Source organism: Lithobates pipiens, unplaced genomic scaffold (assembly GCF_037356315.1).
Source record: "Lithobates pipiens isolate NorthernLeopardFrog02 unplaced genomic scaffold, aLitPip1_a1.2 Scaffold_19, whole genome shotgun sequence".
Taxonomy (NCBI): Eukaryota; Metazoa; Chordata; class Amphibia; order Anura; family Ranidae; genus Lithobates; species Lithobates pipiens.
The window spans coordinates 213,814,644-213,958,822 of NW_027507764.1; the positions used below are offsets into that span (position 1 = coordinate 213,814,644).

The window sequence follows — 144,179 nt, forward strand, 5'->3', positions numbered from 1 at the left end:
ACCGCGTCCACGACCAGCACTGTTGTCTCTAGACACAGAGCCTGCTTGCCCTCTTTTATCGGCTCGCGCCTGTCTGCCTCTCCTTGCTGGCCTTCCAGACATGGTAAAACAGTGGTTGGGTAGTTTATATTGTGCTGGAGGCACACAACACCCACTAACTCCTGCCGATGCCTTTTTTATAGAACAGCAGAGTTAAAGGGGTATATACATATGTATACTGTGCTGCGCTGGAGGCACACACAACTTCCAATAACTCCCGCAGATGACAATCGGGCCCAAATAGAGAACAGCTATGTAGGTGGATAATAGCGGTATGTACTGGGTACAGAGCACGCACACAGCACGCACTATCTCCTGAGTGACACTACTGACTGCAAGCTCTATTGTTAAAGATGGACCACTAGCTATATAGGTGAGGGGGATATCACGGTGTATACTGCGGTCAGGGCACGCAGACAATAACCAGAAAACAGCAGAGTTAAAGGGGTATATACAGATGTATACTGTGCTGTGCTGGAAGCACAGCACAACTTCCAATAACTCCTGCAGATGGCAAGTGGGCTCAAATAGAGAACAGCTATGTAGGTGTATATAGTGGTATGTACTGGGTACAGAGCACGCAGACAGCACGCACTAACACTACTGACTGCAAGCTCTATTATTAAAGCTAGATCACTAGCTATATAGGTGAGGTGAATATAGTGGTGTATACTGCGGTCAGGGCACAGACAGTAACCACTACACAAGAGCAAAATAGTAAATCAGCCAAAAACGATTGGTGTGTAACTGTGTTGAAGGTACACAGAACACCCACTGCTTCAGATGCTAACAAACACTACACGAGGCCGCCTGAAAGGCGGCTTTATATAGTGTGGGGCGTGCACTACACAGGCTGAGCTATGATTGGCCACAGGCAGGATGCCTGTGTCCAACCATTGCTCTCCTCGCTGCTGGCGCTGCGATTGGCCAAGCATGCGGGGTCACAGTGCATGCTTGGCCAATCGTGAGACAGCAATGCATTGCGCCATCGCAGTGCATTGTGGACCACACGAATTTTGCCGCGAACGGCCCAAACGTTCGGAATTCGGCGAACGCACGAACGACCGATGTTCGAGTCGAACATGCGTTCGACTCGAACACGAAGCTCATCCCTAGTGACAACACCAAAATTTACAACTGTGACGTAAACATACAAGTAAAGTACAAGAGAAAGTCCATGTAACTGACTTCATGGTGAGTATTAAAAGTGACACAATCCTGTAAACACTCCCTTGCTAGTGACAGTGATCAGATCTTCAAAACACAAATATGGGTCTTCACTCTACACTAAGGCAGCGTACACACGCGGGGACTGTTCGCCCAACTTTGTCCGTCAAACAGTTTCGGCAAACAGTCCGCTCAAAATTAGCATGGACGGACATGGCCACACACGACGGACGAACAGTTTGCTGAAACCGTGCGCGATGACGTGAACGGCACGTACGACGGGACGAAAAATACAACGTCCTATACACTGCATTATAACTTTCGGCGTGAAAATCCTTTCTGAGCATGCGCGCAACTTTGTTTGACGAACAAGCCTACACACGCGGGGACTGTCCGCTGAAACAAGGTTTCAGCGGACAGTTTTTCGGAATTTCCGAAAAACCTTGTTCAGCGGACTGTTCGCTGAAAATGTCCGCTGAAAGCCCACACACGAGCAGACTGTCCGCTGAAACTTGGTTTCAGCGGACAGTTTCAGCGAACAGTCCCCGCGTGTGTACGCGGCCTAAGTGTGCAAGCAGGATTACCAGAAAACCATGACCCTCATATAAAGAGGAGTCATAGAAAGCTTTTAAGCAGCAAACCCATACAGGAAAATAAACCGTCTCAAAACTCCTTAGAAATGATGGGATGGAGAACTAAAGAACCTCCTCAGCTTAAACAACGTGTTATTTCATGTGAGAATATAGAGCACAAGAGACTCTTCTAATAGCGTAAAACCATTGGAATAAACTCTTTATTAAAATAAAATTGCACTCACAGAATATCAGCAATGCTACTTACAATATAATCTTCAAAATGCTAGTATCAAAGAAAAAAAAGGCAAAAAATATTTGCTGCCATCGGGTCCTCCTTCCACATTTCAGAAATATTAGAATAATCAAACACCTGATTCCATTAGAGGATATGCCACAATAAATCCATGTTTCTCCATCATCCAGATTGGACTACTTTAAAGTAGTTCTAAAGGTAAAAGCTTTTTGCCTTAATGCATTATATGCATTAAAGTGAATGTAAACTCAAAGTGAATGTAAACCCATAATTTTTTTTAAAATAACAAACATGTCATACACTCCTGTTCTGTTCAATAGTTTTGCACAGAGCAGTCCTGATCCCCCTCTTCTCGGATCCCACGCCAGTGCTCTTGATTTCTTCCCCTGCCAAGTGCCCACCATAGCAAACTGCTTGACACATAAAGCGCCGCTTGACCCCACCCCTCGCTCACTCCTGGGTTGCTGTGATTGATAACAGCGGAAGGCAATTTCTCCTGCTCTCTCTAAACCTTTGAGGAGGGAGAGTGCAGAGAAATCTGTTGCTCTTGTGAACAGCACTGGATTGGGATAGGGCTCAGGTAAGAATAAGAGGCGGAAAGATGTGATCAGAAGTTGTTTTTTTTTACCTTAATGCAGAAAATGCTTCTTCAGAGTTTCCAGATTGCTCCCTTGCTAGCCATTGCAGTCCATTTAGGTTTTGTTGTTGCTGTTCCTGCATGTTTTTTGTTGGTTGAATAATGTATAGCATATTTACAGGTCACCTCCTCTGAATCCATACACTTAGAACTTAACTGTTAGTAAAGTCATTTGACAGTTTGCCTTGTTCTTCCTGTGATTCATGTGGTTAGTTCTAGATATTCTGTACAGAGTGGGCGCACTGTCTATAGTATCCTCTCTACCCTCAGCTTTTCTGTGCCTTTTGTGTCTGTAACTTCTGATATTGTTAGTGAGTACTAGGATAGCCAGGTAATTGGGTGCAGGACGAGAGAGTTGGCCTATGGAGGCAGAAAATATAAAGCCATTATTGCTCAGACTGCAGTTTATCATCTGTAAACCATTAGGAGCGGTACATTCTGAACTGGATATCAGCATGAAATTTGGAGTGAAACACATATAAGGCTTAGAACTTCAGTGTTCTAAGCTTAATTTGTTGTATTATATAAGAGGCAAAGATACATTTTCACTAAGATAAGACCATAAGAAATCAGTGCCCTTTTCCTCTTTACCTTGCAGCCACCAGACAGCCCCCAAAAAATGACTAATACTGCTGGTCATGGACATGGAGCAGTATGTAACACTCACATGCTATTTCTTTAGTGCAGCACTTGGTACTTCTGTAGCTAATTGCCAGGTCTCTGGGGATGGAGGTAGTACAAGTCAAAACCTGTACATGAATTATGGGTAGGAGGGAGGTGAGGCATCACAAAAAGGGTAGTTTCAGCCTGCTTAAAGTCTGTCCTAGAAAAGGAACCTGGTATTTTGTTGGCAGAGTCAGCCTCACTTTAACCACTTCAGCTCCGGACCAATAAATACCTTAAGGACCAGAGGTCTTTTTGCAATTTCGCACTGCGCTGCTTTAACTGGTAATTGCGCGGTCATGCAATATTGCACCCAAACGAAATTTGCGTCCTTTTCTTCCCACAAATAGAGCTTTCTTTTGATGGTATTTGATTGCCTCTGCGATTTTTTTTTTTTGCGATATAAATGGAAAAAGAGCGAAAATTTTGAAAAAAAAAGATATTTTCTTCTTTTTGTTATAAGAAAAATCGAATAAACTAAATTTTAGTCATACATTGAGGGCAAAATTTATTCAGCCACATGTCTTTAGTAAAAAAAATGTCAATAAGCGTATATTTTTTGGTTTGCGCAAAAGTTATAGCGTCTACAAACTAGAGTACATTTTCTGGAATTTACACAGCTTTTAATTTATGACTGCCGATCTCATTTCTTGAGGTGCTAAAATGGCAGGGCAGTACAAATCCCCCCCAAATGACCCCATTTTGGAAAGTAGACACCCCAAGGAAATTGCTGATGGGTATGTTGAGCCCATTGAATATTTATTTTTTTTGTCCTAAGGGATTGAATAATGACAAAAAAAAAAAAAAATTTTTTTTTTTACAAAAAGTTGTCACTAAATGATATATTGCTCACACATGCCATGGTTATATGTGGAATTGCACCCCAAAATATATTCCGCTACTTCTCCCGAGTATGGGGATACCACATGTGTGGGACTTTTTGGGAGTCTAGTCGCGCACGGCACCCCGAAAACCAATCACCACCTTCAAGATTTCTAAGGGTGCAAATTTTTGATTTAACTCCTCACTACCTATCACAGTTTCGAAGTCCATAAAATGCCAAAATAGCACAAAACCCCCCCAAATGACCCCATTTTGGAAAGTAGACACCCCAAGCTATTTACTGAGAGGCATGTTGAGTCCATGGAATATTTTATATTTTGCCAAAAGTTGCGGGAATATTACAAACTTTTTTTTTTTGCACAAAGTTGTCACTAAATGATATATTGCTCACACATGCTATGGGCAGAAGTCAAATTACACCCCAAAATAAATTCTGCTGCTTCTCCCGAGTACGGGGATACCACATGTGGGGGACTTTTTGGGAGCCTAGCCACGTACGGGACCCCGAAAACCAAGCACTGCCTTCCGGATTTGAATATAAAATGCTACCAAAAAACCTGTTAGCGATGGCAGGGATCAGGCCTGACTCTGCGATCGCTGCAGTTATGTGTTTAGTGTTTTGTAAGTGACAGTGATCGATCGATACTGCACTTGGGTGGGCTGGGCAGAGGGGCAAAACGCAGGTGCCAGCAGGTATTTGGGCTGATCCCGCTAACAATGCGTTTTTTTGGAACCCTAAACTGCTGGGGACGCTAGTATAGATCTGATCAGATCAGATATTGATCTGTTCAGATTCTATACCACTACGGGAGGTGTATGCTTTGCGTGTGGGTGTTAGCGGTACTGGCACTAACCTAGCGCTGCCTGGGGCGACGCAGACCCTGACCCTAAAACCTAATTGATATCACCCGCCGGGTGATCAGGGGGTTAAACCTTTATTGGGTAATAAATGGTGGGTGCCCTGATGCTATAAAAAACAAACTAACCAGAGTCACCCGTAACACTTATACGGTGATCAGTGGTGAAAGGGTTAACTAGGAGCAATCAGGGGGTTCACATTTTTATTAGGTAGTATATGGGGGTCCCTGGCGCTATATAAAAACCTGACGGGGAACCTAAATAACTAACTGGCTAACCAGCGTCACCAGTGACACTTATACTGTGATCGCTGGTGAAAGGGGGTGAAAGGGTTAACTAGCAGCAATCAGGGGGTTAAAACCATTATTGGGTAGTATATCGGGGTACCTAGCGCTATAAAAACCTGGCGGTGAACCTAAAAAAATAACTAGCTACCTAGCGACACTAGCGACACTGATGCAGCGTTCAGAAAAATTATCGCTTAGTGACACTGGCAAAAGGGGGTGAAAGGGTTAACTAGCGGAAATCAGGGGGTTAAAACCATTATTGGGTAGTATGTCGGGGTACCTAGCGCTATAAAAACCTGGCGGTGAACCTAAAAAAATAACTAGCTACCTAGCGACTGTAGCGACACTAATGCAGCGATCAGAAAAACGATCGCTTAGTGACACTGGCAAAAGGGGGTGAAAGGGTTAACTAGCGGCAATCAGGGGGTTAAACCCATTATTGGGTAGTATATTGGGGTACCTAGCGATATAAAAACCTGGCGGTGAACCTAAAAAAATAACTAGCTACCTAGCGACACATGCAGCGATCAGAAAAATGATCGCTTAGTGACACTGGCAAAAGGGGGTGAAAGGGTTAACTCTAGGGGCAATCAGGGGGTTAAATCTTTATTGGGGGGTGATAGGGGGCTACCCTGGACCTAACACTAACTGTCCTGACAGTTTTTACTGTCACAACTGACACTGAATGCATTGATCAGTAAAGAAATGATCAATGCAATCAGTGACACTGTGACTGGGGGGGGGAGGGATCGGGGGGCGATCGGGGGGGGGATCGGGGGGGGTTTGTGTGCCTGTGTGTACCTACATGTCAGTGTAGTGTTGGTGCACACTTACTTTTACTCTTCTCCTCGTAGTCCGGTCAAAAAGACCGCCCCGAGGAGAATGACATCACTTCCTCCTTCCTGTGTAAACAATACACAGGGGAGGAAGCTTCTCATTGGCCAGGAGCGATCCAGAGGGGGTGGCCGAAAACCAACGGCCATCCCCTCATCACGGAGCGCTCCTGGACCGAATCGGACCGCCGTAACCAGCGGGAGGGGGTCCGATCGGACCCCCCACCCGCTGGAAGGCAATCACGTAGATGTACGTGATTGTGCCTGCCTGTGCCATTGTGCTGACGTACATTGGCAATACGGCGGTCCTGAAGTGGTTAAAGAGAATCTGTCATTAAATTACACTGCTTTCTGGTTGAAAGATCAGGAAACTTGATGTGCCAGTAAAAATGTGTGGACAGGGGAGGAAAATAAGCCGACATTGATGTCAGTGGGAGGAAAAGTATAAGGGGTTTCAAATTGCACTAGGGACGCTGGGTGGAGATGGGGGGGTTCAAAGGCTTTGGTTAGGACAGGGTGTCCCTTTGAAAGATGGGGGCTCTGGAGAGGGTTAGAGGATCCTTAAGCAGACCTAGTGGCCTGTGAATGGGGATTGAGGGATCTAAGGAGGACAGAGCAATTATGCGGTAAGGGGTCTCTGGTTGGGGCTAGGAACAGTGGGGGGTCAGTGCAATGGATATTCCATCTCCTTTTTCTCACTCTCTTCAAACCTGCTTTAAGAGCATGCCTACCACTGGGTCACAAGATGAGGTGGGGGTACTAAAGTTTTGTCCGCAGGGGATGCCTTTACTGATGGCAGGTCTGCTATGTCTGTGGCCACTCTGTGGCCCTGGTATTAGGGTGGGGACAGTGTATTTTTTCCCACAGTGCCCCCTGCCCAATTGATAACATTGTGACCAAGGTACTGTAGCTGTCTCCTTTTCTCCCAAAAATGGGCTGAGATACATACCTGGAAACTACAGGCCAGTCAGCCTAATATCAGTAGATTGAAAACTGTTGGAGAGGATAAGAGAACATATCCAAGAATTTACTGATAAGATTTGTATCAATAGTAGTAAACAGCATGGATTTATGAAAGATCGTTCTTGCCAGACCAACCTATTAACATTATATGAGGAAGTGAGCTGTAATCTGTATATAGGAAGACTTGTGGATTGTGGATGTGGTGTATCCAGACTTTGGCAAAGCATTTGTCATGGTACCCCACAAAAATGCCTAATCCACAAATTGAGGTCTATTAGCATTGAAGATAGTAGATGTACCTGGATAGAAAACTTATACTAAATAGTGTATCTTAAAGAAAAAACAGGTAAGGTAAAGGTAAAAGGTAAATAACCTTTAAACAGCAAGCTACTTTAAAGGCTGTGTGGTATAAAGTAAGGTAACACAATTGTATTAAAATATATAATATTGTTACATAATTGCATTAAAAGTGCTCATTTGGTCTAAAAGTACCACCCAAAGTAATTACAAATAATACAGTGCAAACATATAACACCATATGGGTGTCAAATAGGTTATAAAGGTTGATGATGATATCCGGAGTTGATGCTGGTGGTTAACCTGACATGTTTCGCAGCAGACCACTGCTTCATCAGGGAAACCACAGATGCATCTGACAGAGTTTAAAAACATTTACAATTTCATGATAACAGAAAGGGTATCACCATTAATGTGGTCATGGGCTTACAAGAGTAGAGTTACATGCTGAGCTTGCATGGAGTGCTGTACCTCAGGGGGCAGCTCATGCACAGCATACCCGCCAATTACAGGTAAGGGGTGGGGCATCACAGGCATCGGACCGTCCAGAAGGGAGACAAAGGCCATGTTCAACCAGTCCACAACTGCTGCAAAAATGAGATGTCTCAAAAAAACATGCGTTACTCCTATTGTAGCATAATCATACAAGGCACCCCATGTGTACACATGCTCACATTTGTGTATCTACCTAATCTAACCACACACCCCAACTGAGTGGGTGGAATGGGGAAAGATGGGAGGAGGGGTATGGCAGGTGATATAAAGGTTCCCATGTTATAAACAACCACTGGAAATGGTACTATTTGTACTAAAATAAAGACTATGCAAAATAAGTGTGAAAAATGTGACAATGAATTAAAGTATTTGTTCACCAATACCAGAAGTCTGGTAGGTGAAATAGGTGAGTTGGAAGCTCAAAAACAATAAACTATACCAGCAATAATATACTACACTATACCCATCACTGGTGTCAGCAGACACATTATTAACCCTCAGCACTGGTGTCAGCAAACACATTATTAAACCCAGCACTGGTGTTAAACACATTATTAAACCCAGCACTGGTGTTAAACGCATTATTAAACCCAGCACTAGTGTCAGCAAATGCATTATTAACCCCCAGCACTGGTGTCAGCAAACACATTATTAACCCCCAGCACTGATGTCAGCAAAGGCATTATTAACACCCAGCACTGATGTCAACAAACGCATTATTAAACCCTAGCTCTGGTGTCAGCAAACACATTATTAACCCCCAGCACTGATGTCAGCAAAACACATTATTAACCCCCAGCATTGGTGTCAGCAAATGCATTATTAACCCCCAGCACTGATGTCAGCAAATGCATTATTAACCCTCGCACTGATGTCATCAAAACGCATTATTAACCCCCAGCACTGGTGTCAGCAAACGCATTATTAAACCCAGCATTACCCCCCACACTCCATAAATACCCCCCACACTCCATAAATAACAATCCACACTGCATACATACCCCCCACACTCCATAAATACCCCCACACACAAATTTATACCCCAATCACCCCACTAAGGACTTGCCTTAGTGTGATGGCTCACTCACCTCTCCTCAAGTCAGCTCCTGGCTTCAATACAGGGCACCCAGAGAAGGACACAATCTCCCACCCTGAGGTGGCAGCAGGACCCTGGATCCGGGGCTCTGATCGATCACCAGTGCCTAAGTGGGCAGGGCAATGGGCGGATCCTTCCTACGCTCCTTCCTCCACTATGTTCTTTCTCTGGTCTGCAGCAGCGTGCAGCAGAGGAGAACACAGGAGGCGGAGATGGAGACAAAGCTCTTCGGCGCCTCCCCCTCTGCTGTGCAAAGCCTTCCAGGATCACCCCTGCCATTTATAACCAGTCTGCAGGCCGCAAATGGCCCCTGGGCTGGTACTTTGAGACCACTGCTCTAGTGCATGAGAAGAACTATGATTTAATTGGTATTGCCAAATCTTGGCTTCATTCTTCACATCCTAGCTATATAAAAAACAAAGTGTAAAACACGGCCTATCCACACTGCTCAGCGTCAAGTTACTTGTACGTTATTAAACAGATGGAAAATGTTCAAGCACTATTCTGCAAATCCCCTTAATCGCTATCAATAATTAAATGGATAAAAAGGCCGCGGTTATAAAATCAAGTGAAAATAAAGAACAGTAACAAAAGTTCAGTTGGATCGCTGCATCTGTCCTATGTTATAACAGCGCTTATGTTAGTCCACAAAATTCCAGACCAACATAAATATGTTCATAAACGGGGGCGTGGCCTGGCCGCTGGTGAGGATGGCCGCTTGATTCAGCTGCTCCGCTCCTCTGCAGCCACATCCAGCATCAAGACAGCTCTCATCCCGCCGCATTGCCTCCGGATCGGGGGACACAGCTAGTGGACGTCCCACAGAGTATGTCCCGCAAGAAATCTAAGCTGAAGGGACCCCGTAGGCTCTTAGACTTCTACATGAAGCTTCCTCGGCAGGGGAGCCAAGATGGCGCTGGCCGCGCTGACCGCGCGTGCAGCAGCCCTGAGACACCGCCGAATACACAGGCAAGTGTCCCTCCTGACTGCCCTGAACATTTGGAGGATATGGACCACCTGGACAACCACACTTTGTCCCCGGGAGACAGAGGTAAGAGGCTAGCTGACTTCCCTGCACCTTCTCCTGACAAACAGCCTCCCTCTAAAAGGCAACATGGCGCTGAGACTTGTAGTCCCTCTGCAGCACAATCTCAGGCACAGTCACTTGCTGCTTTTCCCTCTACAGACAGCCCTGCCTCAGAACACAGCATAAAAGCCATGCTTATGTCCCTCCAGGCTGAATTACATAGAGAGTTAAAGATTTCTGTTAACCAAATACAGGACACAGTTAACTCTTTAGAGCAGCGCACAGAGCATATTGAGCAGCACCTCTCTGAAGCTACTAATGCACATAACATGATGGTTGACATACAAGATGAGCAGGCTGCAGCAATATCCCAACTGCGTTTAAAAGTCGCAGACCTCGAAGATCGCTCACGCAGGAATAATATAAAAATAAGGGGGGTATCAGAGTCCCTGGCAACAAAGGATATTATTCCGTATCTACACCAATTATTCCGCAAACTTGTCCCATCTCTGACGACTCAGGACATGCTAATTGATCGAGCACACAGATTACATAAGCCGCAACACCTTTCCCCTTCAATTCCCAGGGACATACTAGCACGAGTGCACTTCTTTCATGTAAAAGAGGAAATCATGCGTGCTGCAAGAGCCTTACGAGCCCTCCCAGAGCCATTCAATAAGGTATTGCTATTCAATGATATTTCTGCCACCACGGCTCAAGCTCGTAGGGCGTTCGCCCCAGTGACTTCCATCTTGATTGAACGTAAAATCATATACAAATGGGGACACCCCACAAAGCTCTTGGTGTCGTATCGCAACCAACAAGTTACCATTATGTCTCAGAAAGAGGGCCTCAAGCAACTTCACAACTGGGGTCTAATTACCCAAGCACCCCCCCCTACCACTCCAGGAACAAGACCCTCATTCAGGATGGTCACCCCGTGGGACTCCCATACTCTCACTTAAATAGATCACACCCGGCTCTATGCGGTATTATGCACTATTAGATACTGTAGTTGAATACTGCTGCCTTTTCTGTTTCTGTCTGTGTTTAATTGCACCTGTATAATGTCGCTGTGGAGGAGTGGAAGCTGATATGATATCCCTTCCACGCTCCACTTCTTTTTGATGTGCTAAGCACGTCCGCTGATTAGAGTTTAACTGTTGTAGGGTTCATCGCCCTATAGTTTACTACAAAATTTTTTTTTTTGCGTTACTGTTTTATTTAAGTTACAACTGTATTGATTGCTACAGGGGTGTGAGTGGCTCAGCCATTTATCTGAGGAAATTTGTCTGATCCGATAACCCAATCTACTGTTTACGTAGCAAGTGAGATATTCCGATTTCCTCACTGCGTTTTTGCTCTGCTGCGACACCCCTGGAGTCTCCTTCTAGTGCGGGGTGTATCTCTCTTGGTACCACAGCATAGACTAATAGCAGCCCCTGATCACCGTCAGTCATGTCGATTAAGATTGTGTCGTTAAATGCCAAAGGCCTTAACAGTCCCTTTAAACGATCGCTATTGTGGCGAGAAGCCTTAACCCAAAAAGCAGACATATTATGTGTTCAGGAAACGCATTTCTCTGAACTAAATCACCCACACTGTTCCCACAGACTATTTCCCCATTGCTTCCATGCTTGCGCCGATAAGAAAACAAGAGGTGTGATGATCGCAGTGCGTTCATCCGTAACCTTCTCCCTCACACATATTGAACAAGATCCTGCGGGTAGATACTTAATACTCTCAGCTGTATTCAATAATCAACCGCTAGTTTTGGTTAACATTTATGCCCCGAACACCGGCCAAAGAGAATTTTATAAGTCCATACTAAGCAAAGTCCAACCCTTTCCCAAGGAGCACATAGTGCTCTGTGGGGACTTTAACGATGTCCTAGATACTCATATGGACACCTCCAATACGAAACTTAGACATTCCACTGCCTTATCTGCTGTAGTCCTGCAGGAGGACCTTCATGACCCATGGAGGTGTCTTCATGGTACCGAGAGGGATTACTCCTTTTATTCTCATGCACAAAAGTCATATTCTCGGATTGATCTCTTCCTAGTCTCCAAAATTGCACTTCAGAGAATTAGTGAAGCTACAGTGGGCCTCATAACATGGTCAGATCACTCACCAGTATCAATTAATATTGCCATTGCCCCACCCACGGTCAGACATTCTCTATGGTGTCTGAATCCTGCACTTATTAGTGTTCTGGAGACTAGAGAATTGATTTGATCCGAGATTTCATCATTCTTTGATTCCAACTCTGGATCTGTGTCCAATCCCACAATGCTTTGGAACGCCCATAAGGCGGTTATCCGTGGAATATGTCTAAAATTGGGTACCCAGGAGAAGAAAAAACGAACAGCGACCATTGACTCCCTCCTACAACAAATCCGCAATCTCGAAGTTATAAATAAAAGAACACCCTCCCTCTCGGTTGCGAAAGAAATTACCGCCCTAAGAAATGACCTTAGCTCATTTCTCCACAAAAACTTTGATTATTATCTTAGACGCCTCCGACTCACCTGGTACTCCCAAAGTAACAAAGCTGGGAAGCACCTTGCCCAACAATACAAAAAAAGGGTAGCACAGAATAGGATCCCCTTCCTGCTAAACCAAAAAGGACAGAAACTTAGTAATCCCAAGGATATAGCCGATGCATTTAGTCACTTCTATTCGAAATTATATAATCTTGCCAATTCTACCTCAGAGCCAAAGCCCACGTCAGAGCAAATATTAGAATTCTTGGCCCCCCTTCAGCTCCCCTCACTTTCCCTTTCACAATTGGAATCATTGGCCCAACCCTTCACTCATCAAGAGCTTGCTAAGGCGATAAAAGACCTTCCCCTACATAAAGCTCCCGGACCTGGCGGTTATACAAACGACTATTATAAAACCTACTTAGACCAGTTAATACCTCATTTATGTTCCTCTTTTAATAGGTTCTTAACAACCGGGGAAATTCCATCGGAATCTCTAGAAGCAGTCATCACTACTATACACAAAACGGGGAAACCATCCCATGACCCAGCTAATTATCGCCCCATATCGTTACTAAATACTGACACTAAAATATACGCAAAATTATTAGCCACCAGGCTAGCCATTTTCATCTCATCCTTGATTCACCCGGATCAGGTGGGATTTATCCCTTCCAGACAAGCCCCGGATGGTACTCGCAGGCTGATTGACATGCTCTGCTGGGCTGAACGCCGTCAGGTGCCTTCTCTGTTGATCTCTTTAGACGCAGAGAAGGCATTTGATAGGGTCACATTCCCCCTCTCACTTGCTAGCAGCTATTTGGATGGGTCTACACTCTACACACTTTCATCTCCCAACTGTCAAGGCCCTCATAAATAATTGGAAGGCAATTGTGCAATCATCAGGTGGCGTACATGCCCAAGCCCTTTATCACTTTCCGCTTGCCTCCATCTCGCTTCTAGAGCAGGATCTTCCACTTCTTGATTGGACCCGGAAGTCATAAAAACCCTGGGGGACCTGTTTCAAAAGGGGCAACTTAGGTCCTTTCAACAGCTCTCACAGCTATTCAATATCCCCAGCAAGGACTTATACGTCTACTTAAGGATACGTCATGTTCTAACCTCTATCCCGACCTCAGCCAACTCTATAACTAAAGACATAATGCAAATATTTTCCACAACTAACCTCAAGATACGAGGCATATCACACTTTTACGGACTCCTAATGAAACCCCATACGGATCAAACCATCCCAGTGATTTCCTCCTGGGAACATACTTTGCAAATACAAAACCCACCATCGCTTTGGTACCGAGCAATCAGATTGCCTGCAGTGGTATCTAGGAACGTCTCCCACTGGGAAACGGTAATGAAAATCCTTTACAGATGGTATTTTACTCCGACAAAACTGGCAAAGATTTTTCCATCCCAATCGAGTAAATGTTGGAGAAAGTGCGACCAGGAGGGGCACATTTTCCATATTTGGTGGGAATGTCCGCCCATTAAGTATTTCTGGACGGACGTTTCCTCCTGCATACAGGAGGTTACTGATCTATCTCTAACTTTGACACCGCAGACGGCTCTATTTGGTCTTGACATTGCCCCATGGCCCTCAAAATTCCACCCCATCATCACGTACATACTCATAGCAGCGAGATTGGCCATTTCCCGTTGTTGGAAACAAACTTGCCCACCAACCATTTCTGACGCCATTAAGATCTTAAATGAACACCTATTGATGGAATTCCTTTTCGCAAAGGCGCATATGTCCTTAGGGAAATTTTACAACAATTGGCAATATTGGTTATCTGACCCTAGAGCTGTACTATGCACTTAATTCTATTATATCCAATTGTGCCCCGCCACTAATATTCTCCTTTTGGGGACAACTGAGACACATTTGTGCTACTCATAGATTAAGAAGAGCCCTCTGCGGTTGATTCGGCCTTATCTAATCTTATTTTATCGTATCGTATTGCAGTTTGATCTGTGAGGTGCAAATTTTTTAAAGGTACTTCCAGGCCATAGTTCACGGCCTACTTCACCCTGTACGATTACTTTCTTCCTTTGTGTCCCTGATCCTTGTGTGGATGCTCTGGAGAGGTATGGATATAGATAGTCCCTTCCTCCCAGTAGTCATCTTCCACCATGGATACTATGCACTGCTGTTCGATACTTTTGTCCTTCCCTTTTTCAATTTTCTGTTTTGAGACTCTTGTTTTGGATAGTACTATGCTATTGTTGCATACATTTTGTACTGCTAAGCCATTGTGAAACTTGATGTACATTATGCTTTGTCTTCAATAAAATCCTTTAAAAAAATAAAAAATAAAAAATATGTTCATAAACATGTAATTTGATGTGATGACAATTAGTGAGTTCCACTCTTTAAATAGCAGTTGAACCTAAATGGTTGTCAAAGCGTACAGCAAACACCAAGATCTTCACTACGTGAGGCACTCTCCCCCAAGGGGTTACACTCACCAGAGCTCAGAATATTTCAGGCCTTAAAGTAAATCCTTATAATACTTTAAAGAAAAGGCATTAGCATTGCAGGCGGATTTGGACAGTGTGAATTTCTCCATTTAGATGAGCCTTTCTTTCTTTAATTTGTAGGATCACTTGCTATTTCCTGAGTGGAACTCACTAACTGTCATCACATCAAATTATATGTTTATGAGCATATTTATGTTGGTCTGGAATTTTGTGGACTAACATAAGCATGTTATAACACAGGACAGATGCAGCAATCCAACTGAACATTCTTATGTTACTGTTTTGTATATTCCTGGCTATGCTCGCTTTCCGAAAGACAGTATAAAATAGAGGGATGGTGGTGTCTTTCTCTGTGGCTCTGTGAAAAGTGATCTCAAAGCTTGTGTGAAAGAGGTGTTAATGAGGATGTGGTGACTTAGCTCCTTGCACAGATAGAAAGGGCTGCAAGGGCTGGGACAGTGATAATAATGGGGATTTTAGCTACCTGGAGATTGGCTGAAGTAATGGCACTGATGGAAAAGTTAAAGGGAAAAAATGTATAAACCTTTTTCAAGACCTTTTTCAAGACCTTTTTTATGGTCCAGTTTATTGAAGCCCCAACTAGGAATGATGCTCTTCTGGACCTGGTCATCTAAAACCATGCAGAGCTTATTACCAATGTTCATATAAAACATCTGGGTAGCAGTAACCATAACAGGATTTAATTTAACATTATCTGTAAGCAACAGGCCCATACTTGAAATATTAATACACTTAATTTTAAGAGAGCAAATTTTTCAAGGATGGGGCTGCTCTCCAAGACTTAGACTGGGAGGGAATATCGGCATTGATGAACACAGAACAGAAATGGGAATTCTTCAAAAAGACTATGCAAACTCAAAGTATATTCCCGTGGGCAATATGTTTAAAAGGCTAAAAATAAAACCTATGTGGCTCACAGCCAAAGTTCACAAAGCTAAAAAGAGCTTTAAAAAAATATAAAAATGAAGGAACACTATCATCATTTAAATGTTACAAAGTATATAACAGAATAAGTAAAATTTAAATCAAGGATGCAAAAATTCCAAACGATTGACAGATTGGAAAAGATAGTAGAACAAACCCCAAATCCCATTCTTCAAATATATTAATAGTAAAAAGGTCAGGCCTGAGTATGTAGGACCTTTACAAAATAATCTGGAGTGGGGGACTGGGGACAAAGAGAAGGCACATTTATTAAATGCTTTCTTCAGCTCTGTGTATACAAAGGAGCATGGGGAAGCTCATTGCCATAATGGGAGTGGTATTGATACAGCTCTATATGATCCCCAATGGCTCAACAGTGATATGGCCCAGCAATATTTAGACAGAAAAAAGTGGATAAAGCACCTGGACCAGATGACATCCACCCATGGATCCTAAAAGGATTGAGCTCTGTCATTTCTATTGCACTTGAGCTATACAACTAACAAATAGTACCTAGCACAATATTGCTGGGTACAATAAAAGTAATGATAAAAGAGGTGCAGAGCTTAATTAAAGTCCAAACGAATCAAATAAAAGTTCATAATGAGTCAAAGTGATGATCCTGGAGTATATACTGGTACGTTGGGTAGAAGAGCCGTAACCAACACCCAATAATACTGACTCCTACCCTAAACCAAAAAAATATGCACAGTGGGTAACCCAATGACAATGCTAGCGATCCTCAGCTGCAAATGAATCCACTCCTCCAGGAGTATGCTGATTGCAATGCACAGATATGGATATCAGTTTCCAAACTCCACCATTGACCACCAGGAAAGCCAATAAATGGTCCTTACCACAGCAATGGTACTCTTTCATCGACGGTCTCTGAAGAAAGATCCAAACACAGATCACGATGTGTATCTAAATCCTCTAAATCCTCTACTCCACTAAAGAGTGATCTGTGTTTGGACCTCTTTTCAGAGACTGTCTATGAAAGAGTACAATTGCTGTGGTCAGGACCCTTTATTGGCTTTCCTGGCGGTTCGATGGTGGAAACTGATATCCATATCTGTGCATTGTAATCAGCATACTCCTGGAGGAGTGGATTCATTTGCAGCTGAGGATCTCTGGCATTGTCATTGGGTTACCCACTGTGCATGCTTATTTGCTTTAGGGTAAGAGCCAGTATTATTGGGTGTCGTGATGGCTCTGCTATCCAGCATACCACTATATACTTCAGGATCATCACTTTGACTCATTATGAACTTTTATTTGATTTATTTTTGCACCTCTTTTATTATTTCAAAGCCATTGTTTCTTTTGGTTGAACTAAATGGACTTGTGTCTTTTTTCAACCTGACTAACTATGTAACTATTGGCCAACCCTTTTATAGTCAGTGGGCTGGGTTATTCAGTCCTTCAAACTATTGTGACTCAGCTGATTGGGGCAAAGGCTATGCACTGAATTTTAGGTTGTTCCTTATTTCTGTCAGCAAAAGGTTTGCGAATCCCTGGGATTTACCATGAATCCATTATAGTGGAAAATCCCAACCTTATCCCTGCCCACAATCTATTTAATTTTATTTAGTGCAACTATAGTGAGGTAAGGTGAATTGCACACACAAAACAAAATGTATTTCCCAGCACACTTACCAACTAGTCAAAAAAATTACACTGTCTAAAAATTAGTGTTAAAAACAGAGGTTTTAGTTGAGCAACATTTGAAAATATATGTGGAAGCTGCAATGACTCACCAAGGCTCCTTTGTAGAGTATGTCACTAACCCTAGTCTATGAAAGCCTCCATTCACTTGCATTTCCCATAGTAATGTTTTTTTTTCCTAAAGTGGTTGTAAGCAAGAGCATCAAAACTCAAAATAAACAATCTCATCTGCTAATGTGCTTGTACCATACAAAATGGTGTGCAATGGTGGTAAGTGGATCCACTTTTTTTTTAATAATTCATCCCTACAGTGAACACAGTACATGGTCACTGACTCAGGACTGTGCTCACTGCATATCATTTGCAGGTAAATTGCATGTAAATGGTAGGTTGAGAAATCATTTATGTGCACATTAGTGCACATTGGGGTTGATCTAGTAAAACTGGAGTGTGCAAAATCTTGGCAGCTCTGCATAGAAACCAATTCGTTTCCAGTTGTTTTTGTCAAAGTTTAATTGAATAAGTTGAAGTTAGAAGCTGATTGGCTACCATGCACATCTGCACCAGATTTTGCACTCTCCAGTTTTACCAAATCAACCTCATTGTTCACTGTGCAGTCTAAAGGGGCAGGCAAATTTGGTGATTCTACATGCTGCAGCTGAGCTGTATTTGGTTGCTTGCACTATATAAATTCAAACACAACATGCTATATCAAAGTGCATTTGGCACAAGTGGAAGTCCATAGGGGTTGATTTAATAAAGACGTTAAGTAATCTTTAATACTTACCTTACTACTTGCTCTGGTAGGCTTACTGTAAACTATGGGAGCAGTCCCCTAAACCCTTTTTATCTAAGGCAATCTTGCCAGGGGTCACGCCCTGACATGATCACATACAATGTAGGACCAATAGTTGTACTAGGGCTCACCCACAATCCTAGGAATCAGAGAGTAGATGTGATCATCAGAATTATTACAACATATACCTCTACCACTACACTTTTTTTGGAGTTCAGCTTTAAGAAACCCGTGCTAAGAAAATACAGAGGATGCAATTTTGTAATTTTTGCTGCTAAAAATGTAACTCATTGAACAATACTACTGTTCATATGAAATAGTTAACTGTAACTAGTAATATTTTTTGCATTAGTGCAAGCCAGCTGCTGAGGGCCTGAGTTGGCCGCTTCTGCCCCCTCCACAGCTGAGTGCTCCAGCGAGCGAGGGGAGGGCAGAGCAGAGAACTGCTAACTGAGAGGACATATGCAGCATCGGACCGATGCTGCATCCAGTTAAGTAAGTATGAATCTGAAAAAAAAACATACTTCTCTTCTAAATACAATTGTAATTCAGAAAACACTAATATGCAAATGCTGCATTTAAAGTAAAAGTATAGGCATATATTTACAGTTAAAAAGTCATGAAATGTACCTAAATATATAACTTTATAGTACAGCTCTGAAAGTGCTCAGTACAATGGCCCAGCCCCAGCACCCCCCCCCCCCCCCCAGAATAGAAGTGTGGTGCATAATTTGCCCAAAGTATTAAGACCCATGGGTCAGCTGATTGAAGGTAAGTACTGTATTACACAGGGCAGCCCTGGAAAGTGGAGGGGAGAGGGGGAAGACTTTGAGTAACAGGCGTATGAGAGTTGTTCTTTTACTACCCAGTCACAGTCTTGACCAAATGGTATTACTTTTCTGCAATGGAGAAAAGTGAATGGTCAAGACATTGTATATTGTCTGACAGTGGTGCATTATTAAAAAAAAAAATAGCTCAACAGAGCTGCAATTCCTTTTAGCAAGTAAGGGAATTAACAAATCTGCACTTCTAATATATATTTAACTGTTTTCCCACAATTACACTACACTTTTAACGTGATTAGAGGTGCCACCTTTAAACTTTCTAACAGCTCATATTCCCCTCCACTAAGGCCAAATGCTTGAGGGGGCATAACTCTAGCACTTCTCATTAGTGATGTAGTTTGCCCACCCCCTTTTGCCTTATACATATTCGAATTGACTAATAGGCAGCTCATCATACTGATAGCCAATAGAAAAGGGGAGAGTTTCAGGAAAGCTCTAACACAACCAGTTAAGCATTTGGCCATAATAGAGCTATGCAGGTATGTGTACTTTTGGGTGCCTGCACTCTATACCTGCTAACCTGCTTTTAAGCATCACATTATGTATTTCTATAGGAAACTATTGGAAAAACAAGTGCATTTCTCTTTAATGCATTATATATTACTAAAAACAAATGTGGTTTACAATTGTCTATGTTCATAACTTTAAAATGCTATTCTAGCCTTGATTTGAAAATGGTTGGTAGATATATATATATATTATAATAGTAAATGCTTGATGTTGGTTTGTATGAGTTTTATGTATACTAATGCATTCTCTACCATATTTTAATAGCCCTCAATTTAATCCCAATCTGTCTGATTATCTCCTACTCGATTAGCTTTTAGACAATCCTTGAAAACCTTCTTCTTCAGAGAAGCCTATCCTAGCTACATCTAAAAACTGTATTTTCATTTTCTCCATTTGATCATCCCCCACAACTTTTACTTTTGTTCCATAGGACCCTCCTTTCTATATTGTAAACTCTAACGAGCAGGGCCATCTGATCCCTCCTGTATTGAATTGTATTGTAACTGTACTGTCTGTCCCCATGTTGTAAAGCGCTGCGCAAACTGTGCTGTATAAATCCTGAATAATAATAATTTAAGGGGGTCTCTCTGCATTTTTTTTATAAAAAGCCCACTGAACAAGTTACACTTTGTCTTTCAGCTTCTAAGAATTCTTCTGTCCTAGTCTTTTGTACACGTAAGCTTTTTGGGTGCTCATGCTTTGAGTTTTTTGTAAAGACTCATTGAGATTAGCTAGTTTAAACACAACTCTCTAGTTGTATTCTGGTGCTGTGTTATTCTAAGTGAAGGTCAAACACTATCATTACAAATTTCAGCAGTAAACTTTACTTTTCCAATCACCATTGGACATCTACATAATGGTCATCAGTAAAGCACTTGAATGACACTGTTAAACAAAGGGTAGTTAAAAAACACTTATAGCCTAATTGTTTTTTCAAAGTTGCCTGAAGGTCTAGAGTTCTTTCATGAATGAAATTGTTAGTTTTACAGACAAGTACAGAGCTACACAGAACAATAGTTTTTTTTTTTTTTACACAGCTTTCCCACTAATGGCTGAAATAGTAATTTATTACAGCCTTTTCTTAAGAGAATTCTGGAAATGATTTTTTAAGGAAACCTGTCACAAATCTAAGGCAGCAGCTGTTACCTTTGTTAGGACAAATTGGCTATAGCTCTGTTTATTTTTTAGCATCGCATTGCTGTTATCTTTTTTTGTTTTGGCATAGTTATTATAAAAACAATGCCAATTCCAAACTCTTGGGCAGAGAAGATCATCTACATCAATGCAGTTTTGTAGGATGTGGGGGCCATGCCTTGTGTCACTTTGACCATAGTTGCAATTTGCATATTGCTCTAACCAAATCCTTGGAAATCCCTGGGCATGTAGAGGAGGCACTCTGAAAATCCATTGATCTGTACAAGTATTTAGTACCTGATCACCCACCTTTATCAATGTGTACTTTCACTGCTGACCTGCTCCTGACCTCCTCTCAAATTATTGATGCCAGAGGGTCAGCATGGTTGTCAGGCTGCTAACATTTAGAAAGAAAGGTCCATGTTGCACATTTAACAGAATTTCCTTAGATACAGCTATCAGAGACTGCCTTGGAGGGAAGACCTAGTGACAGCTCAGTAGGGTTATGACTTTGCAGCAGCATTATTAAATCCTGCACACAATCCATTCAAAAAGTAAAACAATCCAAACAAAAAGTAAAATTAGACATAAGCTTTATTGCTAAATATTGTGTCTTCTTTTAGCTGTTCTTTAACATAAACCTGTTACATTATGGTTTTTGTAAACTGTTATTGCTGACTTGTTTTTAAAGGTGCAGGCTCCAGGGCTTGTATTATGAATTTTGACTTTTCTGTCTCATGAGTTACTAGCTTGGAACAACTATACAGTTAGTAAAGTCTTAAACATCTAAACTCTCATCCTTTGTACTTGATCATGGTTTATGGCTCGATAAGTTGTTAAAGGATAAGTCCACCCTGACACTAAAATCTCTACATCTACAAACATCCATGATCTAACACTAACCTATCTAGCCCTGTAAAGAAGAAATCAGTATACATACCTTTTTTTGAAGCTGCAACGGTCCAGTCTCCAGCGGCGGAAGCTTCTGCAAAGGACACAGCTGACAATGGCTGTAAAATGAATAGGAAGTGACCTCGCCCATAGACTTACTATGGGGCTTCCATTGTCGGCTGTGTCCTCTGCAACCACCTCCACAGAGAAGCCACAGCTGACAGCTCAGCATAGGACCAGACTAGAGCAGTTTCAGAAAATATATGTATAATGATTTCTTCTTTACAGGGTTAGATAGGTTAGTGTTAGATTGTGGAGGTCTATAGATGTAGAGCTTTTAGTGTTAAGCTGGACTTATCCTTTAAGCCAGCATTAAGGTAACAACCACAGAGCTCACACCTTTAAAAATCAGCAGTAACAGTTACCGTATTTGTACCCTCAGAATTTCTCTTCAAGCAATGTATGTACTGTATGTCATGTATAAAAAAAATGCTATTGAAGAGTCATAGCGTATAGCTAAAACAAATGTAAAAGAAGCATAATGGGGATTATTTTTTATAGTACTCAGGTTCATACTAGCTTACATTTACTTCAAATACCCAATATCATTCACGGTAACAATTCTATTCTTATATTCCCTTTAACCAGACGGAATTAAATGTAGGCATGGAAATGTTTTGAGTACATCATTCCCCATTCCTTTGTTCAGTTGCATCCATGATGTCTCTAGTTCTTGTTTGAAATGTGAATGAAATCAAATGCATGCAGCTCAAAAAGTGTTCCAGGGCTGTGACAAAGTAATTGGCTTTCAACATAAGCAGTCCCTCCTTAGAAAACAATATAGAAATAGCACAGTGTACTTATTTATAGCATTTCCTTTCCAGTTTATCCCATCCCATAAAGACCCCAGAAAAATAAAAACACACAGGGACCAACGTATTTTTCTCAGTAAACTCCCTTTATTTTGCTCACTTATGTTGTTTCATTTTGTTCTTTTTCAAAGGGCAAGAATACAAAAGATCAAGATAAAACAATATCTTACCCCAAACATCTTGCATGTACATAAACATGTCTCAATATAGGAGTCTTCCTTAGATTTTATTTTTATCATCCTTTTTAACAACAGTGTCAGGGTTTACCAAAACAACCACCTGTGCTTATGGTGAACTTTTGAAAAAAAATGTTTTTTTAAAAAGGATGGAAAAAAAAGACTATCCAAACAGATCTTTAAAAAAATCTAAAATCTACAAGGAGCTTTTGAGTATTTCCCACTAAATTGTACAACTAGCATACCGTCCACATGTAAATCATACTGAATGGAATGCTGTCAAAATAAATAATATCTACTATAAACAAATGCAAATATCTCTTTCAACAAACCGTAAATAAAAAAAAAATACCAGTCCTTTTACACAATAAATATTAAGAAACCATTGACATAGTTGAAAATATTCTCATATAAATTAACAACTTTAATTACATAAAGCAGAATGGACAAAAGGTTAAAGCAATTAAAAAAGTGAAAGTGGAATGCAAAGAAAACATTTTTTCAGAATGAATTGGTCGCTAGACTTTACATGTAAGAAATAACTAGGGAATTACCATGTTTTTCTCTTTATTTTACAAAATAAATATTTTTTTCAATAAAGTATGTTTAAAAGAATAAATATTTTTTTGTAAGTTGACCTTTAATTGACACTGGCAGTCAATGTGGTCAACCTTTTCTAATTTTGAAGTTCTGAAAAATTGTGTAAGATTTTGGAAATAAAATATTTTAAATAACGTTATATTTATAATTATAATTGTTTCAAAAGTAGGTACTGTATGTATGATATGTTATGAATTTTAGCTACGTTAAAGCATTTTATGTTTACTGCTATGAAACTGATTTAAACTAAATTTTTAGAGGTGACATGAGTTATACACATTCTGGTGGAGGAAGGTGATCTGTAGTTGTGTTTCAGGCTTTTAAAAGTAATCTATTTGTTTCTAAAAGTTTTTTTCTCCCTATGATAACATGTCTTCGTTGTTTGTAGTCTACTTTTTAGACTTTTTCGTTTTTTTGTATTTTACCATTTACACACATTGCGTTTTCATTTTAAAGTCAAATATAGGTTAGCGGCTACAAGTAGCTTCTGGAGAAAACACATATCAAAAGTATGGAGGAAACTGACATATACATAATTTTACCAAATTCTAATGATGAAAAGCTTTATAAGATATGCGAAAAAGCTAGAGTTCAGAAAAATGTGGTAGCATTTATCAGTAATTATTTTTTTTTTCCAGCACAGCCACCTAAAAGGACGGTTGTCTTCTATGTAGCATGGCCTATGAAAATGGTTAAATATGGTAGCAATTTATATTGCTATTTGTGAACATGCAGATTTCATTAGAGTAAATTGTCTTCTGTGCTGTTGGGCTATGGTAGGCCTTGATTGCTATGCCACTTTTCTCTCATCTTATGCAGATTTTCTATTTCCTGGGATAGCCACATACATTATTAAATCTGCCTTATGTTATCAAGCCCATTTATTTTCTTTATTCATCATCACTTTTCTTAGCTTAGATTTGTCTTTCTTTATAACTTGCTATTAAGGTAATGTATTTTCTGCTCACTGCAAGCTTTACAGTTGCTCTGGAAGTTGATTTTTTTCTTTAAAGTGATTTTTTTACTTTTAGTAGCATAAAACTGTATTTGCTCCAAATCCAAACTTTGTCCAGGAAACAAAGCTATTTACATAAATTATTGCTTTTTGGTTTGGCTGGAGTAATCATAGGTTAACTTCAGTTAATCAGGTCATTTCTTTTTTTTAGCAGATCAACATCATACATGTGATTTTTCCTTTACTTTAAGAAAACACCTATCACCCAAAAATAAATAAGTCAGGCTCTCCAAGTCATTCCAAGAACATGGCACAATAAGCAATTTGACTGTGTGATAAAACTAAAGACATTTTACATTTTTAGAAAAAGACTCCAGGTGATGACCCCCCTCTATGTACCAAAATTAATCACTGAAATTCACATGCATTCCTTTGTAAACAGACAGACATTATTTGTAATGTTGTTTACAGTGCTATGAAAGTTTATTTCCATACTAAATATCATGGCGCTCATAAAAGTGGCAAAATATGTTGGCATGAATAGGTTGCCATATTAGACTTCACCTGTGACATCACTGTAGCTATAATCTGACAAAAATATTCTGTCAGTGGTGAAGAGGGTGCTGTGTGAATTGATACATCTATGTTCTTACACTATTGGGTCTTAAGTGGAAGTCATAATAAAGTTCAACTATATTGTGATCACCATACTATATAAATGTAACAGTTGTGGCAGTTTTTTAGTATTAGTGTGTTAATTGTACTAATTACAACAGGCTCATGCTTGGGCTTTGAATCCTGCAAACACTGACTCATAAGTAAAACTATAAGAAACTAAACTTATTGTATATGTATGTCTGTTGATGTTGGAATATAGTAGGAGGCCTTTCTATTCTTACTGGCTGTCTAATGCCAAATGTATATTTGCTTTTTTAGATCGTCAATACATTGTCAGAATGTATAAGACTTGTATCTTTTTTAATTGTACAACCTTAATTTTTAATGCCATTTTTCAACTGGTAATCCCAAAGGAAGTTTATATTTTAGAAATTATTGTCACTAGAAATGTTGAATAGAGAGTCATTTTGAAATTTCCTGCAGTTTCAAGCAAAACGTATTTAATTTTTTTAAAGCAATGAAATGTTTGACAATTTTTTGAAATACTAGTCAAAATAAAGGAATTTATTTATGTGTTATATTTTTTTTTTAACTTGTTTTTCTACTGATGCTTCTCTATATGTAACTCTGTAACTTTGCATGACATTTTTACAAAATTGCCGCTTGAAAAGATTTATATACAACAGTGTATTTGTTACACTATGTTCTACTTTGCATTTCTTTTTACCTTTTTATTTTTTATCTTTTTTTTTTCTTTTTCTGTTTTTTTTTTGCAAACTGCAAACATGTCAGAAATGTATCAGTATAAAATGCAAATATATGAATAAATCATTTGCCTTACAATGCAAGCTAAATACTGTGGAATAAATTAGAAATAGTTATAAGCATGTATTTTAATATAACTGCACAAAAAAAGGATATTTTGCACCTTATTACACATATACATATTTCAACAGAAGTACTTAAGGTATCGTTGCTGAAATAATTTATAATTAAATGCAACAAAATGATATGTTTTCAATCTCTTCTATCTGGTATAAAAGTTGTTGTTTACTTTGTATTTACTCCAAATGTGTTCCCTGTAAATAAAAACAAAAAAGTTTATAGCTACCAAAAACCAATAGCCAAGGCAAGATTTTACCATGGGTATATATTATGGTGGCAGCTTTGTGGAAACTAATGTAGTGGGAGACATTTTTAAATCTGCAACATTTGTAATTGTTCAAAGAAGTGGTTTTGTTATTTTCTAGTGCAGTTCAAGTGAAAAATTAAAGGTAACATCTAAAAAGCCAAATTGCAATACCATATACACAATTACATGTGCACAGATGTCATTAATGTGCTCCAGTTACTCATGGTAAACCATGCTTGCCAGAATGTTCCTAGTTGTATGCCACACAGTATGAAGCTTGCATTATCGTCAAAACAATGTCATTTTGTGCATATTCACAATTCTGAAATTCAAGAACATATGTCAGCATACTAAAACGGTTATCCAATTAGTGGAATGGTTAACCAAAGAAGAAATATGCAATAGAGATAAGTTGCTGAAGTGCCTTTTTTAAAGGAAACAAAGGCTGCCTGGAAGCAGCATAATTACCCAAAATGGATGTAGATAAAGTATACAATTTTGGCTTTGATACATTTTCATTTACACTCAATCCTTTAAATTCTTCCTTCCCATTTGCTCAGTAATTACCAACCACAGGCAGACTTAAATCTTTACACACATGTCTTTGGTGTAAGTGTCTCATTTAAGGTAGAAAAATATTGAAAATAGTCATAAAAATAGCTATTTTGAAGTGTGCTGTAGCAGTTCTCATATATCTCATGTTAAGTGCAGCTCTTAAAACCTCTCTCGAAAAAATACTTGTTAAATAAGGATATTAGACAGGTCAAATACTGTTGTAGTGCAAATAAAAAAAGAAACTTTTTTTACAAAATATAGAAATGTTTGGTTCCAGTACCTGAACCAACATGTTCCTTTCAAGTATCTCTCATGAAAGAACAAAAATATTAAACATGTTACTTCCACTGAAAAGTCTTTTTTTTTTTCTTGGTTTTGGGTAAACAGTTTTCAAACCCCATAAGTTGCATAGTTCTAAGATCTTAAGCACCTTGATGAAAATTAACTTTGTATGCTTTTTCTTTTTTTTTTTTTTTCCTTTTTAGTATGCAGTAATAGTGCAAAGAAGGAAGTTGAGTCACCTGCACAGTATAGTTGTTAAAGTAAAATAAAGGGTTGAACTAACATGGTGCTATAGATCTATTTCTGAATATCTATTTATACAACCTGCATAAATGCTTATACATTTACACAAACAGGAATGTGTTGTATATATAGATAAACAGGTGTATTGTTGTGCCTCTTTATATAGTATCCAAGCTCATAGCTATAAGAGCTAGAAATGTCCTTTTCATATACTAACTGCAGCAGGTGCAGAACATGCTCTTCCTTCTCAAGTTCATCTCCCGTTGATCATTTTCACTTGCAAGCCATTTGCAATCTTTTTATGAATACCAAATGTTCAGCTTACGAGCAACCACACTCTTCCACAATCATGCTCTGGATATCCTTCTTAATTATATTTTGTCCATCATCATAATAGAGCATGGACATAGCTCTCAACTTGGATGGAACACAGCAGGATTTAATGTTGTTGAATGGGCTGTGACCTTTAACTCGATACTGGTTGATTACTGTGGAATGAAATGAAAGTGAGGCACCAGAAGTCCCTGCAATGTGGTTAGGGCAGTCTCCCTCGCAATAGTTGGCGTGGTAGCCAGGAGGGGCTATGATCCAGTCGCTCCATCCTATATCTTTGAAACTGACATAAAATTGCTTTTTGCAGCAATTGCTTACTTTACCATCACATTCAAGGCCACGTTTCTTTCTTCTGTGGGGGTGTTCATCTGTCTGCTGAGCAACAATCATTAGGAATGGCCTATGTGACTGTTCTTTTTCTTCCTCACCTCCATTTGTACCTGCTTCTCTCTCCTCGTCATCTTTTCTCTTCCTTTTCCCAAGGAGGACAGGAGTTGCCCCTGTCTCTTGGCACTGTTCACAAGCCACTCGAATGTCTATAGATGACTTGCCATGATTCAGTAAACGTTGAATGCTTCCAGATATAGGGAATGTGTGCCAGCCACTTTTCTTTGTGTCCACCACTTTCTCAGCAATCAGAACTTCATTTTTATTTGTCTCAGGTCCTCTATGCTCCTTCTGAAGCCTCTGCTGCTGATACAGTCGTATTGTTAATCTAGCCCGGCTTCGGTTGGTTTTAGACAGTTTTACAAAGAGCCAAAGTTCTGCTTCTCGGATTATCAATAAATCACTGCCTTCTTTTGAAATTTCAAAGTGAAGCACTTTCTTTGAGGGACCTGCGTATAATAATGACAAAAAAATAATTAATACAAGGTTTAAGCTTCAATATTTATATACACTATCATTAAATATCATAAAAATCAATTTAAACAAAACAATAGAAAAATAGTTCATTTCTACCCAAGTCCCACAATATTTTCACCATATTTAATTTGGCGTTACTATAAATATGGAACTTCTAAAGTGGCAGCAAGAGCACATACCACTGACTCATCAGGACAGAGAGGGCACCTAAAGACATGCAAGTAACTGCAATTGTATTATGAAAATGTGGAGGAGTTTATATATCAGCCAATTAATAATGTGTTTTAATCTTTTCCCTTTAGATAACATCTATATGATCATATGTTTTTATAGTTAATGACGTTTTATTTACAAGGTTCTTGACTCCTGGTCCATCATTTAAACAATTAATTATAGTTCAATAACCACTTATAATTCTTTCTGATTATGACCTTATGATAACTTCCCTTCTGATTGTAGCACTTTAACAGGTCTACATACCACAGTAACTCACGGGTCAATAAGAATTCTTGTTAAACACTGCATATTAATTGTGTCATGTGCTATGATCACATTACATGTAATTCCATGAAACTTGCCACTGTCTCCATTAAGGCGATTTCAGCTCAATTTTTATCCTCCGGGCATCACATCATAAAAAATATGGTAATTGAATCATTGTGCCAGGAAGGCACAACCAATATTTACAAACTTAAGAGATATTATAACCTTTACCCACATTGCTAAAGAAGTGTTTGTCATGTTCAAAATGCCCTTTCTTCACTTTCTGTGCCTCCAGCCTCCTATTACTGGGACAGTAAAGGAGAATTCACACCACATGCAGTGCAGTTCTTTTTTTCTGCATCAAAACCACGTGGAAAGTGTGTTACATGGGTTCCAATTGCATGGTTCATACCAGTGCAGTCAGTTCCAGTGCATTTAAATTCCAGAAAAAAAGAGTACAGCATGCTGCTTTTTTTCTGCACAGAACTGTACTGGACCACATCAAAACAACATAAAAAATGCACCTGACCCCAGAATAGTGACAGGAGAAGAAAAAAAAATATTTTAACTCCTCCCAAGATCCTCTTCTGGTCACATGCACATCTGGACAGGATGGAGCATAAAAGACTGTATCTGGACACTGATAGGCTCCATCAACAGTGGATGTACCCAATAACATCTTCTCTTGCAGGCATGTAGTCTCAGCAGTACAGTGGTCATAACCATGAGTAAGCCTGCCAGTGCAGACAAGAAAATAAAGATTTTGCAATTGAAATGACCCAAAAAAAAGGAGGAAAAAGGCATCTGGAATGCATTCGTTAATGCATCAAAAACTCATTGAAAAAAGTACATAAAGCAACTCATCCGGAATGAATATGGAGGATATTTTTGTGGTGTGAGGTGTTAGAAAATCTTTACAATAAAACAACAACTGAAATCTAACAGGGGCTCTTGCTGTTCCCCCATTCAAAAAAACTAAAATATGTGTCTAGTGTTTGGATTTATATGTTGTTTATGACAGTGGTCATCAACCCTGTGCTCAGGGCCCACTAACAGGCCAGGTTTGCAAGATAACTGAAATACATCACAGGTGATATCATTTGCTGCTCAGTAATTGCAGTATTCTAGTCTGCATCTCCCCAAGGTAATACATAAAACCTGGCCTGTTAATGGGCCCCGAGGACAGGGTTGATTACCACTGGTTTAGGAAACATGATTTAGTATGCATAGTAATCAAATGTTGAGAGCAACACTTATTTAATATGCCGGATTTATAGCATGTGAAAGGCATTTTACCTGATAAACAAAAAAATAATGTTGCCTTTAACAACTGATCAGATCTCTGAAAAAAGGCCATTTAAAATCAGAAATATTTTATCCAAATATTTCCCTCCCATTGGCCAAAGTTTTAAATAAGCTAGTTTTAAATTTAAACTAGTAATTATCACAGTCAAATGACATGTCTTAGACCCCATTCTATAGCTACTGTATATGCTTTGTTCCTTTGCACAAGATGGCTTGTACATTTAAATAAAATAAGGATCCATAGCATAATTCACACCATGACTGTAGTAACTTGGTTCCAGGGAATCTATTGTGTGTAATGGAAAGATGCAATTCTCTGAGCTAGTAATAACCTGGAAATATGGTGCTATCTATCTATCTATCTATCTATCTATCTATCTATCTATCTATCTATCTATCTATCTATCTATCTATCTCTACCTATCATTCTGTACTTAAGTCCATAAGCCTATGATATCATGTTATTGGCTGCACAGCACCAGTCTGCCATTTTGACTTGCTCCCTATATTGGTTTATGAGTTTCTGTGGATTACATAAGCTAGATTTATAAGAAATTTAGAGGAAGCTTTGTCGCTGTCATTTATGTTTCTAATTTAACATGCTGTGTACGTGTTAATTATAGAACACTGCTGGTAGATATGCTGAGGAATGGATATAATCAGGGAACAGCAATTTTTGGGATGTTTTCTCTTATGCATATACTTGTTGGCATAATTGTGCTGATCGTGAACATCATGATGTGGGGGCGTTCCCTCGATAAAGACTCCATGTTCTTGGCAGAGGGTGAAATGAGTAATAGGTTCTGCTGGGTTATTTGATCATAAGCAAATTAAGTGTTTCTTATTATAACAAGTAATACTTTATTAAGAGAAGGTGAATTTTTAAGAAATATGTATTTTTACTGTTTAAATATAGTAGATGGTAAAATGATCAGTGCAGTAAGTGATATAAGCAGTTTAGGTGATGACTAGTTAGCAGAATGTTTTATAGCCTTTGAATTTGTTCCTAAAGCACAGCCAACCTCATGTTTTTGTCTGCCAAAACATGTTATATACTGATAACAAAAGCACATAAAATGTGATGTGGTTTTTACTTGTAGAGGAGTTTTAGAGTTGATGTACTGCTACACTTTCTACTCTGGATCTTAACGTATGCAGGGCAAAGCAACAAGTTAACGTTAATGCCAATGTCACCAGATGAAAATACTTACTTTTGCTCTACTAAAGCTCTGTTTGGTTGCTGGGAGGGAAGAGAGTTAGCCCTGTGCAAGCTCTAGGTCAGGACTTGGAGCCTGTTTAGGGTTGGGAACACATTCCCTTACTCTATGTGACAGTGCTGGGTGCCTTAATAACCAGTGCTTACATATAGAGGAAGGAGTGATATTCGCCATGTTTCCATACACCTAGAAAGTACTGGGAATATTTATTTACTCCCAGAATCCAAATGGTGCAGCTGGAAGCTAATTGAATGTGAGCATGTGCTTATTTTGGGGCCATCTTTGAAGTTATTATGTTGCTTTGTCTTGAATTGGAAAGCACATGTTTGACTTTAATAGAGTATTTTTTAGCGGCAAGGGTAAGGCCTCATTCACATGGGTGCTGATACCCGTAGCACATGAGTAAGCACCCTTTTGTTGCAGCTTCAGCTGCCAGGTGTTGCATGCATGCAGCTCATTCATGTCCATTGGGATTCAACAGCTTCATGGATGCAGTGGCTCATCCCAGTTTTACAGCTGTGTTGGTATAGGTGAATGGATTCAAATGTAGATAGGTGTGCACTTGGTTCTGTCAAAGTAGGATGAGCCACGATGTCCATGCAGCTACTACAACTAATTGACACAAATAGGCCACTTGCATGCAGCACCTGGCAGCTGAAGCTGCATAAACAAGACACTCATTCATGGGCTATGGATGTTAGCACCCATCTGAATGAGGAATAAACCTCTGCCCATGTTTTTTGTGTTTTATTACCTATGATTTTCCTTCGTATATAATTAGTTCAGAATTAAGCTGACAGCATCAGCTTACTTTGTGGATCCTTTACTGTTAGATATCTATAAATGTCCTGTAAGACAATGTATTCCAGCATTAATGGTACAGGGCCTTGTGTACCAATATGGTTTCACTAAGAACCAAAGTTACTTTATCTTAGACCAATCAGAGTCAAACATGACCTAAAAGTTTGAATCTGATTGATGATGGGCGTAGATGGGCGCCAAACAGGAAGGGATGAGGTCATAAAACACAAAAGGTTCCAGGATTAGTATCTGCCTATTAGGTAGCAAAAAGTAAATACTGGCTGCTTGGCAGGATAATGTCCAATATCCAGTATAGATAGATGATCAGAGCTTTAAATAAAGCTCTTAATTATCCAGTAACGCCAGGACATCCAAATTTCATATCTATATATCGTCCCATAAAAGTATATGTATGGGCCCCAAACCCCAGGTCTCCCTGCTCTGCAGTGCTTGTCCTGGCGTTACTGACTAATTAGGAGCTTAATTTAAAGCCCTGATCAGCTATCTCTACTGGATATTGGACATTGTCCTGCCAAGACGCCACACTGCTCGTGTAAATTGTTGTATTTTGTTTTTTTCTCTTTTCTGTATGTATTTTTTGTACAAAGTGCGGTATGTTTTAATCATCATTCATCTCTATGATCAAATACTTTTATGTTTATTTAATAAATTTGACTCTTTTGCATTATCTAAGTGTATGTTGCCTTAAAAGTCCCATTAAAGGGGATTTCTCTTTTTTCTAATCATACATCAGGGATGTGGCAACTACACTGTCTGGATTTGACATGGTGAAACCCTCTCTTATGCGAGGATGGTTACTAAGAACTGAAGTTCTTAGTAAAAACACATTGATACTTGAAGTATATGTCGAGACAAAATCTTTACTTATATCACCATTGGTGTCTTTATTACTTTGTGGGGCTCCTTTGGAGAGAATGTTCCTAACTTTTTGTCCTACTGACAACATTTAACCTGGGAGACACAGACAAAAAAAAAAAATATATATATATATATATATATATATATATATATATATATATATATATATATATATTTTTTTTTTTTTTTTAGAATAGAGAGAGATAGAACCCTTGACATATTTCTAGTTCTGTCTGTCCCTGTTTCACATCACATTGCTTCATCAGCAGATCAGAAAGTGAGGGGAAATCTCTCTAAACATGCCTTGGATGGAAGTAAACACCTGACAAGGGTTCTAACTCTTCTCTAATCTATCCAGAACAAAAAGAACATTTAGCTTGACATATACTTTAAAAGGTCTTTGTGGCCTTACTGTGCATATTAAAGGAGTTAAATAGCAGCATTGCTACAAAAGGTATGCCGGTATGCATAGTTGCCGAGACTCCTTCTGCTGCATTCAAAGCTCTGCTGTGGGAAGGTATTACCTTTTACCACAGACATAGAGCAGTAGTGCATGGCAGGCTACACGTGAGTGAGCTGACTTAATTCTCAGGTAGATTAGTGGCCGTTTGCCCAGGACAAGTGAGTAAACATTGACTGAACCTTGAATATTTATATATCAATATTATCAGCAAGCTCAATTATTTAGGCCTTGTGCATAAAAGCACCCAATACCTTTCTCCCTACTGTGCAGTGTGCAAAATTTGAAATGTTCACTGCAGATCACTACAGATGGTCATTTGACAAAACATAACTTTAGCTGCTTCTAATTGATTGCAGTCAGTAATCTACTGCATATGTAGCTATAACTGTATCTAAGCACCAAAAAGTGAAAATGCTATTTAGTTCATTTTTAATATTCACAGTAAACTACCCATTCATCCATGTATCCATGCTTTATTTTGTTGAGAAATCACTTTGAAAAGCACCCCCCTAGCATTGCTGCCCATGGTCGTCATGAATAATGGCAGATGATTTGTGTAGCATTTACTTATTGAAATTGCCCTTAGCCATCTGCCCTTAGCTCAAGTATGCAGGCTCCCCGACCCAAGATGACAGGAAAAATGCCCATAAATACTCCTGGGATGTATGACATCCTTTGTATATACTAAAGCTAGTAGCATAAGAAATTGTTAATGTTGATTGGGAAAGTTTAGTTTCACTTAAGCCCCATATACAAGATCAGAAATTCTGCCAGCAAAAGTCGGATGTGAGCTTTTGGTCAGAAATTCCGACAGTGTGTATGCTCCATCTGACTTTTGCTGGCAGAATTCCAGCCAGAAAAAGATTGAGAACAGGTTCTCTATTTTTCGGTCGGAAAAAGTTTTGATGGGAAATTATGATCGTCTGTACAAATTCCAACGCGCAAAATTCCTACGCTTGCTCGGAAACAATTCGACGTATGCTCGAAAGCATTGAACTTCATTTTCTCGGCTCATCGTAGTGTTGTACGTCGCCGCATTCTTGACAGTCAAAAGTTCCGAGAACTTTTGTGTGACCATGTGTATACAAGGCAAGCTTGAGCGGACTTCCGTCGGAAAAACCATCCAAGTTTTTTCTGATGGAATTTATGATCATGTGTATGGGGCATTAGTCCTAATTTTTGTGAGTTGCATTCCTAAAGAAGGTATAATGACTGTCTTCATGTTTACTAAGGTTAAAGAAGAACTTTACTATCCTTCACCACATTTCCCCCTCCCACCCTCCATTTTCACTTGGTAATTCACAAAAAAAATACTTACATGGCCAGCAATCCAACAGTGTTCTATAGTAACCCGACGCAACTCTTCTGCACACCAGTTCCTGGGCTGCCATCTTTATTTGTAACATCATTAGAAGGCCAGCTGCCTCTTCTGGGTTCTTGCAGCTGCCCCTAATGATGCACATACACCTTGTTTCATCATCAGGGGGCAGGCTGCAAGTACTAGGAACGGTGAAGTGTCATGGCCCATGTCCAGTAGCATACCCCACTGTCTCCTGAGATGCTTAAAGTGTGTATTCTATAAGGCTGTGGGTGATTGACAAGTCATTCTCACTTACTAGGCGAGAACCTAGTAAATGCTGGAAAATTCTCCTGAAAAAGATGATTAAAAAAAAAAGGGATTTTGAGATAGAGGGCCTCTAGGAATGGGATGTCTGAAAGTGGCAGGGAAGGGGGAAGGTTCACTTTAAGGGCTAGAGTACATGTGCTTCATAATCTTCATAATCAGAAACAAATCCAAGGCAGAAACACTGCATGGATTTAAGATCAGTTGAGTTCAGTTTGGGATGCCATTCAGAAGCATTCAGATTGTAACAGAGAAAAAATAAAAGAAATGCAATGTATGTTAAATGCAATAATGAGAAAAAAGTGTACTCTGCCAAAAAACAATGAATTCAAAATCCAAACACTGTATTTGATATCTGTCAAAAATGCTAAAAAAAAAACAGCAAACACACAAATGTCTGAGAACACTAGCCCTAAAGTAGACCAATAGTAAAATAACACCCTGTACCCTCTTGCCTATCCCACTGCACTAAATTCAAATAACCCTAAAATACTCACCTTCCTAGCATTCCAAACCAAGTTTTTACTTTACTTTTATTCCTTTATACAAGTCAACGTAAAATCAAAATAATGTAGATGCATTCCAATGCATCTTAAACACCCTTATACAGTAGCCCTTATTAACTAGTTTTTTTAGCTCCATCATAAAATAGACAATCCTCTTAATACAATTCAAATACACAGAGCAAAAGCTGGGATCCATCATTGCTGACCTTCTTCTGAAGCTATTAGTTGCATGGCTATTAAGTTGAACCACTGGCTTCAGTATTGTCAAAGTCATTGACCTTGAACAAGTGTGGAGTTCAAGAAAGCAGGACAAATGTCAAAAGTCCTTATCTGCATACTTGTTCCAGATCAGTATTGATCTCCTGGTTCCTCCTGCTGACCTCCACATCATTATAGGACACAGTAGTAACAAGGAAGCCCACAGGAGGAAGCATTGACAGCTGTAGGGGACCCAGGAGACCTAATTTTACAGGTATCCCTTGCTTGGAGCAGTTTTTTTTATAGTGACAGGGTCTCTTTAAGTAGAATTTTACAACAACTAAATATTTTAAGTAAATACATATAAAAAAACTATGCATTTTGAGACTGTGGTGTGTTGTTGTGCCTATAGTATGTGCTGAAGGCTGGAATCAAGCTTGAGTTGGTTTACTTTTGCTTTGTGTATCATTATAGACTAATAAACAGGGAATTCAGACTTCCAGACAGCACACCTGGATTTTAAAAGCAGGCTACCATATACAATCTAGTGTAAAAGAAGTACAAGTTTCAAGTCTAGTTTTACTGACGCAGGGGATGTTTAAATCCATCGTGGTGGACATGTTTTATAGCTTGTGCAGAACATAGGGTTCATTTACATATTATATACATGATTTACATATATTTCTAATTGCTGTTAAAACACATTATTTTTCTTTAGTGTTCCCTTTTTTTTTTTGTCATCTCTGTACACGTCTTAGCCTTACAACTGCACGTGACATCAATGAGTGAGTCAGTGGATTGATCTGTCAGGCATGAATAATTATGTGTGTTAGTTTGGTCTGACAGTATCTGTATACGATGTGCGGGGAACAGCTAGCCATAAATGGAAGACAACTACCTGCAGCAAGAGTAGATGTCAGATACATCACGATAGGGAGAGTAGCTAAGCAGCTGATAGGGTCCAGGAGACTTTAAAGAACACATGAAATAAAATGAAATAAAAAGTCACCAAAACTAGAAGTATCAATGATTATAGTTATACAACGATCCGAAGAGCACTAAAAACTGCTGCTTTACAATATGTAAGAATATTATGGCTTTGCCAATTACTGATGCATTTTCGAAGTCTGGAGGCAAAATGAGTCATAGTTACCTATTAGGCCTTATATTTCTTTACATTGACCTAATATAAAGTAGAATTTGTTTGCTGTGCATATAGAGTAGATTTTGATTAGTTATTGGTTATTGTGCAGTTTTCCCAATTAGAATAGTTCCAAATGGTGCCTTATTAAATTGGTATCTGTAAGTATAAGTAGTGGGTTTGATGAGAGAAGAACATTTCTTTGTCCAGTAAGTCAAATACTCACAAAGCCAGTTAAGATCTCTTGAAGCAACATGAGCTGGATAGAAACAAGCCTTGCCAATATGATGTATGTAAAATAATAGATAAATCAAATAAAGCTTTGCTAACAGTAGCTATATAAGGGAACCTTGTTGGAATACTGGCAGATTATGAGTGACTCTTTGAGAGTAATATTACTTACACAATATTTATATAACTTACAGTGTATCCCCTAACTTCTGTGAAAAGACCTCCTGGCATGGCACACCATCGCCTGACTGATAAATACCAACAGTTAAATTATCCAGAAATAAACTAACACTGCAGCTTGATTTCCTGCTTAAATAGATTTTCTTTCTTGGCAGCATTTAACAAGGATACACAGTTTAAAAATATTAAGTATAAAATGATTTCTAACATTAAAAGGAGCTTCGTGCTGTGGCTATTCTGCTCAACAACATCAAACAATTATGTGGGATAATCCGGCTTATTCAATAACGCAATTCAAGGAACAATAAAGATGCATGAAGTGTAGAAATCCATAGCAACCAATCCGGTCACATCGCTTATGAGATGACTTTTGATGCTGTGTGTTACTGACCCTCTGGCCTTTTGGAATATGAGTGTTTCCTTAAAGTGTAAAAACTTTTTTTTGGGTTTTGAATAGAGTGCGGAATGGTAAAAGCCCTGACATTTTTTTTTTTGCTCTCTGTGTACCATTGGGGAAATGTCACTTAACTTCCTGTTCCAGAGACAAAACAGGAAGTTAGAATGAGTCTCCCAAAAAGAGGTGGACATGTGTCCCCAATGGAAGGTATTCCTTTGCGGCTTTGTGTCTGGGAATAATTTTGGATTTGCCCTCTCATTCTTCCATTGTGCTGATGGTCAGCAGGAAAAAGAGAGGGGTGAATCTCCACAATGGGGACTTTTTTTTTGCTGTCTGTGTTCCATTGGGGAAATTTCACTTAACTTCCTGTCCCAGAGACAAAACAGGAAGTTAGAATGAGTCTCCCAAAAAGAGGTGGACATGTGTCCCCAATGGAAGGTATTCCTTTGCGTCTTTGTGTCTGGGAACAATTTTGGATTTCCCCTCTCATTCTTCCATTGTGCTGATGGTCAGCAGGAAAAAGAGAGGGGTGAATCTCCACAATGGGGACTTTTTTTTTTTTGCTCTCTGTGTTCCATTGGGGAAATTTCACTAAACTTCCTGTTCCAGAGACAAAACAGGAAGTTAGAATGAGTCTCCCAAAAAAAGGTGGACATGTGTCCCCAATGGAAGGTATTCCTTTGCGTCTTTGTGTCTGGGAACAATTTTGGATTTCCCCTCTCATTCTTCCATTGTGTTGATGGTCAGCAAGAAAAAAAGAGGGGTGAATCTCCACAATGGGGACTTAGGCAACAATAAAAACCTGACAGAGGGTCTAGCCCTTCCTCCACCTTATCCAAAACTGAAAAACCTAGAGATACAGTTTAATGCGGGGGATGTTAAAGGATAGCAAATTGAGATAATCGAGGGATTTCTAACTTTTTAAAAATACAAATGGAACAATGGCAATATATTCTAAAACTCAAACACAAGTACAATATAACCCTTTCAATACATTTTAAATGCCTATGCAAAAAAACAAAAAAACGACTAATTCTTTGGGCAAGGAGACACAACAGTATATTTCTACGAGGAAGATTTTAAGGTGGATTATGTGAAGACACTTGGTAATTGAAGTGCCATAAACAGAAAAAAAGGGGTTTTATTCTTTGGTCACAAGGTTTTTTTCCAGATTAGTTAACTGATTTTCAAAATGAATAAAAGTTTGCAGGATGTTCCCATTACAAGGGAATGGTCCCTTTTGACTTTTCCCTGTCACTTGCCTAAGTCAAATAGTTGTAAAAGGTCTGATAAATGTTACTCTTTGGGAGCCAACTCTTAATGAAATATTGCCCTTGTTTGCCCTTTGTCAATATGATGTAAATGATTGCATAAAGGCTCAGATCCGCCAAGATGAATGAGAATAAGGGCCTTTTTATACACAAGGAAAAAAAAAATTGTCCCATGTCTGCTGTTAACTGCAATCACAGTCAATGAGAGAATCACAGGCAGAAAACTACCTTAACAGCTTTTGTCTGTGTATAAAACAGTGCCCTAAATCATGACTAAGCTCGTAGACATATTAAATCAGGGTTGAACATTTTTCTAATGGTAAGCAGAGAAACACTGCATTGTTTGTAATTTCTTGTGGGCAGTAATATATATTTTTATTTGACTCTGTGGTGCCTATTCTACCTCTTATACTTAGAAAAGCAGAGATGCTGCATTTATATAGCCTGCACGCAGCCTGTGCCAACGGATAGGACAGCAAAATAACCAATGAGAAATTACCGCTGGGACTATGCATTTATGTATTAATGTAAAAGAAATCAACAGGCAAATTTCAGAATGCGGTAACTAGTGCCCTCTAGTGGCCATTTAAATGAAGCTACCGTTATACAGAGCATCACATTTTTTTTGCAGTGTTCATTGGTCCACATTTTACTATGTATACATATTTAAGAATATAAAGTTAAGAACCAAGTAAATATAGAAGCCAGATTATATCTTTGAGAAATCACTTAGAACTGTTTAGGAAATTAGCTAGGGTGGTGGAATTTATTACTAAATTAAATGATATAGAATCACTTACTTCTTTAACATAACAGGACATCTGTTAAATGGCTAATACTACATGCAAATCAATAGCTGAATAAGTGTGTTGTCAGTCAGCCAGAATAATAAATACATACTGGCATTATGTCAGATGGAAGAAGTTAACTGATTAACGTGTGCTATTACAGCAAAGGAGAAGCGCTGGCAGATTTACCCTGATCCAAGTGACGTATATACGCCTTTACTGTTTAAGAAACCTCCTAGCTACATGCTTTTTTTATACATTGTTGATGACTTTTTTAAAGACATGCGTTGTTAGTTTTATGACGCAAAGGGGGAGATTTCCTAAAGCCAGAGTGCGCAAAATCTGGTACAGCTCTCCATAGAAACAGCCTCTAGGTTTTACTGTCAGAGCTTAATTGAACAAGCTGATTGGCTACCATGAACAGCTGCACCAAATTCTGAGTGCTCCAGTTTTAGTAAATACCCCCCCCCCCCCATGTGTTTGATGCCAATGCCAGGACCAGTTACAGCTTCGGACTGTGGAAGGTGCGACTTGCGCCGCAGACCTTTTTTTTACCGCCAAATATATATCTGATCTCACCTGTCAGTACAGTAAGATCAAAAATATTTTGCTAGTTCATTGACAATCAATGAAGCACTAAATATATGTCAAAGGGGCTCATGGTACTACTCCCTCAGCTTTTGAAATCTGAGCTTTTATCTTAGTGAACCCACCTGTCCTGAAGTGACTTTCTGGGCTCTTCATCTTCTTCTTCTGTTATCACGTACCTGAAACATCTAAGGCTCACGTAGCAACCAACCATTGCTAAGAATGCTTTTTTGGCTGTTCTAAGTTCCCCAGATTAGGTCATTTCATTTTCAGGGTGGTTGTTGGGTTGCATATGAGCCCAATGAAAACAGAGGAACTTCTTAAAAGACTGACATCATAAACCAGCTGCACTCTAGCCGGATTTGAACTGATGTGACAACTTCAGTCAGTCTGTTAACCTACAACTCTCTCTTGCTGCATTTAAACAGTTGCCCTCCTTGGGCTTCTAAATAGTGGCTTACCATGTATTTACATTAACTTCAGTTGCAACTTAATAACACATTCATCTATCGCTCCATTTAAAAAAATATATAACAGTAATGTAGACGTAATTTAAAATTTTCTGCAAAAAAAAACTGGTGTAATCATGCACATTGGCATCACCGTTGTAACACCAGGAGAATAATACCTATGAAGGCATACCCCACTTTTAAGTACACGATGGGGTTTATTTACTAAAGCTGGAAAGTGCAAAATCAGGTTCACTTCTGCATAGAACTGCACTTTCCAGCTTTAGTAAATAAACCCCAATGTGTACTTAAAAGTGGGGTATGCCTGTATAATCTTGTGTAGGGAGTGTTCGCCTTCTGCCAATACAAGTCATATTAAGAAAGCATATGGGTATTCTAAAATAAAATATATAATAATAAATACAAAGTGAACATACATCTACATTGACCTTTCCCCTTCCCAGATCGATAAAGAACTGTTGCCGTTCATTAGACCTCATAAATGACAGTTAGGGGGAGATTTACTAAAGCTGGAGCATGCAAAATCCGGTGTAGCTGTAAATAGAAACCAATCAGCTTCCAGGTTTTATAGTCTAAGCTTAATTAAACAACCTTGAAGTTAGAAGCTGATTGGCTACCATGCACAGCTGCACCATATTTCGCACTCTCCGGTTTTAGTAAATCAACCCCCTGCTTAGCTTTCACTGGCTTCTAGCTCTCCGAATTGATAACACAGCCTCACTGACAGGGGGATCTAATGCAATGCTTTACTGTGTACTCAGAAGCAGCAAAAAGCTGGCAGGAATGTCTGCTCTGAAAGCATGCACACACACACCACACACACACACACACACACACACACACACACACTCTCTGCAAGGCTTTCCTGCAGACAGAACATCTGAGTCAACAGGTTTTTTAAGACTGGAAACTCTGAGTGCTGTCTTAATTGTTTATATTGCTGCAGCGCACTTTAAACAATATTGCTTATAGTTCCCGCACATACTTTGCCTTCCATACGCTGCGCTAAACAATGGCATTCTTTTCTAAACGGTGGACGGACAAGATAGGGAAAAAAAATGCTTTTACCAAACACCATTTAGTGAAAAGGAGGTGGCTAGCCCTGAGGTTTGACAGCCTTACAGCTTCTGCCTGTGCTAGTGTGTTTTCAGCAAACAATCTTCAGCTTTTGGGGAACGTGTTGAACTTTTTTTTTTTTTTTGTGTCCATCCTTATGAATGGAAGAGAGGTCTCATGTCAAAACATACTCAATCTAGACTGCATTTCAGCATTGGAATTTTTGGAGACCTTAATAGCCTGTCTTGGGAGAAGTACAAAAAAAAAAGAAGTTCTTTCACAGTGGATATCACACCTTTTTTTCCTCTGCTGCAATAAGAGACGAGCCCTTCTTGCACAAGAGATGGGTCCCTTTAAGAGTGCAGTGGGATATCCTGCCATGGAATGAGAGTACAGATAGCCGCTCAACTTGTCTAATTTCACAGCTGGGAGCACTGCAAGTGCACAGATTTTCTAACTGCTGTGCTACCTGGGATGGCAGCTGCACATTGTTTTGGCACCAGATGGGTTCAGTTCTTTCCCTGCCTAGGACTGGCTGCTTGTTGCTTCTGTTCACACTACTTTTCATGCCTTTGATTATCATTAACCCCTATAGCTGATGCTGAAGCCCATTTCTAGAAATAAGGTTGTTACTGTTTCACGTCAAGCTGATTGCTTTGCTAGGAGAAAAAAAAAAAAAAACATGCCCTGGGGGGCTTTTCGTAATATTTAGTACTCAGAGCTGGAGGTTCTCATTGAGTTTTTGGAGAATGCCTGTACCCTCCCCCCCTCTTACACACTTGTACTCTTTTAAAAAAAAATGTTCAGAGATATTTTATATGAATTTAAAACATGCAAACAAGGTTAAATCACCTGAAAGAAAAAAAAAAAAGATTATCACTGATTTTTTTTTTTTTTTTACCTGCTTTGAAGTCGCTACCTATATTTCCATGACAGCTGAAAAGTGGGACAAACTTTATAACAGCGCCACTCACCTGCTTCGGCAAACGTGATTATTTCGGAAGTTTGCTCCAATATTTCGTTGACTTCTGCTCTCCGTGCAATTCTATCATCTATTTGCACTTGCCCATCATCTCCTATTTTCCCCACGTGAACTTTCTTGATGGCATTTAAAAGAGCTGCTTTGGGCACTGGCTGGGTGATGTTGGGTCTGTCCCTTAAATGCAGCATATTGAGAATGTGCTTCTTAACTGCCTCCACCATGTCATTTTGAGTACTGGGCGCATCCTTGTGGAATCTAGACAGGGAGCATGACGGACAGTCAGTGATTGAAGTGTGCCCCTCAGATCCTGGCGTCGGCGTACTTCTCACTATAATCCAGCAAAGTACCAGCAAAAATCCGTTCAGCAAATGCACAGACATCCTGACACCAGTTTATAGAGACTTGCTTTTTTTTTTCTTTTTTTTTCCTCTTCTAAAAATTAAAAAATAAAAATAAAAATAAAAAGTGTATCCTTGGAGTAAATATATACTTTTCTTTTCTCTGTGGAAAAAATATATATATTCTTGTTAAGCAACAAAAAATAAAAATCAGAAAAGGAGAAGAGGAAAAAAGTTTGTCAGTGTAGTTTTGGTTTGCAGTTTCTCTCTCTCTAGCCTCAGTAAGTGCTGTGAATAGTTGAGGCTGTCAGTGAGGAAAGCTCTGACTTCTGTCTCACAGTGAGAGAGAGAGAAGAGTGAAAAAGAGACAGACAGAGAGGACGGCTTGGCCTCAAGTGAGTGAGTGAATGAGAGGGTGGGAGTTCTTTAGTCTAGTATGAGTAAGGACTGCAAGAAGGGGAGGAACATTGTGACAGGCTCCCTCCTTGTGCTCTCTCATGCTCTCATGTATTCACCGCCTCCTCTCTTTTATCTTTCTATCTTTTTTCCTTCTCTTATTCCTCCCTGTGAATCTTTCTTTTCTATTTTTTTTTTCCATTTTTTTTTTATTTTTTATAATGCATCTGGAGTTTTCTACATTATAGTATACATGTAATCTACTTTGCTCCATTTCCATAAGTGCATAGATCTTCAACACCCTGCACTATTAAGTGTTAAGATATAAGGCAGACACCTTCTACTAATTGATATACTATTAAAACAATACCTATACTATTGCTGCTGCTATTGATCTGCTATTATGAAACATGCTAGTGACACAGCTACCTTGTATCACAGACGTGCGACTCACTCTGCTGAGCAACTTCAGTGAGTAAAGTAACACTTTTACTGTATCAGTGATTCAACACCAATAAGTGACTTGTTTTACTACTGACTGCTCTATCTGTCTGCTTTTCATCCTTTTATGACGTGCTAGACGCTACTGCAAAGGTCCAGACATACGTTGTAGTCTGCTCTTCTTAGAAATTCAGCCTTATTTGTTTCTGTAGGGCATGAGTGTGTTTTAAAACTGAAAGCCCTGTTTTAATGGTACAAGAGTTCTCCCAGTGTACTTTATATAGTATGCTGCGGTTCAGCTGTCTATTCTAACTTCAGCTCATTGCTGCTAAAGTCCAGCACGCTGTAAGGTAAAGAAGTACTGAGCAGAATTGTATGATCAGGCATATGTAACACTCTTTTCGCGTTAAGAGCAGAGATTGTCAACCAATACTATTAGGCTGATCTAAAAAAAAGGGAGTTTAGAATGTTCATTATCATATCATTATCAATATCAATATCATATCATTATCCATTATCAGATCATTTGAGATGGGGTTTTCTTTCGCCTTCCTCTGGATCAACTGTGGGTATAGGATTGGGTATATGGGATTGTATGATATTTTTTTTTTTATGGTTAAACTAGATGGACTTGTGTTTTTTTTTTCAACATGACCAACTATGTTACTATATCATTATCAATTATCATATCATTATCAATTATCATATCATTATCCTATCATATCATTAGCCATTATCAATTATCATATTATTATCAATAATCATATCATATCGTTATCCATTATCATTTCATATCATTATCAATTATCATACAATATCATATCATATCATATCATATCATATCCTATCATATCATATCCTATCATATGAGATGTTTTTTTTTTTGCCTTCCTCTGGGTCAACTGTGGGTATAGGATTGGGTATATGGGATTGTATGATATTTGTTTTTTTTATGGTTGAACTAGATGGACTTGTGTCTTTTTTCAATCTGACCAACTATATAACTATATCGTTATCAATTATCATATCATATCATTATCTGTTATCATATCATATGAGATGGGGTTTTGTCTGCCTTCCTCTGGATCAACTGTGGGTATAGGATTGGGTATATAGGATTGTATGATTTTTTTTTATTTTATTTACTTATTTATTTATTTTTTTATTTTTTTATGGTTGAACTAGATGGACTTGTGTCTTTTTTCAACCTGACCAACTATATAACTATATCATTATCAATTATCATATCATTACCAATTATCATATCATATCATTAGCCATTAGCCATTATCAATTATCATATTATTATCAATTATCATATCATATCATTATCCATTATCATATCATATTATTAGCCATTATCATATCATATCATATCATAATCAATTATCATATCATATCATATCATATGAGATGTTTTTTTTTTGCCTTCCTCCGGATCAACTGTGACTATAGGATTGGGTATATGGGATTGTATGATATTTTTTATTTTATTTTTATTTTTTTTATGGTTGAACTAGATGTATTTGTGTCTTTTTTCAACATGACCAACTATGTAACTATATCATTATCAATTATAATATCATAACATTATCCATTATCATATCATATCATAATCAATTATCATATGATATCATTATCCATTATCAAATCATATCATTATTAATTATCATTTTATATCATATCATTATCCATTATCATATCATAATCATATTACATCATATTATTATCCATTATCATATCATATCATTATTAATTATAATTTTATATCATAGCATTATCCATTATCATATCATATCATTATTAATTATCATATTATATCATATCATATCATTATCCATTATCATATCATATCATTATTATCATATTATATCATATCATATTATATCATTATACATTATCATATCATTTCATATCATATCATAATTAAACCTGTCAGTGGTACTTGGAGGAGTACACAGAAGTGGCTAACTTACTAAAGGAGTTGAGAATGTTCACTTCAAAAAAAGGGCAAAGGGTCACTTTAATGATCCAATCATGTGCAAAGCAAACCTCTGTTTATTATTATTTATTATCTGCACATGATTGGATAATAAAGTACATTTTCACTTTTTTTTTTAAGTGAACATTCTCAACTCATTTAGCAAATCAGCCACTTTGTGTATTCATTAAAGCAAAGCTGATATGTTATAAAAAAGGTATTATAGTATTATTATTTTTTTTGTTGTTGTTATTGTTACACAGCATTTTTATAGCACACAGTTTGCACAATGCTTTACAAAATGAAGAGTGACAGCACAGCTACAATACTATTCAAAACAATAAAGTTCAGAAACAGTTCTAAGCTGACTGCAGACAGGTAAATTACTAGGTATGATATTTTAAAGTAGAACTCCAAGCAGAGTTTTTTTTTTTTGTGTGTGAAAAGAAAGTCCCTGGGTTAAATGACATTTAATCCACATATAGATTGCTGCTGTGTACTGTAAAAAAAAATTTTTTCTACCCCTCCTCTCCCCTTGTCCATTCACAGAAAGCCTTGGGATTTATTTATATGAAGAGTTGCGGCAAACATACTTGAGAGTAAAAGGAGGATCAGATACAAATGCTATTTGTTTATAGAAAAACTACACTTACCTGAAAAAACAGAAGAAGGTAGGTAAAGAGACATACCACATAAAGCAGAACTCCAGGTGGAGATTTTTTGGGGAATTTTGGTATGAAAAAATGTGAATGGTTCATAGAATACAAGGTTGTTGACTTACTAAAGACAAAGTGGCGTTTTGCTTTTGCACTCTGCGCTTAGTGAATGTTACGAAGCTTCACTTTTCAAAGAATACCCAATCACATGCAATGCAAAAAAAATAAAAAATTGCACATGATTGGAAGATTGAATTTAGCAGAGCTTCATCTCATTCATTAAGCTATGGGGAAAATGTCCTTGCAGAGTGTAAATTCCCTTGTAAAGTGAACAGCCTATATGCCTTTAGTAAATCAACCCCTTTGCATTCTGTGAACCGTTCACATTTTTACAAACCAGAATTCACAAAATATCTCTACCTGAAGTTCTCCTTTAAATATAGCGTGTCTCTTTATTTACCTCCCTTTGCTATAAACCAATAGTACCTTTATATCTGCTCTTTCTTTTACTCTCATTATGATTATTATTATACATGATTCATGTAGTGCCAACAGTTTGCGCAGCACTTTACAACTCTCATGTAGGTTTGCAGCATCTCTTTATATAAATACTTCTTTATATTAGTTACATAGGTGGGAAATAATATAGGTGGGAAATGTGTACATTGTAGATTAGTACTAACCTTTTATACATACCAAATGATATCTGATGTGTTTTTACAGTGTATTTGATAGCTTTACTCTTTCAGATAGAGAACACTAAGCACCCTTATTACAATAAAAAGACATGTATTGTAAAGTTACTGTCTTATGCGAATGCCATTTTTTTTTCTTGGCTCTCAATGCAAATGGGCCATATGAAGTATTATACAGTGTAACTGAAGGCTTATAGTACCGCATATTAATATCATGTCTCTTTGTAAACAACCCAACCGAGAGCTATAATTATGGCTTATTTCAGTGCAGAGTCTGAAACCAAAGTAAAAGTTCAGCTACATACATCTTTAACACAGCAAGCAGTCCTAATTCTCCTAGGAAACTGACTTTAAGAAAATGTTTATATGTTAACCTATTTATTTTTCACATGCACATTACAATTTCTCAAAATCAGGCTGTATCTGTGTATGCGTCAAAAGAAAATATAAATGAAAGGTTAATTAATTATTAAGGAAGTCACACTACTGACACACTATGCACACATACACATGGGGACTGAATTACTAAGGATGAATGTTTTCACTTAGCCCAGTGGATTGTTTTGTGCTTCAAATATTTAACCACATACAAGAGAAGTTCCTAGTTTTTCTAATTTCGAAGCACGTAATTCGACGTTTGACATGACCACACGTTTGCAGGGTTAAGTGAAACAAAGAAAAACAACTCCTTTAATAAATTAGCCCAAGACAGACAAGGGTCTGAATTATTAGGGCCACAAGTTGGCTCACAAGGCCACAACTCTATGGTGAGACAACAATGGAGCCTCAGCCTGATTTACTAAAATCAAATCCAATGCGCAAGTATTTGAAACTGCAATGCAAGTGTGTAATCCTGACTAAGTTTAGCACCAATACATTTACCAACCTTAAACACATCTCCATAGGTCAACAAAAAATATTATAAGAAAAAAAGGCCTATTTCTCATAAAAAAACAAGCGCTAAATGGAAACAGGAGGAAATTATTCTAAATAGACCTTATTAAGCAATCAATGGTACTAGCTACTGCATATAATCACACTCTAACAGAGATGATACAAAGAGATGATATAAAAATATCAAAATCTATAAAAACAGATTTCAGCAGCGCTAAATTCTAAATTATTATTGCATCAAAGCACTTCTCCATTGGTGTAACTCTCTATTTTACACACCCCTTTTCTTTAAGCGGCAGGTAAACAAGGCTTTTAGAAATAACTTCATTAATTTGACTATATTTTAGAATCTATTTAATACAGGCCATTTTTTTTCTAAAATTTATAAGCCATTCAGGCTTGGAAATGTCTTACTTTGATGAGTTTTACCAATATTGATATCTCATATTTCATTCTAGTTGACTTAATTTGTTAGTGTTATCTTTCTACACACAAAACTAGCTAATTACATTTTTATAATAATCATTTAACATTTTTATATTCCAATTTCTGGTAAAAAAAATTAAGTATGCCACCTGGAAACATTACATGAAGTAGAAGCAGTATGATTGACATATAATCCAATCAATATGTTTTCTATAATAAAACTTTAACCATACACATGTATTATAGAAAAAATATTGATTGGATTATATGTCAATCATACTGCTTCCCACCCGGCCAATGCATATATACGGCCGGGGGGGAGCCAATGATTATTTGCACACATATGTACGTGATCACCTGCACACATATGTACATGATTATTTGCGTACATATGTCCGTGATCACACAAACCAATTATTATACACTTAACTGATTTTTTTTTACCAAAAACATGTAGCAGAATACATTTTGGCTTAAATTTATGACAAAATTTGATTTTATTGGATTTCTTTTCAAATAGAAAAAAGAAAATATTGTTTTTTTTCCAAATTTCCACTTTTTTGCACTTATATCGCAAAAAATAAAAAACTGAGTGGTGAATAAATAACACCAAAATAAAGCTCTATTTGTGCAAACAAAATGATACCAATTTCATTTGGGTACAGTGTAGCATGACCGCGCAATTGTCATTGAAAGCGATAGAGCGATGAAAGCTGAAAATTGGGCTGGGAAGGAAGGGGGTGAAAGTGCCCAGTATTGTAGTGGTTAATATAACCAGCAGGAGCATTATAACACAATGGATGCTGGTACATGTACCCAGCTTTACTTTCTTTTTATATGTAAACACACATGAAACATAGAAGAGTGAGTCTGCCACGTGTATCTATCTATCTATCTATCTATCTATCTATCTATCTATCTATCTATCTATCTATCTATCTATCTATCTATCTATCTCTCTATGTTTGTCCCAATTTGGTATGAATCCACCTAAGGAGTATGTGCTACGGAGTGTTTCTCACTGGCCATTGCTAACAGACATTTCTTTGAGCGTTGACTTGCATATATGGTGGAGAAAAGGATTGAAAATCCTTGATCCAAAGAAATTTTTTAAGTGGACAACAAATTTATGAAACGGCTTGGATATATATATATATATATATATATATATATATATATATATATATACAGTATGTTATTTTTAAGATTTTTAAGGTCATACTCTTATTTGTTTTGAACAATACATTTGGACACTGTATATTAAAAATATTATTTTATTTCATTTTACATTTCTTTCTTTCTTTCATTAGTGTTGAAATGTTGTTGTTTGATACATTACAGATGGGTTGCATAATGTGATGTGCACATTATGTATAGTTTTATTCCTGTTTCACAATTTCTTTCTTTGTTCATTTCTTTTTAATTAAAAGTTCTTCACATTTTCCATTGATTGTGGTAAGCTACATGGCTTCGAATGACCCCTGATTACAGCCATGTCCACACACGGGAAAAGGAGATTTTGCCAGTCAGGGAGGGTAAGCACTGCTCACCAAAGCTGTCAGTGAACTTAAAGGCATAGTTCGCCTTTACCAAAAACTGCCTATGCAGACAAGACATGTCTGTAGATAAAAACAAGCTGTGCAGCTTTGACCAAAAGTAAATAATGCTTTTGTTATAGGTGTATAAAACAATTCAACCATCATGGGAAGCCATAGGTTGTTTCCAACATCCCGAATAGTTTCTAAAATTTTCTAAACTATTCATGTTATAGGTGTAGGCCATTTACATACCTCATAAAGCCTGACCTAAAAACACCCAGTATGTTGAAAAGACATTGCTAAGCGAAGCCCCGCTATTACTGTTCACCTTCACCATCATAGGAGTGAGATTTTTCTCTGATTCAAACCCCTTCACATGTGCATTACCTCCCCTGAGGCAGTAGATTCAAGCTCTTGATTATGAGAGCTCACTAATACACACGGTATAGATAAACAGTAATAGCTGGGCCTCACTTAACAATGTCCTAGCAACATCCTGGGAGTTTTCAGGTCAGGCCTAATGAGGTACTTAAATGGCTTACACTTACAGCAAGGATCATTGTTCAACTTTAGTGAAAGCTGCATGGGTTACTTTTACCTGCAGACATCCGTATCTGCATACAGGCATACCCCACTTTTAAGTACACAATGGGGTTTATTTACTAAAGCTGGAAAGTGCAAAATCAGGCTCACTTCTACATAGAAACCAATGAGCTTTCAAGGCACTCTTCATTTCCGGAACCATAAAAAAGGAGGGTGCAAACACCTAGTGCTAGCTCTGAGGAAAGGAGCTTGCCTCCTGAAACGCATCAGCTTACCAACCGTAGAGATGCGTCACCCACGATATTGGAGTTGTATATGACATACATTTTATCCTTTTATGTTTGTGAGTATGCTTTTGGCTTTTTAATAAAAAAAATGTTTGTCTAAGGTAATGCACTAGGGGTTTGTGGCCTAATTTTTTCCGGTTTCTAGTATTTTGGAGTTTCCCCGCTCAAGGCGAGCAGCATCGATAAAAATACCATCTTCAACAGAGTGAGCGTTGAGGTTTAACAGTCTTTTGGACCCTTTATTTAAAATGTACTGATGCAGAGAGCAGCACCAATGTGATGAGGGAGGACCTTGCAACAGTCACATGACTAGCCTGAAGATTTAAGTAATTGTAAGTAATAAAATACAAAAAGCATGTAGTTCTGCCAGGGAGACCCACGGAGGGGGGCTGATTTAGGGGAGGGGACTCTACAAAGCACAGAGTTGGGCTTTAAGCCATAATGATACAGTTTATTTAAAATGTACTAAAGTGTGAAAAGTAGTAAAGTAAATAAAACCTGGATTCACTTCAAACATCCATTCCTGGTCATGGCAATTTAAAGGATTTAAAGTGATTGGTTCACTTCAGTTCATCTCCCTTCACACTTATATGGGTCCCTTTAGTATCGTTGAAGGTCTCCTTATGAGGCCCTCCATTTACTTACCACCAGTGTTGTTCTCTGAATCACAATATAAATGGGAGACATAATCTATCATTTCTATAAGATAAAACAGTATGTACTGATGCTGTAAAATAAACAGTTGCCTGTGCATGTCTTACATTTTGAAACTCAAGTAAATATGTTTGTGTAAAGTGTTTTGTGCCCTCTATTGTCATTATAGGGCAGTCTCAAAGAGTTTCCAGCACTATTACGTTTAATGAAAACAGTAAGCTCTCTATTGCAAGTTTATTTTACAACACAAGTGACTGGCTCCCACGATGTATGCAATACATAGAGTATGTTATGCTAGGTCATCTATCAAAAATAACAGCTTTATTCCACTAGCACAAAATGCCATATTCATCTAGGACATGTTTTTTCTATTTTTAATTACACCCCATATATATTTTTTAGTGAATATAAACTGCTTCTTAAAAACAAATCTGCTGTTAACTTAAAGCCAAAAATTACATTTTCCTATTCAAGAAACTTTTATATCCAGTGCAGTAAAATATAATGAGTGCTTAAATTCTGGGGAAGATGAAGTAAACTCAGCAGCTGCTTACAAAGCACCTCCACTGGCTTCATACATGATATAAAGTGTATACAAGAGTTTTCACTAGTTTAATATGAAAAGTGATTCATGACTTCTAATTAAAGTATTAATCATGTTTAGCAGAAGGATCAAGAGCATCTATAAGTCAACACTACAGCGCTGCTGTCCTATAAAATCACAGCATAATCATTTCACTTTGCAAACCAATAAAAAATATTCCATGTAATGTAGTATGTTGCTTCATTCCAGTGACTAACATACATGTGACCTGTGATGTCACATAGGTCAGTGATGGATAGACAGATGTCTTCAGTGTCTGTTATTTACTTGTACATTACGTCTCTGTTATGCAGTTCATTTTTAGTAAGTGGAGCTTCTTAATAACCAAGTGCTGGAAATGTCATTTTTAAAACTTTCCTTGGCTGAAAAGACTTCATCTATAATGGAACCAAACACGCATTGATCTGAATACAGACATTTGATTCTCTTTGTCAACATCAACATGTGATCTGCACCACAGCTTTAAATGGCAACCATTGATTGTGCAACAGTGACGGTTTTCTTAATCATTTTCAAAAATGCAAAAATAAACGAGGGTAAAAGAATACTTTAGACATTAATATATTCTTAAAACGTAATGCCCGGTTCCAGGAAACTCTAAATTTATCTCTTGTAGCGAACCCACATGCATTGTAAGGGATAGTTGCTCATTTAAAATAGTTGTTCACCTCAAACATGAACTCTGAACAAAGCATATCCCTCTATAGTATCTCAATTAAAGGTACTGAGGCCCCGTTCACACCTGAGTGATTTTCTACTTGAAGCTTGTAGCTCTAAAACACTCAACAAGCCAAATCCTATTAATTTCAATGGCCCCTGTTCACATCTGAGTGTTCTGTTGCCTGAAGCAAAACGCCTGTCACGATTATGAATTATGTAGCAATCAAATGTGTGTGAGTGTGGGAATTATCAGCCAAACGTTTGCTGCGCTGGTGCCTAACACCCTTCCGTATTTGTAAATCCCACCCCAACATCTCTCCACAATGTTGGAGATATTGTGTTCAAGTTGGCAACTTATACCACATTTTTAGGTCCTGCAGCAAACTTTCTGGGCTCTGGCCAAAAGTATTTGACTTGATCCCCAAAGTCACATGTTTTGGTGTAATCCTATCACCAAGCCTGGCAATCTTAAATATCGGCATAGCAGATATTCCCAGTAATCTCAGAACAGTAGTAACCCATATTTCTTGATCATACATCACGGGACACAGGAGCTTCATTACATAGTGGGTTATATAGTCACCTCTGGTGATTGGACACTGGTTAACCCCAATTAAGGAGAATTCCTCCCCTATATAACCCCTCCCATATGGGAGGCACCTAAGTTTTTTCGCCAGTGTCTATGGTGGTTGGTCATGTAAAACTTTAGCTCTGTGCAGGTCCCTGCGGGGGCCTAAGGGCTACAACAAACCGGATCCATACCTTGGGCCAATATTTGACTCCCAAGATGGTATGGTACCCGGGCCTCATCAGCAGAAGAAACGAGGTTTGGCCTGTAAGTCCTCTCCTATTGGAAGACTGGGCTCTGGGAAAACCAGACTTGGTGTACTGTTTACACAGAGCGCACGAAAGTTTCTGGCAGAGTCTTTTACATGGTCCAGGTAGGAGGCTCTTCCGAGAAAGAGCCCCAGATAAACCTGAAGGTTGGCTAACACTGCCCGCCGTGATGGATGAAGGCTGGAATTTGTCTGTTTCAGCAATTCCTGCGGCGAGGACAAGTAAGGGAAGTTAATCCTATATATATTATTATATGATGGATTTCTTCATTTTGAGTAGTTGTATGTCTTACACCACTAGAGGGAGTAAGAGCAGCCTGATGCATACTTACATGTCTCCTCGTAAGAGGGTCTCAGGGGGAGGTAACAAAGGCACTGGTAAATCACCGCCTAGGTCCAGGGGTTCTAAAAGTGCCTGTAAGTTACCATCCCCCCCTGCAAGACTGGAGCCAGCCTCTCAGGACGAGTCAGTGCCCCTGTCAGGTTTTGCAGCCTCTCCTAATGTGTCAGCCCCGGTTTATGTCACTGAGGACTCTCTTAGGGCTACATTGGAGGGTTTTGAAGGGAGAATAATGAATTTTATTTCTGATTCCCTGAAAGATAGCAGGAAAAGGGGTAGATCCCCTCCCTCTGCTGAAATTCCTCTCTCAGATGATTCTTCTGACAATGAGGAGAGATCCCTGTCTTGGGACAGGGATCATGAGCAGTCAGATGAATCAGAGGAAGAGGAGAGAGTCCCCTCCTCCCAGTCACTCAGAAAACAGGTGCAGTATTATACTGAATTGGTACGTACCACATTTAGAATGCCTACTGCTGAAGTCGCAAGAGTCTCATCTGGTGGTTACAAACCAAGAATTTGCTGAAGATTATCACGACAGATGCCAGCTTGACAGGCTGGGGAGCAGTGTTGGAGGAGACGTGCTCGCAGGGGAAATGGTCTGCGATCGAGAAGCTATTGCCCATAAACGTCTTAGAGATCCGGGCAGTTTATATGGCTCTCATAAAGTGGTCTTACAGACTACGAGGTCTCCCTGTTCGGGTTCAGTCCGACAATGCCACAGCAGTGGCCTATATCAATCACCAGGGCGGTACCAAGAGTCTGGTTGCGCAAAAAGAGGTGAATCGCATACTTGTCTGGGCAGAAAAGCATGTTCCGTGTCTTTCTGCAGTCTTCATTCAAGGAGTGGAAAATTTGCAGGTGGATTTTCTGAGCCGCCAGCAGTTGTGCCCAGGAGAATGGGCTCTGCCCCCCGACGTGTTTCAGAACATATGTCACAGGTGGGGTACTCCAGACGTAGATCTGTTTGCATCCAAGTTCAACAGGAAACTGGACAAATTTGTGTCAAGGACAAGAGATGCACTTGCTCAGGGGTCAGATGATCTGACAGTTCCCTAGGATCAGTACAATCTGATCTATGCCTTCCCCCCGAGCCCGCTTCTGTCTCGGTTCCTGGGAAGAGTCAAGAGGGAGACAAAATCGGTCCTTTTAGTGGCCCGGCTTGGCCCAGGCGACCGTGGTACGCAAAGATCATGAAGTTGGCAGTAGGCAGGCCATGGATTCTCCCTCTCCGGCCAGATCTGCTCTCACAGGGTCCAATTTACCATCCTGCTTTAGGCAGTCTGAATTTGACGGTTTGGCTGCTGAGACCCACATTCTGAGAGACCCTGGCCTTTCAGGGCCAGTCCTTTCTACTCTGGTCAATGCCAGAAAGCCGGCCTCCAGGCTTATTTATTACAAAATCTGGAGGGCATATGTTTCCTGGTGTGAACTCAGGAAATGGCATCCTAGAAGGTATGTCATTAGCAGGACTTTCTCCAGTCAGGCCTAGAAATGAAATTGGCCATAAGCACTATTAAGGTGCAGATTTCGGCCCTGTCAGTGTTTTTTCAGAAGCCACTTGCATCGCATTCCCTGGTGCGGGCTTTCATCCAGGGGGCCATGCGGATAAGACCGCCAGTCAAACCTCCGCTATGCCCATGGGATCTGAATTTGGTTCTCTTGGCTTTGCAGGGCCAACCATTTGAACCTTTGCATCTGGCTTCATTAGTTCTCCTGACTAAAAAAATTGTTTCTCTTGGTAGCTATATCCCTGGCTAGAAGAGTATCAGAGCTAGCAGCTCTTTCCAGCAAAGAGCCGTATCTAATTATTCATAAGGACCGGGTGGTCATGCGTCCCAATAGGTCCTTTCTACCGAAGGTGGTTTCGGGATTCCATTTGAATCAAGACGTAATCCTACCATCCTTTTTTCCAGACCCACAGTCCACAGAAGAAGAATCTTTGCACACTTTGGATGTGGTTAGGGCAATCAGTATATATCTTCAAGCAACTGCTCGATAAGGAAAACTGATTGCTTGTTTATTTTGCCGGAAGGCCCTAGGAAGAGCCAGGCGGCGTCAAAATCCACTCTCTCAAGGTGGATTAGACAGATTATTTCTCAGGCCTATAGTGTTAAAGGGAAAATCCCTCCCTTTCCAGTGAAAGCGCACTCTACTAGGGCTGCAAGTGCTTCTTGGGCAGTGCATCACCAGGCCTCCCTGGCAGCACCCCACGCCTGGATGGATTAGAAGATATTTAAAATTTTGGATTCATCACAAACTATATACACTCATTACAACCAGATGATACTACTATGATATTGGAACCACTCATTCACTCTGTTACTGTACTCTTTGTTCCTTATCACTATGTACTGTGTATTATGTTTTTTTTTTGTTAAAACATAAAAAAAAAAAACATTAAACATATAAACGCCTGTCAAGGAAAAAAGTACATGAGCTTCTTTTTGGCAGATCACAAGTGTTTTTGGCCCCATGGACTTCAATAGAAACTTGAGTGTTTTATGAGCGTTTTGTCACTTTTTTCCTGCTTAAACAGCAGCTTTCCACCCCTAATTTCCTTTCCTTCTCCCCCCTGGTGCTTTCTATTGGCTAAACAAAAATACATGAAGCTGTAAAATGTTGTAATAAGCTTTTAAAACACTTTAAAAATGATTGTAAAAAGTAGAAATAAAGCTTAAAAAGGCCAGAAAAATGCCAGTAAATTACTATGCTCAGGTGTGAATGTAGCCTAAGGGGTTGATTTACTAAAGGCAAATAGACTGTGCACTCTGCAAGTGCAGTTGCTCCAGAGCTTAGTAAATGATGTAAAGCTTCACTTTGCAAAAAATACCCAAGCAAGGAAAATAAAAAAAAAACAGCATTTTTGCCTGCACATGATTGGATGATGGAAGTGAGCAGAGTTTTTGCTCATTTACTAAGCTCTGGAGCAACTGCTCTTGCAGAGTGCAACTGCACTTTGCAAAGTGCACAGTAAATTTTTCATTAGTAAATCAACCCCTAAGTGTCACTTCTGTCTGCTGCTTCGTTCCTCTGCTATCAGAATTAGTCACTTTTTAAGTTTTCCTGACACCAAGAGAAAAACATGACAGGGGAGCGAGCTCCAGCTGATTGACAGCCTCAGCTCTGTTCCTCTGTGCTGTGTGAAGGCGGGTGTGTCCTTCCCTCCAATCAGCTCTCACAGCTCCTCGCTGAGCTCTGCAGAGCATAATTTCAACTCTCTGCTCCCTTCTTTTTCATCTCTCTGTATCACCTGAGGCCAGTCAGTGGGTATATGTAAGAGTATACAACCACTTTAAAAGTAGAGGAAAAATAAAAGATTTACTAACCCAAACCTTCGCTCTTCAGCTCTAATAGACCAGTCCCAGCAGTTTCAAACTACTAAATTAATAGAACTGCCTTCTTGGGGGGCATCAATTTTACCTAAGCTATTGGGATCCCTGCAGCAGAAAGACCCAGCTGTCCCAGAGCCTATTTTATTAATTAGCTTTCACATCCACCATCTAGGCAAACCTCCCCAGGGATTGGCTGGAGCTGCATGACTTTTCGATGCTTATTTGACTCTCCCACCCACTATATTCTGGTTATCTACAGAAAACAGGAGGGAAGCAATTAAACTTTCAGCCTGCAGAGCCCAGGGCAGCCTTGCACAACCAAAAGCTGCTTGTTTGATTACAGGAAAGCTACAGAATTAAAATTGTCTTACTAAGCCTAGCAGCCAATATAGGAAGGTGCTACATCTAAATACAAAAGGCATGTGTATTCTTACTTGAATATTGCTGTGCTTTGTTTAATTCTTCCAGATCTGTGCAGTAACTAACTGTTATAAGTTACCTGTTGTTGTTGTGCAGGTGCTTCCTGTCATAAAGACTGGTCACTAGTGCTCTCTCTCCTTGTGCAGGGTGACTGGTCTTATATAAATACCTCCTGTAGTTTACTGCAGACAGCCTGTGTAGTGGATGGAGCCTGATGGGTTCCTCCCATAGCTCTTCTCTTTGCACAGTACAGCACAGTGTTGATGTCACTGCTACTTTTACAAAGGTAATATCTAAATTTGCAAAGGCATTTGGTGAACAAAAAGTTAATTTATATCCCTCGTGGGTTAATAAGTATATTTGGATGAAAGGTTCTGTACCCGGTGTTCAGCTTTAGGCTAGCTATACACTGTTTGAATCTCAGTTTGTGAGATTCAATACAAATTTATTCCACAGTTTCTAAAGTTTAGGGTAATATCAATGATATGAAGATATGATGCTTACCATATCTAAATTAGATTATATGTTTTGGTCTTTACATGTAGACCCACGACTCATATTTAAGCATTTGGTGGATGCTGGATGTTTAATTCACCTAACATTTTCTTTGTTTCTCAAGGACTAGTGATTAAATCTCTGCACTTACATTTCTGGGTCTGTTCATAGTAGAAGGCTTTACAAGGAAACCCCATTCTACCGTTTAGATTTTCGATTTGTTTTATAATGTCAAGGACTAAACCAGAGGATTTAATGAAGTTCATCCCTGCTAGCAGGAAGCATATGACTCTTGGACAGGCTAGAAAAATGATGAGAACTATGGCAGGGACATCTCACATTTGGAGTTACATAGTTAGTCTGATTGAAAAAAAAAAACTTTAAAGATTATACAATCCTATATACACAATATTATACTTACAGTTGATCCAGAGGAAGGCAAAAAAAACTGAGCAAAGCATGATCCAATTTTCTCCAGCAGGGAAAAAAAATTATTTTTGATCTCCTAAGGCCGCGTACACAGGGGCGGACTGTTCGCCCAACTTAGTTTGTCAAACAATCCGACAAACAGTCCGCTCAAAATTTGCATGAGCGGACTTGACCACACACGATGAACGAACAGTCCGCTGAAAGCGTGCGCGATGATGTGAACGGCACGTACGGCGGGACTAGAAAAACGACGTCCTATACACTGCAATGCAACCTTCGGCGTGTGAATCCTTTCTGAGCATGCGCGGAACTTAGTTTGACGAACAAGCCTACACACGAGCGGACTGTCCGCTCAAACCAAGTTTCAGCGGACTGTCTTACGGGAATTCCGAAAAACTTTGTTCGTCAGACTGTCCGCTGAAACTGTCCGCTGAAGCCCACACACGAGCGGACTGTCCGCTGAAACACTGTTCAGCGGACAAAGTTGGGCGAACAGTCCGCCCGTGTGTACGCGGCCTAAGAGACAGTCAGATATTCCCTGGATCAATTTTACCTTTAAATGTTAGTATCCGGGTATATTATGTACTTTTAGGAAAGAATCCAGGCCTTTTTTTAATGCAATATATTGAGCTGGACAGAACCATCGTTTGGGGAAGTCTATTTCACAATTTCACAGCTCTTACTGTGGAGAAACCTTTCCGTATTTGAAGATTAAATCTCTTTTTCTCCACACATAAAGAGTGCCCCCCTGTCCTCTGTAATGACCTTAAAGTGAATAACTCAACACCAAGTTCACTATGTGGACCACTTATGTATTTATACGTGGGGTGCCCATGGGTTGTATAAAGCCAGCAGCACCAAGAAAAGGTAATTTACATTTATAGAATACAGTGCAAACATTGAAATTGAAGCACTATACCACTGCTGAAAGTCTAGATAAACATCATCAGGGGTTGAATGACAACATTGTGAATAGACCGGGCCTTTAAAGTGAATTTTCAACACATTTACTAAGTTTTTTTTTAACAAATTCTGTTTATTAATTTTATGCAAAACATACAAAACAGTGGACGTGCCTATGACACATCCAGAGGCCAACGGCCAATACTAACTAACAGCAACAACTAACTAGTCCAATCAAACCCCTCACCCCCCTACCCCCCCCCCCCCCCCCAACCCAGAGTCACAGCCCGACCGGTACCCTTGTACCATCTCTTATAGATGCATTGCCTGAAACTTACGATAAGTGAATACATTAACAGAATACCCGACAGGACATTCCCACTTACATATCTAAAGTATCAACAGTTCACATTAGCAAATACCTCCTTACAATTCAGGTTTCCTGTTTCTCCTAGCCCGTCCACCCCCTTGCTATACATTATCAACCCACAGTGGTGTCGGCATTAAGCCAGGAGTGCCAGACCTTATCGAATTTCTTCATACACCCTCTGGCCTCATAGGTACGCTTGTAATAAGGCAACATCGTGTTTACTAAGTGTTTCCAAAAGGAAACCATCGGGGCCCTTGTTTTCTTCCAGTGTAAAAGAATGGACTTTCTACCATAGAACAAGAGGATACTCAGCATTGTGCGCATGGCCCGTGAAGGCACCACCTCATCAACCAGGCCAAACAGTCATACTCTAATAGTCTTAGGAATAGGTACCTGAATCAGTTCAAAGATGCACAGAGTTATGTCTTCCCAAAAACCCTGTACAAGTGTACAGTCCCAAAAAATATGGTTAGCATCCGCCGGGGAGTGAGAGCACCGCCAGCATTCCGAGGAGACATTAGGAAAAATCTTACCCAATCGGGCCGGAGTATAATAGCTTCTGTGCAGAAATTTGAACTGGATCAGTCTGTCCCTCGCGGACACCAGATGCTGAAACGGCTGGACCCACAGATCATCCCAGTCCTCCACTTGGGCATCCGGAACCTCAGTTGCCCACCGCTCTCTACATTTTGCTGCAGCCTGAGGCGTGATCTGAAACATTTCCCTATAGGTCACTGAAAGAGGTTTGACCAAGTCCTCCCCCAACAACAACCTCTCCAAAGCTGACGGCATAGACCCCACCCTCATCTCCCGAAACTGTGTTTGAAAGGCATGTCTAATCTGTAGAAATCTGAACAAGTAACTATTTGGCAGGCCGTGCCTACTCTGCAATTGGGGAAAGGTCTGTAGCTCCCCATCCCTGGTGATATCCCCCACGGTCTTTATACCTGCCACCACCCATAACATGGGATCCGGGAGGTTATAAAAATGTGGCAAGGTCGGATTCATCCACAAGGGAGTCACATTTACTAAGTTAAGTGGAAATTCCCTTGCAAATGGAACAGCCTTTTTGCCTTTAGTAAACTAGCCACTATAGCTCCTCTTTCTCTCTGAGCACTTGATTTAAATATGTGCATATCTGATTGTACCGAAGACCACCAACTTCCTCCGGGTGCAGTCTTGAGCTTCCTGGCTTACATTTTTTATATTTTCATGGTTAATAAAAATGATTTTGGAGGGGCGTGGCATGGCGCGCAGCTTGGATGGCAGCACACTAGAGGAGCTCAGGCGATCACACAGCCTTACAGCCTGATATCCAACCTCTAGGATACCAATGCCGTGTAAAAAGCTCTACAGTACCCCACACTCACATTCCTGTTGTGGGCAGGCGACTACCACTGCATGGAACATATTGGATCTGTTTAAACAAAAGTCAGCGGTCCGTTACAGTGTAGCCTGCCCCAAGATGGTGCTGACACACCACGAGGAGGACTTCAGTGGGGATTCTGGATCAGCTACAGAGGACACAGGTAGGGGAACATCCCGCTCTGACAAACCACTGGCCTATGCTGGCATGTCCTGCTTCATGGCCACCATACATTGCTACAATGTAGAGTAGTGAGTGTACAGTTTGCATAACAGTGTAAATTTGCTGTCCCCTCAAAATAACTCAACACACAGCCATTAATGTCTAAACCACTGGCAACCCTAAGTGAAAATGTCCAAGATTGCCCAATTAGCCATTTTCTCTCCCCGGTGTCAAGTGACTCATTAGTGTTACAAGGTCTCAGGTGTGAATAGGTAGCAGGTATGTTAAATTTGATGTTATCGCTCTCACTCTTTAATAATGATTACTGGAAGTTCAACATGGCACCACATGGCAAAGAACTTTGAGGATCTGAAAAAAAGAATTGTTACTCTACATAAAGATGGCCTAGGCTATAGGAAGATTGACAAGACCCTGAAACTGAGCTGCAACACGGTGGCCAACACCATACATACTTATCCGCAAAGGGCTGCTATGCTCTTCTGTCTATATTGTATAAGAGCATTTGCCCACCAGTTGGTTGGGTTGATCAATTCAAATCAAAAGCACTCTATATTGTTGCCCTTAAGGCTGTGTGTTTTCTTGGAGATGTGGTTTAACTCATTCAATTTACATATTACCTTTATACAGTGTATTAGTGATATCTGTTTACTCACCGAGTGGCCACCTCCCTCTCTCCCACACAAAGTGATCTTGAACACACAGAACACACGTTAACCTTTTCAGATAGTGTTCTGTCTTAAGGTAGTTCCTTACTTCTCCATTTTTCTCACTCTGACTCATATCTTTTCTATCTGTTAGTGCATTTGATTGACCACTTTGCTTATTCAACAGTGCAACAATATCCGGTATATACAAGTCTGTGGCCCTACGGTGATCTCACATAACATAAGGGGGCCGAAAAGTTCACCACGCTACTTAGAGAACTCAAAAAAAGGTAGGTCAGATTTTGTGTTCCTACAAGAAACTCATTTTAAAACCCACCACGTTCCTAGACTCACTGATTCCCTCTTCACTAGGGCATTTCATGCAACACATGACCACGCCAAATCCAAAGGGGTATCAATTCTAGTAAGTAAAGAAGCTCCTTTTGAACTGATGGAACAACTGACAGACCCTGAAGGCAGATTTGTATTTATGAAAGGAACATATAGTGGCACACCTTCCAGCGAAGGTGTAATTCCCCAGCACGGCACATCTGACATTTTGTATATAGTACAGCGGCTACATGGCTTCAGGTCAGGATGCCTTATACTGGGAGGGGACTTTAACATCCCATTGAACCCTCTGGTGCACACATCTACCAGTAAGACATGCATTAAATACAAGGTCCTCAAGAAAATTAAATCTCTCCTACAGTCTCTCCAGTTAATAGACTCGTGGCGCTTTCTCAAACCCGGAGGTCGCAACTTTACATTCTACTCGATTCCACATGAGAGATACGCTCGCCTAGACTATCTTTTTATATTGAAAAAAGATCTTCCAGTACTAACAGAAGCCCACATAGGCATTCAATTGACATCTGACCATTCACCAATCTCCTTGACACTTGATCTGACAAATACTGCTCCTAAACCTCAGACCTGGAGGCTTAACTCCTCTTTAATATCTGACCCCTCTCTTTTTCCCTAACTCACAGCATCACTTAAGAACTTCTTTGAATGCAACAGCACACCAGACATAGATCCCTTGGTAATATAGAAAGCACATAAATGCACACTTAGAGGTGAACTGATAAGGATGGGTGCTCAGCGCAAAAGAGAGCAGGGCAAAGAAATAAAACTTCTTACCGACAGCATCCACAGACTAGAAACATTACATAAACAGTCATTATCTGTCCAATCAGCCAAAGAGTTTGCTAGATATTAGGAAGACACTGCAACAGACCCTAGACACTAGAACTGAACATTTCCTGTTCTTTAGGAAGAAAATGTATTATGAATCAGGTAAAAAAACAGGCAAATTGTTAGCAAGGCCCCTGAGGGGACACACCCCTATCAATAACATCATGGGCTTTAAGTGAGCCAGTGGCTCCCTAGATGTTACCACGGCGTTGATCACACAACATTTCGAGCACAGACAACCAGGCATGGTTGGAGATAGGTCTCAGATTATTCTGGACCATCTGCCTTGGATGATTTGGACTCTACCCTGTTGGAAAACTAGATTGAAACGTTAGAAATTAGACATGCTATTAAACATCTGAAATTAGGTAAAAGTCCTGGCCCAGATGGTTTCACCTCCATATATTACAAAACCTTTATAGACATCTTAACAGACTTACTTAACCAACTCAAAGCGGTAACTCCAGACCTGCTTTCAGCCTTCATAACGGTCCTTTCGAAACCTGGTAATATATCCTATATCTCTGCTAAACCTGGATGTTAAACTAATTGCAAAGATACCTGTCAACAGACTGAGATCCTTCCTACAGAAGCTTATCGGCCCTGAACAAGTGGGCTTAATGCTGGGCAGAGACTAAGACCCTGCTTTTAGTTCACTGAGCCAGAGAACTAGACATCAGGGGCCTTCTCCTGTCCACTGATGCAGAGAAAGCCTTTGACTGTGTATCATGGGACTTAATGCTGGCCACTTGTAGATATGGGGGATTGGGTTCTTGGATGATGGCGTGGATCTCAGCTCTATACCAAAACCTGACAGCAAGATTGAAAATAAAAAGTACGCTCTCTGAGAGGGTCCTTATCACAAACGGTACGAGACAAGAAGAGACATTGTCCCCCCTGCTTTTTGTCCTCTCTTTGGAACCCTTTTTCAGAACAATTAATGTAGACACCTCCATAAGCACCTTCAGGGTGCTGGATAGGGAGTTCAAGGTAGCCACCTATGCTGACAACTTACTATTTTTCCTAACCAATCCTCACATTACGCTTCCCAAGCTAACCAAAGAGTTCTCTCACTACGGCTATATTTCAAATTGAAAGACAAACGACTCCAAAACCAAAGCCATGAATGTGTCTCTACTTGATAACATTCTTAAATGAACTAAACAAAACTCCTCTTTCAAATGGGATCCCAAGACACTAAAATATTTAGGAGTTAAGCTGACACCACAGCTTTCACTGATTTACGAACAAAACTTTCCACCATTGCTTAAAATCATAGAGAAAGGCCTCAACAACTGGCACGCGGGTACCTTTTCATGGTTTGGCCATGTGGCCATTGCAAGATGACCATCTTACCTAGTCTACTCTATCTCATGCGCACATTACTGGTAAAACTACCCCAAGGCCTGTTTAATTCATTACGCGCTATCCTATTAAGGTTCTTACGGGCGCCCACAAGAAATCTAGAATCAGTTTTGATCTTTTAACCAGACTAAAATATCACAGTGGGATGGGCCTACCCAACTTCAGCTACTACCTTTCCTCACGCTTCACAAGGATCATAGATTGGCATTGCCATAAAGACACTAAAGACTGGGTAACCTTGGAGATGGCTCTAAATCCCATTCCCTTACAATTTGCATCATGGATTCCATGGCACACTTACCCTGGTAGCTTAAAACAACATTGACAGGGATCACTCTAGAGATTGTTTATAGGTTAGCTAGAACAACGCTAACCCCCCTAAAAGACAACCCAGACTTTATACCTGGCGTAGGCAACTCAATGTTTCTACCAACACATCGAAACAAACCACTTCTAGCTGGAGACTTCTTCCATCAGGCCAAGATCAAAGACCCAACTGACTTAAAATGAGAAAATTACCTCCCTCTAATACCCTTCTGGTCATATCTACAGTTGCGTAGCTATCTAAATCTCAGGTGGGTGAATTCTCTAGACCCTGAACGGAGTTTGAATCAGTTTGTCGCATGGGCGATCAATTTTTTAGGTCAACCTCATTTGCTTACGCATGGTTACAGGAGGCCAAAAAGCCGATGGATGACAGACTCAGGAGGAGGTGATCCAAAGCTCTACAGATGGTCACACAATTCTGGAACAAAGTTGGGATCATCCTGATCATTGAGACTAAATTCATTCTGAATGCGGAATGTAGTTTACTGCATATATCAATCTTATCTTTGAAGAAATACAAACACTCTCTTTCAAAACACTTATTAAATGCTGCCAAATCCCTAATTCTAATTCACTGGAACCCCCCCCAGGGTTCCCTTAATAACAGAATGGCTTCATAAAGTATTTGAAATTTATGAAATGGAAGACACACTGGCACAATCCAGTAACCAGGTAGAGAGGTAAATATTCTCAGGCATATTCGGACATCATTACTCAACAATATACTCAACCTAGCATTAGTTGAATGATTTCTCAACATAACCGGGTCATTATACCCTTGGTTTTTGTACCTTCATCAATGAAACTGAATAATGGGGTTGATCACTTTTTTCCTTTCCCTCTGCCTATCTCTACTAATCTTTATTATTACTGAATGCAAGTCAGGCGAATACATATAATTTTCTTACATATGGTATTCGATGTTGTGGCCCTACATAACTGGCCTGATTGTCAATATTGTTTTGCAGTTTAATTGTTGAAAAGGACTCAGAAGGTTCCTATAATTCTCCACATTATATGGACTCATATCAATAGCAATTGATAAGACAGTTACAATTACTTTACCTTCATGTAACTTGTTCCCATACATATGTATGCTTCCTTGATTTGTACTGATCTTTTGTCATCAATAAAAATCTTCAATGGAAAAAATATATATATTTTGGAAAAAGAAATGGAATGGAAAACAAATGGAAAAATACTAGTATCTGCATGTTACTGGGGTAGGTGGAGTGATTAGCAAATTACAGAACTAAATGAGAACTCTGTCAATCAGGACTAAAAATGAGGAAAAATATGCATTTTGAATGGTCACCAGAGCAGGAATAGAGAGGAAATCTTCCAATGGGGACACCTGTTCTGGTAATGTCTAAGACCCGGTTCACACATGTACAGAGAGCTGCATTTTTATACAGAAGAAAATGCCCCTCAGCAGTGGCAGCAGATGGGTTCTTCTTTGGGAGGACCGCAAAAAATCAACATCACCCCTGGCGGACTCATATTGTGGGGCAGTGGTGTCCTCTCCTGGAGTGCATGCAGCACCTCCGGTGTCCGCTCCTCCAGGTTCCTCCACTGTATGTCTTCCGCCAAAGTGCTAGGCATCCAATAGGATCACCTGACGATTTGGCCAATTGGGAAACAGTTCTCACAGACCTGCCTCCTGATTGGCAGGGAGGAACTTTAGTGTGATAATAACGAAAATTTATTTGCTATGGTCACATAACTGGGTGGGCTCGGAGCGCAATGCTCTGTGCTCCAAGCTCACCCATTTTGAAGCCTATTAGAGCCTGGCCCCAGGTGCTTCAAAAAAAAACACCCACCCTGCATTGAAATCCATGGTCCCTCGCCACTGATATGTAGTTCAGGGGCGGACGCATGGATAGGGGAGCCAGCGCCCATGCTCCCTCTACGGACGGGCCGCCACTGCCCCTCAGCTTAACCAACAATGGTTTTCTGTGTGTTCTGTTCACACTTCCTTAAGCTGTCACACAGCTTTCCATCACACCCTGCGTTTTTGTCTGTGGTGCATATAAATTAATGAAATGTCTCTGACATTTCCATTATGTTAGAAAAAAAAAAAAGTGAGAAAACTGTGCCTTGTACTGTAAAAGTGCAAGGCACCATTCCCAAAAGCCTGCCCAGCACAGCACAGATTAGCCCTCACTTCTTATTGCGTCTATAGCACAGAAAATGAAGGAAAATCTCTTGAATGAGATTGAGTTTTGGCTATAGTTATACTTTTTTGTGACTAGGGTAATAGATACTTTGGATACTATTGAAACTGTGAGCACAGACCAATAAAATGTATCTATACGAATTTGATTCCCCAATTAAAGTAAATGTTGTTATTTATTTATTTTTTTCTGAAAATAATTGCACAGAGCATTTCGAACCTCCTCTTCTGGGTATGCCCACTGGCGATCTTGACTCCTCCTCTCCTGTACCTGCCCCATAGCAAACTGCTTGCTATGGGGGCAAACATGCAGGCTCCGTCTGTCCATAGACACACACAGTGTGGCTTGGCCCTGCCCCGAACTCCCTGCTCACCTGATTTGACTGACAGAAGCAGAACAATGGCTACTGCTGCCCTCAGAGAAACTTGTGAGAGAAGAAAGGGAGGAGAGAAGAACTGAAGATGGGTGCAGTACTGGATTGATACAGAATTTAGGCTAGTGTTTAAGGAGGGCTGGAGAGCACTGCTATCATAAGTTTTTTTTACCTTAAAGTGGTTGTAAACTGCTGGACTTTATGTGAAACGTACCTCAAAACAAAGCCTTCCAGTGATGCAATATCATCACTGGAGATGGCGTCCATCTATACCCAGTCTATCTTCTGGGAAGCTGCCAGTCATAGCACACTGCTCTGAAGAAACGGCACCTGCAGCCATTCCTTCAGAGCGCATGCACCAGTGATATAACTGGCTGCATATACAGTAAATATCTCCTAAACAGTGCATGTTTAGGAGATATTTACATTATTTATAGATAAGCCCTAATATAGGTAAAACTTAAAGATGGAAGTTAACTTCAGAAAATACATTAAGGTAAAAAAAACTTTTTGCCTTTACAACCACTTTAAATAAAACAGAATCCTGGCAAAATATAAATGGCATCATACATGGTACAGAAAAAATGTAGACTTGTTTCCCTTCAATTTGCAGTTTACTGAGCCCTCCCTAAATTCTATCAAAAAAAGTTTAGAATGTGAATTAAGAGACAATGGGGAGAACAGAGTGTACTAGATTTTCCGTAAACATGATAGGCCCTCAGCAATGTCCTCATACAACTCAATTAGATCAGACAGGTGTGCTACAGGAGAGAATAATTACATATTGCTTATAAATTAGGGGTCTTGGGGATAAGTCGGCTGTTCATCACTTTTCCACTTCGTGGAATGCACACAGGATATATGATAAGAGAAAGAGCAACTGCTCTTTGGGACAATACACAGGGACACTTTGGCAGGTTAAGAGGCTATAAATTACTATCACAAGAGATTTTTATAAATTATTTCTTGCTTATGTATTGCTTCCAGAGCTAAAACTGTACAACTACACTCCAAAATTTAAAAAGAACGCAACATTAGCTTCCAAGAGTGTTCTACCTACTTAACTACATCCAAATGAGGCATATCACCCTACGACAAACGGTTCATAGTTAACAAATGTAAACATCAACATACTTAAATTAGGCCTAATGCCATTTCCTTACTTCATAAGTGCAATGAAATGCTTTATCTAAATTGTAAGCCTTGCTTGCTTAGAAATGTAAAAGCTGAAATCTTACCTTGCAGAGTTTGACATAAGAATGCATAAAAATGAATTCTCCGAGCATTATGGCTGAAATAAATGGTCAATGTTCACTTAAGGATAAATCATCAGCTGTGAAACTGCATTGCTTAATCACTTAAGGACTGGGCCTAGTTTGCAAACTTGTTGTTTACAAGTTAAAATCATTTTTTTTTACTAGAAAATTACTTAGAACCCTCAGGCATTATTTATATATTTTTCTAACACCCTAGAGAATAAAATGGATGTCATTGCAATACTTTATGTCACACCGTATTTGCGCAGCGGTCTTACAAGTACACTTTTTGGGAAAAAATACACACTTTTTTGAAAAATAAGACAACAGTAAAGTTAGCCCAGTTTTTTTATATTGTGAAGGATGATGTTAAGCTGAGTAAATTGATACCCAACATGTCACGCTTCAAAATTCTTGCTCGTTGGAATGGCAGCAAACTTTTACCTTTAAAAATCTCCATAGGCGACAATTAAAAAAATTCTACAGATTGCATGTTTTGAGTTATAGATAAAGTTTAGGGCTAGAATTGTTGCTCTCGCTGTACAGATACCTCACATGTGTGATTTGAACACCTTTGCTTTAACCAACTCAATACAGTGCCCTTACACCCTCTTCCTGCCCAGAACAATTTTCACCTTTCAGCGCTCTTACCCCTTGCACACAAGGTCAGACATTCCGACAACAAAATCCATCGGATTTTGCATGAAGGATTTTGCCCGAAACTGATGTTGCATACACACGGTCGGACAAAGTTGTCGGAAAAGCCGATCGTTTGTAACGTGATGACGTTATTTAGTTACGACGGGACTACGTTCAGGCTAGTAGCCAATAGCTTTGGTCTAGGAATTTGATCAGAGTATGCGTGGCACTTTGTCCAATCTGAATTCTCTACAAGCGATCGGACAAAGTCCGATCGGATCATGTTGTCGGAAAATTTTTATATCCAGCTCTCAAACTTTGTTGGTCGGACATTCCGGCGGAAAAAGTCAGATGAAGCCCACACACGGTCAGATTATCCGACAACACGGTCCGATCGAACATTTTCCATCAGAATGTCCGACCGTGTGTACAAGGGCTAACAGTTTGAATGACAATTACTCAGTCATGCAACACCCATATGAAACTTGCGTCCTTTTTTTCACACAAAAATAGAGCTTTCTTTTGGTGGTATTTAATCACTAGTGGGTTTTTGATTTTTTTGTGCTATAAATAAAAAAAGACTGTAAATTTTGTGCAACAAAAGCTTTTTGCTTTGTTTCTGTCATAAAATTTTGCTAATTAGTAATTTTTCTTCATAAATTTTGGCCAAAATTTATACTACTACATATCTTTGGTACAAATAACCAAAATGAATGTATACTATTTGGTCTTTGTGAAAGTTATAGAGTCTACAAATTATAGTGCCAATCACTGAAAATTTATCACATCTGATCAGGCCTTCAGTACATCAGGTGTAATTCATTTCTTGAGACACTAACAAGTCAGGAAAGTAAAAATACCCCCCAAATGATCCCTTTTTAGAAAGTAGACATTCCAAGGTATTAAGTAAGTAGCATGGTGAGTTTTTTTAAATTGTAATTTTTTCCCACAATTCTTTGCAAAATGAGGATTTTTACATTTTTTTAATTTTTTTTTACAAAATTGTCATATTATCAGGTTATTTCTCACACACAGCATATGCATACCACAAATTACACCCCAAAATACATTCTACTACTCTTCCTGAGTATGCAATACCACATGTGTGAGACTTTTACACAGCCTGGCCGCATACAAAGGCCCAACATTGACGTGGCACTTTCAGGCGTTCTAGGAGCATAAATGACAAATCTAATTTCTCAACCACTTATTACAGGTTTGAAGGCCCTGGAGCACCAGGACAATGGAATTGCCCACAAAATTACCCCATTTTGGAAAGCAAACACCCCAACGTATATTCTATGAGGCATGGGCTGGTGACAGGTACTTGGTTACTCTGAGAGGCTGGTGACAGGTACTTAGGTACTCTGATGGGCTGGAGACAGGTACTCAGTTACTCTGATGGGCTGGTGACAGGTACTCGGGTACTCTGATGGGCTGGTGACAGGTACTCGATTACTCTGATGGGCTGGTGACAGGTACTCGGGTACTCTGATGGCCTGGTGACAGGTACTCGGGTACTCTGATGGGCTAGTGAATGGCATTCGGGTAGTACGAAAGGCGGTGACAGGTACACAGATATTCAATACTCATATGGACTGTGCAGGTACTCAGGTACTCGGGTATTGAGATGAACTGTGACAGGTACTCAGGTACTCATATGGGCTGTGACAGGTACTTGGGCACTCTGATGGACTTTGACCGGTACTCAGGTACTCATATGGACTGTGACAGGTACTCGGGTACTCTGATGGATTGTGTCGGGTACTCGGGTACTCTAATTTATTGTGACAGGTACTCGGGTACGCTGATGGACTGTGACAGGTACTCGGGTACTCAGATGGACTGTGACAGATACTCTGTTATTCAGATGTACCGTGACAGGTACTCAGATAGACTGTGACAGGTACTCGGGTACTCAGATGGACTGTAACAGGTGCTCGGGTAGTCTGATGGATTGTGACAGGTACTTGGGTACTCTTATTTATTGTGACAGGTACTCGGGTACTCTGATGGACTGTGACAGGTACTCAGGTATTCAGATTGACTGTGACAGGTACTCGGGTACTCAGATGGACTGTTACAGGTACTCGGGTAATCTGATGGATTGTGGCGGGTACTCGGGTACTCTGATTTATTGTGGCAGGTACTCGGGTACTCAGATGTACTGTGACAGGTACTCGGGTACTCTGATGGATTGTGACAGGTACCTGGGTTCCTTGATGGACTGTGACAGGTACTACTCGGGTACTCTGATGGACTGTGACAGGTACTCTGATGGGTGGTGACAGGTCCTCTTTATTGGGGGGCACTCAGTGTGTGTTGGTATACACTGTAGGCGGTAACGAGATGTTACCGCAATCTCCTCCTCACACACGAAGGAACAGGGATGCACATGCACAATCGCACACATTTCCTGTTTAAATGGGAGGACGTCATGTGATGCCCTCCCAGAATGAGAGCCACGCTGCCTGGCCGTCATATAACAGCCGGTGGGCAGCAAGTGGTTAATATGTGGGCGCTACTCATGTATGCGCTCGCTTCTGCATGCGAGGCCAGCGGGACAGGGCACGTTCAAAATATTATTTATTTTCTTATTTATTTTACCTTTTATTTTTTGCTTTTCCACTATTCTTTTATTCCTATTAAAAGGAATGTAAACATGTAATAGAAAAAAAGCATGACAGGACCTCTTAAATATGAGATGTGGCATCAAAAAGACCTCAGATCTCATATTTACACTAAAATGAAAAAAATAAGTCTCTTTAAGAGCTATGGGGAGAAGTGATGTTTTGATGTCGCTTTCACCTTGCAATGGTATGAGCCTGGATGGGGACCATCTTTCCCTCACTCAGCTCCATACCTAACAGGGAAGAGGACCCGATCGCCTCCGCTTCTGCTGGCGGCCCCGGCAAGTGGCGGAGGGCACCGGAGCACATCAGACCCTCTCCTGCCATAATAAAAGTGATCTTACGGCAAATCCGCTGCAGACAACTTTTATCTGAAAGTGGACCACCTGCTGAAGAAGAGGATACCCGGATTATGGCAGCTAGTTGCTGCCATAACAATGATATCCCTCTTCAAAGTGCTGACGATGGCGGGTGGTTCTGTAAGTGGTTAACTTTTTTTGTGTACAACAGAAAATTCTTGTGAACAGAGTTTCACCTAATTCAGTAAATGAACATGCACTGTAAAATGTGAAAATCCTATATTCCTTTAGCAAACCAACCTCACCTTCTCTGGTATTCCCATTTTAGACCATTTATGTGTGAAAGCATAGTATGATTAGAGTAAAAATAATAGAAAATCCAGCACACCTTTTGCTTTATAATCGTTATTTAACTAAAACGTCACTTGAAAGTAGTGAAGCACACAAAGGATAAAGTTGTGCATACATTAGTCATTTTTTTGTTCAATAAGAAGGTTGAATGAAAAAAAAGGACTCAATTCCCCCATCCACATTGAGTGTGAGCTCCAAGCTCAGCTATTGTATTCTAACTGGGATACTTCCCCACTGCCAGAATACACTGGTTGAGCCAAAAATTTGCCAACAGGGTGGTTGTGCGCGAGTCAATTGACAGACTAGTTTCTGTACAACCACCCTGCTCATACATGAATCAAAATTCATCCAGTCCTTGCTGAACCAAGTTTTGATCTACGTATGGCCAGCTTAGGTTTAGTAAAAAAGAAAACAAATCAGCACAAGGGATGTTACTAATTATTTATGTGATGTGACCCTCATGCTGCTGTCTTCTGGATTAGTAGAAATCGTCCTCCATCAATCCCTCCCCCCCCCCCCACCCCCCACATCTTTGCTGCTGAATTCTTCTGGTGCAGCAGGGATTATTAAAACTAAGAGAGCTTTGACAGGCACTCATCAAGAATGCCCAATAATGCCCACTCTTTCTTCCCAGCATCTCCATTCATGAAAGCTGTACTGTAGTTTGCATAAATGAAAAAATCTATAAATGGGAGGATGGGTAGATGATTGAAAGGTCCACCTCCCTCATTCATAGATTGTGTTTAATTCATAGAAGCAATAATATGACTTCTATGAATGTCAAGTGGGTTGTGGGTCTTTAAATGAGGTGCATGATAACATGCACCTCCATCCCTAAATCATAAGGGGTTTGGGACTTTGAGTGAGGCACAAGACACATGGTAGGATAAATTGTAAAAATGTTTAATTGGCATATAAACAAAGTGTTGAATATGAGTATTTTTATCTATATACACAAGACAATGGCATACAAAAAAGAAGAACTATCCCATGGAAGTAGCTAGTATAAAAAGCCAGTGCTTATTGAGTAATGGATAAAATTGGGTTATAGGTCAAGCTATGTGTTGGGAACATGATAAAATACTTGTTCATATTTTTCACATACGCTATGAGTTTTTTTCCTGATGAGTGGCAACTGTCCATGAAACGCGTCAAGCCTATCAATGTCATCATGATTCCAACACATAGCTTGACCTCAACTGTGATTAATTTGCATCCTATAACTATAATTCTTTTTTTTGTATGTCATTGTCTTGTGTATATAGATAAAAAATACTCATGTTCAATGTTTTGTTTATATGGCAATTAAACAATTTTACATTTTCTCCTACCATGTGTCTTGTGTCTCACTCAAAGTCATAAAAAAAAAACTTTTCTATGAATGGCAGGTAGAAAGGGCAGGCATAGTTAGCCACTCTTGATGAGCACCTTTCACAGCCCCTCAGCTTTATTAACTCCTGCACCTGAAGATTATGACAATAGAGGTAGATGGTGGATCAGAGGAGGAAGATTTCTACTAAACCAAAAGACAGCAGCACAAAGGACACATCATACTGATAGTAAGTGATGTTCCGTGTGCTGATAATGTTTTTAAGTAAACAGGGTTTTAGCACTAATAGTATTTTCTTATGAGCATGAAGTATGTGATTTGCTTGAAATATGATTACTCCCACAAAAAAAGATTCCTGTGTGTGACTGAATTAGTTCTGCATTGCAATGGTGAAACCATTGCAGCTTCAGTTCTTCTTTTTAGAAAATTAAACGTTAAACCAATGAATGTGCTAAAACATACAATATGTAAAACATTCTTGCTTGAAAGCCATATACAACATCATTCCAAGGGTGTGTAAAATTAGTCCCAAAGATACATACAAAGGTTTATTTTGGGGGGCCCAACTTCAAATGGTGTTTAACAGCCTTGAAGCTTGTAATTTAACTGCCCAGTTAATCCTTACATTTGTGTTACCTGAACGCGACACTGGCAGAAGACTTAAAAGGAACCTTTTGAACCATGTAATCCAGAGTCATCTCATATGCTTTTGGCTTAGTCTTGCCAAGTTTGTTACAGCATGTTCCACATATACCAGGCAGTTTCCTAAGTATCTGGTTTTATATACATAAATACTTCTTTCTCCACTTGAAAGGTTACAAGCCCACTTACTTGTCTAAATAACTGCCACTTTCACACGTCCCTTGGTGTCTTTAATAGCAAAAATAAAGTGTTGGACAGTCCCCAAGTTGCTAAAATGTGTATATATTGCTATGTAGGAGGCATGTCTTTTAAAGTGTTATTCACTCTGTCAACTTTTCCATAACTTCACAGCAGGCTGGTGAGTTCAGTACTGTACACCTTTTCAAATTCACTGTTTAACAAACAGGCACAAGATGCAAATGCATGCCAATGCTAAAAGATTTCTTGATAATACACTACACAAAGAAGGCTAAAATCAAAAAAAGTTACGTAAATATTTTGATTATTTAATGTACCACTTCAGTTCTTGTATTTTTTTTATCTTCAAAATCGATGTTCATCTGCAAATCTACTAAGTTAATACAAATAAAGAACTAAAAATCAATACATCATAGGGAAAAGCTTACGCTGGATTAATACTTACCTCTGGTAAACTACAGCCAAGAACTGTCTACTGGTGCATGCAAAAATCTGTTTTGTTCCGCAAACATTACTCTTACGGTCAGCTTTACGACTGATGTGGTTGTCAAGTTTTACCTTTAAAAGAAAACTTGAAGTGGAAACAAAGAACCTAATCCACCTCTACATGTTAGCACATTTTTTATTTTAATTTTTTTAGTTTAGGAACTAGACTGCCCTGAATACAGGGCAAATCCAGTGCACATATCTGCATATTCACCTACTGACCAAACAAATTGACTGATTATGCTATTTCTATTGCATTGCATGCAGTCTTGTGCCATCAAGAGCACCCGACACTAATGCTAGGATGTTATTTATTGATTTTAGTTCTGCCCTTAATAATCCGACACAAATTGGTGTACAAGCTAAAACTAAAGGCAAACTATTATTATTATTTTGCAAAGAGTAAGGGAAAGGAATTACCCCTGTAAGCTATTTTTTTCACTCTGTAGGGAAGATTTACTAAAACTGGTATACACAGAGTGTACACAGTACACTCTGGTACAGCTGTGCAAAGTAACCAATCAGCATTTAGGTTTTGTTGTCAAAGTTTACCTGAACAAACTGAAGTTAGAAGCTGGTAGGTTACTATGCACAGCTGTACCAGATTCTGTGCGCACCAGGTTTAGTAAATCTCCCCCTGCATTTCATTAGGGAGATTTACCTTTACTTCCTGTCAAATACCCAAAACAGGAAGTAAGAAGAAGTTCCTCAAAAGTGACAAATTCCTTGTTGTCACCAGTTTCACCAAAATGAGTGTATCCATTGGAAGATTTCCTCTCTATTTCTATTCTTCTGATTTTCCTTTACTTTCACTCTTTGTGATAACGTTAAACAGGTCAAATATAAAGGGTGAATCTCTCTAACAGGGGCACAGACAGTGAAATAAACCTGATGGGTCTTATAATCCCTCTCCACTATATTCAAAACTAAAAAAAGTTTTTCCTTCAGTTATGCTTTAACCTCCCTGGTGGTATTCCCAAGTGTGGCTTACAGTTAAATTTCAGTATCATTAGTGGTAATCCTGAGCCAAACTAGGGATTACATCTCAGGATCCTGGTGCAGTGTACTTACCTTGTCCCCAGGATCCTGTGATGTCCCCCCACTGTATTTGCGGGGTCTGTCCTCTGCCCGATGTCTCTGTGTGCCAGGCTCCGTTCCCTGTGAATTTAAATATTTATAGTTATTTATTATATTATGATTTATGATTTAGTGTTTCAAACTTTATCATACCCGGGATGTCTACTAGACTATTTAAGTGTGTTATAATTAAGAATTACAGGCCTAAAATATAAAATGGCAAATTTCTATGCAAAACAATGTACCGCTTTGAGACACAAAAATCTGACATAATCATAACTCCAGGGTGGTTAACAACCTCGGTGTAGGCCCCTCATTCTGTTCATGTTCATAAAGGATTTCTTGACTAACAGATCACAAACCATGAGAATGGGGAGTTGATTCTCCTTGACTCTAATTTTGAACATATGAGTATCACAGAGCTGTGTGCTCAATCCAGCCCTATTTACACATGGTTGCATCCATATCCATGCCTCTATTGTTATAGTAAAGTTTGATACCACTCTAAATCAACTTAAACAAACCAATGATGAGACAGCCTATAAGAATAGATAAAAGGGGGCGCAACCATCTAAGTGTATTCAGGATTATTATTATTTTTTCAGGTACTTATATAGCACTATCAATTTACACAGTGCTTTAAATATAAATTATACATTCACATCAGTTCCTACCCTCAAGGAGCTTACAATCTGAGGTTCCTAACTTACATTCATACACTACAGCCAATTTAGACAGGATCCAATATTCCTACCAGCATGTCTTTGGAGTGTGGGAGGAAACCCACGCAGGCATAGGGAGAACATACAAACTCCAGGCAGGTGGTGTCGTGGTTGGGATTCAAACCAGCAAACCTTTTACTGCTAGGTGAAAGTGCTAACCACTACACCACTGTGCCGCCCAGGATAGAATAAACATGAATTATTGTACTCACTGCATATGACATAAAATCAGCATGTCATCAATTTAGAATTATGTCATCTATGGAATGATTCCATGATGCAGAGTTTGGCAGGCAAGTGGCTGGTGGGATGCAGAGTTCAGATGAGAAGCTGCTGTGGGAGAAAAAGGAGTATTGCTGTAGAGCCGTAAGCTGGAATGCAAGTAGGATCAAGAAGCCGTTGGCTTCCTGGGTTGCTTGTACAACATCATCTTCAATATTTCATAAAACAACTGAGTAATATATTGCATTTGTGCATTTTTTACTGAAATTTTGCATTTATAAAATTTAAAACCACTTACACAAGAAGAAAGGCCTTATGGATAGAGACCCACCCACTGCTTTTCTACAAAGCTAAATGTCACATACTCCCCTTACCTCCAAAAGAAGGGAGAGATAAACAAACAAGGGCTCAATTCCCAATTCCCGGGTTATCTGGCCTTTCATTGGACCACTTTTGGCACTACGGGGGATGAGAGAGTTGGAAAATTGTGCTGATGGGAATTGACCTCCTGTTTGTTTTTTCTCTCCCTTCTTTTGGAGGTAAGGGGAGTATGTGACATTTAGCTTTGTAGAAAAGCAGTGGGTGGGTCTCTGTCCATAAGGCCTTTCTTCTTGTGTATGGGGTTTTGAGCCACACATTTGCAGATATGCTTTGTACATTTTCTATATTTTTTCAATAGTGTTTGCAATCTATTTTACTGATTGTTAAATTATACAGTTTGTTTTCTTGTCATATGTACATTTAGAATGAAATGTGTCCTTTCCCTTTTGGATTGAATACTCCAAGTCCTTTGTTCCTGAAAAAGCCGTTGTCGAATAAATTGGGACGGAGCACATGATGTTTTTAAGGTGGAATGTTGTTTATTTCCCTGTAGCAAGCTCTTTGTATAGACCAGGGGTGCTCAACCTGTGGCTCTCCAGCTGTTGCGGAACTACAAGTCCCATGAGGCATAGCAAGACTCCGACAGCCACAAGCATGACACCCAGAGGCAGAGGCATGATGGGACTTGTAGTTTTGCAACAGCTGGAGAGCCACAGGTTGAGCACCCCTGGTATAGACTGTAAGGAATTGAAACAACTGTAGGTTCCATGTGTTTGTGAATTTTTAGTATGTCTAAATAAATATAATTTTCTATAAATGAATTACTGTGTGTCATATATTTGAAATTGGTACCGTAAAGTCCCTTACCTCCAAGTTCTTTAAATCTATAATCCGATCAGACTTTTTCCGTCAGAATTTCCAACCATGTGTATGGGGCATAAGCGTTGTGTCTCTCTGTTGCCTCATTCTGCTATCAGCATGAATCTCTTCTGACAAGTTTCCTGATACCAGGAGAAACAAAAAGATGAAATGGGAGAGACCTTCAGCCCACAGACTGTGATTGAGAGCCTGTGCTCTGTTCCTGTGTGCTGTGTGAATGGGGTATGTCCCTTACCTCCAGTCAGCTCTCACAGCTCTCCACTCTGAGTTCTACAGTGTGTAATTATAGCTCTTCACCCCTGTTTTCTGAAAGCTCCGACAAGCTTTATAAAGTCTGGACTTTGAACAGATACAGAGAAGAGAATATGGAAGATAAACAGGTACAACTTAAGTAGAAGGATTTGTTTCATCTCTGTGTTTCACCTGAGGCCAGTCACTTTATTTGGTACAGTGATGGGCTAAAAATGATACTAAGGATAGAGCGTGGCTAGGCTATTGGCACAGAAAGGTGGGTCTATATGTTCCTACCAGAGTAATTTTATATTTGAAGCACCTGGGAAATTGAATAAAAATAATAAAAAAAACTAAGAAATCATATGGAGGCCCCCCGAAAGTGCCTGCTATGTGGGGCCAGCCAGTTCATTGTTTCCATTGTAGATTGACTAGTACATAAAGGACAAAACTTCTCAAAAGTTATGTCATTCCAATGTTACATGCCAGTGAAAAATAAACATTACACCTTGAGATGTATACAACAAACACTGCCTACCTGCTGGGTACTTAAAGTATAACTCAAGGGAAAACTTTTTCTTTAGTTTTGACAGGGTATTAGAACACCTGTCAAGTTTTTATTACTGTCTGTGCCCCTGTTGGTGAGATTGACCCTCTCTATTTGTCAGGTTTACTGCTAGGGAAAAGAGAGGGGAAAACTTCCAGTGCATACACTAGTTCTGGTGACGAATAGGGAATCACTCACTTTGGAAGAATTTCCTCTCACTTCCTGTTTTGGCTATGGGACAGGAAGTAGGGCAATCTCCCCAAGGGAACACAGATGGCAAAAAAATAAAAAATAAAATGACAGGGGTTATAAATCTCCCTTACACTATCCAAAATGAGCAACACAAATTTGGCCTTTAGTTCTATTTTAAGGTGGTTCTAAACCCAGAAAGTTTTTTTTTTTTACCTGCATTTTTCCCCTTTCACACTGGGGCGGGGGAGGCATCGACGGTAAAACACTGCTATTTTTAGTAGTTCTTTGCCGTCATATTTGCGGAGGTATTTGGTTGCAGTGCTTTTTTTGGTGCTTTCAACCCCCGCTAGCGGCCGAAAAAGGGTTAAAACTACTCGCAAAGCACTGCTGCAGCAGCACTTTGCCAGGGGTATAGCCACGCTGCCCCATTGATTTAAATGGGTAGGAGCGGTGGAGGAGCGGTATACACACCGCTCCTTCACCGCTCCAAAGATGCTGATAGCAGGACTTTTTTTAGCATCCTGCTAGCGCTCCACTGCAGTGTGAAAGCCATCGGGGCTTTCACACTGGAGACACACTCTTTCAGGGTGCTTTGCAGGCACTATTTTTAGAGCTGTAGCGCCTGCAAAGTGCCCCAGTGTGAAAGTGATCTTAGGGTAAAAAATCTTTCTGTATTAAAGCGGAGGTCCACCCTAAAGTGGACCTTGCGCTCATCGGAACCCTCCCCCCCTCCGGTGCCACAATCGGCACCTTTCAGGGGGGAGGGGGGTGCAGTTACCTGGATAATCCAGGTAACTGCACCCACTTCCGGGACAGCTCTCTGCGGAAAGGGGCGTAAGTTACCGCCCCTTCCCGCAAGTGCCCCGCTGCCTGCTGGGAAACGCACAACTCCCAGAGGCAGCGGGGAGCGTCCTTATTGCGCAGCGCAATTCGCGCATGAGCAGTAGGGAACCGGGAAATGAAGCCGAAAGGCTCCATTTCCTGATTCCCATACCCAAGATGGCGGCGGCAGGACCCGACAGACGACCTAGCGATCGGCTTCGGGTGCCGACATTGCGGGCGCGCTGGACAGGTAAGTGTCACTATTTTAAAAGTCAGCAGCTGCAGTATTTGTAGCTGCTGGCTTTTAAAAAAAAAAAAAAAACGCGGAGTCCCGATGGACTCCCGCTTTACGCTCCTCCCACCACTCCCCTCTTATACTTACCTGAGCCTGACCTCGATCCAGCTCTGTACCTGAGAGCAACAACATTCTCTGCTCTCTCCCTCCTCACAGGGCAGATTGATAGCATTGGCTCCTGCTGCTGTCAATCAAATCCTGTGTTGAGGGGGACAGGGCTGATCTGCATTGTGTGTGTCTATGGACAAACCATGCACAGAGCAGGTAAGTATACCATGTTTATTATTAAAAAAATACCCTTTACAATTACTTTAAAATTATCATTCTGACACAGCTTTAGTGCACTTGTTCCTCCAGTCCTTTTGTGTGTAATCTGATTGGTTGATCTGTGAACCCCTGTTTGCAATGAAACAGAGTTATTTCAAAACATGTCTGATGCAGGTCATTTTCTTTCTCTTACACACAGAAAGCTTTAAAAAAAATGTCTGCACTATGAAATTTCTCATAGAAACAATCAAATTGCTTTGATGCTAGTAATTACTCCTTAAAGTTCAGTTTTGGGTAGAAATCAGCAGGTTAAAGCATACATTTGTAAAAGTGCATAAACTTCTCAAATGTTATTATTGCTATTGCAAGTGTAATTGTAAGTCCAGTTATCTAGTGAGGCCTAGTGATATGAAACTAAAGATGAGACTTTCGAGGCTTGTGTTTTCCATTACCCTTATACAGATTGACAGCATGATTACATTCAGAGCTCCATTGGCTTTATCTACCTAAAGGATTACTAGGATTACCCTAACAACCATTACCATTGTTCTTTGTAAGAACGTGATGGTCAAGTTTTGCCCTCCTCAATTTTTAAAAGGGGAGACTAATGGCCGTATTGATAGATGACCTGTAAGCTGCTTCCAATGGATCTTGCTGCTGTAGAGGAACTAAGCCTCTGTCAACCTTCTATTTTCCAACTGCAGCACAAGGGTCCTCAGATAGACTTGTATTGTAGAATAACGTGGTCTGTTACTGAGTGCTTATTACTGACCATAATGTGGCTAATTCTGGTGGCTATTAGACTGCACAATCATATTTAGACACATTGCACAACTACTGTAATGGAAGATTTGAGGTACAGAACAACCTTTGGCATAATTTATCCTTTAAGGTGTTCCCCCACACACCTGACTGCAACCCTCCTGACCCATTACTTACATCTGTCTAAGTTCCAGCATTATTCACTACGTGGCCTGCCCAGAAACACATACCGTATATACTCGAGTATAGGCCGACCCGAATATAAGCCGAGGCCCCCAATTTACCCCCAAAAAAACTGGCAAACTTATTGACTCGTGTATAAGCCGAGGGTGAGACATGCCTGTCCATCCCTGTGTGTGTGTCCGTCCATCCCTGTGTGTCCGTCCATCCCTGTGTGTCCGTCCATCCCTGTGTGTCCGTCCATCCATCCCTGTGTGTGTGTGTGTCCATCCATCCATCCATCCCTGTGTGTGTGTGTCTCCATCCATCCATCCATCCATCCCTGTGTGTGTGTGTCTCCATCCATCCATCCATCCATCCATCCCTGTGTGTGTGTGTCTCCATCCATCCATCCATCCATCCATCCCTGTGTGTGTGTGTATCCATCCATCCCTGTGTGTGTGTGTGTGTGTGTGTGTCTCCATCCATCCATCCATCCGTGTGTGTGTGTCTCCATCCGTGTGTGTGTGTGTGTGTGTGTGTGTGTGTGTGTGTGTGTGTGTGTGTGTGTCCAGCCTACCTGTGTCCCGAGCCTTTGTCCCGAGCCTCCGTCCCGTGTCGTGCCTTGCCTTCGTCCCGTCCCGTCCCGTCCCGTCCTGTCCCGTGCCGTGCCTTGCCTTGCCTCCGTCCCGTGCCCTCTTCGTCGGCGGCCATTGTAAAATTCAAAAGCCGCGCCTCCTCCTTCGCCTGTGATAGGCGGAACACTGAATTTCCCAGCAGGCTGTGTTCCGCCTATCACGGACGTCGTATCATCCTCGTCCGTAGTACGAGGATGAGACGACGCCCGTGATAGGCGGAACACAGGCTGCTGGGAAATTCAGTGTTCCGCCTATCACAGGCGAAGGCGGAGCCGGAGGCGCGGCTTTTGAATCATAGAATGGCCGCTGTCTGTCTGCTCGACACGCTGATCGAGCGGGCAGACAGCGATGACTCGAGTATAAGCCGAGGGGGGCACTTTCAGCCTCAAAAAAGAGGCTGAAAATCTCGGCTTATACTCGAGTATATACGGTAACCATTATTCCAAGAACATCCCCACTGGGTCTTTTTATCATGAACATGTGAGCCCTAATTATTCCAACGGAAAGGTGTATTATTGACAATCTCCAGTATTCATGAAAAGTACAGCCTCCCCATAGAAATACGGGTCCACAGGGTGAAGAATACATACTGGGGACTCTTCCGAATAAAAAGGCTATGGGGAGACCTGCACAGTGAGAATCAATGGAATGGGGAAAGAGGTTAGTATTGGACCAGGAGGGCTGAGGGCATGCCGCAAAGCAGTGGTGGTCAACTTTCTTGATATGGGAGCCTCAAGCATGGCCCTCAACATCACTAAAGCATATAACATTTTATGAATATTGTGTGTCAGAGACAACAAACACACAACCAGAAATAGCCAACAAAGAAAAAAAAGACAATGGGCATGATACAAGAAATGATCGGAAACTGAAGACATGATACAGGAGATTGTCAGAGACTGCGGACATGATACAATAGATGGTTATAGACTATGGACATAATACAGCAGATGGTCAGAGACTACAGATATTCTGCAAGGGACTGTCAGAGACTGTGAGCATGCTATAGGAGTTGCTGTTGGAGACTGGGGACATGCTTCAGGAGACAGTCATAGACTGGATGCATATTACATAAGACTTCTAAAAATCACTGCTACAAGGTAATAGAGAAACACAGATTAGTGTCTATAGGGTCCCAAAGGTTCACACAAAATGTGCCAAAGGGCCGCAGGCTGAGCACCAGGGTCATAAAGGATAACTTGTACCAATTCTACAGCTGTCCTCAAAGTGGAAGTAAACCCATCGAATTAAACAGTTACAAAAAAAAAGGCATGCCGGGAATGCTTACTGCACATTGGCTGTGCTCTTAGCCAAACTATCAAACCATCCAATGGCTGGTTTCATAACGAATCACATGTGCAGCACCATAGCAGTTGAAGATTAAACAGAGGCAAAGATGGCAGCTTCCTTGGCTGAAAACGATACGTTTACTTCCACTAGACTATGAAAATAGCGGTTGTTAGTACAGTGCCAGTCTGATTGCATATTTAATTCTGTGAGTTCTGTTTCACAGGAATAAAACCACAATGAAAATATTTGTAAAATGTTAATAAAATATTGCCATAAAAACGGTTGTAAATTATCATATCTGTGTTAACAAGGCAGCTGCAAGGCCTGGCTGCCTCTGACAAGCTTCTGTTGACTTTGTTAGAAGAAGTTTTGTTCCTTGCAGTTAGAGAACATTTAACAAAGTACTGTACTTCATGGGGTGAAATAAGGCTACAAGAATAAGGATTTCTTGTACAGCCACTCATCAGTACGTACACATTTTTTCTCAGATCGATCCAGTCAGATCACCCAAGCGTAGTGTAAGAACATAGAAACAAAAATCTATGTGAATTCCCTATAGCAATGTAATGAATGTAATGAATTTCATAAAATGAACAGGCATCTTTTTTAAGAAACTAGCCTTTTCAGGCCCCAGGCGTAGGCATTTGGGAATTAAAGAAAATATGTAGAAAATAAATGAAAAACAAATATGCCTGTCCTATAATAACAGGTCAAACTAATTCAACAATATTACTTTTGTACATTTTTATTAGTCTTGCTGAGAACAGAGATATGGATGTGCATATGAGACATCTATTAAAATAACAGATTGATACTTTTTAATTCTCAAAACAGTCTCATTCTGGATGTGATTTACAAACAATGCTAGGATAATTGTTCACATGCGAGGAACTGAATATGAAATGCACTTTTGAGCTGTTTAAAAATTTTGTAACCTGGCTTTGGGATGGTAAAACAGACTTTTTACATTCCTGCGTGCATGCTTAGTTTACTTGCAGCATGACCCATTTCTAGAAACATTCGGGGCACACATTTAACCTCTTGCTTACTTCTGCCCAGACCAATTTTCAGCTTTTAGCGCTGTCACACTTTGAATGACCATTGCATGGTTATACAACACTATACCCAAATGAACCTTTTATCATTTTTTCCCCAAAAATAGAGCTTTCTTTTGGTGGTATTTGATCACCAGTCTTTTTTTTATTTTTTGTTTAAAAAATTAAAAAAACACAGAATAAAAAAAACAAACAGGTAATTTTTCTCCTTCATTGATGTACGCTAATGAGGCTGCACTGATGGGCACTGATAGGATGCACTGATGGGCACTGATAGGCTGCATTGATGGGCACTGAAAAGGCGGCAATGATGGGCACCGATAGGCGACACGGGTGGGCACTAATGAGGTGACACTGGTGGGTACCGATAGGTGGCATTGATGGGCACTAATGGGTGGCAGTGATGGGTGGCACTGATGGGCGGCACTAAAGGACATTGATTGGTGGCACTGAAGAGCACTAATAGGTGGCACTGATAGGTGGAACTGATAATAGGCACTGATAAGTGGCAGTGATGGGCACTGATTAACACTGGTAGGTGACACTGATAGGCAGCACTGCTAGGTGGCACTGATGAGGCACTGATTGGCACCACTGGTGGACATTGATAGGTGGCACTTATGGGCATTGATAGGTGGCACTGATTGCTGGCACTGTTATGCACTGGTGGGCACTAAATCGTGGCACTGTCAGGTGGCACTGGCAGGCGGCACTGGTGGACAGATGAGATGGCTGTGCATCTTCCTCTTCGGGACCGATGTCCCTTGCACAGAAGTCATCAGAAGCTGTCAGCGTGAGGAGAAAACAAAACAATTGCCGATTTACATCACGTGATCAGCTGTCATTGGCTGACAGCTGATCATGTGGCCCCTTACTCCAATCTGTGATGACCCGCATCTCATTGACTTGGTGACCACAGCGTGCAGCATGCGTGCCCTGCAGGGGGCAAGCGGGAAGCGTGCAAAGGCGAGGACATCTATTGACAGCCTCCCGGCAAAGTAGGTCTGTGCTGTAGCCGTCATTCGGCTATATCGCGTATCTGAAAGGGGTTAAGCAATCTCCAGACAGATATCTCATGGTTGTGCTACAACTTTTCAAGCTCCTTGGCTCCCTATTAGCAACAAATATAAGGCACAGTTTCATAGACAATAGGAAGGACAGCAGGATGGGCTTGATGGTCTTTTTTCAACCTCACCTACAATGTAACTCTTTAACAACGGGCATCTCACTTGTAATATTCTTATAACATGTTTAACATTCCAACTGTTTGCACTATATATCGTATATACCCCTATTATGAGGTCACCATTATGGTATTTTTTAAATTCAAATTATATCTCCTCTCAAGCATCTCTTCACCAGAGAGAATAAGTTCAGTGCTTGTAACCTGTCCTCATAATTAATATCCTCCAGACCCTTTATTAGCTTTGTTGCCCTTCTTTGTACTTGCTCCATTTTCAGTACATCTCTTGTCTTATAGAGTGGGAGAATTATCGTTTTATCCCTGTAGTTGATCCCCTTTTTAATGCATGCCAATATTCTGTTTGCTTTGTTAGCAGCAGCTTGGCATTTTCATCCTATTGCTGAGCCTATCATCTACTAGGACCCCCAGATACTTTTCCAGCCTAGATTCCCCCAGAGGTTCACCCCTAGTGAGTAGATTGCATTCATATTTTTTCCACCCAAATGCATTATTTTAATTTTTTCTACATAAAACCTAATTTTCCATGTAGATGCCCACCCCATTAATTTGTTCAGATCTTTTTGCAAGGTTTCCACATCCTGCGGAGAAGTTATTGCCTTACTTAGCTTAATATCGTCCACAAATACAGAGATTGAACTGTTTACCCCATCCTCCAGGTCGTTTATGAACAAAATAAATAGGATTGGTCCCAGTACAGAACCCTGAGGGACCCCACTACCCACCTCTGACCATTCTGAGTACTCCCCATTTATCACCACCCTCTGAACTCTCCCTTAGCCAGTTTTCAATCCATGTACTCACCCTATGGTCCATGCCAACAGACCTTATTTTGTACAGTAAACGTTTATGGGGAACTGTGTCAAATGCTTTTGCAAAATCCAGATACACCACATCTACGGGCCTTCCTTTATCTAGATGGCAACTCAACTACTCATAGAAGGTTAATAGATTGGTTTGGTAAGAACGATTCTTCATGAATCCATGCTGATTACTGCTAATGATACCATTCTCATTACTAAAATCTTGTATATAGTCCCTTATCACCCCCTCCAAGATCTTCCATTGGGAATTCTTGTTCTAGTGACATCTGCCTAATGATGGCCATACATGCTTTGATAAATTATCAATTTTTTTTTCCCATTCTCAATCCATTCAATCAATATGCCATAAATGTGGAAGTGGATTTCTATCAACAGTTAAAATACAATCACGGCTTGTGGTAATAAAGTTGTTGATCACATCTCTATTTCCATCATGTACTGAAATAATCTGATTGATTGAAATACAATCGCATTCATGAACAAAGTTTCACAGTGCTGCCAATCAGTGCAAAACAATTGATAACTTTCTGCCCCGGCAAATTGACTGAGTTTGATCAAATCCAATTGAGATTGCATAAATACATAGATTGGATAAAAAAAGCAAGGTGTGTGTGGTCACTATAAGAGAAGATTTCCCTTACTTCAAAGAGGTTTCTTTTAACTACCTGATGTGTCTCAAGATGGAAAGTGAAGAACCCCCCCCCCCCCACCAATAGACCTTAGACTTAAAAAAGTCAGAGGTTTTAAAGTATATGTGAACCCTTACCTTGTAAAACAATCCATTTCATTTAAAACAGAAATGAAAGGCCAAGTGTTTGTGTATATGTATTAAAAAAAAAAATACCCTTTTTTAAAGTGATCACATACTATCTGCTGTCAGCAGCAATTGGGACTTGGAGAGGTGGAGGTAGAGAAACAGCAGGATGTTGATCTTCCCAGTAAATGGCTGTACAGGTGGCATGTCAGTACAAGTCTGACCATTGGAGGACAGGCAGGCTGTTCTCCCAGCACAGCAAGTAAACTGACTATGCTGGAAATAATGTTCCCTTATATACCCAGTGTGGTCAGTTTGAAATAAAAAAGCAGGGTATCTTGCAGGATCACCAGGTATTTCACACAATGGAAAAAATACAAGGAGAAAAGGATACTTTTTTTTTCAAATTATAATTTTTATTAAAGTTTACATAGAAATGAACACGTCATTTACATACAAGGATATTTTTAACACAAGTACATGGTACAACAGACATATATGAGGAATATAAGCTGTTGAGCTAACATTTTCTTTAACTATATTCTACTCTTATCAATAATTGAAAAAAATAAAAATGTGGCTTTAGATACAATGATGATATGGCTTTTTAAGTTATTTAAGCACATTTAAAGTTAAAGTTTAAGTTACATATTTGTTTCCCAAAAAACCTAAACCATGTTATATACTTTACCATTGACGAGTCTTAAATGTATGCATTTTAGTAGTATCATGTTTGCAATGTTAACTGCTTATAGAAAATCCCTAGCTGTCTATTGATTTACTCCATAATATTAAAGCTAGATGCTTAGATTTTAAAGGCAGAGGAGATAATGATGTGATGCCTGTATTGTGTGTGGATATCACGTACAAGCTGTCCAGATTCCACTACATACAGGAGTTAACAGAAAGAGTCCAAAGTATCTGACCTGTTGTCAGCCAACCTCCGATTCACATTCAGGCTGCACAATTTAAGTGCTATTACACAAGGAACAAGAAATATCATCATTGTAAATGGGTAGAGCTTTCATCACAGTGCATTTCAGTTCAGTTGGTAAATATTTCCAGGTGCCCAGCTCTAATTTTAGGAAGGTCAAGTTTACAAAGGTTAAATAGCAGGCAGGATTTCCATAAGTCTCTATCAGTTTGATAAAGGGAATGTAATTAAACTCAACATTCTTCCAGAGATTAGCTGAAAGAAACTGCATTCTGTACTCCATAGTAAAAATTTGCTTTATTTCTATAATTGCTGTTGTTTTAATCCATGCACTAAAGATAGATTGGGTTCTAAAAAAAGACTTGACGGGAACTTTTAGCCAATGAAACCATATCTGATGAAGATGACAAATATTCCAACCAAAGCTAGTTTTTGAGCAAATTTTTGACCTTTCCTTATAATGAACAAAAAAAGCAGTCATGCTCCTTGGGCCAAAGTAAACATCATTTGCTCATGAAAAAAAAAAAATGTGGAATTAAAAGAGAGGTTTCTTTTAAAAGGCTCATCCATAAGATTTTTACTTGCAAAGACCCCTTTGTGTTTCAAGGTTACGTTAGCTTCGTCTTAGTTCTCAAAAAATAACGTGTCAAGTCAGTTTGTTCAGCTGTTATCAATGTCATTCTTGTCCACCAAGCAAGAGTTACAGTAATAAATCCCTCCCTTGTTATTACTCATGGTGTTTTTTGGTACCACATATTCTATGCTTCTATTGAAGCATTCTGATCTTATAATGCCTCACATATGTCCCATGAAAATGATTACCATCTTAGTTTGAATATTTGACAAATTGTCCCTTATTTTTCTACACATGGGTACAATTTTAATGTTTGTCTATATTACTGCCATACTTGGTATTGACTCAGAGGCATCCATTACCAAACAAATGCCAAAATTGACTTGGCCTGATTCACAATTTCTTGCTGATGCCTTTCAGAAGTGGTGATTTAATTTTCATTACAGACTGATTCACATTTATTCTTTTTTGTTTCTTTCCATGCATAATGAAAAAACAAATAAGTCTACCAAGATCATTGTCCTAACTGAGTGACATAATAACATTTTTTTATCCCTTTGCATAATCTTTTGGTTACTATATTTTATTGAATCCAGACATTTTCTTATATATAGTCATTTTTTATTCCAAGGGTGGGGCAGAGGATGCGGTTAACACTTAGCAGAGCCATCTGGAGGTTGAAGTGCAAGTACAGGCATTGCCAAACAGATTGATATCCCGCTTGACAATGCCTGCTTCTCTGCTCGGTGATAGTGCATGAATGAGGGCACCATGAACGGCTGGGGAATAGTTAACAAAGCAAAGGGAGAAAGATGGTGAGTGCCAGAATTGTCTGCTTTTCTGAGATGCTGAGGGCTAAGGTAAGGTGTCACATATATAAAAAAACATCACTGTCACTGTTTGAAGATCATTCGCAATTAATGGCATTGTGGTATGCCACACATAGAGCATAAGTGGTAGATTGGTAGCTCATGCATTTTGTCTTTAAAGAGTTCCACCCAAAAGACAGGTATCCTGTCCCCCCTCCCCCCCCAAAAGGTGTTAATTGTGACCCCAGTTCTGGGAGTCTGGGCTGTGGCCCGTAACATCACCGTGGGGCTCCCTTCTCCTCCCTCCTCCTCTCCCTGTCGCCGGGCCAGTAGGAGAGAGGAGTGGGGACTCGTGCATGCACAGTAGGTTTTCTCGCATGAAGCCGTAAGGCTACACTGCTGGGTACCCTTCCCCGCAATGGCAACAGCTGGAATGGAAACATCAGCTGTGGTGTGGACTCCAGGACAGGTAAGTGTCTTATTGTTAAAAGCCAACAGCTGCGGTATGTGTAGCTGCTGACTTTTAATTTTTATTTTGGGCAGAACACCAATTTTAAAAAAAATGTGGGATTACAAACATACATACTAACCTCTATGATGCAGTATTGGCATGACACTGCCGCTGTGCCAAGTTGGCTCTAAGATCAAGAACTGAGCAATCACCTCACTATGCTCCTCCAGCTCTCACTGGAGTGTCAGGCTGGGAAATGAGTAGGTGCAACTGGCTTTAGTGCACAACCGTGTGCTGAAAGGAGGAGCCAATTAGGCAGATGGGAGGATTTTGACAATATTGTTGGAATTGTTCCAAAGCTCAGTATGGTTCTGCCCATCAGCACACTAGTAAATGTATTCTTGTGACACTAAACAGAAATATAGCAAAAAAGGTTTGCCCATACTTCTCTTTTAAACCAAACCATATTATAGATCCACACACACGCTGTATATATACACAGCACACTGCTTGTGGAGGATGTAAGTAGCTTTGGAAGGGACGAGCCAGCAGTTGTAATAGAGGGTACAGATTTGTGCATGGAATATTAGTGGAAGGGGCCTTGCTAATAATACCTTTGAAGTGGGAGAGGTGGTGATAGATTAGACTTTATGAGCCTATAAATAATTGATCACAGAAAAATATTCTCTCATACTCATTTTTGCTTTACATTTAAGATAGTCAACAACCTGAAACAGGCATGCTGAATAGAAGTTTCCCAACCTCACTCTAGCTGCAAGCTTGACCTCTGTTGCTGAATTACTAGGTAATAAAGACAGGGTTAGGATGACAGCCACAGAGCTTGCATCTTCATAAACAAACACAGAAAGCAATGGCAGCTCCCATATTTCAATCATAATAGGTCCCCCTAAAATTCTAAGCAGGTGTTTATAAAACACTCACTATATTTTTTCTTTCTTTCTATGGGTCTCGTATGGATTCGGAGGAGTCCCCTCCCCACACCGAAATCTAAAAAAAATAGTGTGGTGCCCCCCCCCAAATCCATACCAGGCCCTTACCTGAGCATGCCGCCCAGTAGGTCAGGAAATGGAGGGGACAGCTGCCCACACTTAAAATGGATGCAGCCAGACTCAGTGGAGGGAGATTTCTGCTGCATATTTAACAAGTACAGAATCACAGTATATATAAAATAATAAGCAAAGTGGTTGAAGGGAATCTTCAGAATGGCAAAGATGTTTTTATTACAAATTATGTGAACAGACTGCAGTTCCTTTTTAAAAAGCCAGTTTTTATGAATATTAAGTGAGCATTAATACTATATTTGCCCCAGAAACAAATATAAAAATAAAAGCTATGACATATAAACCTTTGTTTTAGGGTGGCCAGGAACATAAATAGAACAATATATAGTAGGAGGTCATCCCTTACTTAGATACATATAGTATATGGCACCCACAATCACCTTTCTGACTCACGTGGTGAAAGAATTGTACTCTTATCTCTGCAGAAAAGGGAAAATAAGCAGTCAGCTGCACAGAGATTTCTACAATATCTCCTCTTGTTATAACATGTTTTGCTGATGTTAACAGGTACTTATTATTTCTTCCTTGGTTATTCCCTACATTCCTTAAAGCCTACGTTTAGCTAAAACACAAAACATAAAAATCAGCACAAGGGAAATAACTAACAGTTCATATGATGTGTCGCTTGTGCTGATTCCTCTTTTTTAGGAGCAATCTACGCCCATCCATCTGCCCCATCTGCCCCTCAACCCCACCCCCCGCCCTGGTAGCCATAACCTTCCTGTGCAGCAGCAGTTAATTCAACTAAAGGGATGTCAAGAGCTCTAATCAAGAGAAACTGACTATGTACTCCATTTCCTGCCAGATCCATTATTCGTAGAGGCCATACTACAGCTACTATGAATGATACAGTGAAGGGGATGGAATTAGCCATCATTCTCTCGTTCCCAAAAATTATAGATCATAAATCATAGGTGGGTTAATTCAGGTTCTCTTGATTAGAGCTCCTGAAAGCCCTTTTTAATTGTATTGACCCTCACTGCACCAGGAAGATTACGGAGACAGGGATGGAGGGAATAGGATACAGGAAGATTTATCTTAAAAGAAAAAGAATCAGCACAGGGGCACATCATACTACAGGTAACTGCATGTCTCTTGTGTTGATTTTTATGTTTTTGATTTTAGCTAAACTTAGCTTTTAATTTCCTTGACTAAACATAGCCATACTTATACCTTATTGAGTACTAATCTTTATCCCAAAATGTAAGATCAGCTTCATTCAAAACTGATATTCAGTTTGCATTATGAATTATCAGTTGGTAAAACATAACTTTATGTTAATGCTTGGCAATTGTCAACAGTTGGTCAAAATTGTGAGAATTCTGTCTTTGGAGTCTCTGAAAAAAAATAAAAAACTTGCATACAATTCAGTTTTCCAGCAACCCTGAAGAACCAAAATACTGGTTTTGTGCTGACTTTTAAGACGACATAAGAGGCCATCTTAAAGTTTGCCGTATGTGTAGTCGGAATCAAATTCAAATTGAGTAGGAAATCCCTCCAACTCACAAAACCTGCAGGTTAAAAGTTGGCCATGGGGTCAGCACAACCCCAAACTGTTCACAGTTAACCAAACAAGTAAACCAAATGGACATACAGTATGTGGTCAGTTTATCTGCCTGCTTGAACCTGCTGCAGCTGGAAATCATTCCCAGCTGCTCATTGGCTTTTTTTTTCAAATTGTAAACAAGCCAGCCAGAATCCAGCCAGAATCTCTAGCTAGTTTGTTTACATTCAGCGGGTGGCCAGGAAGCTCTCATTTGCAAGGGGAGTAGCTGCAGGAGAGGTTTGTCATGGTGCAGGTCATCATGTTTGTGTTGGGACACCTGTGTGTTGCTTGTGTTGAGGCGTTTGTTTGTTTTTTATGACAGGGTGGGTCCCTGGAGGAATTGCTGATCATGACTGGTGATGTTTCTGCATCATTGGATGATTGGATGACAATTTTGATGTTGCATTTACATCATGAGGCATGTTTAATAAAATTGAGTGGTGTGGAGGTTTTTTTTATATTTCAACATCAACATGGGGATAAGGTGCCTTGCAGGAGGAAGGCTTTTACCCCCCCCCCCTCCCCACCTTCAATAAGATACTTTCCTATAACTGAGGACATGAGGCCTGGTATGGTTCAGGAGGTGGGATGCACATTTGCTGCCTCCCCATTCCTGATCAGCCAGGCTGCTTGCTTGGAGAAGGGTCAGGTATAGATTTATAGGAAATCCCTCTGCCATGTTTTTTTGTTTGCTTCTTTGTTTTCCATTGGGTCCCCTCAAAATCCATACTGGGCCCTAATCCAGTGGATATGGACCTGGTATGAATTTAGAGTATAGATTTAGGGGCCTCCTCCTCCTTGTTTACAAACAGAAAGAAAGTTTTTTCTAAATGTCACTTTTGCAGGAGTACACCATACAGAGGTGCTTCCTAACATGTAGGTTCCCCCAAGCATGCTATATAAAGGAATTGTGTATTTTTAATGTTGCCCTTTAAGCCTGATTAAAATATCTGATCCCTACTGTAAGTTATTTTTTAAGATTTCCTTTGTATTGGTACATGTTCCCTCATGGTATAGCCCTGCTACCCTTTCCCTTCTTTTATCAAAAGTGTTAAAAAATGTAAATGTAATAAAATGTAATTAAATAACAAAATAATTAAAAGCACCCCTGCACCCATTGCACAGACATACCAATATAAATGTATTTGGGTTATTGCCACACATGCTGGAGTGAGAGAAATAATTTTCAGTTTTCATTTGTTAGTTAACTGTAAACTGATGAGCTGTTAAGCCATTATCACGTATTGATAATTTTGGGTACCATACTTTTTTTTCGCAGACACACACAGTTTTGCGGCTTGACATATTTGATATCAATTTACTTAACACTACCTCATATTTTATTTGTACAGTCAAATTGGGAATTCAATTGTGTTTGATTGTGTTGAAAATATAAATATGATAAACAATTGTGTAAATATTGTGTAACATAAAAAAGACTCTGTGGGGTCAAGGTAATGTTATAGCCAAAAATACCTATTTTAACATGTGTGGGGAAAAAAAAACAATGCTTCATAGGGGGCATCATTAAAGAAGACATCATATTTAAAGAGGCTTACCCCCCACCCCCTTCCTTTTTTTTTCTATACTCCTGCTTACCTGGTGGTGTTGTAGGCACAGTATGGATACTCATCTAGCCACTAAATCCAGCATTGTCCCACTGACAACCTTCTGTGGCCAGACACAGCTTGGTCCTGCGCCACCATCTTACTCATGACATCATCGAAAGGCCTGCCATCTCTTCAGCGTTCAATAACACGCCGCTAGGACAACCCCCCTCCTACTAGCTAAATGGAAGACTCAAGTCCTCCTGGGATATGTGACGTACATATCCCAAGCAGCCCAGTGAGCGCTATGCATGTCATTCATCTAGATGAATGACGTTCACGGAGGGGTGGTGCCACACTTTTATGAAGAAAAAAAAGGTAAAGAAAAAAACCACTGCCCTTTTTGTTGGGGAGTTGGGGAGGAGAGGTCAAGAGGGGGGAACTTCACAAGGAGGGTGAAGGTCCGCTTTAAGGAATATACATTTCTTTAAATATACTTAAAGTAATTGCGCTACAACTTGTACCAAAAAAACTGTCATTTTTCAATGTAAATTGTACAAGAGCCAGAAATAGTCATCTTTTTGTATAATAGGTAACATACTCTAGCATTGTGCTGAATGAATATTATCATCAACAGCCAGCATGGTTTGATAAAAGATGTAAAATTCCATTGCTCAAGAAATTGACCTTGGCAGGCCTTTCAAATAAAACCCACGGTGTTTATTGTAATAAAAAAACAGGCAGAAGTAAGCAGAGGTGGAATATCTGTTTAGTCACCCACAATTAATGAATCGCCACAGACTGTCACTGAAAATTAGGCATGTGATTGCCTTATTAATTGAGTATATACATGTTCAATCTCTCTACTAATGGATTCATAAAGCTATACAAAACAGCCATATAGAAGAATTTATACCATACAGTTAAATAAGAGAGCAATGAAAGCAAGTCCTTCAAGCAACATCTTAATTAAGTGTAAAGAAATTTATATTATACTAAGTTAAAGGGTCAGTAAACCTAAATTATATTAAAAAAAATGGTGTATATTATACTTGCAAACATTTTGGTATTCTCAGATCTAAAGATTTGAGCAGATATACTTTCTGACACATAGCTGCCTTTCTATCTAGTTGCCTGAAGGATCTTTTAGGCATTAAATAATAGTAAATCAACGTTTGTTACCAACCGTGTTTAAATATAATTTTTAAAAGACTTAAAGCGAAAATTGAGTTATTTGTGCCAATATGCTAACTACAGTTATAGTAAGCTATTCAAAAATCTGATAAAAAGAAAATCCCCTTGAGTTTGGCTGCTGGATTTACCCACATGTGTCCAAACATGCACAATCAAGATAAAAACAAAAAACTAATTCCAATTATTGTAAATTAGTGCTGTCTGTGGGTAGCCTCTATAGACACAATGGGATTCCTAAAGAAAAGGCACAGCACATTTTTTTCCCTTTTAGGCATGCTGTCGCTTATTGAATATTTAGATGAAGCTGACTGGAGGGAGCAAGCAGCAAAAAAAGGTAAGTCATTGGTCTGGCTTTTTTCATAAGGATATGTAAATTTCAGCTTAAGCGTGTAAACAGTAGACCATTTTTCAACATAAAGGAAGGAGAAACTAGAAAAGGATCATAATTCTCTAGCTCCTGGCTTTAAAATAGAATATAAAAATATTAGTGTGAAAAATTTCATATTTACCTGAATAAACAATGAAAATAAATAGTTTCAACACATTTATTTTTTTAGCCCTTACTATACAAAATATCTGCAAAATCACTATACTTTTCTTGCAAGTAAAGATACCACTGTGTTATGGACTACATAATTCTTTTAACCAACCAGCTATAAAAAAAAAAAGAAAAAATCCTATTGGCAGAAAAACCAACAAACCATTCATGAGAGCAATATGTGATTTCTGTGTAACAAGTTTGCTTTATTTGCCTAATGCATTTATTGAGTCATTAGCATTTGTCACCATTAGATGCATGTTAAGTCCTAAAGTCACTAGGTATAATTTGATTCAATTGACATTTTTTTTTAGCAGGAAGGACCTGGGAATGAACTAGCATAGAGGCAAAATTACCTTTTGCCCTTTGAGAGGATGTTCGTCCAGGTCAGGGTAGAGGTCAATGCTCTGCCTAATCCTGTAAATAAATACTTCACTTCACTTTTTCTGCTATCATCTTACTAGTTAGCAAATCATTAGACAATACAAGAAGCAAATGCTAGCTTTTGAAAAATGTCCAGGTTAAACAAAAGATATATGCAAACCTTGCTTTACGTTTTTCCTTTTACAACCTATGCATGTGCAAGGATTTTTTTGGTGTTTCCTCTGGACCACTCTAGAACCTGAATGAGTTAATGCTAAAATATTTACAATTCTTTTTTTGTCTGTAATAATATTCCTGTGGTATGTCATGCAGCATTAAGAAAAATGGCACCATACTTAAGAGGTCATTTTTCTTTCATTGCTAGCCTTCCACATTTTTCTAAGGGCTGTTGTTGAAATCAGAGATAACAGAATGACGAGATAAGTAGACTTCACATCTAATGAAAACCCTCATGTGTATTCTGTCAAATTTGATTAATGCATCGCTAAAGATCTTGCAAGGTCTTCACAATATATTTTTATGCCTCTTCTATTTTTGTTCAACACATTTTCTTACAATCAGTCCATCAGGTTCATAAATGGGGAGAAAAATTCAGCTAACTTCTTTTTCTTTAGATTTCTATTATGTTACAAAGCTGTTCAAGTTTCAGTATGGAAATGGCCCAAAGCTAGAATTAAAATGAGACGCTCAGAAAATGTTTTTTTATATTTGTGCCCACACTTTATGAAGCAAAGTGACTTTTTAACCTCTTAGCCTTCTCAAGCTTTCCTCCCATTTAGCCCTGTTTATTAACATAAACCAGCACGACAAAATTTAATTAAAAAAAATCTTATATTTATCCTAGGTAAATACAATTAAGAATTATAAAATGCGTTTAGAATTTTTGCTTATCTAAAAAAGTAAGGGACAGAACTTAAATTTTGGTGTTTTCTGAAGGGCCTTTTGTCTATAGCTCACTATAAAATATTTCTGTATATGAAATTTATTTAAATCTTCAAGTTTTATATCTACCCCCAAACGCTGTGTGGTTGTAAAGCTTGAAAAAAATTGGAGAGCAAAAAGAACAAATGAGGTGGGAAGATAGGAGAGCACTATACATATAAATAGGAACATGTAGTGAAACAATATTACCTATTTCCCAGGAACATATAGTGACACAGTATTACTTATTTCTGGGTACGATGCAGTAAACCATTGCAGTAAACCATTGAAATAGTATGTAACCTGTCATAAAGAATGTTTTTAGATTGTAAGCTCTAACTAGCAGGGCCCTCTGATTCCTCTTGTACCAAATTGTAATGTAACTGTAATGTCTGCCCTCATGTTGTAAAGCGCTGAGCAAACTGTTGGCGCTATATAAAACCAGTATAATAATAATAAATAATAATAATAATGTGCATATTTTCTTTATTTCTTTCCCTCTTTGGTCACACTCAATCCATTAGGATCCATTTCCTTTTTGTATTGTTTTATGGCCCTATGGAAGTCTACGGGGATAAACTTCACAGGCATGGCCAGCAAAAAAAAATATTTCAGATCATCTGCCAACCCCAACCTTTGATTTTTTTTTTGTGTGAATGGATAGTGGGAGAACAGAAGTTCACTTATAAGAGGTCATCTCTGTGCTGTCGCCTCCAGTCAGCAAACTCCACTCAACCCCTAGCCTTTCTTAGAGTGTTGGTACTTCCACTCCCAGTCTTAATGCGGGTGAGCACTTAACTGGAATAAACCAGTGGCAGGTATGTTATACAAACAAGCACAACAATATTTGCAACAGTACTAGGAATTCATTAACTGGAATGTATCCAAAACTACATAAGTGTTCTACAATATACAGTATACAGAAAAAACAACAAGAATATTGGAAAAGAATAGGGCTACTAGGGCCAGGACATGACTGGACTGGGAATGAACAAAGCAGAGTGTAGGACAGCCGGTAGAATAAAATGCCAAGCAAAGCACAAGTGTCAGAATGCTGAGAATGCCGAGGCACATGGCAACTGAAGAGGCAGGGTTATTAAGTCTTGCATTAACCAAGCTATGTTGGAGAGGTTTTTTGGCACTTATCGTCAGATCAGTTCATTTTTGCCTGGTGAGAACTCTTGATCCTAGGCCCAGGCTGTAAACACAGCCTTGACTTCTCTCAAAGTCTATATCTGTGAGACCAGTAGAGGTTTTGGTACTTGACAGTTAGATGACAGAGGGCAGAGCCGAGATTCCTGAAGAGAAAGAACTCTATGTTGAAGACATGTAGCGACCCTGTGTGCCACCTGAGTTAAAGACCCAAGAAAACATCTCACGCACAAAGCAGCAAATTTGAAAAAAAAAGTACAGGAAACTGGTGCCTAGATTTTACCAGTAATGTTATTTATACACTTTGGTGGACAGTCCTGGAGGAAAGTCAAAGCAAGTATGGCATGCCCTGAGCTTGCACCTCCGGGAAATGTTATGTTTGCCAACATACCACAGATCCTTGAGAAAATGTTCAAATGTTTAATATTTTCTCAAGGATCCATCCGTGCTGGCGATATATACTTTGGACTATGATGTTACCGGTTTCCAGCTGGTAGTTTCCACAGCACCAGTTTACTTTTGGTCATTTCCAGGAAAGTGTGCAAGGGGAATATTGTACATGTTCAAAAAAAAGTTAGTGATGACAGCTCCTACAATTCTAACCCAATAAAATTGCTTTAAATCATGTATTCATGCATTGTTCAATCTCAAGTTCAGTTCAAGCAAGCAATAAACTTTCAAAAATTACAATCACTTTAAAAATGTATAAAAAGCAAAAGCAGTGACTCTTTGAAGACTAAAATGATGTGAAGTATTTCTAGGAAATTTGGGAAAGCTAAATATAAATGGTTGCTTAAATGTCTGCTGTGTTCATGTGTGACATAAAATTGTCATCACTCACTTTCTCACTATGTGACAATAACCCAACTTTTGCTTCCTGGCTTTGACGTCCCTCTGGTACTTACAATACACAATATTTAAAGGTATTAAATTCAGATTCACACACACACGGTTTGTTATTTTCCTTTACTGTACAGCAAAGTAATGCATTGTAAACTGCTGTGCAGACCCTAAACTGTGAGAGTAAAATATCAGCAGATGCTCTACAGGATGTGTCTCAGACTATTTTGGCATTGAATGCTTATAGAACATTGTCACTAATAATCGATTATGTGAAAATGTAGTGCTTGTTGAAAATGGAAAGTCTAATACATGCCAGTTAACCAGGGAGATTCAGCACTGAGGAGTCTATTTTTTCCACAAAGCATATATCATTGTGTTTCATGCTCATAAGCCATTAGTTATGGGGATCAGGATCATATTAAGTTTAAGCAGGATTGGAAGCTCCCACTTAGTGAAGTTAATAAGTGTGTGTTTTGTGCAATTTTATAGTCCTAGGAAGGACAAACCATCTACTTCTTGGGCTCATCCGCATTTCTTGGCAAAATAAAGATTTCTTTGTAATTTACATACTGGGCAGAAAGCCTCTTGGGTGCTTTAAAAAAAAAAAAGGTTTGCTACGCCAGCATCCTAGAGGAGAAATCCCAAGATAGCAGATTAGAACTGCATTAAGCTCTTAATTTGCCTTAAGCAGATATAAATCAGATTCTCAGATATTTTGTATAATAAGGGATATAGAACATACATGTCTCTTACTGGTTTACAAATAACTAGCATGATACACTTGGAAGAATGGAAATTCTTTCTATCTCCTTATTTAGATTATTATAATTATTATCATTGTTATTATTATTCAGAATTTATATAGCTCCAACAGTTTGAGCAGCGCTTTACAATAGAAAGAGAGACAGTACAATTACAATACAGTTCAATACAGAAGGAATAAGAGGCCCCTGCTCATGAAGCTTGCAATCTAAAGGGTGTGTGTGTATATATATATATATATATATATATATATATATATATATATATATATATATATATATATATATATATATATATATATTTGTTTTTATTTTATTTCTTCAAAAATATAATTTTACATACTGTTCATTGTTATATTTATCTGTACAGCTCTTTAGTATTAGTATAGCACTGACATTATGATGCTGTGATTTACAAAGTGTATAAATTCCCTAAGAATCTATCAGTATGTTTATGGATTATGAGTGGAAACCATAGCACCCAGAGAAAACCCACATGAACACAGGAACAATATACAAGTTCCATGCAAACAGTGGCATGTAGCGCTTACCTTCTTTCACAGGAACACATGGTGGAATGAATACATTGCTAGGCAGAAGACAATTAATCTATCAGTATTTTCTGGAATGTTGAGGAGACTGGAGCTCCAAAAGGAATCTCATGCAAACATGGGAAGAATACTCATATTCCATTCTGAAAGTATGAGTGATAGATGACCCCAGCTCTGTAAGGGAAGAATGATGCCTACTTTGCTACCCCATGAAATGAAAAGGTATTAAAGTTAACACAGGAGACCTGTGGCCACATTAAAGACTTGTGAAGTGCTTCATGCCATCATTTCAATTTTGGAGTAGAAATACATTACTTCTTAAAATATTTGTTTCACTTTAACCGCTTGCCGACCAGCCGCCATCATTATACTGTGGCAGGTCGACACGATCCTGCGAACCGTTGTAGCTATATGTCAGCTCTCAGGATTGGGATAGCAGGTGCATGCGTATGCCTGCTGCACACCGGGGTGCCAATGCTCGTGGCTGATGGTAGAGATGTCCGCCAGCCACGAGTGATCGCGAGCACGAGAGACAGAACAGGGACGAGTGTGTGTAAACACAAACTTCCCTGTTCTTTATTGAGAGGAGTGACAGATTGTGTGTTCCTATTAGCTAGAAACCATGATCCGTCACTTACTCTAGTCAGTCCCCTCACCCTTTAGTTAGAAACACACACTAGGGAACATGGTTAACCCCTTGATCGCCTCCTAGTGTTAACCCCTTCCCAGCCAGTGACATTTTTACAGTAATCAGTGCATTTTTATAGCACTGATTGCTATATAAATGCCAATGGTCCCAAAAATGTGTCAAAAATGTCTGATGTGTCCGCCATAATGTCGCAGTCCCGATAAAAATCTCAGATTGCTGCCATTACTAGTAAAAAGAAATAATAATAAAAATGCTATAAATCTATCCCCAATTTTGTAGGCACTATAACTTTTGTGCAAACCAATCAGTATACGCTTATTGTAATTTTTTTACCAAAAATATGTAGAAGAATACATATTGGCCTAAACTGAGAAAAAAATAGCTTTTTTTTAAAAAAAAAGGGGGGGATATTTACTATAGCAAAAAGTACAAAATATTGTGTTTTTTTCAAAATGGACTCTCTTTTTTTGTTTATACCGCAAAAAATAAAAACTGCAGAGGCAATCAAAAACCATTAAAAGAAAGCTCTACTTGTCGAAAAAAAGGATGTCAATTTTGTTTGGGTACAGCATCACATGACCATGCAATTGTCAGTTGAAGCGGCACAGTGCCGAATCGCAAAAAGTGTCCCAGTCATTCAGCAGCCAAATCTTCTGGAGCTGAAGTGGTTAAAATGGTCTCTTCTAGATGTAATTTACCCCAATTCCAAAATTATGAATTTCAACATAGAACACACTACTGAAGTTATCAAACATAATTTATCTTTCTATCCTGCAGCTATATGTGGGCTGATTTTCTGAAGCAATCATTGTTCTGCAGCCAGTGTGCATATCCAATACATGGCAGTTTCAGGAAAAGTTGTAATTTCACCTGCATCTCTTTGGGTATTTGAACTGAAGTTGGCAAGAGTAAAAATAACTCCTTTAGTATGACCACTACTCCTCAGATAAAGAAAATGCTAAGCCTACTCAACAACAGAATACGTGAGGCAGATCAAAAGGCTTGGAGGTTGATTCTGTTCCTCACAATTTGTATGCCTGCAATTCAAAGGTTTGGTTCACCTCCAATTACATCTTATAATGGGAAGAGATCACAGATCGGATCACAGTGAATCAGAACCTGACTAGGATTAACAGATCTATGAATCAGGAGGACATTTTGATATATTCACTGTGACTATATAAATTATTATACCATATCATAAAACATAGCATACAAACAGTTATATAAACATCTGTCATTCTTTATGTATACACGTACCTATTTATATGTATGTATGGTGTGTTGATGAAAAACTGCATTTCAAATCTGGGAATGTTGTATGTCAGACTTTTTGACAGTTTTGAAAGAAATAGAGCCACATTTCAATCCTTTCTGGTTCTACGTTAAGCATGCTAAAGGGTCTTTATTCTTTCGGGAAGTGTAAAAGTTGCACAGACTTTGAAAACAAACTGAAATGCGGGTTTATTTTAAAAGTAGTGCTCTAACAAGGCAACATATTTAAAAAATGGATTTTAAATTTTCATGCCATTAAATTAAACAAAGCCACAGACATAAGATAAAAGTTCCCAAGCTGACTGTTTTTTAAATACATTAGTGATGATCTCATGTCGAGGAGAGCACAGAGCCGCATTTAGCCACCAAGTTTCGGGATAATTCAAGTTTATATCCAGGTATTTCCAAAATTTAACCCCAAACCTCCCTCTCCCCTTTTACAGCATGCCCCACCATTATTGTTTATTTTTACCTTTCTCCTTTCTTTTTGCTTACAGTTGTAACATTATCACATAATAGTGATCAGAAAAGTTTAACTGGAGTTGACACAGCATGATCCCCCAAAGTGGTGCTCAGAGTATCCCTTTGTTCCCCTCAGTGGGTCCTCCAAAAACAGGAGCTCCACAAGGTTTTCTATAGTTGGTCCATTCAGGGGATCTATCCTATAACCTTATATACCTCCTAAACACATTCCACACTTGTCAAATGCTGTATCGTAGGAATAAGTGTATGCATTGTAATTTCAATTCTGTTTTCCATTGTTTTTATTTCATTGAAAATAAAATATTTTGAAAGTAAAAGTTTCACTGGGGTAGCAGCTCCGAGCTTAGAATTTCTAGTGACTTAGACAGCCAATACATTATGCATTTCTTTTTTCAACCAGCGGATTGAATGAAAGAAAACGACTTGATTCCCCCATTCATACATTCAATATTGATGGTGGAACGCTGTGGTATTGTATTCTGATAGCAGGATACTCCATCCAAATACAATGGTCACTGTTACTGGCTAAAGCCGGTGGCACTGATCAATTGGAAAAAAGACCTGACAGGGTGCTTAATCACAAGTCGATTGATAGTGTACAACCAGCCTGCCCATAATGATCTATGTATGGCCGAATTTAGGCATACCATCAGAACTACATCTCCCAATAGTCCATTTCCTTTGAGGTTTGATTTTCTAAAGATAGACAGGCTGCTTATTTTGCAAGTGAATTTTCACATTGCAAGGGAATTTTCCCTTAGCATTGTGATGGTGGTGAAAGTTTGCTAACTCACTTTGCAAAAGAATACCCAATTATGTGCAAGCAAAACTATTTCTGCTTGCTTATGATTGTATCATACAATGTAGAAGTCAACAGAGTTTCATGTCAGTTACTGAGCTAAGAGGAAATTCCCTTGAAAATTGAACAGCCAGTTTGCCTTTAGTAAATTAACATCATTGTGTGGGCGGGTGCTTTGGAGTCAAGGCCGCAGCACTGTTTTCCTGGGAACAAAAATCAACCTACCTAAGTGGAGAAGGAAAGGCAGCTCTGTAGTCCTGACAACGCTGGTTAGGATTGCAGCAAAGACATTGTGTTGTCAGCTGAAAAGGAATGCAGAAGCATGCTAAAATTCTGGCAGGTATTTTTTCATACTTTAAGGGATAAAACATAGGTAAATGCTCATGTATTGCTGTGCAATACTGAATATGTTTTTTAGTTTCTGTTGCTCTGACATACACTTCAACACTTAGGCAGCTTTGAAAACCTCCTCTGATCATTATTATCTCTCCTCATCTAAGATTAGCTGGTGGTAGCAGTAAATGGCTGTTTCCCTCTCCTCTTTTCTACCAGCACATTCATGAATACTTGAATGAGCTTTACTGGACATTACACACAGTCAAGCAGACACAGGTAAGCCCCCTCCTTTGTTTTTGTCTACATTCCACAACACATCAAGGCTACATTGCGTTACGAAAAAAACCCTCATGTTGGCCAAGCAGCAACCAGTCAAAATCCTTCTTTCATTTGAAAAATTAAACCATATTGGTTCCTATTGACGCCAGCTTAATTATGTTGCAGTTTTCTTGCTTAACCACTTTCAGACCGGACCATTTTGCAGGCCAATGACCAGACCACTTTTTGTGATTCGGCACTGCGTCGCTTTAACTGACAATTGCGCGGTTGTGCGACGTGGCTCCCAAACAAAATTGACGTCCTTTTGTTCCCACAAATAGAGCTTTCCTTTGGTGGTATTTGATCACCCCTGCGTTTTTAATTTTTTGCGCTATAAACAAAAAAAGAGCGACAATTTTGAAAAAAACACATTATTTTTAACTTTTTGCTATAACAAATATCCCCCAAAAATATTTAAAAAAAAAAAAATTTCTTCAGTTTTGGCCGATACGTATTCTTCTACATATTTTTGGTAAAAAAAATTGCAATAAGCGATTATTGATTGGTGTGCGCAAAATTTATAGTGTTTCCAAAGTAGGGGATAGTTTTATGGCATTTTTATAATTTTTTTTTTTTTCTAGTAATGGTGGCGATCAGCGATTTTTATTGTGACTGCGACATTATGGCGGACACATCGGACATTTTTGGCATATTTTTGGGACCATTGTCATTTATACAGCAATCAGTGCTATACAAATGCATGGTTCCTGTGTAAATGACACTGGCAGTGAAGGGGTTAACCAGGGGGTGGCAGTGTAGGGGTTAAGTGTATCCTAGGGGCGTGTTACTAACTGTGGGGGGCTGGGCTGTGTGTTAGTGAACACTGATCTCTGCTCCAATCACAGGAAACAGAGATCAGTGTCACTTGTTGCTAGGCAGAATGGGGAGATGCTGTTTACAACGGCATCTCCCTGTTCTCCCTCCCCGTGAGATGATCGCTTGTATCCCGGCAGCGATCGAGTCCGCAGGACCCGTGACCGGACTCACGGCAGTCCCTACTGGCATGCGCCACCGGTGGCGCGCACACGATGGCAGGGTGGCAAATTCAACTGGACGTACCTGTACGCCTGCCCGTGCCATTCTGCCGATGTACATCGTCATGCGCCGGTCGGGAACTGGTTAAAGTGACAATATTTTAAAAAGAAATAAATGATATTCAAGTACATATTCCTAACTCAAAAAAACACTCTCTATTGCTCCCGGCCTCCTTCAAATCTCTGAATTCAATTTTTTTCTGACTATAGAGGGTGACTACTAGGGATGAGCCAGTGGTTTGCGTCGAACGTAAGTTCGACTCGAACGTAAGTTCGACTCGAACATCGGGTGTTCATTTGTTCTAAAACGAACGAAACATATTGGGGAAAATTTGAGTGCTGCAGAACTTCCCATAATGCACTGCAAGATTGCAGTGCATTGCTGTATGATGATTGGCCAAAGCATGCACCTGACCTGCATGCTTTGGCCAATCACAGTGCGCTCTGTTGAGAGAGCCATAATTGGCCCAAGGCAGGGTGCCTTTGGCCAACCATGGCTCAGAGGGACTAAGTCCATGCCCCACACTATATAAGGCTGCTTATAGAGAGGCCTTGTGTAATGTTGTTGGCATGGACAGAGAGCTAGCTTGAGTTAGATTAAGCAGGCAGGTTATTCAGTTAGTGGCAGTGTATTTGATATATGTATATATACAGTCAGTCTAGTATATATATATATATATATATATATATATATATATATATATATATATATATTCTGCATTTAGCAGAGACTATATATTCAGTGTTTACGCTATATTCAGTCAGTTCAGGCCCATTTTTTCTGCCTCTGATTAACAGGGGCATGTAATTACAAATCTTGATATAATATTTCACAGCAGAGCCCGTTCCTGTACTCAACAAGAGTAACTGTGAGGGTGAACAGTGTTCTGGTAGCACCAACACCTAAAGCCCAATTTTCTGCAGAGTATATAGGGCAGGCCGTATAGTATATATACTGCTGTTCAGAGTATATAGTTCCTGAGGTCCTGGGGGACTCCCACGCCATTTAAAAAAAAAATTGGTGCTGGGTTCCCCTTTAATATCCATACCAGACCTGAAGGCCCTGGTATGGATTTTGTGGAGGACATCTACATCTTTTTTTTTTGCTATTTTTGGTATTTTTATCCATATTGCAAGGATCCAACAGTACATTATAGCGTGAGCAGTTTTAAATTAAATTTTTCTTTTAGAAATGTAATTTTGCTGTGGCACTGTTATAAGCATAGGAAATATTACATTACATTATACATACTAAGGACACCCTCCAGGCACAATATTTAAATAAATATTTCATTTTTATTGTTTCACTTTAAGCATTATTAAAATCACTGCTCCCAAAAAAACTGCAGTTTTTTAAACTTTTTTTTCCATTGATACATGTCCCTTGGGGCAGGACCCGGGTCCCCAAATACTTTTTATGGCAATAACATGCACATAAGCCTTTAAAATTAGCTCTTTTGCTTTTTCACGTTTGTGTCCCATAGTTGAACACATTTTTTTTCTGTGATCGGCTCATTCCTAGTGGCTACATTCATTTTCCATGGTCTCACTGTATGTACCCTCTCTTGCTCACTTCCAAGATGGACCAGGGAATATGGACTATGGGATTTGTGGTGTGTATCGAGGACTGCTTATGACTGCAACCTAAGTGTACTTAAAGTGGTTCTGCACCTAAAAAAAAATATTAAAAGCCAACAGCTACTAATATTGCAGCTGCTGACTTTTAATAAAATCACACTTACCTGTCCCAGGGTCCAGCGATGTCGGCGGCAGATGACGAGCTATCGCTCGTCTCGCTGCTGCCACCGCCACCATCCTCTGTCAGGGAATCGGGAAGTGAAGCATGGCGGCTTCACTGCCCGGTTCCCTACTGCGCATGCGCGAGTCGCGCTGCGCGTCTCTTCAGATCCCCCGCTGTGTCCTGGGAACTGTGTGTTTCCCAGAACACAACGGGGGGGGGGGGCGTGGCGTCTGCGGGGGTCTGCGGCGGTCTGCTCAGAAGTGGGTGCAGATACCTGGATTATCCAGATAACTGCACCCCCTCCCCCCTGAAAGGTGCCGATTGTGGCACCGGAGGGGGGAGGGATCAGATTAGCGGAACTTCCCCTTTAGGGTGAAGAACTGCTTTAATGTTCCAAAGCATCAAAAGTGAGGAGTAGAGAGGTTCATGAGCTTAGATAGGATATTACAAAGAAGAAAAAACACATTAAGAAACAATTTCATCTACAATAGGTTACAGGGCCATTAAGCAGTGTATGTGTTTGGATTCATTTTGGAAAATAAGGATAGCATTTAGCGCTACTTTAAGCTTTTGTAAATTAGCCCCACTTCTTCTATTTAACAGGTGGCATGATGTTTTGTACACTCAGACATGTTCCCAATAGTAATATCTAAAACAATATTCCTAGCTAAGGTTTCACTTTGGATATTTCCCATACTAGAAGGCCATTGAAGATAGTGCTGTTGTTCTCTTTGAAGTTCTCTACACAAAGGTACCCTGTGTGTCTACTTTGAAGAAATCTGTCACAGAGGTATTGTTGTAAATAGCATATTGGTGGATATATTGTGATCACCTTGTTAAGACAGGTGTCTGTTTTCTTGTGGAATTCTCTGTTAATATTTGTGATTTCAAGTGAAAATGTTGTACTGATTAATATTGGGCTATTGAGGAAAGCCTTATCCTTGTAAGGTTGTTTTCAAAAAAATGCAAAATGGTATCTAAACACAATTAAAAATATATAATATATTGCAGCTTAACCGTCCTTAGATGTGGTAGCTGCATTTGTTTTTCTTTTTTTCAGGCCAAGATCATTTTCTGCAAGTTGTAGAAAAAATTGCTGTTTATCTTGCCAGAATTTCAGTGTCCTTTCTGTGAGTTGAACAACTATAACAAACAATCTTCTCGGTTTTCCCAGAAACCTTGTGTGAACTACAAAAAAAAATGCTGCATTATGTAAAGAGATGAGGAGTGGAAGAGGGATTAGGGATCCAAACGAGGAGAGCAGCAAAGAAAGACAACACTGCTCCTCCATAGATACAGTACAGTGAGTGAGCATTGTCAACCCAAGGTAGGAAGTGTGTTTTTGGCAGGATCACTAACTAAAAATAAAGGGGGAAAAAAACAAAATACAGCCACTCTATCTATATTTCTGTTTTTGGGTTAGGATATGCTTTAAAGCGAAGTTCACTACATGCTAGTCATGATCAAAATTTTTGTTAATTTATTGTTTTTTTTATTTAGTCTTGCTACCATCGCTGAGCAATCAGATGTGAAAATTCACTATAGTCACATCTTCAGTAAAAATTGACAACCCTTTTTAAGGAAACGTTGTGGTACAATAAATCAGGATGCTCAGTTCAGGACATTGGAGAATTTTTTTCAATAGTACTAAAGTCCAGGGCTCTTTTTTTCAGAGAATAGGTGCAAGTACTTCCCACTTTCAAGTCACCCCTTGTCTCCACCCCCTACCCACCTCTGAGTTCTGTCCCTTGGTTCCACTTCCTATCCACCTTTTAGGGAATACAGAATCAAGTATTGTTTTGTGGTGCTAAATAATTTGTATGGAATGTACTGGAAAAGCAGCAAAATACTAGATCCTTACAGCCAGCAACAAAAGACACCTTAGCAAGAACAGATCCCCCAGAAATAATATATCCCACAGCAACAATGGATCCACCCCAGAAACAACAGATCCCCTAGAAGACAACATTATTAGAACCTTCAGCGGCCAGCAACAGTAGAACTCTCACTCAATATCAACAATTGACCCCCCCCCCCCAGCAACAATAGATCCCCAACAGTAACAATGGATCGTGCATAAGCCAGAATCAATAGACTATCCGCCACACCCCAGCACCCCTTGCCATTATATACATTCTAGAGGTGACAGAACTGCATTCCCCCACATTCCTGCTGAAAAAAATCCCTGCTAAATTGAATTTTACATGACACTATAATATAGATGACACTGGTGGCCTGGGTGAAAATGTCTAATTGTGAAGTGAATTGACTATATATACAGATGTATACAGTGTTTTATTTTTCTACAGCCATGCATGTCCATGTTGATTGGTTGGTAAATCACATTATGGATACAGCCACATGCATTGCACAACACTGTAGTGGAGCTACACTCTTGAACCCAATTAAAATGTCAGAAACATTCCACAGATGTTCCAGAATGGTGCTGATGTTAAGCCTAATCCTTTCCATGATGTCGTGCTTTTCCCACTTTTCCCACTGTGACACATCTGGTGTAAAATCTGAATCTCATGTATGTATGATCTGACATACCTATCTATAGGAGGTAGGAATGATAGTTCCTACATATGCTTCTATTTTATTAAAGTTTAGATTGTATAATATATAATAGCATATCACCTTCAGTGCTAGTGCTGGATTTATTCAATAATCTGAATTATTAGTTAATTAATAATTCAAAATTAATTATTAATCTGATATATAATCTGCCCCCCCCCCCCGCGCGCCGACCAACTGTTGTGTATTGCCACTCCATCTACCTGAGCTAACTGGCTAGCCTTGGTATCACACTAATAGGAATATCAAAATTATACAAGAGGTGGGGGCTGAGGGTTAAAACATGAGAGTTTATCCACTTTGTTTCAGCAAATCAGGAGTTTTTTTTTTTTAACCTTATCAGATAGGATCTGAAGTTGCAGACAAAGGCTTGCTCTTTTGTAATTTTTGGGAAATGCTTGGATTTTATATGAGGATCCTCCAAAAAGTTTCTTATTTTAACTCTATTAAATAAAAAAAAGTGAGGAATTTTTTGTAGACCCCTCGTATATTGCACTAATCTTAGTGGAAAGAAGAAACCAGATAAGGTGTTACTTATTGTATGTATAAAAATATTTGGATCATAGAACTTAGGCTGCAATAACCATCAGTCAAAATCTACATACTTAAGGGTTATATAAATGTAAAGGTGACCCAAAAATACCCACCTTAACAATACACTAAATGCAGTGTATAGCCACATAGGAAAGAATGAGATTACTACTTGAAATGTATTTTAAAAGTCATGTTATCTTTTTTCCAGAAAAGGGAACAGTGTAAATAGGCCATTAAAACATAGATCTAATACCCCATATACAGGGTCGGAAATTTCTATGGAAAAAGTCTGATCGCATTATGTTGTCAGAAAATCCGATCGTGTGCGGGCTCTATCAGACTTTTTCCGTTTGAGAGCTGGATCTAAAATTTGCTGACAACAAAATCCGATCGGACTTTTTCCGATCATGTGTAGATAATTTTGAGTAACAAAGTGCCAGTGCTCAGAATAAATTATGAGACAAAAGCTATTGGCTACTGGCCTCTTTATAGTCCCGTCATACGTGATTTACATCACCTTGTTCTGAACGATCGGACAACTTTGTGCGACCATGTGTATGCAACACAAGTTTCAGCCAAAATCAGTCGGAAAAAATCCAACGGACCGTGTGTACAGGGAATTACAGTTTTTTGGAGTATGTGTGGCAACATGCCTTACTGTGTGCAGTTTTCCTAAGTCAGCATTTTTTGTAAATCTGTTGCAATGTTTCTTACCTGGAGATCCTGCCAGTAACAGCACTTCCTGTTTCATGGTGACAACACTAAACCACTTCCTTGCAATGTACACTACTTCTTGTGGTCGTTGGACTGATAGCAAATCTGCACTTGAGTCCAGAAGTCCTAATAGGCTGTCCAACACATTGGAGTGCAGTGGCTTGGAAATTCAATATATTCTTTGCAGATTGTGAGTGAACTTGCTTTAAAAGAAAAATATTTATTTTGATTGGTGTAGTTAGCTAAAGTTAGATTACGTGTGGTATGTCTGAATATCAAAAGGGGTATGTTAATCTAAAACATTGCAAACTAATTGCACATTAGCACTTTTTTTTTTCCTTTCCTTTTGTCTGCACTTAGTGATCATACTAGTAGGAGCCCTCCTCTGAACTCCTTATTTTAGGGTGACAATGCTGCCAAATGGCACGCACACACGACCGGACTTTCCTGCAGAAAAGGTCAGACAGTCTTCCTGACGGACTTTCGACGGAGTTACGATGGACTTTCGAACAAAGCAGACTTGCCCACACACGAATGGACTAAAGTGTATTCTGGGGGGGAGCCCCTGCTGTCAAAACACAATAGCACAACAGGGGGACCCATCCATAGACATCACTTGTGTTGGTGCAGGGATCTGTAAGTTCTTTTTTTTATTCAACCCGCTGGTTGAACGAAGAAAAACTGAACGTGTATACCCTGCTTTAGTCTATGTAAACGCAGTGTTGTTACCCTAGGACAGGGGTCTCCAAACCGTGGAGCAGGGCCTAGATGTGGCCCTTTGCTTGCTTTTATCCAGCCCTTTGGGCACTATTTTAATCCACTGATACTAACAATAGGACATAAGTCCCCCCCACTGACACCAATTAAGAGGCAGAACTCTTCTCAATAACACCAAGGATGGGTCACAATTCCTCCCAATGACACCTATAATAGGGGCCCAATGACACCAATGAGCAAAATTCCTCTCAATAACACCTGCAATGGGGCCCAATGACTCCAATGAGCACATTTCCCTCTAATGACACCAACGAAGGGTTACAATCCTTCCCCATGACACCAATGATAGGGCGCTATTGTTCCCACTGACACCAAAGATGGGGCATTGTTTATTCCCACTGCCATCGGGACCTTTTCTACTCCCAATGTCCACAGTCTGGCCCCCTTAGGCCTGAAGGGCAGTAAATCAGCTCTGTGTTTCGAAAGCTTGGAGACCTCTGCCCTAAGATACGCTATCCACTTTCTGCCTACAAGCCTGTATGCAGACACATAGGGATTGATTTACTAAAGGCAGGGGGATTTTCCCCAGAGATCACAGAAAATTGCCCTTTTTTGTGCATGTGATTGGGTATTCTTTGCAAAGTGAAACGTCACTGTATTCATTGAGCTTTGGGGCAAATTCTCTTACAAAGTGCTTGCTTGCCTTTAGTAAAACAACCCCATAGTGCACATGATATGAGAAGAAAAATGCAATGCCCAGACAGATTCCCCACAGGGGTGGACTGCTGACTGCTCTGCTCAGAGTAACTTCCCAACACTAATGGAACATGGAGGTATAAGGTGAAGAGGCAGCAACTCGTCCTTCTGAAAAAGTCACTTTATTACTTTGAATTGCCTATACAAAGTACAGTGGCTTATGTGTTTCGGCAATAAGCCTTAATCATAGCCATAAAAAACATCTCAGAACAAAATAATTATATGCAATAAATTAAAGGGATGAACACCCCCCTCCAATCATAGGTGAGGCATAGTGATGTTGGCAACATGTTGATACACCCTGTTATATGTGTGATTAAGCTACTCCTTCCAAGTAGTAATTTGGCTGCTGGGGTTTTTCTGAATAACACTTGAGATTTGTATGACATTGTTCATGTGTACTACTCCTACTATCCTTTTAACTATTTTAAACCTTTTTTCAAACACTGATTTTCAAATATGTTTCCCTCTCTTGTAATTCAGGAAATTACTTCCACTTAGATGCTCACAAACATTAATTTATTTGGGCTATATTCCAGTACAAATTGCTTTTTTGCTCAAGTTATTTTTTAACATTCAACTTTTTTTTCACCCTTTTCTTATTCCTCTTTTACTCCCCTTCACCTGTCAGGGATACTCTCAGATCTCCACATCTAATTGACCAACTGATTTTCCTAATTAATTTTATGAGCCATTGACAGGAGAGAGAGGGGTAGGGGGGTTCTTCATTTTGATTTATTGTACATAAAGTTTGTGTCCTGAGATGTTTTTTATGGCTATGATTAAAGCGTATTGCCGAAACGCGTAAGCCACTGTACTTTGTACACTCCACTCGATGTAATAAACTGCTGTTTTTCAGAAGGGGGAGTTGCCAGCTTTTCACCTTATACCTTCATAGTGTACATGAGTGTACAGTTAAACTCTTGATTATAGGCACAGCCTCAAGACTGTCTAATAATTTACCAACACTAGACAGTCTTTCAAGCAGACCAAGTTTCCAGTTCAAGAAGTGCACCAGTGGGTATAATGCTTGTGCATGACGTGAAAGTAGATGAGGTGTCTGCAGTACTATGCATGGTGAAATGATCTAACAACTTTAAAAAGTAGATTTAAAGAAAAACTATTAAAAACGGATCCTTCTCTTCTTTAAAGTGGGGGCTCCAGCCCCCCCACCAACAAATTTAAAGTCAGCAGCTACAAATACGGTAGCTACTGACTTTTACTATTAGGGCATCACTCAAGCCGATTCTTGAATCAGCTCTTGGTTGCTGGCGCCACCATCTTGGTTAAGGGAAACCGGCAGTGAAGCCTTGCAGCTTCATAGGCAGTTTCCTACTGCGCATGCACGAATCAGGAGGAGGTAGATAAGCGGAGCTTCTCCTTTTGGGTGGAGCTCCGCTTTAAAGCTGTTTGCTGTTTTCTTTTTCTAAGAATTTAGTTATACTTGTCCATATCTAGGTGGTTAGGGCATCAGTGCACTACATGATAACTGGGCATGCAAACTATTATTTCATTCAATGGTTCAGTTCAAATGTAAACAGTTATATTTGGTACTCTTTGACAGTGTGCGCCAAAATTGCTGGTACTCCTCACCATCAGAATCAAACTGCATCTTTAAACCACATGATGTTTTTATCCATGCTTTTCATTACTCAGATGTGAATGTGCCCTTGGGGTCCAAAAATACCTGTGCACTTATAAATGCACAATACATGAAAAAACATACTTCAAAATATGTTTAAAAAAAAACATATAAAACTGCATGCATTTTAAAACAATACAATTTGAAGTAACCTTAAGCCTTTATAATTCACAACCTCTATAATGACAAAAAAAGGGCATTTTCAAGTGCTAGTTCTTTTGCATTTTTAAATGCAACCATTATTGAAATATCCAGCAGAAAAAAATAGAAAAAATCATGTTCAATTAATTCATGCAATAGGGTTATATAGGTACAACTGCATTTGGGAAACTTGTAAATGTGTATTTTATATAAAGAAACTACAATAAACATATTGTTTATGGTATTGTACATCTACCTGATTATATAGTGCATTCTTTCAAGATAATACTGCTTTATAATATATAATAACTATTAGTGCTTCCCTGTTGATAGCTAAACAATATCAAAGTTTGCCTTAAGGCCGTTAAACGTATGAATCAACAGGTCAGTGCAAGAGGAAGTCTTAGTCAATCCTGGAATGCCCTCTACTGGAGAAAAGAGGAAACACGTTAGTTTTAGCATGAACTATAAATTCATTTAAAAAAAGATTGACAAGTTTGAAAATGTTCCTTGCATTATAAGTTGGAACTGTAGAAATGAGTGTAAATCCCTACAATATCGACTGTTACGTAATGCCATATGGGTGTATCGTTTTCTTCATCCATGTATTGTATATACAGTGAAAACAATCATTGTATATTTTTTAAACATTCATTTTTTTTTATTCATGCTTTAGTAGTAATAATCAGGTGCAACAATGGTCTATGGGATTTTTGTAAAACTTTCTAAGTATGTTTGTTTTATGAACTGGGTCATTTATTTGGCAGAACAGGTCAATAATATTCTTCCTTCCTAATTTGCTGTTCCTCTCAGTGTTAGGGTGTGGTGTCTGAAACAACAATCCAGATGTGTGTGCAAAAGTCAAGCTTTGCAGCAAAAATCTTCTGTATGAATGCAGTTTACTGGATGAAAATAAACGTCTTTATTCATATTGACTGAAGATGCACTCTTGGATAAGTTGTCTTTATTGCATAGAAAGCTTCCATACTTTCCTGGTAAACAGGATTTTTAAACAGCAACTTCATCCAAAACTGATTCCTCCATCATATTGGTATTCATCAAATGGAACCCACATATTTAAGTAAGGTGCTGAATCTCTTTTATTGGCAGTAACCTCAATTAAATGCTTTCTGTATCTGCCGATCCGACTTGTCATCTGCGAGAAGATATTTTGGCCCTTTTCTGTATACAAAACTGTTCAAGCTCATGTATATTTTTGGAACATTTTGCTTGAATGGGCTAATTCTGTTCAAGCCAAAGCATTTCAATGAGGCTGAGGTCATAATTTGGCCACTCTAAAATATGGAATTTACTTTTGTGTTCCGGATCATTGTTATATTACATCACTCAGTATCTTTTTTTTTTTTTTTTTTTGCAATTTCATTATTTTTCATAAGTTGCAATTCACAGTCAAACAGAGGAGAAATGAAGAAATGTAGCACAGTCAGATAGCAATGCAAACTCTGTAAATAACACATGCTGACCGGCCAAGGATAACAGTGTAAATAGTGAAATAAAGCAAATTGAATATGAAAATGACCCCAATGTACACAGCCCATTTGCCAGATAAAGTAGTAGTAAGAGACTCATGTGCTTGAGGTTTTGCAACTATATTTAATCAAAATGAGACATTTGTACCAGGAGGTATGCCCCCCAGTGGCCAATTGGACCCAGAATGAGGGCAGAGGAATTAAGCTAATGCATAACAGGATATTCACATATCTGTAGAAAAAATAGCGCCTCAAACTGAGTCAGGTAAATGGGGTGGGAAGTGGAGAGGAAAAGAAAGGGGAGGGGGAGAAAAGGAGGTAGTTATGAAGGGTACAAGCAGTGGATTAAATGTCCTTTGTACAGAAGGAGAAGAACAAGTTTCAAAGAGAGACAGATATGACCTTTCGCCCAGGGAAGAGGACTAAGTCCAAGAGGTCAGCCAGGTCGCGAGACCTCTTGAACGTAAGCAAGAGACCGGCTACAAAATTTTAACCCAATGATACAGGGTGCCCACTACTCTACACTGCTTTTTTCCCCAGGTCTCTAGTTCATGTTGGTGGTATGGCACTACAGAGGGAACTATGCTCCATATCTTTTGGAATTGTCCCAAACTTAGGCCCTTTTGGCATGAGGGTGATAGATACTGTCAAACACCTGACCAATGTTGACCTGGAGGGGAACCCTGTGGACTGCCTGTTGCACCTCTCGAACCATCCTAGTAAGAAATATAAGGCCTCCCTCACTATTCAGCTACTGAATGTGGCCAAGGCTTGCATCCCCCTGTGCTGGAGATCTGAGATCCCGCTGTCAAAATCCTTGTGGTTTTCCAAAGTGAATGAACTTAGGGATATAGAGGACCTCACAGCTACTTTGCATAACCGAGAGAAGACGTTCTGTGACACCTGGAGACCGTGGCTCTAATTAATCCCAAAGGTGTTCTACTGCGTTGAGGTCAGGACTCTGTGCAGGCCAGTCAAGTTCCTCCACCCCAAACTCACTCTTACTGTGTCTTTAAGGACCTTGCTTTGTGCACTGGTCCAAATTATTTGGTGGAGGAGGAATTATGGTGTGGGGTTGTCTTTCAGGGATTGGGCTTGGCCCCTTATTCCAGTGAAGGGAACTCTTAAGGCATCAGCATACCAAGACATTTTGGGCAATTTCATGCTGCCAGCTTTGTGGGAAAAATTTGGGGATGATCCCTTCCTGCTCCAACATGACTGCGCACCAGTGCACAAAGCAAGGTCCATAAAGATATGGATGAGCGAGTTTGGGGTGGAGGAACTTGAATGGCCTGCATAGAGTCCTGACCTCACCCTGATTGAACACATTAGGGATGAATTAGAGCGGAGACTGAGAGCCAGGCCTTCGTGTCCACATCAATGCTTAACCGCACTAATGCGCTTCTGGAATAATGGCCAAACATTCCTAGACCTTGTGGACAGACTTCCCAGAAGAGTTGAAGCTTTTATAGCTGCAAATGGCGGGCCAACTCAATATTGAACCCTACGGACTAAGACAGTAAAGTTCACGTGCGTGTAAAGGCAGGCATCCCAATACTTTTGGTAATATAGTGTGTATTCATTAGTCATCCTTCACTATCCTCTTTTAGTGCTTCTACAATAGAGGAGACTGTACCAGAAATGAATTTGGGTAATTTTGTAAAAATATTATTATGATTCAAAATGTTGCTTTTCTAATAAATAAATACAATATTTTTCTTGTCCTTTACTACGTCAAATATCTTTTAGCTATAACTGAACTTTTTTGGCTTGTCATTCACTATAGGATGCCATAAGCCTGTATATGCACACAAAGCAAGTTACTGAAGTTACACACTAAATTGGTTGGCTCTGGAAATTATAGTCCAGTAACTGTTTAGCAGAGAGAGAAAAAAAAATCCTTTCAAATAAGGAAGCCACTGTTGAACTGGATAATACCCATGGGTTTTGTGGTTAGTAAAACACCTAAACCATGCCGTGTCAATCAGTTCACATCTGCATATTCCACATGCAGAGCAAACATCTATGCTGCACTTTGTTCTAAAGAAAATGACTTTAACAATAAAGCTTAAGTTACCTGAATATAGTGACTTTATGATTTATTATATTCAAATGTAGACCCACAAAAAAATAGCAAATACAAAGTAAAATACATTGCATAATTGCATATGTTGACAAAAAATTACTGATAAATCAATTATCTTTCTGCAAGGTTTAGGTTATAGTAGGGAAATTTAAAAAAGTAAGTTGCAGCACCAGAGTCTAATGCATATAACTTGTCCTGAACAAAAAAAATAAAAAATCTAAGGCATCCTCATACAGTGCAGTTATACAAAATATTAAGTTTACTTTAAATTGTAAAAAAAAAAAAAAAATTGTAGGATTTTCCATGTACTTTTTATATGTGACAGCAAATGAGTATGTTTAAAACCTTAAGAATAAGAGGTTAAAAAAATAATTTAGAGCAAAAGATTTTTGATCATCCAGGTCTGGGAACATTTGGACAGTGATCAAGAAAGGGGGATAAACAGAGTTTTGTCCTAATTAAAGCAATCAGTTCCTATTAGAACCACAGCTGATTTTAAGTGGGTCAAATCCTGTACCAACCCCCAGCCAAGACGCTCACACAAACACAAATTCTAAGAATATTCCTAAATCTAAGAATATTTCTGATGAACTTTGAACAGTCTGTCTATTGTCCTATCTTGTCTATAGTTTGTATTTTCAGTTTAGCTTTTAAGATCAAGAACGTATACTGCTCTTCTCTAAAAGCGGAACAAAAGCTTGTCCATGTTCTATTTATATATTTTTTTTATTTTTAATTATACATATTTCTTTATCTATCTTTTTTTCAACACAATGGGCAAATAATATATTATTTTTAACACAGCTGGAGTTCCACTTAAAGCATCAACGCATTATTCTGGGAAATCTATGTGTGTCACTTTGCATTTTGAATGCTATTTATATCTCATAAAGAAAGCTAAAAAAGAAAAAGTAGGGTAAAAATGATGGAGGGTCTCTTTTAAAGACTCATTTAAAGTGTTACTAAACCCTGGACCCTGCATTCACAAAATCATGTCACCCACAGTACACAGAACATAGAAATATAATTTTTATAGTAAATATAAACTGCTAAATACCCTTTCTCATCAGCAGTTATAGCAATCTTGTGACTGCTATCGGTATATAGATAAAGCTTGTTGAAGGAGTTTTCATTCTCTTCAGACTGTCCTATGAGGCTGCATTACCCAAGCAATTCACGGAGTAGCCAAGAGCACAAAATACAGTTTTACAGTTCACAGAGTAGCAATGGGCACAGCACAAATAAATAGTTCAGGGGGTAGCAATGGGCACAGCATGGATAAACAGTTACTGGAGTACCAATGGGCACAGCACGGCTAAACAGTCCTCGGAGTAGCAATTGGCACTGCACAAATACACAGATCATGGTGTAGCAATGGGCACAGCACAGATAAACAGTTCCCGGGTATCTATATGGGCACAGAAAGGGGAGATAATCCTCAGGGCAGTAGCAAGGGATAACAGTCCATGGAGTGGGAACATGGCACTGCAAAGGTGAAATGGTTCACAGGGCAACAATGGGCACAGCCAGGGTAAAGGATCCCCAGAATGGAAACAGCAGGGCAGATGAGGGTGTAAGGGTTCAAAGACGCATGCTAAGGAAATCTGACTGAGTAGTGGATGTGGTGGTCTTGACATCAGGGTATCCAGGCAGGACACTCCGAAGGTTGACTCTGGGCACACAGCAGGGAAGACAGGCAGGACACTCCGAGGGGGGGGTTCTAGGCACACAACAGTCCTGGGTCCTCACAGGTTCTGCAAGTGGCTCCCCCAGGAAAGGGTCTACAAAATGGGAAAATGGGGGGTTCTAGTGTCTGGAGGACTATATGTCCCAGCAGTCCCAGGTGGCAGAAAGTAGCACACAGTCCACGCTGATCCATCAGACTCAGCAGTTCTAAGCAACTTCTAGCTTCCTTCCAGTGAGGTATGCAGCAATCAGCTCCTCTGTGTCCATCATGGCAGTCAACTCAGAATATTAAAGAATTGTCCCATATGGGCAACTGTAACTATAAGGGGACAACAAATAGGCAGTCATAATTATATGGGAGTAATATGCAAATAAATGGACAATTGTGACAATATACAAGCATATGTGACAGTATTCAGGCAACAAATGAATAATTGCAACTATATGAGGGCAATCAACTGGTTAATTTGACATTATGTGAACAAATGGAAAATCATATACTGTATACACAATTGTAACAACTGTGACACTATATGGATCTTCCTTTAACCCTTTCACTTCCAGGTCTGTATGGCGTATGGACGTACAGAACTGCATGCCGCTGGCCAGGTCCATACGCCAAACGGACCTCATTTCTCCCTCTGATATAAGCTCATGGTCACTTCAACTACCATAAACGTATAACAAAATTGTTCGGCAGACTCTGCTGAACAATTCTATAACTCTGATAAGTGGATTACAGTCCACTGATCAGAGTTATTGACCTCCCATACCACCCTTTTCCTGTCCCCAGCCTCTCCACCTCCCACCGCTCCCTTTCATATAAAAACTGCTCCCTCCTCTTCTTTCCTATCCCCTTCATTCACCCTTTTCCAGCCCAGCACCAATTTCCTCCCCCCACCCCAGATTCGACCCCCTCCCACACGCAAACCGGATCCCCTGCAGCCACCCTCATAAGCCAAAATCCCTCCTCTGTCAGTCCCGGCTTCAGGTGCAGACGGGATCCAGATATGTCCTCCCATCACACTAATCACCCCCCCCGTACTGGCCCTCGCACCTACGATCCATGCCTGCTTCAGCAGCATTTCTCTTTCCCCTCCTGCCACCTGCAGCTGCTGACAGGCACTAAGATCTGGTGAGCGGTCAGGCTGGAGAGCAGGGGAGGGGGAGTGGTGCAAGTGAAGTTGGTGTTTACCAGCCCCCCCCCCCCCCCCTGTAGTAGACATGGCAGCAGCCACTACAGTGGACATAGGCAGAAATCACTACACATCGCTCCTGTGTGCACTGACAGCTGAGCATAGTAAACCAAGAGTTTACTATGTGTCAGTTTATGAATGAATGAGGAGTCTCTATACCAGAGGTAGGCAACCTGGGGCCTTTCAGCTGTTGCAGATCTACAAGTCCCATCATACCTCTGGGAGTAATTGTAACTGCCAGCGTTGCAATGCCTCATGGGAAATTTTGTTCCACAACAGCTGTGGAGCTACTGGTTGCCTACCGCTGCTCTATACAGACTCTTTTTTTTTATTCATGTAAAATGCTGCAGAGAAAGGGACTACCTTCAGTACCTTCCTCTGTCTCAAAAAAAGAGATATGGGGATCTGTTTAGACCTTCGATATCTCACCAAAGACCCCCCCCCCCCCAAAAAAAAAATACAAAGAAAAATATTAAAGAATATTAGCTCAGCGGGGTATCTGTCTGCTGATCCCCGCTAAGCAGGCGGTTGACAGGTCCACATCCGCTCCGTTGATGCAGAGCAGACACGGACACAACCCACTGTTCTCTATGGGGTCTGATACCATCTGATACCATCTGATCCGATCTGCTAGATGGATGGGGAATGGGATCCCCATCTATCTGTTTTTAGTGGACCGGATAGGATGCAGGCGGTATAAACAGACACATACAGTACATGAACAACAAAAAATTGCCAAGCCGGTCAGCTGATAATACAGTGTAAAACAGTATCATTACACGTATAGCAGTATATATGTACATAGCAATGTACATAGGCATATAAAGTGACCCTACGTGTTTCGCAAGACCATGCTCGCAGGGGTAGATGCGTGTGTATTACATCTGTAAAAAAATATGAAAAACCAAATAGGTATCTGCACAATGATGGTATTGTGACAAATGGTCAAGGGGGTCTGAGGCACAAGACCCCATACTTACCAACGGCTAGGTCAGATTACCAGATGCTGAATACCCAGAGGTGTCAGCCCAGAGAAGCGTCCAGCTCGGGAGCTGAGGAGGCAAGAAAAACCAAGACCCAACAGAGGGCAACCAGGGGGCAGGCATGGCTAGGATGTGAATGTGTGTAGCCAAGGATCTCCCAATATCAATAGAGAATATCAACTGAAACATAAATGCACATTTAACAACTAGGGATGAGCCGAAAGCCCCCCTGTTCGGTTTGCATCAGAACAGGCAAAAAATTAGTTTGAACACCGTTAAAGTCTATGGGACACAAACATGAATAATCAAAAGGGCTAATTTTAAAGGCTTATATACATGCTGTTTTTTCGGGAGCAGTGATTTTAACCACTTGCTTACTGGGCACTTAAACCCCCCTCAGTCCCAGACCAATTTTCAGCTTTCAGCGCTGATGCACTTTGAATGACAATTGCGCGGGCATACAACACTGTACCCAAATGAAATTTTTATAATTTTTTTCCCACAAATAGAGCTTTCTTTTGGTGGTATTTAGTTACAGCTCGGAGTTTTATTTTTTGCTAAACAAACAAAAAAAGATGCAAAAAAAAAAAAAAAAAATCATGTTTTAATAGTTTGTTATAAAATTTTGCAAACGGGTCATTTTTCTCCTTCATTGAAGTGCGCTGATTAGGCGGCACTGATGGCTGCATTGGTGGGCACTGATGGGCTGCATTGGTGGGCACTGATAGGCTGCACTGGTGGGCACTGATAGGCTGCACTGGTGGGCACTGATAGGCATAGTTAAGGCGGCACTAATAGGCACAGATAAGGCGGCACCGATGGGCACAGATAAGGCGGCACTGATGGGCAAAGATGGGCACAGATAAGATGGCATGGATGGGTGGCACGGATAAGTGGCACGGATGGGTGGCACGGATGGGCACTGATAGGTACCACTGATAGATGGGACTGATGGGCACTGATAGGTGGCACTGATAGGTGGCTCTGATAGGTGGCACTGCTGGGCACTGATGGGCGGCACTGCTGGGCACTGATGGGCGGCACTGCTGGGCACTGATGGGCGGCACTGGGGTGCAGCACCTTTGAGGCACATTGTGGGCACTGTGGGTGGCACTGTTGGTGGCACTGCTGGATGGCACTGTGGGTGGCACTGTGGGTGGCACTGTGGGCACTATGGGCACTGCTGGGTGGCACTGATGGGGGGCACTTACTTTTATTCAGGATGGCACTGCGGTGGGCACTGGCAGGGGGCAGGTGGTCAGCTGTATTGCTGGCCGTGATCGGGACTGATGTCCCGATCACGGCCGCCGGTGATCGGCTTTTTTTTTCTCTCCTCGCGCTGTCAGCGCGAGGAGGAATAATAGCCGATTACCGGCTCCGTTCTATCACATGATCAGCTGTCATTGGCTGACAGCTGATCACGTGATAAGGGGTCGGGATCGACCCCTTGCACGGATCGGTGATCAGGCGAGTCTCACGGACTCGCCGATCACAGAGCGCGCCGCGCGCGCCCCTCAGGGCGCGCGCAGGCCGCTCGTACCCGGGACGACGTCAATAGACGTAGTCCCGGAAAAGTAGATCCGCGCTAATGCCGTCATTTGGCAATAGCGCGGATCCCAAGTGGTTAATTATGCTTAGTGAAACAATAAAAGTGTAATATTCCTTTAAATTTCGTATCTGGGGGGTGTCTATAGTATGCCTGTAAAGGGGTGCATATTTCCCATGTTTAGAACAGTCTGACAGCAAAATTAAATTTCTAAAGGAAAAAAAGAAATTTAAAACTACTCGCGGCTACAATGATTTGTCGGTCTGCAATACACATAAAAGTTAATAGATAAAAAACGACATGGGGATTTCCCCATAGGGAAACTCCGAACCAAAATTAAAAAAAATGTGTGGGGTCCCCCTAAATTCAATACCAGGCCCTTCAGGTCTGGATATTTAGGGGAACCCTGCGCCAAAATAAAAAAAAATGGTGTGGGGGTCCCCCTCAAAATCCATACCAGCCCCCCTACTGAACCGTACCAGGCCACATGCTCTCAACATTGGGCGGGTCCTTTGAGGTAGCCCCTCAAAGCACCTTGTCCCCATGTTGATGGGGAGAAGGGCTTCATCCCCACAACCCTTGCCCGGTGGTTGTGGGGGTCTGCGGGCGGGGGGCTTATCAGAATCTGGAAGCCCCCTTTAACAAGGGGACCCCCAGATCCCGCCCCCCCTGTCTGAATTGGTAATGGAGTACCCATACTATTTCACAAAAAAAGTGCCAAAAAAGGTTAAAAAAGACAAGAGACAGTTTAAAGTATTTTATTAAATGCTTTTTTCATCTTATTTCTTCTGGTCTTCCTTCCGTGTTCATCTTGTTCCTCCATCTTCTTCTTCATCTTCTTCTTTCTCCGCTCTTCTCATCCCGCATCTTGCTCCGGCTTCTTCTTCGTGCCGTCCGTACGATCCGCCTCTGTGGGAGTCTTCAGCGGTGTGACGCTGCGATTCTTCTGATACTTCTTAAATAACGGAGGGCAGGGCTATAGCTTTCCCCATGTTGTCAGAGGGGGGCGGGGTCACTCGTTTACATAAACGTGGGGTTCCCCTCAGAATCCATACCAGACCCGGAGGGCCCTTCCAGGCATCTGTCAGGTTTACAGAGCGGAATAGCTTAGCTATCTGAGTGCTAGAAGGGCAGTTAAGCTGTACTTTATCCATGTTAGATTTATCTAAAATTAAGTCCAAAGCGATATGGGAATGAAATCCACAAATTACAACTCCCTCTGGATTGGGCAACAACATGCGAAACATCTTAGAAAAGAAGGCAACCTGACCATTATTAGGGACCTAGTATGAAATAAAAGAGAATGTCTGGTATGTCCGATCAGCCCCTACCATAGCCGCCACCATCAAATCATCCCCCGCAGCTATTACCTTTTCTACCACCTACCCCCTCACTTTAGAATGTAAGCTCCATGAGCAGGGCCCTTCTGTCCCTTCTGTATTGAACTGTATTGTAATTGTGCTGCCCCCCTCTACATTGTAAATCTCTGCGCAAACTGTTGGCGCTATATAAAGCGTGTACAATAATAATAATAATAATAGTTGTTCTCCAACAGGACCCTTTAAGAGAAGAAACCGACTCATGGAATCCTGCTATTCAGCACCAAGTGAAATTGAAATCCGCTTAGCAAAACAGATCGCCACTCCCTTATGCCACGGATTTTTTCAGACGGATGTTAGCTCAAACTTGTCTTGCAGACACACGGTCGCACAAAGTTGTCGGAATTTCCGAACGTCAAGAACGCGGTGACGTACAACACGCACAACGGCACTAGAAAGAAGAAGTTCAATACCAAGTGCGCCACCCTTTGGCCTCTTTCTGCTAATCTAGTGTTAGTAGAAGTTTGGTGACAGACAATTCGCGCTTTTTAGCCTCCTGCATTTACGATTGTTACTGCTCTTCAGTTTGTGCTTGTGGGTTTCGTATTTCTATTACATATATGATTTTCAGTGCGTTCTTGTCCGCTCGTATCTGATTTTCAGCTTTGTTTTCAGTGCTTTATGTTAGTTCGTTCTGACCAGCCGACCGTTTTGAAGCCATGAGGACCCTCACCCCGGACCAGAGGGTTTATAACTACCGTCTGGCCAGAGCCAGAAGAGTGGTGGAAAACACTTTTGGGATAATGGCCAGATGGTTCCGCGTATTCCTTAAGCCAATCAACATGCAGGAATATAAACCTAACCATATAATCCATGCTGAATTCTATACAACTATATAAGGAGAAATTTAATGAAGTATGTGGCCTTAGTTGGGCCTGAGGCCGAACTTCAACAAGAAACCCTGATGGCGCTTGAAGCTGGCCATCCTGGCTTGCCCCCCCAAAGCGCCCGCAAAGTAAGACAGAAGTACGTTGAGTACTTTGCAGGTGGGGGGCCATTGATGTGCCAGAAACATTTTATCCTACATTTTTAACTTAAACTGAAAGAAAATTTCCTTTGATTTACTGCCTGGGTTTCTTTTAGCTTTCTTTTAGTCTCTCCTAGCTTCTCCAATGGGCTTTTCTTTTTGGGCATTTTCTTCAATAGTGCAAATGTAATTTATTTGATACATGAGGTGACAATCTCTTCTTCAGCAAACTATTGTTATATTGTGGGTCTGCTACACACACACCTTGTATTTTGTTAATGTATATAATGCCTTATTGACAAAAATATTCATCATTTTCAGCACCACAAATTAATTTTGTGGTGTCATGAAAATGGCGTAATTGTGGCAAATTAGAAAGCACAAGTTATTTACTAAAGGAAATTCCACTTTGCACTCCAAGTGCACTTAAAAGTGCACATGAAAGTTCCCTGAAACTGCACTTGTAGTGCAAAGTGGATTTGCCTTTAGTAACTAATCCCCAGTGTCACTGTAAACACCAATTTACTACAAAAATTGCTATGGAGCATTATTATTATTATTATTCAGGATTTATATAGCGCCAACAGTTTGTGCAGCACTTTACAATATGAGGGCAGACAGTACACTTACAATACAAATCAATACAGGAGGGATCAGAGGGCCCTGCTCGTTAGAGCTTACAATCTAGAAACATTGAAAGAAGAAGCCACACATTGTTGACTAGAAAACATTTTACTCAAAGCACATTCACATGTGCGTTAGAAAAGGATTTTGAAACAAACCAACATCTTTGGTGTATATTTTTTTGTTTCACATAGTAAATACCCTTTCTTTAGTTAAACAGGCATGTTTCAAAGCATAACATACACAACTCAGGAACTTACAAAGTTCAACTTTGACAAAGTGAAGGCAATATCAGACATGAGTATGTCCAGACTGTGTTGATCTTGCCTTCATTAGATGAGGTGATGTCACCCCTTTAAAAGCCAAATTTTGAAGATGCACACAGATTTGGATTCAAACTGGGGATTTCCCTCCTGATCCCATGCCTAATATCAATATGTGTTATCTCCTATCATGGGGGATCAATGTATGTGTTTTGGGGGTGCAACCCCTTCCTCTTACTTAATTTAGTTGGGAGGAAGGGGTTGCACCCACAAAACGTGTACATTGATATCCTGTGATGGCAGATAGCATATGTTTTTTTTGTTTTGTTTTTAATTCTTTATTTCGTTTTTTCTTATGAGAAGAGTATAAAAAAAATACATTCTGTCACAAACACGATCTTTTCTTGATATCTTTTACAGCCAAACATACTTAACATTTTTTTTTTTTTAATTTTTTGTGTGTTTTAGATTCTGCCTAAAACAAACAGCAATGATGTTCTTCACTTTTTTTTGAACATCATTGATGTTTTCCTTAATATTTTCTAAATCACGATTGCACCCCATTCTCTCCCCGTTGAGGATCTGGGCACTTTCACTGGTGAAATTCGATTCTTCTTCCACAACATCTGCATCACCTAAAAGAAAAAAAACACACCACGTATTATAACTATGCAGGAACAGATATCTTACCTGAAACTGTGGTCTCAGACACTCACTCACCTGTTGTGGTGACAATTTTGCCCACTTCATAAACCTCTCCCTCCTCATTCTCTACTTGTGGTGTGGGGATTTCCCCTTCTTTAGGAGGTGGGAACGTCCCTGGTGTCCTCAGATGTCCCGAGTCTTTTCTCCCCTATGTGAATAAAAAATAGGTATACTTAGCACACAGATATTGGAGGGCAGAAATAGGAATATGAAACATTCATTGAACAAACGATGTTTCCTACAACCGATTACTGTGCCCATGATAATGAAAGTTGGCATTTTAAAATGTACAGTAAAAAAAAAATGTAACAGTAAAGAAAAGCACATGGAGCAGCACAAACGTTAAGTAGAAGAATACACGAAAAAATACTTTTACTTTTTTGCAGCACACTCTTGATTCTTCTGCACTGATCATGTTCCCTCAATTTGAGGTCTGACCATCGTTTCCTCAGTTGATCCTTGGATCGTCGTACCCCAAAATTCCTGTGCAGACTCTTCACAACTTTAGACATGATCTTGGCTTTTCTCACATTTGGGTTTGGTTTACGGTGCATACTTCCGATCATAGTCAGCCTTCTTAAAGATGTCCACCGTCTCCACCATCTCTATAAAGGCCATAATTGAGGCCTTGAATCTCCTCCGGGATCGGGACGTTCGGCTCCGGCCTTTTCTCTTTGCACCTGTTGTCTCTCTGCCATGTGCTCTCTCACTGTGCCGAAAGTTGGTGCATCAGTGGCCTATACTGCTTATAGATTGAGGCCTATACTGGGTCAAGATTAGGAGAGTTTCGCCTGACATTAGGGTTTGTCTTATGTTGTATCTTGCAGAGAAAATGGATCTATTCAATGATGAGGACTTTATCCCCATATTCATTGATATGTACAGGGAGCTGCCCTGTCTGTGGCAGGTAAACCACCCCTTTTATAACAATAAACCAAAGAGGAAGGCAGCGCTGGATCAATTGCTGGAATTTGTGAAGCTAGTGATCCTCATGGCAGACAGTCCCTATTTGAAGGCCTTAATTGGTGACATGAGGAGCACTTATAACAGGGAGTGCAAGAAGGTCCAGGATTCCCTGAGATCAGGAGCAGAAGATGACATTTATGTACCCAGGCTGTGGTACTGTGACAGACTGCATTTTCTGCCAGGCCAGACTGAACCCAGACCAGCACTCTCCAATCTTCCTTCAAGGCTTCATTCCCCCCAGCTGAGGCTTCCGACGACCAACCTGGGCCTTCCAGGCAGCAACATGTGGAGGAGCCCAGCTTGAGTCAGGTATAGCATTCTTCAAAATATTTCTGGTTTCCAAATGATGTTAAATATATGTTAGTTATAACTAATTTGTAATTTCACAGTGTGTTACATATCAATACAGTAGTGGCCACAAATGATTGGGAAAAGAATGAAAAATGTTGGGGTCAGAATGATAGTCTTTTCTATTTATTAACATTTAATTTGCAACAGTCATGAGCTGAAAATTGTGTGTGATTGATGAACCAAAAACTAAAACTATGTCCCTTTTTCATACACAGGAAGGCCTCATCCAGGAGGAGGCCGTGGAAAGTGGCAGCCAGGAGGTGGCGGAATAAGTGGCAGCCAGGAGGTGGCCGAGCCCAGTAGCATGCCCGAATCGCAGGTCCCTCCCCTCTGCAAAGGTTTCGCCAATTTCAGCAGTTTCTCTAGCGCTGCCTTCTTCTTTATTTTGTTAGGACCCAGAATAAATGGCTATTTCTTTTTCACAAATACTTGTCTATGTTTTTTACTTCAAAAAGGCCAGTTTGTTTGTGAGTAGGCAGGTACATTTCCTAAATACAATGTCAAATTAACAAGGGCCCCCAACGCCAAAAAACCTCCTTGAGGTTAAAAAATATAAGATAATAATAGTGTTGTGGTAACTTGACACATAAAACGAGAAATAATATTATGGTGAGCACTAAAAAAAAAAAAATGCAGATCTTGATAAAAAAAAAAAAAAAAACATTATTATGGAGATATGACAAAAAAATATATATATTATTTTTGATATCGTGAGAAATAATAAAGAAATCAGTTTGTGAGAACTCTGTGTGAATATGAACAGCAAAACAACTTAATTCTTCTAGCATTATAAAGAAGAGGAGAATGCACTGCATTAAAAGATTTCAAAATTTGCAGCGTGACTAATGTGCTATCTCCATTACAAATGCTAGTTTTACCAGACCGCTTCCATCTCGTAATTTATTCTGAGCATGCGTGGCACTTTGTGTGTCAGAATTGTGTACACGCAATTGGAATTTCCGCAAACAGATTTTGTTGTCGGAAAAATTGAGAACCAGATCTCAAATTTTGTGTGACGGAAATTCCGATGGAAACTGTCCAACGGAGCCTACCAGAGCTGGACTTACCATTGGGCTTGACTGGGCTCAAGCCCATGGGCCGCACCCAATAGGGTTCCCTGCCAAAATACATAGTCGAGTGTACTTGGCTCGACTCCGCTCACAGTCATGCCCAGTCCCGACCCTATGATAGACATAACACAGGGACTGGGCTTGATTGTGAGCCTAGCCTACACTCAGCTACTCTCGGCTCCGCTCAGGACTGTGAGAGGACCCGAGAGCCGCCTAGAGGACCCGAAAGCCACCGAAATCTGCCGAGAGGACCAGAGAGCCACCGAGAGGACCTGAGAGCGGCCGAGATACTCAGGACTCTGTATCTTGGCAGCGCCATTTTTAAACTTCAAGACTGCAATGACAAGACTGCAAATGACAAGGCTGCAAATTACACTGGGGCAAGGCTGCAAATGACAAGGCTACACTGACAAGGCAGCAAATGACACTGACAAGGCTGCAATGACACTGGACAAGGCTGCAGATGGATGGGCAAGGCTGCAGATGGACACTGATAAGGCTGCATTGATGGGCATTTAAATGTAAGTTTTTTCCTTAAACTTCCCTCCTAAAAGTTTTTTTCCTTAAAATTCCCTCCTAAACTTGGGGTGCGTGTGATACGCCGGCATGTGTTATACGCCGATAAATACGATAATGTATAGAAGGTAGGGCCTGAAAGTGACTCAAGCCCAGGGGCCCCCACCAACCTAAGTCCTGCCCTGGAGCCTACATGCGGTCGGAATTTCCGACAACAAGCTCCGATCACACATTTGCTGTTGGAAAGTCTGACCGTGTGTACACGGCATAAGTCTTACCTAGGGCATTAGCCAAGTAAAACAACAGATAATGTTTATGAAGAGCAATGTGTTTACTTCCACAAATATATAAAAACTTTCAGGCTTCATTCACACTTGTGGGACTCAAGTCATGTGATTTCCATTGCAAATTTGGTCTGTTGCACAACGGTTGCATTGATAACATTCAGATGCGACTTTCATGCGGTTTTTGAAAGTTTATATTGCACTCAAGTCACATGAAAGTCTGGGACTCAAGTCTATGGCACTCAAGTCACATGAAAATCACATCAAAGTAGTGCATAGATTTGAACAGCTTACATTGAAATACATGTGTAAAATAATAGGATAGGTGAACCATGCTGTCTGTTTAAACGTTTGGTAGCAGCCAGCACAGCAAAGGATCGCTTTGCAAAGTAAAAAAAAACGATATACAAAAAAAAAGTGCAGCGCCAATACGACAGATAATGTTTATGGAGAAGTTAGAAAATAAAATTCCTGGAGTAAAAGCACATCAGCTCACTGCGAATAATAGTATTGAAAGGCCTTGTGATATTTATTGGGGAGTTAATGCTTTGGGTATTATGTGAAATAATACAACAAGGTGTAGTAGGTTTAGACTCAGCCATAGCTATGAGCTTGGAGAAGGATATTATAATGTAATACTAAGGCAGTACTCCACAAGGGTGCTTGAGGTAGTAATTCATCCAGCTGCAAGAGGGGATATCATCTAGGACTAAAGAAAACCGAGAAGTGAGGAAAAAAGGAAAAAAGATAAAGATAAGCACATGGGAAAACAGGCAGTGGCTCAGGGTTAGCAAAAGTGCCAGCCTGGTCATGAAAGAATAGCATAAAGAGAGTTTGGCTTGACCAAGGCCCAGAGTCATCCAAGTATCTGATCAAGTGCAGAGGCACGACAGAGAAAACTGACCTTTACCAAAATCAAGTTTTAAGTTAGCTAACAAAATTTTTTTTTAAGTGCCTATGCTTTATACCGGCAAGTGCAGCCCTTATGGGACTAGGCATTACGCTGCATGATCTGCATTGTTTTATCTTTAATCTTTTACTGCACTATGAGAGCCAATCTCTCTTTTTTATTAGGATTATGAAAATTACATCTATCACAACCCGCATATCCCAAGGCTGCTCGAGGAACTGCAAAGGCTGACACCAGTGGTTACCTGCCAACCTAAGGAGCTACATGCGCACTACCCCTATAAGGGTAGTAGGATCTGGTGAGTGGGGACCCTTGAGGGGGAGCACGCAAGTCACCTGTCAAGATTATGTGATCACTAAAGTCACCTGCTGCAATTCCTCTAAACACGTTCCCGGCTTCATTGGGATGAATGCAACTATGTGTTTTCTGTACACGGTGCGATAAACTGCATCTTGGTGTAATTTTTAAATTTGTGTGATTTTTTAATTTTTTTCAGTTTTTTGGTGCAATTTTTTGCATTTATTTTGGTTTTGTTTTTTTGCATTTTGGGTTTACACTTTGATTTTATGATTGGGACACTATGGGGTTTATTTACTAAAGGAAAATCCACTTTGCACCGCAAGTGCACTTGAAAGTGCACTTAAAGTGCACTTGGAAGTAAAGTCGTCGTAGATTCGAGGGGTACATGCAAGGGAAATTAAAAAAACTGTATTTTAGCTTGCACATGATTGGATGATAGAATCAGCAGAGCTTCCACTCATTTCAGAGCTACCCCTTAGATTTACAGCAACTGCACTTCCAAGTGCACTTTCAGTGCAAAGTGGATTTGCCTTTCATAAATAACCCCGCATGTCTTCTCAATCAGGGAACCAGTGGAGGTTTTACTTACAGGAGATTAGTTATCAAGTTTAGAAGGCAGTACCAGTACACAGTTAAAGAGGAAGTAAACCCTGATGAGTTTACTTCCTCTTTCATTCCCTGCAAAGGCAAAGCATAATGGACTACTATGCATCGCATAGTAGCCCATTATGTGTCACTTACCTGACACAGGAGCCAGCGAAGTCACTGCTGTCCCCTGTAGTCCTCCGCATCCATGTTCTCGGTGGGTCTCGCAGCTCCGCCGCTGTCATTTGGCAAAGCCGCGATGACGTCACTCCCGCGCATGTGCATGGGAGCCGAGACGCGCGGCATTGAGCGGGATCTTCGTTATCGAGGATGCCACGCTCAGTGCGCCTGCGCGCCGCTGTCTACGGCGCATGCGCCGTAGACAGCGGTGCCCGTCTTCGGGCAAATATCTCCTAAACCGTATAGGTTTGGGAGATATTTCTTGGACCTACAAGTAAGCCTTAATCTAGGCTTACCTGTAGGTCAAAGTGGTTTGTAAGGGTTTACAACCACTTTAAGTGATCCCCCACAGCTGCCAGGCTATGTGTCTGTAGAGGGAGGCTGGTGAGTGGGCTGAGTGGGCTCTCCTCTCTGTTCCTCCAGCCATCTAACAGAGAAGTAGAGTCTGTCTGGTCCCCTTGGGCTTCATGATTAATTAAAATTAGCCTGTTGCTAGGTGGCCATCATGGCGAGCTGCACACGTGTAACTTCAGAAGACTATTTTTTATACAAATTCCTACTAAGTATTTATTTTTTTAAACAATATTGTGTTCAAATATTTAATTTTAATATTTAATTTTTGTACTTTATATTTATTTTACTTTTTTTTTTCATTGTAAGGCTATGCTTGCCCATGTTGAAGAAAACAATGAATAACAAGAAGGAATGACAATGCAAGCTTGGTACTATCTTAAAAAAAAGACACATCCAATATCCAAGAACCGCCTTGTCTCTATACAATTTAAGCAATTGACTCTTTGCAAAATAAAGCCATCACCTCAGATACTGGCCTGCCGAGGTGATGATGGGGGCATGTGGTTTTCTGCACATGGTTCTCTGAAGTAAAACAGCTTTTTTATTTGGCCTCCCTGGGCTCTTCTATTAATTTTCTAAGGATGGTATTGATGGCATAATAGGGAAGCTGAGATTTGACATTTCAAAGTAGTTAGAAGTCTCACTCAAGGAACTCAATAAAGGGCAATAGGAATTAATAATTAACACATGCAAAAGAGTTGTAAAGCAAATCAATGAAGATATCTTTCTTATTAAATAAAAACTATGTATCCAGTATTAAATTGAAAAATGATGTTTCATAGGAAATAGCCAGAAATATTGTACAGTCAGTACAGTGCAACAGGAGAGACAAGGCTGATGTTGCAAATAATTAAAAATTAGAGTGTATTCATTTTACAAACAATAGCTAGAAATACTGCACAGTTGATACACAATATCTAAGCAGATTTGTTAGACCACAATTTGATTAGGAGAGATTAGGCAGTTTTTTATTTTTATTTCAGGAGCAATAGCCATGTACATGTACATTATGTAAGCAGATTCAGGAGACTGCAGTTTCAAAGGGAAACAAACAGGAGAAGTTACAATTAGAGTGTATTATTTCACAAAAAAAAAACAAGCAAATATTGTAAAGACTTGATGCACCCTATGTAGGCTGTCACAGGTCAATAGGTAAATCCTACTCCGCAGTGGCAGAGAAGGGTAGGTGCTGGGTAATAAGAAACAGGAGCATGAGAGGCACATAGCACAGAGTATCTGAAAGTAAGGGTTGAGGGTGTAGAGATGATACAGCAATGAATCAGACTGTGAATGCAGTGTAGACTAGTGTTGGAGAGATGTCACTCAATGGAAGCACAGACTTTGAATGCAGTGATGAATGTGGATGCAGCAAAGGCTGAAACTGTTGGTTCCACAGATATTCTGACTGTGGATGCAGCTTAGACTATGGGTGCAGAGATGTCACACAGTAGAGACAGAGACTCTAACTGCATGAGAGACTGTGGAAGCAGCAGAGGTTGAGGCTGTGGGTTCAGTATGGGTTCCAGCTATGGATGCACACAGACTGTGGGTGCAGAAATGTCACTGAAAAGAGTATAAGGCTGTAAATGCAGAGGAGAATGTGGGTGCAGCAGAGACTGCGAATGAACTGTAGGCAAAACAGAAACTGCAGATGTAGCTTAGGGTGCAGCCAAGACCATGTTTGCATCAGATACAATTGAGATAAGAGGGGCTCTAGGATGAACCAACATGGACCAGAGTAAGTAAAAGGGCTAAATTGTTTCAAATTTGAGACATGATATATGTGCAAGGGTAGCATTCCATTGTGCCAGTTATGCCAGTCTTGCTGATAAATAATACTTCCAGATTGGGTAAACCCAATCCTCCTTGAGCTTGTGGTCTAAATAGCAGCAGTTTCCCAAATCTGGGTTTCTTACCTATCTAGATAAAGCTATATACTGCTGGTTGAATAGTTTCTATGGTATATTTAGAAATGTAAATTGGTAATGTTCTGAAGAAGAGCATTAAATTAGGCAAGATTGACATTTTAATTGCTATTACTCTACCTAGGAAAGAAATACGATATGAGGACAATAAAGAGAGAGTATAGAGTGCAATAAAGAGATAGTAAAGATGGGTTTATATCCAAACACAACAGTGTCTCCCTATATCAAGAGAACCAAAGTTTTTTCTAATAACAGTAGAGATAGGGTTTCAGATTAATTGGTAGAGTCACACATTTCAAAAGATTGACCCCCCAAGCCAAAGAGGTCATGAAAAATCTCCAACACTGAGATGAGGTTAGGGATTGAGACCCCTCAAATCTTTATAAACAGTAACATCATCTGCATACATACTAAGCTTAAACACACAGGAGACGGTTTTGATACACAGACTTGTACCACAAAGCAACCCTCTCAAACGCTTTGGGCAGATTGAAACTCCAATAATTCATCTTCCCACCCTAAATTCATAAACAATTACATTTAATAACTGATAGCTATAATTTGTAATTAAAGAGACTATTTTGTTTTTCCTTTTCTCCTGGGCATACTAAACCATACTTTGATTTTACCCACTTCGCACCCGCGCTATAGCCAAAAGATGGCTGCAGCGTGGACGCTAACTGCCGGGAGGCCGTCCCTGGACATCCTCCCTTTAACTTCCCCTCTGCGCGCCGCCGCAGGCATGCATCGGGGAAGTTCTGTGCTGGCCATGTCCCCCGGACACAGCCAGTCACAGATTGCCCAGTAGGCAAGTGGTTACTTTGATTGTTTTGTGGGGTTTTTTTTGTGTTTTGTTTTGTTTTTTCTTGCTTATTTCATGTAATTTTTCATGTAGCTCTTATGAGCATCCTGCTATTCATGTCTTACTAAAGCAATTTTAATACTATGGTACATTACTTTAGTACATTATTCCTCCATGCTTCGAGACTAAACATAGTAAAATCTCCATTATTTTGCTACCCGAACCTTTTGAAATGTTAAAAGAAAAATGTAGTGGTGCTTGTACTGTCAGATTGCTTGTTATAGTTTCTTCTCTGTAATTTTATTATTTTTTATTACATTTCCTGTTTGCTTATATTACTTTGTAGTTTCTTGGAAAATAATAAAAAAATACAATAAAAAAAAAAAAATAAAATTTCACAGTCACCCTTGGAGTAACCTTTTACATTTAAGGTATAGCAATTGCATGTGCTAAGGGCTCCACAGCAAGCTTGAAGAGAAGGAGTGAGAAGGGGTACCCCTCCTACATCCCAAAGTGAAAAAATCCAGCCTACAACCTGGAAGTTTTTCCCTAGTGCATAAGGCATGATACAGATCCAGAGACCCATGGAACAAATTCATCTTTGAAACCAAATTTGGATAAGAGATAGTCAACATAAGGCCAGGTAAAACTCTCAAATGCCTTATGTATTGTATATCTAGGCTTATCAAGAGTATCGAATATGGGTGCTTACATCCTGGATAATAGTGGGATGGCTAAACGAATATTGTCTATGATCTGTCTCCAAGATATGAAACCTGTTTGGTCAGTGCAAATAAGGGAGGTGGTAAGAAATGCCAATCTATTGGAAGAAAGTCTTCCAAATATTTTTAAGTTATTGGGGTTGATTTACTAAAACTGGAGCAGATGTGCAAGGCAGCCATCCAGCATCTAACTTCTTTTTCAATTAAGCTGTGACTAAAAATCTGGAAGGAAATTCATAACCCTGCAGGGTGTAATTAAACATCCTGGATAACCTGAGGATCAAGACCACCGCAAATTTCTTATAGTAGAACATACAGAGCCATTAGCTTTGGATGATTTTAAAGATTTAATAACTTCCACTGTCTCTATACAATATCCACGCATGTGAAATTCAGGCTCAGAATCTGTTTTGTTGACAACTTGGGAAAAAAAATGTGGCATTGACCCATGTCCCCTGGGGCAGGAGCCGGGTCCCCAAACCCTTTTTAGGACAATATCTTGTTTATTAGACATTAAAATTAGCACTTTTTATTTCAAACGTTCAAGTCCCATAGACTTCAATGGGGTTCTAAAGTTCGCACAAATTTTCAGTCCATTCGAAAGTTCTAGTCCGAACCGAACCGAGGGGTGTTCGGCTCATCCCTAATCAGAACTTGCTGTTTACTCGTTGCCCCATTGCACTGTGACTCTACCACTTAACTGACTACGTTCGACTGCCCACACTGGGTTTACCCTGATGGTCGTGTCTACTTCACACTAGGTGGTGCTTCTCAGGGGGGAAGGAAAGGAAAAAGGTTTGGGGTTTGAAGAAAAAGAAGAGGGGAGGGAAAAGAGGGAGAGGGAAGGAAGGGGTAGGAAGGAAAATATGGGGGAAGGGGAATAGGGGGAGGAAAGAAAAGAATGGGGGGGAGGAGGGGGGGGGAGAAGAGGAGAAGGGAGGAAGGGAAGGAGGGGAAAGTGAGAGGGGAAGGATAGGGATGGGAGAGCCAGGAAAAAAAAATATAACGGGGAAGGGGAAAAGGGGGGGGGGGGGGGTGCAAGACCAAGTGAAGGGGGGGGGTGAGTAAATGCAAAACATACCATGAAGATGCACCCTACAAATACATAACTTACCAAGCCAAACCCTGGTCAGGAGGAAAGCAATATATATACTGCTGGTTGCTTGGGCTGGATGACAATTGTGACGGTGCCAAAAAAAACCACCCAGGATGAAAACGGGTCTGGCCATCATGGACATCCTACTGGCACGCAAGGATACCATACGGAGCATTACACACACCACTGGGACATAGGGGCACTTAAGGGACTGCAGGCAGGGCTAGGGGGTTCCTCTCTCTGACCCCCATCACCCCTCTCAGTCACCACCTCTCTCTCTCTCTGTCACCCCCTCTCTCTCTCTGTCACACTCCTCTCTGTTTGTCACCCCCTGTGTCTCTCTCTATCACCCCCTCTGTCACCCCCACATGTATGCAGTCTCTTAGAGTCTCTTGTGCCATGTCCGCAGTCTCTTATAGTTTCTTGAGCCATGTATGCAGTCACTGAAGTCTCTTGGGCCATGTATGCAGTCTCTGACAGTCTCTTGGGCCATGTGTGCAGTCTCTAACAGTCTCTTGGGCCATGTGTGCAGTCTCTGACAGTCTCTTGGGCCATGTATGCAGTCTCTGACAGTCTTTTGGGCCATGTATGCAGTCACTGACAGTCTCTTGGGTCATGTCTGCAGTCTCTGACAGCCTCTTGTGTCATGTCTGCAATCTATGAACATCTCTTGTGCCATGTCTGCGTCCTCTGACCGTGATAATGTGATATTGACTTTGTTGAAAAGGGTCAGAGCAAGGGTGAAGTTAAAATTATGCCCCCCCGCCCCCACCATGAAAAAAGTTCTGTGGACGCCCATGAAAGAGTTGATGGTAGTACTGTGTAACATCCACTTGGTACTTATTTAATGTATACAACATATATAATTTTGAGGTACCAGTGGTTTACTCTCTAAAACCCTGCCATGTTCTGAGCTCTTGTTTAGTATTTTTACTACTTAACTCTATCTTCTTGTTCCTTTCTGACATTTTCATTTCTGCCTTAGTATCACTCTCACATGAAGTGAAAGAAAATCTTGTGGACACAATCAGTAATAAAACCTTGATAGAATTTTTGACTTTTTCCCATTCTTAAAAAAAATGGGCTGGAGTTGGGCCTTACATGTTTTGAAGTGTGTCACTTTCAGATGCCTTTTCCTAGGCATAAAGTAACATCCCTGAATTTCTTTCATTTGTATAGTTTCTGCCTGACTTTGGTCTGATAAATGTCTGAAACTTTAGAAAGCCCTTTGTAAGCCTTTTTCCAGTATTATGAACCTCAAGCTCATGGATGACCTTATCAGCATATGCTAATCTAGAATGAGTACAAAATCTGGATGGTGGTTTTCCTTCATAATCAGTCATCATCATTATTCTAAGATGGACTATGTATGGGCGCCCTCTTGTAGTCACGTTAACTCACTGGTTGTATTAAAGAATTAGTATCAGTACCTTTTTCTCATCCTGGGCTCCACAGTTTGCTTCCCTCTGATGGATTTTAGCAGTTCATTTTGGGAGTGTAATGAAGTCATTTGTTTTCCTGATGTAGCTATTTGTGAAACATTTTGAAGATACTACTTATCTAATACCATGCAAAGACACCTGCAATTTAGATACTGAAATGGGTTTGTACTATGTATACTAATACAGGCATATAACCATTATTTGTATGATCTTTTATTAAGTTTGTTGTACATAAAAGAGAAATACATTTTTTACTGTGATATGAGGGCTGTCTAGCTCTAGCGGTATATGTGTTTTCTAAGTGAGTTCACGTCACTCCTGCAACTAACACCAGACCATCATTATAAGGGCTGTGTGTGCCTGGCACACACCCTGCTGGTCTTCCACAAAATCCAGGTTGGAGATCTCTTCACTCCCAAGGCACTTTAAAATCTCCAAACAATGGAGCCTTATCCATAGATCCCAAAATCTGGAGAAATGTGCAAAAGCAGTTTCCTCTGCTCAAAGTTAACACTCCATAGTCCTACACTCAGCAAACATGTAAACCCTGTGTCCTTTTCCTGAACATTTCCACAGTGACAGAGCCTCACACTGTCACAATACCTTTTGAAGTTATATGTTTATCTGGCACCTAAAAAGTCCCACAACTGTGTTTCGTTAATTACTTGCTTCATTTATGGGATGTGGTGCCTGTCTTGGCATCCCCTCTATTATCTCTCCGTTTACTATATACACATTAAGGTTTTGTATGCGGTGTGCATTATACAGTATAAATCTTTCTTAGCTTTTTTAGCTCATATCACGTGAAAATTCCCCAGGGTGCACAGCATTTTTCTCAAAACTGTATATAGGATATTTTTTATTTTCCTGGTGTGTAAAATGTTATCATATTATTTTGCAGAAGATCAAATGTCATAACACATCTCTGGTGGGCTTCCTCCCATAAGAGCATTAAAGAAAGAAAAAGACCAGATGTGTCCATTGTCAAATTATAGTTAAACGTTAAATAAAAACAACCTTTTAGTCCATCATATTTAAACTCTTAGAACTTGTGAAAAAAACTACAAATCATACTTTGATATATCCTGAACATGTTTGAGGCCTCAGCTATAAGACCACAAGGGGATATTAGGATAGTGCTGTTGTCATGAATGTAAGCCAGATGAAAGCTATTTAAGAAACAACAAAATATGGTCACCTTCTGTTCAATAGCATTGTAGTGGAATTTATAGTTCAGTAATATTAGATTGTTTCCTTTTGCCTACCAGGAAACATTATATATAAACTATATTTTAAAACCTGCAAATTAATGTATATTTAAAAATGTGTAAAAGGTAAAAATCTGACTTTGTTGCGTGATAAAGATACACACGCTATTAGCATGTTATGGATGACCTACTCTTCATTAGCCTGCAGATCAGTTACAGAATGTCATATGAACGTTTTTTTTCGTCTGGAACACATTTATTCCAGCACATGCTTTCATTGTATCCATTATAAACACCCACATTTTAGCGTCATTGGTCGGATTGGTGGATGTTTGTGTAAACAACCGTTTGCTGAGAGGAGGAAGACGAAAGGAAAGGAACAACAGATGTTGACAGAATTCTCATGGTAGCAAATTTCAAACACTCAGAATAATAGACGACATGAACAATTAAGTTAAAATAGTGCATCAAAGCTTCAAGAAAATTTAACTTTGAAACTGGCACTTTAAAACATACCACTACATTTAACTTTTAAAACAATACACAACAGGCAATGGCTCCATCATGTTTCTTGAATTAATGACATCTTGATGCATGAACCAAAGAAGCATGCAGATAATTAGCCATCTTTGGCACACTAATGTAGGGAATATTCATTAACCATGCAGGCTTACACTGACATAACTAGCCTATGTATTATTTTAGACCTATTTTACCAACATTTATATATGGTGACTGCACAGCACATATAACGGTAAAAATGTTTACCTGTCTTTTAACCACTATCCACAACTTTCGAGCTATATAGTGCAGCATATTTGTTAAGGTTTTCATTGTATATTATATAGATCATAGTATAGCTAGTAGTAGTTTGTTACATTGACCCTAGCATTTATAGCCACACAAGCCACAATAATCTAATTACCATGGAATGCCTCAGGCTGGGTTCACACTGGTACGACAAACGCTCCAACATTGGGAGCACATGTCGCATGACGCGTGAAAATCAATCTTTGATCCTACTTTAGCCCATTGAATATCACTGAAGTCGGATCAAAGTCGGATAGCCCTCTTGACTGATATGACTTTGGCATGCGACTTGTGCTCTGATGATCTTGAAGGGGAAATCCACGCCAAATTTAAAAAAAAAGCGGCATGGGTTCCCCCTCCAAGAGCATACCAGGCCCTTCGATCTGGTATGGATTTTAAGGGGAACCCCCACACCAATAAAATGCCATGGGGGTCCCCCCAAAATGCATACCAGACCCTTATCCGAGCACACAGCCTAGCAGGTAAGGAAAGGGAGTGGGGATGAGCAAGCGCCCCCGCCCTCTTGAACCATACCAGGCCACATGCCCTCAACATGAGGGGTGGGTGCTTTGGGGCTCTGGATCTTCTCCACTATATTCTCGCTCTTTTTATGGGTCTTCTCCACTGTCTTCTCCCTCTGTTCTTCTTCTGATATTGACTAAACGCTCTCTCCTGCTCTAATTCCGGGTGCGCAGTGTGCCACTACTTATATTGGCATGGGGCGGGGTCACCATGTGACGCCATCAAGATGCCCCTCCCCTTATGGCATTACCACCTGTGGCATGATGGGTGGTGACATCATAAGGGGAGGGACTCCGGTGACCCCACTCCATGCCAATATAAGTGGAGGCACACTGCGCACCCAGCATTAGAGCAACATCAGAAGAAGAACAGAGGGAGAACACAGCGGAGAAGACCCGGCAAAAAAATGAAACAATAGCAGAGAAGACCCAGCAGAGGCAGAAGACAGTGGACAGAGGGAGTAGAACCAGAGAGGGCTAGAAGACATCAGCGGAGAAGATGGAGGAGATGGAGATGGGAGAAGAACTGGCGGAGGAGGCAGAAGAGCCGGAGAGGAGAGAGGAGATTGGAAGAGATGATGGAGCTGCTTAATAAATTACTTTAAAAACATGTGTTATGTGTTTTATTTTTGACACTTTTTTAGGTGAATGAGTAGGAGTACAATGTACCTCAAACTTATTCACATAAGGTGGGGGGCCAGGGTTCTGGGGGTCCCCTTGTTAAAGGGGGCTTCCAAATTCCAATCAGCCCCTCACCCGCAGACCCTGACAACCAACAGCAAGGGTTGTCGGGAAGAGGCCCTTATCCTCATCAACATGGGGACAAGGTGCTTTGGGATGTGGGGGGCGCCCCCTGCCCCAAAGCACCCCCCATTTTGAGGGCATGCAGCCTGGTATGGTTCAGGAGGGGGGTTTCTCGCTTGTCCCCACCCCCTTTCCTGACCTACTGGGCTGCGTGCTCGGATAAGGGTCTGGTATGGATTTGGGGGGACCCCAACACCGTTTTTTCAGCAGGGGGTTCCCATGAAAATCCATACCAGACTAAAGGGCCTGGTATGCTCCTCGGGGATTGTCAGATTACAGACAGCGAGAATCTCCTGTTTACTCAGCGGCCTCTTTAATAGGAAGATTTGTCTCCTGGGCCTGCATTGCACCACTGTTTAGTCTAACACAGAAGCTGGTCCAGGAGGTGGGACTTTGTATTAAAGAGGTCACCAAGTAATCAGGAGATTCTCGCTGTATGTAATCTGATGGTACTCATCCCACCCCACTCCCTGTCCCTTCCAAGGCAGCAGTAATCTGAGGTGAGGTTGCAGATGGGCATTAATCAGGCTGCATTCATGGCAATGGTGAGGCTGCATATGGGCATTGATCAAGCTGCATTGATGGGCAATTGTGAGGCAATAGATGGGCATTGATCAGGCTGCATTTATGGGCAATTGTGAAGCTGCAGATGGGCATCGATCAAGCTGCATTGATGGGCAATTGTGAGGCTGCAGATTGGCATCGATCAGGCTGAAGTTGAGCAATGGTGAGGCCGCACTGATGGGCACTGATCCTTATTTTGCTTCAAAGTTCTTTATTGACGTGTGAAAATCAAGTTTCCCTATGAGAGGTGTCTTAATTGGTCCGACACAAGTCGGTCCGACTTTGAAAATGCTCCCTGCACTGCTTTGATCCGACTTTGGTCCTTTTTCAGAATATTGAATATCACTGAAATCGGATCAAAGTAGGATCCTTGTCCTAACCATCCGACTTGGTGATTACAGCAGCAGTAAGGCTGGGTTCAAACTGGTATGAAAAACGCTCCGACATTGGGAGCTTAGGTCGCATGACATGTGAAAATCAATGTTTCCCTATGGGAGCCATCTTAACTGGTTCGACACAAGTCAGTCCGACTTTAAAAATGCTCCCTGTACTACTTTCGTCCAACTTTGATCCTACTTCAGCACATTGACTATCATTGCAATCAGATCAAAGTCGGATTGCCGTCTTGCATGATCTGACTTTGGCATGCGACTTGTGCTCTGATGATCTTGAGGGGGAACTCCACGCTAAATTTTAAATAAAAAACCGGCATGGGTTCCCCCTCCAAGAGCATACCAGGCCCTTCAGTCTGATATAGATTTTAAAGGGAACCAACACACCGAAAAAAATGGTGTGAGAGTCCCCCCAAAATCCATACTGGACCCATATCCGAGCACACAGCCTGGCCGGTCAGGAAAGGGGGTGGGGACGAGCC

General features: G+C 40.1%; 1 protein-coding gene across 1 annotated transcript; it reads right to left on the bottom strand.

Moving 5' to 3' along the window:
- Window positions 1-22,738: 22,738 nt before the first annotated feature.
- Window positions 22,739-43,745, bottom strand: INHBA (inhibin subunit beta A). Its single transcript, XM_077491684.1, has 2 exons — window positions 43,004-43,745; window positions 22,739-28,403 (listed from the first exon to the last, which is right to left on the bottom strand). Exons 1-2 carry the CDS (start codon window positions 43,389-43,391, stop codon window positions 27,556-27,558), a joined length of 1,236 nt encoding a protein of 411 aa, XP_077347810.1. The 5' UTR covers window positions 43,392-43,745; the 3' UTR covers window positions 22,739-27,555.
- Between the last annotated feature and the right edge of the window lie 100,434 nt (window positions 43,746-144,179).

Excerpts from the sequence above, each read along its gene's own strand:
- INHBA (XM_077491684.1), bottom strand. The coding sequence starts at position 43,391 with ATGTCTGTGCATTTGCTGAACGGATTTTTGCTGGTACTTTGCTGGATT. Across the intron at positions 28,404-43,003 it reads AATCACGTTTGCCGAAGCAG|GTCCCTCAAAGAAAGTGCTT; the intron begins GTGAGTGGCGCT and ends TATTATACGCAG.